Genomic DNA, 144,179 nt, shown 5'->3' with positions numbered 1-144,179 from the left:
TGTCTTAAAAAAAGAAAACACTTAATCTCCTGAAGGACAAAGAGAATCAGTCCGGATACCCAAACTATTTTTCCGGATGGATCCTAAAATGTAGAAAGTTATACTTAAGTTTATACAAAAGTTTAATAAATCTGTACATGACATAAGCATCAGATGTAGTATACATGTACCTACTTAAACATATGCACATATTCAGACTTATGTGGCCTTACTGACTAGAGGAGCAGCACATATACTTGTAAATCCATGTCCTGAATAAGCAGAGAGTGCGTATACAAAGTAAATACACAATGTACATAGTTCATGAAAATGTTTATGATTAATGCTCAGTGTTTGCATACAAATAAATCACTCATACAATGGCATAAAAGAGATACCAATAGATCTCATCTCTAAAGGATCACCACTGTTGTACTAAAATACAGATAAATCCTGCAGGACTGCATTTGGAATTAAACATGCAGAGTACAATGCATGAAAGGTATATACCTAGAGAGGCACATACTATAGAATTGTGTACGCTAATAACATAGGACATAGGTCTTGCAGATCTACAGAGACAGAAGTTCTGCCTATGTAAAAAATATTATGTGTGCTGCTAAACATGCAATGAACATAAACAGCGTTTAGTGATTTGTGTATCAAAATAGCATAAAGAACCTGCATGAGGGGGCGGAGTCTAGCCACGCAGGACGATGGCAGCCAAATTCTAGTGCTCCTAGGCCCCATGGCAGGCTAAATACTATAATTAAAGGCTGGAGCGCACTTGACACCTCAAAATATATCACTATAAGAGGGGTGACATCACAGAACACAGGCAAGGTGTGCGACCTTGCGCAGAACCAGTAAAACTAACAGCAAAGACAAAAAAAAAAAAAAGGTCCGCAGCAGAGCACCGAGGGGACGACCGGCAACAGATGAGAACATAAAATCAGCGGGACCACATCTTTCACGCCGCCCGACTAAACAAGTGGAAAACAGCGGTGACTAGAAATCATAACAGCGAAGGTGGTTGAAAATACAAGCAGCGGTCAGAGTGACAGTGTCGAAATACTCCAGCACAGAAGAACGGCCCACCGCAATACCGGCAAAGAGCAAGGATACCGGGTAAGACAACACACACACCCGACCTAGCAACTTACCGGACCAGAGGACAGTGAATTGGCTTTGGATCAGGGGAGCAGCAGGGACAGAAGGGCAGCGGGGTCCACACAGACCACGCTGCTCTTGTGGAGCGCAGCAGCGGCCATCTTGGCCCAGGCCCAGACCTGGACACACACCATAGTCACACGCCGAACAAAACAGCCAGGGGATATCAACCTCCCTACTACAACCCTTGATACACATTTCATAAGCCCTATAGGGCTACTTAAGAGTATAGCATTGCAATATTAAAACCGCAAACTGGGGCATAACAACAAAAAGAAAAATAGAATAAAAAAAAATATAATAAAAAAATAGAACAAAACAAACTGGGTGTAAGAAGACACAGAATACACACTGGTAAAAATAAACAAAACTACAAATCACTAACGCAGCAGGAAAGGAGACACTGCTCTGTACAACAAAGCAATGACAAGTAAAACATCCACTAAAGGGGACAAACATACTAGATCCAGAACACTTGGGCAATACTTAAAGCCTATGGAACAACAGGATTATATGCCACCTAATTCTCCCTGCCCAGGAGGGATACAAACTGACAGTGTAGAGACTGCACAAAATGATCTCCCTCTCAACTATGTCACAAAAAACGATCTTGTCTCCCTTACAACTAAGGACGATATGAAAATTTTTATGCATGAAGTCAGATCACTATACAAAGACCTCCACAAGGACATATCGGCGGTTTCTGACAGGGTAACTATTATAGAGGAGGAAAGGGCCACCATAAACACAGATGTCAACCACCTTACAAATAAAATAACAAGAAGACATAATACAATCCTTAAGTGATAAAATTGAGGATTTGGACAATCGCGGCCGCCGCAATAATTTGCGCGTCAAGGGAGTACCAGAGACTGTATAACCATCAGCCCTGAACGGCTACATACAAGACCTATTCCGTACAATTAAAGGTAAACCTAATGCACCTGAGATTCTAATTGAAAGAGCCCACAGGGCCCTAAGGGCCAAGCCACCACCAAAAGCCCCGCCACGTGACATCATAATCAAACTACTGAATTTCCAAGACAAGGAGGAAATCATAAACTGTGCAAGAGTGAAACAACCTCTTCAACACGCAGGAATACCGTTACAGATCTTCAGTAACATAAGCCCCACTACGCTACAAAAGAGAAGATCCTTGTCACATATCACGTCTACACTACAACGCAATAAAATACCATACAGATGGGGCTTCCCTGTGGCCATAATAGCTACCAAAGATAACAAAACAGCAGTATACCGTAATGAAAACGACATAGATCAGTTTTGTCAGACACTATCTATAGACATTCCAAACAACCCAACACCTCCGGAGAACGTTACATCTGCAGACCATTACAACAACAGCCCTGAAGAAAGCAGGCCAAAATAGTATCTAACATCGGGCCTGAGGATTCAATTCGCTTACAAAGGCACCAAGATCAAATAAGAAAGAAAACAGACCGCTCAAATGGGATTAGGTAAGATGCCCTCGGGCCCAAATCATTGCCATTACAGGTCTAGAACACTGAATAATTGACACTTTTGGCCTGAGATATGACCTAGACTACCATACACTCCCATAAGGGAACTATGAACATGTAATGCAACCAAAAGACACTCTACCCCAAGTTAAGACTATGTTATGCTTCGTGTTAGCTCTCAGTTAAATGATACATCGCTAATAGCCCTGAGCGTTTATACTAGTTATTGTGTTAATACTGTTCTGATGTCATAAGTTATTTTGACAATTCTGTAGATAGGGAGAATGTCTGACAATAGATAAGTTAAAAAAGACATACATGCTCAGACGCATAATGTAATCTACAGGAATTAAGGAATGTGCTGTAGTTCATCAGAAATTACTAAATTGCATACTGTTCTGAGTTAAGTTATTAATAATATGTTGCAGTGTTGTATTCTTACTGCCAATGTTATAAAAATGTGTTTTGAATTTATGGATGTTGCACACCCACTTGTTCACACTTCAGTTACCCTCCACCCCTCACTCACAGAGGGTAAAGTGCCCTCTCTTACGACACACACTAAAGACTACAACTAGCCCAAGCCATGGGGACACATCCCCTGACCTTTTACTCTCACTTTCAGGCACGCAATACCTGAACTTTTTCTATTAACTATACTACTTTCCCCTTCTCTCCACTTCTCTCACCCTTTTTCTCTTACTACTACCTTCTAGCTATCCTCCCCTCTCGGCTTGACCTAACTCTCCCCCATACCTAACCCACTTAGCACACCTACTGCCTATCCCAAAAATCTTGGCGTTGAACTTCCAACACTAGATACAATACACAATAGTGGTACACCCACTGAAAAATGCCTCACCCCATACATAAGATAAATCAAAAAATCTAGCATTCGATTACCTTAATGACACTAAGTCAGGGGACTGAATAGTCCAGGAAAACGCTCTATTGCTACAAAAGAACTCTCTAGACATAATCACTCTATTATATATGTGCAGGAAACACATTTCCAAAGAGGGAAGGAACCTAAATGGTCAAACCCTAAGTTCCCAAACATGTACTTTGCATCCGGGACTAAAAAAAAGAATGGTGTAGGAATTTTATTCCATAGATCAACACCCCTACAAACAACATCAATAATAAGAGACCCAGAGGGTAGGTACATTCTGATTGTAGGACTGCTATATAGAAGGCCCATAACATTTATAAATGCATATTTCTCCAACACGGAACAACACTGTTTCATCAAAAAAATTCACAACTCATATTGGACAACAGAAAGGGCACACTCATTCTCGGGGGGGGGGGATTTTAATATCCCTCTCGATCCGCAGTGGGACACATCAAATAACCTCTCAAGCGTTCCTAAATCTACATTAAAATCGATCAAAACAACACTAACTGACCTCAATCTGCATGACATTTGGCGCACTCTAAACGTTACTACTAAAGACTATACCTACTTCTCTTCAGTCTATAAAAAATACTCTCGCATAGACTATCTCTTCACAGATTCATTAGGCTTGACTACGATTACCGAATGCGACATAGGCACAATATCTTGGACCGATCATGCTCCAGTTACTTGCACAATCATTTGGCCAGAAACACCTATTACTGACTTTATTTGGCGGCTAGACGATCACCTACTGACAGACCCACCGACTGTGGAAACAATGGGGAAGATGATACTGGAATATTTCACACTCAACCCAGACTCAGACACATCGAGCTCCATAACATGGGAAGCACATAAATGTGTTATTAGAGGGGAATTTATTAAGATCAGAGCAAGAAAGCTAATAGAGAGACGTGCCAAACACGATCACATACACTCCTCTATACAGAAACTTGAGCAGGCACACAAAAAAGAACCAAATAATCAAGCGATATTGACAGAGCTCACACAGAATAGAAAAGACTTAAAAGAGTTCCTAATACAGGAATCACAGAGACAGGCCTTCTACATCAGGCAACTATACTACGACCAAGGAAGCAAACCGGGAAAATTATTGGCGAGGGCGACAAAGCAAAAAATACAAATCATACATACACTCTATAAAACGAGAGAACTCCTCACTGGTTAAAGACAGTAAGGGAATAGCGGCTGAGTTTAGACGATTTTATCATGCCCTATACAATTTAAAAAATGCATCCCCTACCTCAATTCCAACACAGTCAGACGAAATACATGCAAAAATAGCACACTACATGGCAAACCTTCCCATAGTTGGGTTGGGGGACGAGGAGAGGACAGACTTGGACTCCCCAATAACAGAACAAGAAATTGGAAAAGCAATAAAAGAACTCCCCTCCGGAAAAAGCCCTGGCCCTGACGGATTCTCCATTAAATACTACAAAATATACAAAGCTATCCATATACCGCATCTCGCTTCCCTATTTAACAATTTAATACATACTAAATCCCTATCTCCCAGAATGCTGGAGGCCCATATCACAGTCCTACCTAAGCCAGGAAGATCACATGACAGACCCAGTAACTACAGACCAATCTCACTACTGAATGTAGATGTAAAGATACTAGCCAAAGTCCTGGCCAACAGGCTTAATAAATACTTACCCAAACATATCAACAGACCAAGTTGGCTTCGTCCCAGGCAGGGAAGCCAAAGATAATACCATCAGAGCTCAGCGCATTATAGATTATGCGATTCACCATGGCTGCCCACTAACCCTATTCGCATCGGACACTGAAAAAGCTTTCGATAGGGTGGATTGGACATTCCTGAAATTGGCCATGACTAAAATGAACTTTGGAGAGAATTTTCTCCATATGGTTTTCTCCCTCTACTCAGATCCCAACGCAAAAGTGAAGGTAAATGGGGCACTATCAGACCCATTTCCCATATCTAATGGAACCCGTCAGGGCTGCCCTCTCTCCCCTTTGTTATTCTTATTATCATTTGAAATTCTAGCCCAGAAAATTAGACACAACACAAGTATTAAAGGTATCCAAATAGGGAAAGAGAACACAAATTAATGATGTACGCAGACGACATCCTCTTCTCCCTGACCAATATTGAACACTCCATACCAGCCCTCATTTCAGAATTACGAGACTATGGTCAAGTTTCTAATTTTCACCTGAATGTGTCCAAGTCTGAACTCCTCAACGTCACATCTCCCCCACACCTGGTTCACCAACTAGCCTCAGAACTGGGCCTAACTATAGCTTCAGAGAAGATAAAATACTTAGGAGTATTCTTGACGGCCAACCTAAACTCTTATTTTAAACACAATTATTTGCAACTTAAAAAAGAAATATCTGACGATCTACGTTCATGGAATTGCAAACCCTTGTCTTTGCTAGGCAGAATAGGTATCATTACAATGAACATACTGCCAAGGCTACTGTATTTATTTCAAACACTCCCGATAGCTATACCTAGGGGGTTCATACGACAAGTACAAAACATTATAGACAACTTAATATGGGCCGGGAGACGGAGTAGGGTACAGAGACAAACCATGTTCCTACCCAGAGAAAGGGGTGGATTGGGTGTGCCAAACTTGGCATTGTATAGGAGAGCTACCCTGTTGCAACAGATACTGGAATGGAGCCACAACACCGGCCAAAAAGCATGGGTTCAGGTTGATAATCACGTATTGGGGAGAGGAAATTCGGCATCACTAGCATGGACGGAACCAGGGAAGCGCCCAGACATATTACATCACTATCCTAGCATATCAGAAACCCTTGTGGAATGGGACAAGACCATAGCTACCAACCCCCATATTTCAACTAGAATAGGCCCACTCCTCCCCATCATAGAAAAACATAATTTATGTAAGAACTTACCTGATAAATTCATTTCTTTCATATTAGCAAGAGTCCATGAGCTAGTGACGTATGGGATATACATTCCTACCAGGAGGGGCAAAGTTTCCCAAACCTCAAAATGCCTATAAATACACCCCTCACCACACCCACAATTCAGTTTAACGAATAGCCAAGAAGTGGGGTGATAAAAAAGTGCAAAAGCATATAAAATAAGGAATTGGAATAATTGTGCTTTATACAAAATCATAACCACCACAAAAAAAGGGCGGGCCTCATGGACTCTTGCTAATATGAAAGAAATGAATTTATCAGGTAAGTTCTTACATAAATTATGTTTTCTTTCATGTAATTAGCAAGAGTCCATGAGCTAGTGACGTATGGGATAATGACTACCCAAGAAGTGGATCTTTCCACACAAGAGTCACTAGAGAGGGAGGGATAAAATAAAGACAGTCAATTCCTGCTGAAAATAATCCACACCCAAAATAAAGTTTAACGAAAAACATAAGCAGAAGATTCAAACTGAAACCGCTGCCTGAAGTACTTTTCTACCAAAAACTGCTTCAGAAGAAGAAAATACATCAAAATGGTAGAATTTAGTAAAAGTATGCAAAGAGGACCAAGTTGCTGCTTTGCAGATCTGGTCAACCGAAGCTTCATTCCTAAACGCCCAGGAAGTAGAAACTGACCTAGTAGAATGAGCTGTAATCCTTTGAGGCGGAGTTCTACCCGACTCAACATAGGCAAGATGAATTAAAGATTTCAACCAAGATGCCAAAGAAATGGCAGAAGCTTTCTGGCCTTTTCTAGAACCGGAAAAGATAACAAATAGACTAGAAGTCTTACGAAAAGATTTCGTAGCTTCAACATAATATTTCAAAGCTCTAACAACATCCAAAGAATGCAACGATTTCTCCTTAGAATTCTTAGGATTAGGACATAATGAAGGAACCACAATGTCTCTACTAATGTTGTTGGAATTCACAACTTTAGGTAAAAATTCAAAAGAAGTTCGCAACACCGCCTTATCCTGATGAAAAATCAGAAAAGGAGACTCACAAGAAAGAGCAGATAATTCAGAAACTCTTCTGGCAGAAGAGATGGCCAAAAGGAACAAAACTTTCCAAGAAAGTAATTTAATGTCCAATGAATGCATAGGTTCAAACGGATGAGCTTGAAGAGCTCCCAGAACCAAATTCAAACTCCAAGGAGGAGAAATTGACTTAATGACAGGTTTTATACGAACCAAAGCTTGTACAAAACAATGAATATCAGGAAGAATAGCAATCTTTCTGTGAAAAAGAACAGAAAGAGCAGAGATTTGTCCTTTCAAAGAACTTGCGGACAAACCCTTATCTAAACCATCCTGAAGGAACTGTAAAATTCTCGGTATTCTAAAAGAATGCCAGGAAAAATGATGAGAAAGACACCAAGAAATATAAGTCTTCCAGACTCTATAATATATCTCTCGTGATACAGATTTACGAGCCTGTAACATAGTATTAATCACAGAGTCAGAGAAACCTCTTTGACCAAGAATCAAGCGTTCAATCTCCATACCTTTAAATTTAAGGATTTCAGATCCTGATGGAAAAAAGGACCTTGTGACAGAAGGTCTGGTCTTAACGGAAGAGTCCACGGTTGGCAAGAGGCCATCCGGACAAGATCCGCATACCAAAACCTGTGAGGCCATGCCGGAGCTACCAGCAGAACAAACGAGCATTCCTTCAGAATCTTGGAGATTACTCTTGGAAGAAGAACTAGAGGCGGAAAGATATAGGCAGGATGATACTTCCAAGGAAGTGATAATGCATCCACTGCCTCCGCCTGAGGATCCCGGGATCTGGACAGATACCTGGGAAGTTTCTTGTTTAGATGGGACGCCATCAGATCTATTTCTGGAAGTATCCACATTTGAACAATCTGAAGAAATACATCTGGGTGAAGAGACCATTCGCCCGGATGCAACGTTTGGCGACTGAGATAATCCGCTTCCCAATTGTCTACACCTGGGATATGAACCGCAGAGATTAGACAGGAGCTGGATTCCGCCCAAACCAAAATTCGAGATACTTCTTTCATAGCCAGAGGACTGTGAGTCCCTCCTTGATGATTGATGTATGCCACAGTTGTGACATTGTCTGTCTGAAAACAAATGAACGATTCTCTCTTCAGAAGAGGCCAAAACTGAAGAGCTCTGAAAATTGCACGGAGTTCCAAAATATTGATCGGTAATCTCACCTCCTGAGATTCCCAAACTCCTTGTGCCGTCAGAGATCCCCACACAGCTCCCCAACCTGTGAGACTTGCATCTGTTGAAATTACAGTCCAGGTCGGAAGCACAAAAGAAGCCCCCTGAATTAAACGATGGTGATCTGTCCACCATGTTAGAGAGTGTCGAACAATCGGTTTTAAAGATATTAATTGAGATATCTTCGTGTAATCCTTGCACCATTGCTTCAGCATACAGAGCTGAAGAGGTCGCATGTGAAAACGAGCAAAGGGGATCGCGTCCGATGCAGCAGTCATAAGACCTAGAATTTCCATGCATAAGGCTACCGAAGGGAATGATTGTGACTGAAGGTTTCGACAAGCTGTAATCAACTTTAGACGTCTCTTGTCTGTTAAAGACAGAGTCATGGACACTGAATCCATCTGGAAACCCAGAAAGGTTACCCTTGTCTGAGGAATCAAAGAACTTTTTGGTAAATTGATCCTCCAACCATGATCTTGAAGAAACAACACAAGTCGATTCGTATGAGATTCTGCTAAATGTAAAGACTGAGCAAGTACCAAGATATCGTCCAAATAAGGAAATACCACAATACCCTGTTCTCTGATTACAGACAGCAGGGCACCGAGAACCTTTGTAAAAATTCTTGGAGCTGTAGCTAGGCCAAACGGCAGAGCCACAAACTGGTAATGCTTGTCCAGAAACGAGAATCTCAGGAACTGATAATGATCTGGATGAATCGGAATATGCAGATATGCATCCTGTAAATCTATTGTGGACATATAATTCCCTTGCTGAACAAAAGGTAAGATAGTCCTTACAGTTACCATCTTGAACGTTGGTATCCTTACATAACGATTCAATATTTTTAGATCCAGAACTGGTCTGAAAGAATTCTCCTTCTTTGGTACAATGAAGAGATTTGAATAAAACCCCATCCCCTGTTCCGGAACTGGAACTGGCATAATTACTCCAGTCAACTCTAGATCTGAAACACATTTCAGAAATGCTTGAGCTTTTACTGGATTTACTGGGACACGGGAAAGAAAAAATCTCTTTGCAGGAGGTCTCAACTTGAAACAAATTCTGTACCCTTCTGAAACAATGCTCTGAATCCAAAGATTGTGAACAGAATTGATCCAAATTTCCTTGAAAAAACGTAACCTGCCCCCTACCAGCTGAGCTGGAATGAGGGCCGCACCTTCATGTGGACTTAGAAGCAGGCTTTGCCTTTCTAGCTGGCTTGGATTTATTCCAGACTGGAGATGGTCTCCAAACTGAAACTGCTCCTGAGGATGAAGGATCAGGCTTTTGTTCTTTGTTGAAACGAAAGGAACGAAAACGATTATTAGCCCTGTTTTTACCTTTAGATTTTTTATCCTGTGGTAAAAAAGTTCCTTTCCCACCAGTAACAGTTGAAATAATGGAATCCAACTGAGAACCAAATAATTTGTTACCCTGGAAAGAAATGGAAAGTAAAGTTGATTTAGAAGCCATATCAGCATTCCAAGTTTTAAGCCATAAAGCTCTTCTAGCTAAAATAGCTAGAGACATAAACCTGACATCAACTCTGATAATATCAAAAACGGCATCACAGATAAAATTATTAGCATGTTGAAGAAGAATAATAATATCATGAGAATCACGATGTGTTACTTGTTGCGCTAAAGTTTCCAACCAAAAAGTTGAAGCTGCAGCAACATCAGCCAAAGATATAGCAGGTCTAAGAAGATTACCTGAACACAGATAAGCTTTTCTTAGAAAGGACTCAATTTTCCTATCTAGAGGATCCTTAAACGAAGTACCATCTGACGTAGGAATAGTAGTACGTTTAGCAATGGTAGAAATAGCCCCATCAACTTTAGGGATCTTGTCCCAAAATTCTAATCTGTCAGACGGCACAGGATATAATTGCTTAAAACGTTTAGAAGGAGTAAATGAATTACCCAAATTATCCCATTCTTTGGAAATTACTGCAGAAATAGCATCAGGGACAGGAAAAACTTCTGGAATAACTACAGGAGTTTTAAAAACCTTATTTAAACGTTTAGATTTAGTATCAAGAGGACCAGAATCCTCTATTTCTAAAGCAATTAGGACTTCTTTAAGTAAAGAACGAATAAATTCCATTTTAAATAAATATGAAGATTTATCCGCATCAACCTCTGAGACAGAATCCTCTGAACCAGAGGAATCATCAGAATCAGAATGATGATGTTCAGTTAAAAATTCATCTGTAAGGAGAGAAGTTTTAAAAGATTTTTTACGTTTACTAGAAGGAGAAATAACAGACATAGCCTTCTTTATGGATTCAGAAACAAAATCTCTTATATTATCAGGAACATTCTGCACCTTAGATGTTGAAGGAACTGCAACAGGCAATGGTACTTACTAAAGGAAATATTATCTGCTTTAACAAGTTTGTCATGACAATCAATACAAACAACAGCTGGAGGAATAGCTACCAAAAGTTTACAGCAGATACACTTAGCTTTGGTAGATTCAGCACTTGACAGCGATTTTCCTGTAGTATCTTCTGACTCAGATGCAACGTGAGACATCTTGCAATATGTAAGAGAAAAAACAACATATATATAAAGCAAAATTGATCAAATTCCTTAAATGACAGTTTCAGGAATGGGAAAAAATGCCAAAGAACAAGCTTCTAGCAACCAGAAGCAATAAAAAATGAGACTTAAATAATGTGGAGACAAAAGTGACGCCCATATTTTTTCGCGCCAAATAAGACGCCCACATTATTTGGCGCCTAAATGCTTTTTGGCGCCAAAAATGACGCCACATCCGGAACGCCGACATTTTTGGCGCAAAATAACGTCAAAAAATGACGCAACTTCCGGCGACACGTATGACGCCGGAAACGGAAATAGAATTTTTGCGCCAAAAAAGTCCGCGCCAAGAATGACGCAATAAAATGAAGCATTTTCAGCCCCCGCGAGCCTAACAGCCCACAGGGAAAAAGTCAAATTTTAAGGTAAGAAAAAAAATGTTAAATTAAAATGCATTATCCCAAATATGAAACTGACTGTCTGAAAATAAGGAAAGTTGAACATTCTGAGTCAAGGCAAATAAATGTTTGAATACATATATTTAGAACTTTATAAACAAAGTGCCCAACCATAGCTAGGAGTGTCACAGAAAATAAGACTTACTTACCCCAGGACACTCATCTACATATAGTAGATAGCCAAACCAGTACTGAAACGAGAATCAGTAGAGGTAATGGTATATATAAGAGTATATCGTCGATCTGAAAAGGGAGGTAAGAGATGAATCTCTACGACCGATAACAGAGAACCTATGAAATAGACCCCTTAGAAGGAGATCACTGCATTCAAATAGGCAATACTCTCCTCACATCCCTCTGACATTCACTGCACGCTGAGAGGAAAACCGGGCTCCAACTTGCTGCGGAGCGCATATCAACGTAGAATCTAGCACAAACTTACTTCACCACCTCCATCGGAGGCAAAGTTTGTAAAACTGAATTGTGGGTGTGGTGAGGGGTGTATTTATAGGCATTTTGAGGTTTGGGAAACTTTGCCCCTCCTGGTAGGAATGTATATCCCATACGTCACTAGCTCATGGACTCTTGCTAATTACATGAAAGAAATGTGGATCTCCCACTAGGAAACACCACTATCACACACAAGCCCTCTTACAGACTTGGATACGGAACACTACATTTCGTCACAGAACACGGGACTATAGCCCCGTTGGAAAACCTACAGCAATGGGACAAAAAAATGTTCCCTACATGGCTGGCACGTACACGATTAATACATTACATAAGCAAACACAGTCACAAATCTAGTATGCAGAGAGAGCTCACAACCTTTGAAAAACTGTGCACACAAGACACCCCACCTAGACACACAATCTCTTTAATTTACAAACTCTTGCTCCTACCAAATGATAAAACAATGCCGACTTATGTAAGATCATGAAATACAGAAATGGGCATAGAGATTGAGGACACAATGTGGGTTAAGTCATTTAGCATAGCTACATCTGCATCAACATCAGCCTCAATTCAGGAGATGCACATAAAATTTATCAGTAGGTGGTACTTAACACCACACAGACTACATAAGATCAACCCTCAGATTAGTGACCAATGTTGGAGGACCTGCGGACAGGTCGGTACGATACAACACATATGGTGGGACTGCCCTTACATAGTGGAGTTTTGGAAATCAGTCTTTAGATCTATATCCTCAGTGCTGGAACTAAATATTACGCCCAACTTCCACCACTTAATGTTTCTGCAACTCCCGAAGGTACAAAATAAACTACATAAAATTATCCTCCTCATAATGTTAAACAGTGCCAAGAAACTCATACCAAAAAGATGGAAGTCCAACACACCACCGACAATTGGGGAATGGCATGCCCAAACCACAGACATTCTACATTTGGAGCGATTACATTACCTAACAACAAATAATATACAATTCCACCAAGGACTTTTAGACCTCTGGAAAGGAGTTCAACTATTATAAACAAACAGGACCATTAACTTAACTAGGCAACAACGCCGAGATGTAAAACATGATTACCCCTATACCCCTTCCTCCCCCACCTCATACCCTCCTATCTATCTTTCTTCAACTTTTTTTTTTTCTCTCTCTATCACCTACCTTCTCATTGACCACACTTAATAACAGAAACAGGAGTCAACCTACACACTAACATTCAGACCATATACCAAACTGCAAAGAAGATCTGCTGTTGACGGAGATATTCGATATATGGAAACAGTAAAGATATGACAAATCACTTCATTTACTGTATTGTCGGACAAATTTTGCATTGATATGTAATTCTGTGTGGTTGACAATGTTATTTATATTGTAATATACCTATTCTTCAATAAAAATATTTTTTTTTTTTTTTTTTTTTTTTTTTAAAAAAAGAACCTGCATGAGGTACAATACTGCAAATAATATTCCAAAGAGCGTAAAATATACAACAGTATATAAATTGCAGACTGACAAAAAAAAATCTGTATACATCCCCTGGCAATGATTGGAGCATAATACTTTATTGACTTATAAATAAGTATTAATAGCGCTGATAGTTATAAGAAATGGTAATGGCACCACATGTCATTATGTGCAGTACAATATATACTTGCATATATCATAAATAGGGTACACTGTAGATCACATAAGAATGTGCTGTGGTGTACAGCTGCCTAAAGGTCCTTGGAAAACACACCTGCCTAGAGGATGTTATCAAATATTAACCCTTAGGTTATCAGCACAAAAATTATTTTGCCCATTTACCTCAGGAGACTGAGTTAAATCCACAGATTTACACTTCCTCTAAATAATAAAGCTTTGAAATTTATGCAGACTTCACTGGACTTGTTTCTACATATGCAGTACCTGTGTCAGAGTACCTACAAAATAGCCTCTGGGCTGTATGTGTGCTGTGTAAAGTCACTTACCTACACAGCACCCCTCCACTGGCTTAACAGGCATGTCAATCTATGTCAATGCAGATGCAGCAGTATCCTGTAGAGAGCCCATCCAGTGCAGGTATCGAGTACCACAGAGGATTATAGGAAATACCAGAAGGAAATACCCGAGTCCCTCAGGGGGGGGCTAGGGATGAGTCCCTACAACAACTGAGGGTAGTTATGGCTGAAGTCCTGTTAGGGAAATGCTGTGCACATAACAGGGTATTCCTGTGTCCCTGTATCATTCAGCTGCAGTGAAGAGTCTTTCCTGTCTTCTTTGTAAATGATACTCCCCAGGGACTCTGTGTCTCACATATGTATGAGCTCTCAATTTGTAATCCATCAGCAAGTAGCTGGAGTAACCTATACTCTCAACTATCTCCTACTGAGCCACAAACAAAACTGGAGAGAGATGGGAGGGATTTTAAGCTCTGATATGGGTTATTGACCTCCTCCTAGTGGCAGGAAATATATCCCATACATTATGGAAAGCTGTGGACAATCATTATTATTGTGACAGCAATAAAAAATATTAAAGGTGGTGTTTAGGTCTATGACTAGACAAATGTCCCCTTGTTATGGTATACATATGTGTATGTACCTACTAATAGTATGTGGGCTATGTGAGTGCCTGAGGTACTTACCTGATGTTCACCTACGCTATTATGCTTACCAAGCTGCAAAAAAAACGTGTCCAGTAGAGAGCCCATCCAGTGCTGTGCAAGCAACAGCAGAGGAACTCTCAAAGGAGTATAATGATGACCCAAAATGAAGAGGCTATGGGACAGGTTCCTACAACACCTGTGGAAAGCTTGCTACTAAGTCCCAAAGGGAGAGATTCTGTCACTACCCAAATACTCCATACTCCCCTATGTCCTAATTACTACTCTGTGAGGGGAAAAATGGCTCTCAAGTCGGTATGAGAATATCTTCACCTTCTGCTGTGGAGGCAAAGATAAGACTGAGATACCAGAGAGGTGGGAGGGATTAAAAGTTTTTGGTATGTTGGGTAACTTTGCCTCCTCCTAGTGTCCAGGAGATGAATCCCAGGTATAGTGGTTCCCTATGAAAGAAATCTGAACAAAGATAACCAATTATTGATCAGAGAAGAGCCCAGAAGTATAACATAATCTGCTTCAGTTAGCATGAAGCTAGGAAAGAAAAAGAACAGAGTGGTCTGCATCAGTATCCAAATGTAGGAAAAAGAAAATGGCATACTGAAGGGGTGCAGAGAGGATGAACAGTGCTTACCTTTTGTCACTAGTTTTTGCTTTTCCAAAAATGCATATGCAATTATTACCTCATCTGTTTGTAAATAAGTCAAGCTTTATATGACGCCATGAGAAGATAATTGAAAATATGGAAGCCATACTCATACTAAATAAGTAAGGCTGGTCCGTGACTAGTAGGGTTAGATTTCTCCTATATTAAACATTGGTTGGACCAGTAACGCTTACTATATTGATGTATTTCCAGACTAGCAAGTATGTACAGGTAAACAGTTAAACACACAATGTACATGCATGTCATCTGTTGCTAAGCCATAAACAAGTTCACCATCTTACCACTTGTAAATTTGGCGAGTGTGGTTTCAGCATGAAAAATAAAAGCACACCCACTAATCCGGAACATTAAAGGGACCCTAAACCTAAACATTGTCTTTCATGATTTAGAAAGAGAATACACATTTAAACAACAATCCAATTTACTTCTATTATTTATTTTGATTATTTTTTTAGATACCCTTAGTTGAAGAAAAAGCAATACACATGGGTGAGCCAATCACATGAGGCTTCTAAGTGCTGCAACCAATCAGCAGCTTCTGAGCCTATCTAGATATGCTTTTCAGCAAAGAATATCAAGAGAATAAAACAAATTAGATAATAGAAGTAAATTAGAAAGTTGTTTAAAATTGCATGCTCTTTCTATATCATGAAATTAAAAAAATGGGTTTCATGTCCCTTTAAAATGCTATAAAAGGACGGGCGGAGCCTGGAGCTCAAGGTGAATGGCGGTGTAATCTGTGAGCTCCGCTAAACACTGCTGTATTATACCTTATATATGGGCTAATCGTTAATCGTTACCCAGTACAGGCTGTGAGATGACAGGGGAAGTGCTGTAGCCTGAACCGCAGCAACAGAGAGACTGATTTGAGCGACACAGGACCGGACAAGCCACAGATACAAGACGGAGCAAGTGGAACCGCCCGCCATCTTAGCCATGTGGCCTTACAGACAGAAGCTAACAACAGAGGCTATGATCTGACTATCGAAGCAAACACAATGGCGGTAAGACAATGAGAGCCGGACCCTGACCGCACATATATTTAGGCAGAGTGGAGCCGAACTGACAGTTACCCAGTCGAACCAAGTAGCGACCGAGGAGGTGATAGGCCTCTGCTTCCAGCCTAACTAACAAGACGACTGGTGATCCCGCTACCGGGATATTGCACATAGAAAGTGTAGCACCGCTCAAAAGCTAAAAGCTACGATTATTACTATAAAGGGACAAGCAATCTCTTGAAGGTGACATACAACACATGGTCTGAAAAGTTTAGCTACTATGGCCTACTCTGTCCTATCACAAACCTTCTCTTTTAAAATAAAAGGAAATAACAGATACTGACAAGTGCTGCAGGAACATAATCATTTGGAAACCTGTGACACACAGTATATCTACATGGGACTCAAACTCTCTTAACTGATAATGCTAGTGAATTAAATATGCACTAAAGAGATATGCAAACTACAATACTATTAAAGCAACATATTTAAGAAATCGAAGCGTATCTCTATATATACCACTATTTTAATATATGCACAGCAGAACCGCGCCTTATCACAATTGGCGCCCATTAACCTACTACTATCCTATTATGAAATCATACCTAGATCTGCGCATGCAATTCACAACAAAAGCAGCTGAAATAAAAACAGAAAGATAGTGGAATGCAGAGATAGTTCTGTCACAGACGACATCAGACTACTGTAATATTCAATAAACGGAACTAAGCCAACAAGCAGGTGAAAGATAAAAATACAGTACCACCCTACCTAACATGGAGTGAGATCATAGCACACAGCAGAGAGGGTAGTACAGTACAGATCAACAGCCCCAAACTAAAACTGCTATTATTTTTCTTCATCAGAGACGGATTCTGATCAGCAACCATGGCGGCGAGAAAACATAACAAATCTTCTCAAGGCCCTAAAACACCAGCTGCTAATTTATTTTTTAAACCTGCAAAAGAAAAGGAGACAACAAACAACGCTACAACAGAAGATATGGACTCTGACTCAGATTCACAGTTCGCTGAGGAGGACTCCATTCCTGTCACTAAAGCTGACCTTAGGTCGTTGGTATCTAAAAAAGATATTGATAAAAACTTCAATAAGCTATGGGAAAAATTTGACGCATTCCAGAACACTGTGACTGACAGTCTAACAGAAATAAAACAGGACGTAACAGATCTAGGCTCCAGAGTAGCGGCACTAGAAGAAGCAGAAGCCTCGGTAGCAGAAGAACTCACGAATGTTACCATGCAACTCACAACACAACAACAAGAGGTCTCTGAGATACAGGACAAACTAGAAGATCTTGAAAACAGAACTCGGAGGTGCAATCTAAGATTAAAAGGAATACCGGAATCTGTTACAACAGATGAATTGAGCACCTACCTGCATCAACTCTTCCAAGCTATCTCAGGTGAGGTGAATGGTGACAAATACCAGCTGGAAAGGGCCCATAGAGCACTAAGACCCAAACCAAAAGAAGAGGCACCCCCTAGGGATGTGGTGGTCAAATTCTACAGATTCCCAGAAAAGGAGGAAATCCTTACAGCAGCAAGAAAGAACCCTACATTCAAATTTCAAGGATCAGTGATTCAATTCTACCAGGATCTCTGCATCAAAACGCTACAAAGAAGAAGCGAGCTGAGACCACTCACCACGCTACTGAGGAAACACCAAATTAGATACAGATGGGGGTTCCCTTTCAACCTAAACATTTTACACAACGGCCGATCAATGAGTCTAAAAGAACCAGATGAGATACCAATAATCTGCAAGCAACTATCACTGGAACCGCCGGAACTACCGCAACTGGAACAAGCAGAAGATTCGGCACAGCAATCATCTAGGACTAAACAACTGAATAAACAAAGATGGTCCAAAGTGACAAAGAAGAAATCCAAGACATGAGACTTTGATTCTACATATAACAACGTGCTCATTTGCCTGTGAAGAAACAGGAGATACAGATCAAGGAGTCCAGGAACTACAAAAGTTAAATGACATTCATTGTTGAAAATTGTTTGAGAATTAAACTGTTGGTAACAGAAACAAGGTAAACTTGAACATTTTCTAGGCCCGATGTCAGCATCCCAGCAGTGGGAGCAAACAACCACTCATATAGTGGATGATGTAAAGAGGGGGGGGAGGGTGGGATTGAATGTTTTCTACATTTCTTATGTTTCACTCCTACATGCAGTTTTTAAATGTGGGAGATACCAGTTCTCTATTGTTTTTTTTGTTCTCACTCAGTGTACCACAATTATTTTGTTGAAAACATTATGTAATTTGACTGTTCTTGCTTTTGTTTTCGCTCAGCTATTTTGTCTCTCCTGCTCAAGTAAATTTCCTAGAAACAAAGGGCCTCATCTAGAATCACTAAGGAGAACGGCAGAAGTATTGGTAGAGGCGGATCCGGGGGTGAGAGTCCCAGACTTCAAACTGTAAGTGATGACTGTTGACATACGTTTGATATCACATAATGTTAGGGGCCTTAACACAGACCTTAAAAGACGGACGGCACTGGCCCAATATCTTAAAATTAAAGCTAATATAATCTTCCTACAAGAGACTCACTTCACCAAAGACGTGGTTCCAAAATATTGGGCCAGAATAGACAACGAGATAAGCAAATTGTTTTATGCAACATCTACGCTCCCAATGAGACGCAAATCTCTTTTTTCACACACATCTCCTATCTGCTTACCCAATGGACACAAGATAGGATCCTGCTGGGGGGTGATTTTAATATAGAACTATATAAATTCCAAGGTGCAGACCAGCACAAACTGACCCAAAAACAACTTAGGCATAACTCTATGGTAAAAAAAATAAAGGAGATTTTTCTGTCCCACAACATTCTAGACTCCTGGGACACTCTTTATGGGAGAACACTAGACTACACTTATTATTCCCATGCTCACAAAACGTATTCAAAATTGGACTATGTTTACTTAAGCCAGATCTGGCTTCCTGACTTAGCATCCTCTACTATCCATGCTTGCGCTTGGTCAGACCATTCTATAGTCCAAATTCATATTAAAGAAACATTCCAAATCAGCACAGCACGCTCTTGGAACTATGACCCTTCTGTGCTACAACAACCAGGTATACTTAACTCCATCTCACAAGCAATGACAGAATACTGGGCACTAAACACGGGTTCCACCTCTAATCCGATTAGCACCTGGGCAGCACATAAACCTTTCATTAGGGGATTACTCATAAAAGAAAAGGCAGCTCTTACCAAGGCTAACAGATCTCAAATAGACTCTCTACAGGCTCAAATAGACACACTCACAAAACTACATCAACGAGACCAATCAGAAACACTGTTCCAAGAACTACAAGCAAAGAGAGTAGAATTATCAACAATTATGAATAGGGCATCTCTAAGGGCAGCTCACAGACTGAAAGCAAATTACTTTCTCTACTCTAACAAGCCAGATAAGTATCTAGCACATAAACTTAGAGAACAGACGAAATCCTTTTCTATTCCAATCCTGCAAAAAGATAACGGCACATGCACCTCAAATCCCCAAGAAATAGCTGACAGTTTTGCTCAATATTACGCACAACTTTATGACGGAAACAAAACGACGCAAAACGATAAAACAAGGCAGACACTACACAGATTCCTAGATGAGGCTAAATTAACACCTATTGACAAAACGATTAGGGACGAACTGAATGCTGAGGTGTCAGCCAGGGAGGTCCTTATAGCCATCAAGGAGCTCAAGCCAGGAAAGGCACCTGGTCCAGATGGATTCCCAGGTGAATACTATCAACTTTTTAAATCAACTCTAGCCCCACATGTTGTAACATTTTGTAACAATATCCTACAAGGTAAAGCAATCCCAACAGAAATTTTACAGGCTAAGATAGTGGTAATTCCTAAACCAGGACGAAACCCACAGCTATGCCAAAGTTATAGGCCCATATCCTTAATCAACCAAGATATAAAGATTTTTAGCAAAATTTTGGCAAATAGACTCAAATCACATCTGCCGACCCTAATTCACCCAGACCAAGTGGGATTTATACCCGGAAGAGAAGCTCCTGACAATATAAGACGTACAATCTCCCTGGTTGACTACCTCCATAAGACAAAAACGCCTTCTCTGGTCCTGTCCTTGGACGCGGAGAAGGCGTTTGACAGAATAGACTGGGTTTTTATGTTTGAGGTCTTGAGTAAATTGGGATTTAATGGACCATTTGTTCAGGCTATAAAAAGTATATATTCTAATCCTACTGCCCACATTAGAGCGGCAGGCTACCAATCCAAGCGGATTGACATTCAAAATGGGACGAGACAGGGATGCCCCTTATCGCCACTTTTATTTGCCCTATGCATAGAGCCCCTAGCAGCAGTGATTCGCTTGACCTCAGAAATACACGGAGTCTCGTTAGGTAACGAGGAATTTAAAATTTCTCTATTTGCAGATGACATCCTCCTTACCCTGACCAAGCCACTGGAATCCCTACCCCATTTATACCGTATTTTACAAGATTATGCTGATATATCAGGATACAAGATAAATCAGGAAAAATGCGAGGCACTATCTATCGCTCTCCCTGACCACACTAAAAAGATTATTGCCACCAATTTTCTGTTTGAGTGGGCTACAGGGGCAATTAAATACTTGGGAGTTAAGTTGTCGGTCGATATATCAAACCTATACAAACTAAATTATGCACCTTTATATAAAATAATTAGAAAGGAGATTAAAAAATGGAAAACTGGAGGTTTTTCCTGGTACGGCCGATTGTCGGCGATCAGGATGAACGTCCTCCCTAGGCTATTGTATTATTTCAGGGCCCTGCCGATTAAGATCCCACTACCAGAATTAAATAAACTTCAGATGGATCTGATTAGATTCATAAGAGGAAATAAAAAAGCTAGGATACCTTCACAAGTATTACTGCAACATAAACATCTAGGGGGAGTAGGGGTACCAAATCTGCTTAATTATTATCAAGCAGCGAGACTAGCACAGACCACCTTAATGAGCAAAAAGCAAAAAGAATTGATTTGGGTAAGGGTAGAGACTCTAATAGCAGGTTATAAACAATCAGAAGATATACTTTGGGAACACCCGAAGGATATCCTTAAACTAACTACAGCCTCAAAAATAACTGGGGAAATGATGTCAATGTGGCACCTGTTAACTAGCAAACTAAAACTTTTACCATCTGACTCATTAATAAAGCCATTAAGGACACTGATGAACCCTGAACATCAGGTACTAATCGATAAATGGGCAAATAAGGGGCTCTATAGACTGGCAGACTTTCTTCACAGAGGGAAGTTAGCTACTTACCAACAAATACAAGACAAAATACTACCAGACAAACTGCACTGGTTCCTATACCTACAGATTGCATCTGCTATAAATAAGGCCCTACCTAAACAACCTAGACAACACACAACGACATTAGAGAAGCTGTGTAGTACTGATTCCCGACATAAAGGCTTGATCTCTACCCTATACATATCATTACAATCAACCAAACATTCTTCCAAATCTCCTTTAATGGAGAAATGGGAAAGAGATACCAAAATAACACACTCCAAAGAGGAATGGGAAGACATCTTTAAGAACTCAGGTAGAGGTATGATCAGTGCAGATCTGAAAGAAAATTGCATCAAAACTGTTTATAGGTGGTATCTCACTCCAATGGTCACCTCACACTACACTCAAGCTGGCAGTAGAAATTGCTATAGAGGATGCGAGGAGGCAGGAACATATATACATATGTGGTGGGAATGCCCTCGGGTACAACTGCTATGGGCTAAGTTATCTAAATTGTTGAGTGAGGTGCTCTCAGAAAACATCACTCTGACCGCGACCCAAGCTTTATTAAATGAACATATAAAACCCTTCAATTCAGCCACAAACACATTTATACACATTCTCTGTACAGCTACTAGGATATGTGTGGCACGTTACTGGAAGGTAGGGACACCCACATGGGGAGAGATTATGGAAAAAATTAATTTAATTCACAAGCTATCTGAAACAGCCTCATTCATACAAGCTAACCACGAGCAATTTTTGAAGATCTGGAATTACTGGATCTTAAATGGACACTAACCCGACATAGACTGAGAGGATAGACGCACAACTGACTAAACACCAAAATAAGACCCATAACACCCCGGGGGTAGGAGGAAGACAAGCGACTGTAGATAGCTAGAACTAGACAAGAAAGGTGGGACTCTCCCCCCGGAATGATGGCAGGTGCAATGGAGGAACAGGCAAGCTGAAATTTTAAGAATACATTGAGTGAGGGGGGAAGGGGAAAGTTTAAAGTTTATTGTTGATTGTTGTTATAATTTAATGAAGGGGAGGGATAGAAAGAAAAGCTTTTTAAGAAAATACAGCAGAAGTGACATGGTGAGAAAGGGGATATTAAGGAAAATTTCAAATCTTCTGATAACGATCTGTTATGCCCCCTAATCCATGGTGCTAATGTGGAGCGCAGGTATAATCACACTAACTATTAGAACCTACAGATCTGACTACCCAACCATCAACTACTCCACTGAGGAACTTTGCTTTCTTCAAACTCTGATAGTGGACCCATAAAAAGCATCAGAGACTTCTATCTGAGAGACATTTTTCAGAGACATTTTTCAGAAAATGGAGATGTAGATATGTATATGAAAAATGTGAAAGATGTGATATACCGTGTATATGTTTTTGCAATAAAAATCATTTCAATTAAAATGCTATAAAAGCTTTATACTCTAATACCAGCTTACATGAGCCTGCATGCAGCATTTCTCTCAAACCAACAACATCTTCAATAACCAAAAATACATCAGGACACAACCCATTTATAGAGTTAGACAAACATGTTCCATTCAGATTGAATTTTATTAGCCAAATGGTCCAGTAAAGACGAAAGTATAAGTGAGAAGGACAAAGGAAGAAACAAGAGTTTCAGGACACACTATGACCATTGTACAAGGCCTTTCTGACCCATTACAACTGTCCGAGGCCTGCAATTCTACCATGAGGTAAACGCCATAAACTCTTCCAGGGCCTTATTTCTTGCTCAATATATACACAGACTATAAAAAAGAACCCATTTTTTGGATTAGTTTGTGGCTTCTATAGTTCCAAGGCTTGCTTGGCACACGAACATGCAAAGCGGGAGCTCAAAGCACAGTTTGGCAACAAATATTACAACTAAAATTGGTAAGCAAGATTTAAAAGCCACTGAAGTGAATATATATATGTATAATTTCCATGTAGATTTGAAAGAAATTACAGCTAACAGCCTGAAAACTTTGTGAGAGTCTCTGAATCCTCCCCAATGCTGTCCAAGTTCATAGCAGCAAACACAAAAGTTCACGTTCCAAGTGATTGAGAGAGAGCTCACGCAAGTCAGTCAGTCCGCAAGATCATGGGTGGGTTCTCGCTATCTTCATCAAGACGGAGGGCATTTGTCTCCTCATCCAGACAGGTTCCTCCTGCTGCTCCCAGGTCATCAGAATACGCTGAACAAACAAGGAAAAAAGACAAGAAACGCATCAACCAACAGGCAATGCCATTTTTGTTATAGCTATTTTTATTATATTCATGAGTAGTTACACCGCACTGACACAGTGGGACTATTCAGCTGGTCAGTAAACACCCATATCCTCAAAAGTGCATGGATGCTGTATAATGTGACACTGTAATCCTGCACCTTACTGTATAATGTGACACTGTAATCCTGCACCATACTGTATAATGTGATACTGTAATCCTGCACCATATAGTATAATGTGACACTGTAATCCTGCACCATACTGTATAATGTGACACTGTAATCCTGCATCTTACTGTATAATGTGACACTGTAATCCTGCACCTTACTGTATAATGTGACACTGTAATCCTGCACCATACAGTATAATGTGAGACTGTAATCCTGCACCTTACTGTATAATGTGACCCTGTAATCCTGCACTTTACTGTATAATGTGACACTGTAATCCTGCACCTTACTGTATAATGTGACACTGTAATCCTGCACCTTACTGTATAATGTGATACTGTAATCCTGCACCATACAGTATAATGTGACACTGTAATCCTGCACCATACTGTATAATGTGACACTGTAATCCTGCACCATACAGTATAATGTGATACTGTAATCCTGCACCATACTGTATAATGTGACACTGTAATCCTGCACCATACTGTATAATGTGACACTGTAATCCTGCACCATACAGTATAATGTGACACTGTAATCCTGCACCATACTGTATAATGTGACACTGTAATCCTGCACCATACTGTATAATGTGATACTGTAATCCTGCACCTTACTGTATAATGTGACACTGTAATCCTGCACCATACAGTATAATGTGAGACTGTAATCCTGCACCTTACTGTATAATGTGACACTGTAATCCTGCACCATACAGTATAATGTGACACTGTAATCCTGCACCTTACTGTATAATGTGACACTGTAATCCTGCACCTTACTGTATAATGTGACACTGTAATCCTGCACCATACTGTATAATGTGACACTGTAATCCTGCACCATAATGTATAATGTGATACTGTAATCCTGCACCTTACTGTATAATGTGACACTGTAATCCTGCACCATACAGTATAATGTGAGACTGTAATCCTGCACCTTACTGTATAATGTGACCCTGTAATCCTGCACTTTACTGTATAATGTGACACTGTAATCCTGCACCTTACTGTATAATGTGACACTGTAATCCTGCACCTTACTGTATAATGTGATACTGTAATCCTGCACCTTACTGTATAATGTGACACTGTAATCCTGCACCATACAGTATAATGTGACACTGTAATCCTGCACCATACAGTATAATGTGACACTGTAATCCTGCACCTTACTGTATAATGTGACACTGTAATCCTGCACCATACAGTATAATGTGACACTGTAATCCTGCACCATACTGTATAATGTGACACTGTAATCCTGCACCATACAGTATAATGTGACACTGTAATCCTGCACCATAATGTATAATGTGACACTGTAATCCTGCATCTTACTGTATAATGTGACACTGTAATCCTGCACCATACAGTATAATGTGACCCTGTAATCCTGCACCATATAGTATAATGTGACACTGTAATCCTGCACCTTACTGTATAATGTGACACTGTAATCCTGCACCATACTGTATAATGTGACACTGTAATCCTGCACCTTACTGTATAATGTGACACTGTAATCCTGCACCTTACTGTATAATGTGACACTGTAATCCTGCACCTTACTGTATAATGTGACCCTGTAATCCTGCACCTTACTGTATAATGTGACCCTGTAATCCTGCACCTTACAGTATAATGTGACCCTGTAATCCTGCACCATATAGTATAATGTGACACTGTAATCCTGCACCATACAGTATAATGTGACACTGTAATCCTGCACCATACTGTATAATGTGACACTGTAATCCTGCACCATACTGTATAATGTGATACTGTAATCCTGCACCATACTGTATAATGTGACACTGTAATCCTGCACCATACAGTATAATGTGACACTGTAATCCTGCACCATACAGTATAATGTGACCCTGTAATCCTGCACCATACAGTATAATGTGACCCTGTAATCCTGCACCATATAGTATAATGTGACCCTGTAATCCTGCACCATACTGTATAATGTGACACTGTAATCCTGCACCTTACTGTATAATGTGACCCTGTAATCCTGCACCATACAGTATAATGTGACACTGTAATCCTGCACCATACTGTATAATGTGATACTGTAATCCTGCACCATACTGTATAATGTGACACTGTAATCCTGCACCATACTGTATAATGTGATACTGTAATCCTGCACCATACTGTATAATGTGACACTGTAATCCTGCACCTTACTGTATAATGTGACACTGTAATCCTGCACCATACTGTATAATGTGATACTGTAATCCTGCACCATATAGTATAATGTGATACTGTAATCCTGCACCATATAGTATAATGTGACACTGTAATCCTGCACCATATAGTATAATGTGACACTGTAATCCTGCACCATATAGTATAATGTGACACTGTAATCCTGCACCATACAGTATAATGTGACACTGTAATCCTGCACCATACAGTATAATGTGACACTGTAATCCTACACCATACTGTATAATGTGACACTGTAATCCTGCACCATACTGTATAATGTGACACTGTAATCCTGCACCATACAGTATAATGTGACACTGTAATCCTGCACCTTACTGTATAATGTGACACTGTAATCCTGCACCATACAGTATAATGTGACACTGTAATCCTGCACCATACAGTATAATGTGACACTGTAATCCTACACCTTACTGTATAATGTGACACTGTAATCCTGCACCATATAGTATAATGTGACACTGTAATCCTACACCTTACTGTATAATGTGACCCTGTAATCCTGCACCATATAGTATAATGTGACACTGTAATCCTGCACCATATAGTATAATGTGACACTGTAATCCTACACCTTACTGTATAATGTGACACTGTAATCCTGCACCATACAGTATAATGTGACACTGTAATCCTGCACCATACAGTATAATGTGACACTGTAATCCTGCACCTTACTGTATAATGTGACACTGTAATCCTGCACCATACAGTATAATGTGACACTGTAATCCTGCACCATACTGTATAATGTGACACTGTAATCCTGCACCATATAGTATAATGTGACACTGTAATCCTGCACCATACTGTATAATGTGACACTGTAATCCTGCACCATACAGTATAATGTGACACTGTAATCCTGCACCATACTGTATAATGTGATACTGTAATCCTGCACCATACTGTATAATGTGACACTGTAATCCTGCACCATATAGTATAATGTGACCCTGTAATCCTGCACCATACAGTATAATGTGACACTGTAATCCTGCACCATACAGTATAATGTGACCCTGTAATCCTGCACCATATAGTATAATGTGACCCTGTAATCCTGCACCATACAGTATAATGTGACACTGTAATCCTGCACCTTACTGTATAATGTGACACTGTAATCCTACACCATACAGTATAATGTGACACTGTAATCCTGCACCATAATGTATAATGTGACACTGTAATCCTGCACCATACTGTATAATGTGACACTGTAATCCTGCACCATACAGTATAATGTGACCCTGTAATCCTGCACCATACAGTATAATGTGATACTGTAATCCTGCACCTTACTGTATAATGTGACACTGTAATCCTACACCATACAGTATAATGTGACACTGTAATCCTGCACCATAATGTATAATGTGACACTGTAATCCTGCACCATACTGTATAATGTGACACTGTAATCCTGCACCATACTGTATAATGTGACACTGTAATCCTGCACCATACTGTATAATGTGACACTGTAATCCTGCACCATACTGTATAATGTGATACTGTAATCCTGCACCATATAGTATAATGTGACACTGTAATCCTGCACCATACAGTATAATGTGACACTGTAATCCTGCACCATACTGTATAATGTGACACTGTAATCCTGCACCATACTGTATAATGTGACACTGTAATCCTGCACCATACTGTATAATGTGACACTGTAATCCTGCACCATACTGTATAATGTGACACTGTAATCCTGCACCATACTGTATAATGTGACACTGTAATCCTGCACCATACAGTATAATGTGACACTGTAATCCTGCACCATACTGTATAATGTGACACTGTAATCCTGCACCATACTGTATAATGTGACACTGTAATCCTGCACCATACTGTATAATGTGACACTGTAATCCTGCACCATATAGTATAATGTGACACTGTAATCCTGCACCTTACTGTATAATGTGACACTGTAATCCTGCACCATACTGTATAATGTGACACTGTAATCCTGCACCTTACTGTATAATGTGACACTGTAATCCTGCACCTTACTGTATAATGTGACACTGTAATCCTGCACCTTACTGTATAATGTGACACTGTAATCCTGCACCTTACAGTATAATGTGACCCTGTAATCCTGCACCATATAGTATAATGTGACACTGTAATCCTGCACCTTACTGTATAATGTGACACTGTAATCCTGCACCATACAGTATAATGTGACACTGTAATCCTGCACCATACTGTATAATGTGACACTGTAATCCTGCACCATACTGTATAATGTGACACTGTAATCCTGCACCATAATGTATAATGTGACACTGTAATTCTGCACCATAATGTATAATGTGACACTGTAATCCTGCACCATACTGTATAATGTGACACTGTAATCCTGCACCATACTGTATAATGTGACACTAATCCTGCACCATAATGTATAATGTGACACTGTAATTCTGCACCATAATGTATAATGTGACACTGTAATTCTGCACCATATAGTATAATGTGACACTGTAATCCTGCACCTTACTGTATAATGTGACACTGTAATCCTGCACCATAATGTATAATGTGACACTGTAATCCTGCACCATACTGTATAATGTGACACTGTAATCCTGCACCTTACTGTATAATGTGACACTGTAATCCTGCACCTTACTGTATAATGTGACACTGTAATCCTGCACCATACAGTATAATGTGACCCTGTAATCCTGCACCATACTGTATAATGTGACACTGTAATCCTGCACCATACAGTATAATGTGACACTGTAATCCTGCACCATACAGTATAATGTGACCCTGTAATCCTGCACCATACTGTATAATGTGACACTGTAATCCTGCACCATGCTGTATAATGTGACCCTGTAATCCTGCACCATGCTGTATGTGACCCTGTAATCCTGCACCATACAGTATAATGTGACACTGTAATCCTGCACCATAATGTATAATGTGACACTGTAATCCTGCACCATACAGTATAATGTGACACTGTAATCCTGCACCTTACTGTATAATGTGACACTGTAATCCTGCACCTTACAGTATAATGTGACACTGTAATCCTGCACCATACAGTATAATGTGACACTGTAATCCTGCACCATACTGTATAATGTGACCCTGTAATCCTGCACCATACTGTATAATGTGACACTGTAATCCTGCACTTTACTGTATAATGTGACACTGTAATCCTGCACCTTACTGTATAATGTGACACTGTAATCCTGCACCATACAGTATGTGACCCTGTAATCCTGCACCATACTGTATAATGTGACACTGTAATCCTGCACCATACAGTATGTGACCCTGTAATCCTGCACCATACAGTATAATGTGACACTGTAATCCTGCACCATACTGTATAATGTGACACTGTAATCCTGCACCATGCTGTATAATGTGACACTGTAATCCTGCACCATACAGTATAATGTGACACTGTAATCCTGCACCATACTGTATAATGTGACCCTGTAATCCTGCACCTTACTGTATAATGTGACACTGTAATCCTGCACCATACTGTATAATGTGACCCTGTAATCCTGCACCATACAGTATAATGTGACACTGTAATCCTGCACCATACTGTATAATGTGACACTGTAATCCTGCACCATGCTGTATAATGTGACCCTGTAATCCTGCACCATGCTGTATGTGACCCTGTAATCCTGCACCATACAGTATAATGTGACACTGTAATCCTGCACCATAATGTATAATGTGACACTGTAATCCTGCACCATACAGTATAATGTGACACTGTAATCCTGCACCATACTGTATAATGTGACACTGTAATCCTGCACCATACTGTATAATGTGACACTGTAATCCTGCACCATACAGTATAATGTGACACTGTAATCCTGCACCATATAGTATAATGTGACACTGTAATCCTGCACCATACAGTATAATGTGACACTGTAATCCTGCACCATACTGTATAATGTGACCCTGTAATCCTGCACCTTACTGTATAATGTGACACTGTAATCCTGCACCATACAGTATAATGTGACACTGTAATCCTGCACCATACAGTATAATGTGACACTGTAATCCTGCACCATATAGTATAATGTGACCCTGTAATCCTGCACCATACAGTATAATGTGACACTGTAATCCTGCACCATACAGTATAATGTGACCCTGTAATCCTGCACCATACTGTATAATGTGACACTGTAATCCTGCACCATACAGTATAATGTGACCCTGTAATCCTGCACCATACAGTATAATGTGACACTGTAATCCTGCACCATACTGTATAATGTGACACTGTAATCCTGCACCATAATGTATAATGTGACACTGTAATCCTACACCATAATGTATAATGTGACACTGTAATCCTGCATCTTACTGTATAATGTGACACTGTAATCCTGCACCATACAGTATAATGTGACACTGTAATCCTGCACCTTACTGTATAATGTGACCCTGTAATCCTGCACCATACAGTATAATGTGACCCTGTAATCCTGCACCATACTGTATAATGTGACACTGTAATCCTGCACCATACTGTATAATGTGACACTGTAATCCTGCACCATACAGTATAATGTGACCCTGTAATCCTGCACCATACTGTATAATGTGACCCTGTAATCCTGCACCATACAGTATAATGTGACCCTGTAATCCTGCACCATACTGTATAATGTGACCCTGTAATCCTGCACCATACAGTATAATGTGACCCTGTAATCCTGCACCATAATGTATAATGTGACACTGTAATCCTGCATCTTACTGTATAATGTGACACTGTAATCCTGCACCATACAGTATAATGTGACCCTGTAATCCTGCACCATAATGTATAATGTGACACTGTAATCCTACACCATACAGTATAATGTGACACTGTAATCCTACACCATACTGTATAATGTGACACTGTAATCCTGCACCATACTGTATAATGTGATACTGTAATCCTGCACCATATAGTATAATGTGACACTGTAATCCTGCACCATACTGTATAATGTGACACTGTAATCCTGCACCATACAGTATAATGTGACACTGTAATCCTGCACCATAATGTATAATGTGACACTGTAATCCTGCACCATACTGTATAATGTGACACTGTAATCCTGCACCATACTGTATAATGTGACACTGTAATCCTGCACCATACTGTATAATGTGACACTGTAATCCTGCACCATACTGTATAATGTGATACTGTAATCCTGCACCATATAGTATAATGTGACACTGTAATCCTGCACCATACTGTATAATGTGACACTGTAATCCTGCACCATACTGTATAATGTGACACTGTAATCCTGCACCATACTGTATAATGTGACACTGTAATCCTGCACCATACTGTATAATGTGACACTGTAATCCTGCACCATACTGTATAATGTGATACTGTAATCCTGCACCATATAGTATAATGTGACACTGTAATCCTGCACCATACTGTATAATGTGACACTGTAATCCTACACCATACAGTATAATGTGACACTGTAATCCTGCACCATAATGTATAATGTGACACTGTAATCCTGCACCATACTGTATAATGTGACACTGTAATCCTGCACCATACTGTATAATGTGACACTGTAATCCTGCACCATACTGTATAATGTGATACTGTAATCCTGCACCATATAGTATAATGTGACACTGTAATCCTGCACCATACAGTATAATGTGACACTGTAATCCTGCACCATACTGTATAATGTGACACTGTAATCCTGCACCATACTGTATAATGTGACACTGTAATCCTGCACCATACTGTATAATGTGACACTGTAATCCTGCACCATAATGTATAATGTGACACTGTAATCCTGCACCATACAGTATAATGTGACACTGTAATCCTGCACCATACAGTATAATGTGACACTGTAATCCTGCACCTTACTGTATTATGTGACACTGTAATCCTGCACCTTACTATATAATGTGACACTGTGACCCTGCACCTTACTGTATACACACCCACCCAGACACACACACCCACCCAGACACAATCCTCTCCAGTGATTCACACTTACCATGTCTTGTTGGGGATGAGGATGGGTAAGAACCTTTCGGCACTGCAGCACTGTATGTCTGAGTTACTAATGGTCGGTCATGTGATGCAGACTCTAGTATTTCATTGGCAGGTTCCAAACTGCCGTCTAACCTAGAGATAGGAGGCAGAAAAAGAACACCGAACAGATGGTTACTGGAAATAAAAATATAAGGAAAAGGGCGAGACAGCAGCAGCTACAATAAAAAACAAAACCATTATTGTCACTGCATGATGAGCACAATTTAAATGTTGTTTATATCACTTTTGAGATAGGGAAATATAGCAGCACATGGCTGTTTTCTGAGGAGTTTCTATTAATGGCGGTAGATATTGGTATCACTTACTAAGACTATGTTTGCAGGTGACACTGTATATTGTATTTAAGTTGACATTTGTTTTTCTGTTTTTGTAACATTTTATTGCTCACATTTTGCAAGGGCTTGCATTTTGCTCAGTTTCTTTTATAAATACTGAATTAGTAAACTATTTTGTTTTACTGTGCTAACACAATATAAAAAAACAACTTGTAAGTACACTGTACTTGCAGACAGGATTACGAAGAAGCAGCCCACTTCATTATCTTCTGAAAAGCCTTGAAAAAACATAATTTATGTAAGAACTTCCCTGATAAATTAATTTCTTTCATATAGGCAAGAGTCCATGAGCTAGTGACGTATGGGATATACAATCCTACCAGGAGGGGCAAAGTTTCCCAAACCTCAAAATGCCTATAAATACACCCCTCACCACACCCACAATTCACTTTAACGAATAGCCAAGCAGTGGGGTGATAAAGAAAGGAGTAAAAAAGCATCAACAAAGAAATTTGGAATAATTGTGCTTTACAAAAAAAATCATAACCACCATAAAAAGGATGGGCCTCATAGACTCTTGCCAATATGAAAGAAATGAATTTATCAGGTAAGTTCTTACATAAATTATGTTTTCTTTCATGTAATTGGCAAGAGTCCATGAGCTAGTGACGTATGGGATATCAAATACCCAAGATGTGGAACTCCACGCAAGAGTCACTAGAGAGGGAGGGATAAAAATAAACAACAGCCAAATGCTGACAAAATAATCCACAACCCAAAATATAAGTTTATTCTCATGAAGAAAAGAAAAACTTATCAGCAGAAGAATCAGACTGAAACAGCTGCCTGAAGAACTTTTCTACCAAAAACTGCTTCAGAAGAAGCAAATACATCAAAACGGTAGAATTTAGTAAATGTATGCAAAGAGGACCAAGTCGCTGCTTTGCAAATCTGATCAACTGAAGCTTCATTCTTAAAAGTCCACAAAGTGGAGACTGATCTAGTAGAATGAGCTGTAATCCTCTGAGGCGGGGATTTACCCGACTCCAAATAAGCTTGAAGAATCAAAAGCTTTAACCAAGAGGCCAAGGAAATAGCAGAGGCTTGCTGACCTTTCCTAGGACCAGAAAATATAACAAATAGACTAGAAGTCTTTCTGAAATCTTTAGTAGCTTCAACATAATATTTCAAAGCTCTTACCACATCCAAAGAATGTAAGGATCTTTCAAAATGATTCTTAGGATTAGGACACAATGAAGGAACAACAATTTCTCTACTAGCTAAAATAGCTAAAGACATGGATCTAACATCAAATTTGATCATATCAAAAATGGCATCACAAATAAAATGATTAGCATGTTGCAGTAAGTGAACAATGCTAGATATGTCAGAATCCAATTCTTGTTGCGCTAAATTCTCCAACCAAAAAGTTGAAGCAGCTGCAACATCAGCCAAAGTAATTGCCGGCCTAAGAAGATGACCTGAATATAAATAGGCTTTCCTTAGATAAGATTCAATCTTCCTATCTAAAGGATCTTTAAAGGAAGTACTATCTTCCATAGGAATAGTGGTTCGTTTAGCAAGAGTAGAAATAGCCCCATCAACTTTGGGGATCTTTTCCCAAAACTCTATTGCAATCGCTGGTAAAGGATACAATTTTTTAAACCTTGCAGAAGGATTAAAAGGAGTACCTGGCTTATTCCATTCCTTAGAAATCATGTCAGAAATGGCATCAGGAATAGGAAAAAAAACCTCTGGAGTAACCACAGTAGGTTTAAAAACGGCATTTAAACGTTTACTGGTTTTAATATCAAGAGGACTAGCTTCCTCAATATCCAAAATAATGAACACTTTTTTAACAAAGAACGCATATACTCTATTTTAAATAAATAAGTAGATTTGTCAGTGTCAATGTCTGAGGAAGGATCTTCTGAATCAGATAGATCCTCATCAGAGGTGGATAATTCATTATGCTGTCGGTCATTTGAAATTTCATCAACTTTATCAGAAGTTTTAAAGGACCTCTTACGCTTATTAGAAGGTGGAAATGCAGACAAAGCCGTCTGAATAGAATCAGAAACAAATTCTTTAAAATTCATAGGTATATCATGTACATTATAAGTTGAGGGAACTGCAACCGGCAAGGTACTATTACAGATGGAAACTATCTGCATGTAAAAGTTTATCACAACAACTATTACAAATGACATTTGGAGATATAATCTCCACAATTTTACAACAAATGCACTTAGCTTTGGTAGAACCGATGTCAGGCAGCAAAGTTCCAGCAGATACTTCTGAGGCAGGATCAGATTGAGACATCTTGCAAAATGTAAAAAAACAAACATATAAAGCAAAATTATCAATTTCCTTATATGACAGTTTCAGGAATGGGAAAAAAAGCAAATAGCATAGCCCTCTGACATAGCAAAAGGCAAGAGGCAAAAGCAATGGGGCAATAAATAATGAAAAAAATTGGGCGCCAAGTATGACGCACAACGTGACTGAAATTTTTTTTGGCGCCAACTATGTCCGGAAATGACACACTCGCGTCACTAGCGACGCAACCCTGTGTGAACCCCTGCGTCAAGTATGACGCCGGAAATGACAAACTTGCGTCAACGGACGTGCTTTTCGCGCCAAGAATGATGCAATAAAGTGTAGCATTAAGCGCACCCGCGAGCCTAAGACAGCCCGTAATTTGAACAAGTAGTCAATTGAAAAAAAGACTAAACCCCAGGTAAGAAAAATATTTCTCAATATTAACTTTCCCAAATATGAAACTGACAATCTGCAAAAGGAAATACATGAACCTGACTCATGGCAAATATAAGTACAATACATATATTTAGAACTTTATATAAATGCATTAAGTGCCAAACCATAGCTGAGGTATCTTAAGAAATAAAAAACAGAATTTATGCTTACCTGATAAATTACTTTCTCCAACGGTGTGTCCGGTCCACGGCGTCATCCTTACTTGTGGGAATATCTCTTCCCCAACAGGAAATGGCAAAGAGTCCCAGCAAAGCTGGCCATATAGTCCCTCCTAGGCTCCGCCCACCCCAGTCATTCGACCGACGGACAGGAGGAAAAAATAGGAGAAACCATATGGTACCGTGGTGACTGTAGTTAGAGAAAATAATTCATCAGACCTGATTAAAAAACCAGGGCGGGCCGTGGACCGGACACACCGTTGGAGAAAGTAATTTATCAGGTAAGCATAAATTCTGTTTTCTCCAACATTGGTTTGTCCGGTCCATGGCGTCATCCTTACTTGTGGGAACCAATACCAAAGCTTTAGGACACGGATGAAGGGAGGGAGCAAATCAGGTTACCTAAACGGAAGGCACCACGGCTTGCAAAACCTTTCTCCCAAAAATAGCCTCCGAAGAAGCAAAAGTATCAAATTTGTAAAATTTGGCAAAAGTGTGCAGTGAAGACCAAGTCGCTGCCTTACATATCTGATCAACAGAAGCCTCGTTCTTGAAGGCCCATGTGGAAGCCACAGCCCTAGTGGAGTGAGCTGTGATTCTTTCAGGAGGCTGCCGTCCGGCAGTCTCGTAAGCCAATCGTATGATGCTTTTAAGCCAAAAGGAAAGAGAGGTAGAAGTCGCTTTTTGACCTCTCCTTTTACCAGAATAGACGACAAACAGAGAAGATGTTTGTCTGAAATCTTTTGTAGCTTCTAAATAGAATTTTAGAGCACGGACTACGTCCAAATTGTGTAACAAACGTTCCTTCTTTGAAACTGGATTCGGACACAAAGAAGGTACAACTATCTCCTGGTTAATATTTTTGTTAGAAACAACCTTTGGAAGAAAACCAGGCTTAGTACGCAAAACCACCTTATCTGCATGGAACACCAGATAGGGCGGAGAACACTGCAGAGCAGATAACTCTGAAACTCTTCTAGCAGAAGAAATAGCAACCAAAAACAAAACTTTCCAAGATAACAACTTAATATCTATGGAATGTAGAGGTTCAAACGGAACCCCTTGAAGAACTGAGAGAACTAGATTTAAACTCCAGGGAGGAGTCAAAGGTCTGTAAACAGGCTTGATCCTAACCAGAGCCTGAACAAAAGATTGAACATCTGGCACAGCTGCCAGTCATTTGTGTAGTAAGACAGATAAAGCAGAAATCTGTCCCTTTAGAGAACTTGCAGATAATCCCTTATCCAAACCTTCTTGCAGAAAGGAAAGAATCTTAGGAATTGTTATCTTATTCCATGGAAATCCCTTGGTTTCACACCAGCAGATATATATTTTCCATATTTTATGATAAATCTTTCTAGTTACCGGTTTTCTGGCCTGAACCAGAGTATCTATCACAGAATCTGAAAACCCACGCTTTGATAGAATCAAGCGTTCAATCTCCAAGCCGTCAGCTGGAGGGAGACCAGATTTGGATGTTCGAATGGACCCTGAACAAGGTGGTCCTGTCTCAAAGGTAGCTTCTATGGTGGAACCGATGACATATTCACCAGGTCTGCATACCAAGTCCTGCGTGGCCACGCAGGAGCTATCAAGATCACCGAGGCCCTCTCCTGTTTGATCCTGGCTACCAGCCTGGGAATGAGAGGAAACGGTGGAAACACAAAAGCTAGGTTGAAGGTCCAAGGTGCTACTAGTGCATCCACTAGAGTCGCCTTGGGATCCCTGGATCTGGACCCGTAGCAAGGAACCTTGAAGTTCTGACGAGATGCCATCAGATCCATGTCTGGAATGCCCCATAATTGAGTCAACTGGGCAAAGATCTCCGGGTGGAGTTCCCACTCCCCCGGATGGAATGTCTGACGACTCAGATAATCCGCTTCCCAGTTTTCCACACCTGGGATGTGGATCGCAGATAGATGGCAGGAGTGATCCTCCGCCCATTGTATTATTTTGGTCACTTCTTTCATCCCCAGGGAACTCCTTGTTCCCCCCTGATGATTGATATACGCAACAGTCGTCATGTTGTCTGATTGGAATCTTATGAATCTGTCCTTTGCAAGCTGAGGCCAAGCCCTGAGAGCATTGAATATCGCTCTTAGTTCCAGAATGTTTATCGGGAGAATAGACTCTTCCCGAGACCATAGTCCCTGAGCTTTCAGGGATTCCCAGACCGCTCCCCAGCCCACTAGACTGGCGTTGGTCGTGACAATGACCCACTCTGGTCTGCGGAAGCTCATTCCCTGGGATAGGTGGTCCAGGGTTAGCCACCAACGGAGTGAATCTCTGGTCTTCTGATCTACTTGAATCACTGGAGACAAGTCTGTATAGTCCCCATTCCACTGTTTCAGCATGCACAGTTGTAATGGTCTTAGATGAATTCGCGCAAAAGGAACTATGTCCATTGCTGCAACCATCAACCCTACTACTTCCATGCACTGAGCTATGGAAGGACGTGGAACAGAATGAAGAACTTGACAAGCGCTTAGAAGTTTTGACTTTCTGACATCTGTCAGAAAAATCCTCATTTCTAAGGAATCTATTATTTTTCCGAAGAAGGGAACTCTTGTTGACGGAGACAGAGAACTTTTTTCTATGTTCACCTTCCATCCGTGAGATCTGAGAAAGGCCAGAACAATGTCTGTATGAGCCTTTGCTTTTGAAAGGGACAACGCTTGTATTAGAATGTCGTCCAAGTATGGTACTACTGCAATGCCCCTTGGTCTTAGAACCGCTAGAAGGGACCCGAGTACCTTTGTGAAAATCCTTGGAGCAGTGGCTAATCCGAATGGGAGGGCCACAAACTGGTAATGTTTGTCCAGAAAGGCGAACCTTAGGAACTGATGATGTTCTTTGTGGATAGGAATATGTAGGTACGCATCCTTTAGATCCACGGTAGTCATAAATTGACCTTCCTGGATAGTGGGTAGAATCGTTCGAATGGTTTCCATTTTGAACGATGGTACCCTGAGAAATTTGTTTAGGATCTTTAAATCCAGAATTGGTCTGAAGGTTCCCTCTTTTTTTTGGAACTACGAACAGATTTGAGTAAAATCCCATTCCTTGTTCCGTCATTGGAACTGGGTGTATCACTCCCATCTTTAACAGGTCTTCTACACAATGTAAGAACGCCTGTCTCTTTATTTGGTTTGAGGATAAGTGAGACATGTGGAACCTTCCCCTTGGGGGTAGTTCCTTGAATTCCAGAAGATAACCCTGAGAAACTATTTCTAGCGTCCAGGGATCCTGAACATCTCTTGCCCAAGCCTGAGCAAAGAGAGAGAGTCTGCCCCCCACTAGATCCGGTCCCGGATCGGGGGCTACTCCTTCATGCTGTTTTGTTAGCGGTAGCAGGCTTCTTGGTTTGCTTACCCTTGTTCCAGCCTTGCATCGGTTTCCAGGCTGGTTTGGACTGTGAGGCATTACCCTCTTGTTTAGAGGATGCAGAATTAGAGGCCGGTCCGTTCCTGAAATTACGAAAGGAATGAAATTTAGACCTATTCTTGGCCTTGAAAGGCCTATCTTGTGGGAGGGCGTGGCCCTTTCCCCCAGTGATGCCTGAGATAATCTCTTTTAATTCTGGTCCAAAGAGAGTTTTACCCTTGAAGGGGATGTTAAGCAATTTTGTCTTGGATGATACATCCGCTGACCAAGACTTTAGCCAAAGCGCTCTGCGCGCCACAATTGCAAACCCTGAATTTTTCGCCGCTAATCTAGCTAATTGCAAGGCGGCATCAAAAATAAAAGAGTTAGCCAACTTAAGTGCGTGAACTCTGTCCATAACCTCCTCATATGGAGTCTCTCTACTGAGCGACTTTTCTAGTTCCTCGAACCAGAACCACGCTGCTGTAGTGACAGGAACAATGCACGAATTGGGTTGTAGAAGGTAACCTTGCTGTACAAAAATCTTTTTAAGCAAACCCTCCAATTTTTTATCCATCGGATCTTTGAAAGCACAATTATCCTCGATAGGAATAGTAGTGCGCTTGTTTAGAGTAGAAACTGCCCCCTCGACCTTAGGGACTGTCTGCCATAAGTCCTTTCTGGGGTCGACCATAGGAAATAATTTCTTAAATATAGGAGGGGGAACAAAAGGTATGCCGGGCTTCTCCCACTCCTTATTCACTATGTCCGCCACCCGCTTGGGTATAGGAAAAGCGTCAGGGTGCACCGGAACCTCTAGGAACTTGTCCATCTTGCATAATTTTTCTGGAATTACCAAGTTGTCACAATCATCCAGAGTAGATAACACCTGCTTAAGCAGTGCGCGGAGGTGCTCTAATTTAAATTTAAATGTCACAACATCAGGTTCAGCCTGTTGAGAAATTTTTCCTGAATCTGAAATTTCCCCATCTGACAAAACCTCCCTCATGGCCCCTTAAGATTGGTGTGAGGGTATGACAGAACAATTATCATCAGCGCCCTCCTGCTCTTCAGTGTTTAAAACAGAGCAATCGCGCTTTCTCTGATATGCAGGCATTTTGGATAAAATATTTGCTATGGAGTTATCCATTACAGCCGTTAATTGTTGCATGGTAATAAGCATTGGCGCGCTAGAAGTACTAGGGGTCTCCTGCGTGGGCAAAACTGGTATAGACACAGAGGGAGATGATGTAGAACCATGTCTACTCCCTTCATCTGATGAATCATCTTGGGCAACTTCATTATCTGTGACAGTACTGTCCTTACATTGTTTGGACGCTATGGCACAATTATCACACAATTTTGAAGGGGGAGACACATTGACTTTCATACATATAGAACATAGCTTATCTGAGGGCACAGACATGTTAAACAGGCTTAAACTTGTCAATAAAGCACAAAAACCGTTTTAGAACAAAACCGTTACTGTCTCTTTAAATTTTAAACAGAGCACACTTTATTACTGAATATGTGAAAAAATATGAAGGAATTGTTCAAAATTTACCAAACTTTCACCACAGTGTCTTAAAGCATTAAAAGTATTGCACACCAATTTTCAGAGCTTTAACCCTTAAAATAACGAAACTGGTTACAGATTTAACCCCTATAGAGTCCCAGCTACAGCCTTTGCTGTGACTTTACCAAGCCCAGAGGGGAATACGATACCAAATGACGCCTTCTAGGAACTTTTCCAACTACTTTCAGGTCCTCACACATGCATCTGCATGTCTTGCTCTCAAAAACAACTGCGCAGTAATGGCGCGAAAATGAGGCTCAGCCTACAACTGGGAAGGCCCTTCCTGACTGGAAAAGGTGTCTAACATAGTGCCTGACGTTAAAAAACGTTCCCCAAGTTTATAAGTGTGAATTATCAGCATAAACATGTATAAAATGTCCAAATAAAGCAATCGATTTAGCCCATAAAAGTGTCTACCAGTTTTATAGCCCATATTAAGCCCTTTATTCTGTTTGAGACTAAGAAAATGGCTTACCGGTCCCCATGAGGGGAAATGACAGCCTTCCAGCATTACACAGTCTTGTTAGAAATATGGCTAGTCATACCTTAAGCAGAAAAGTCTGCTAACTGTTTCCCCCAACTGAAGTTACTTCATCTCAACAGTCCTATGTGGAAACCGCAATCGATTTTAGTTACTGTCTGCTAAAATCATCTTCCTCTCACAAACAGAAATCTTCATCTTTTTCTGTTTCAGAGTAAATAGTACATACCAGCACTATTTTAAAATAACAAACTCTTGATAGTAGAATAAAAAAACTACAACTAAACACCACATACTCTTAACCATTTCCGTGGAGATGTTGCCTGTGCAACGGCAAAGAGAATGACTGGGGTGTGCGGAGCCTAGGAGGGACTATATGGCCAGCTTTGCTGGGACTCTTTGCCATTTCCTGTTGGGGAAGAGATATTCCCACAAGTAAGGATGACGCCGTGGACCGGACACACCAATGTTGGAGAAACATACTTACCCAAAGACACCCATCCACATATAGCAGATAACTGTTTCAGTACTGGTTTGGCTATCAGTAGAGGTAATAGTATATGAGAGTATATAGTCGATCTGAAATGGGAGGTATGAGATGAACCTCTACGACCGATAACAGAGAACCCATGAAAAAGACCCCCGTTTGGAAAATCATTGCATTCAATATGTGATACTCTCCACGTCCCTCTGACATTCGCTGTACTCTGAGAGGAATCAGGCTTCAAAATACTGAGAAGCGCATATCAACGTAGAAATCTTAGCACAAACTTACTTCACCACCTCCATAGGAGGCAAATTGTAAAACTGAATTGTGGGTGTGCTGAGGGGTGTATTTATAGGCATTTTGGGGTTTGGGAAACTTTGCCCCTCCTGGTAGGATTGTATATCCCATACGTCACTAGCTCATGGACTCTTGCCAATTACATGAAAGAAACACTGGGTACCTGGTCACCATGGAAAATGCAACCTGTGCTAATAGCCTGTAGTCTGCGGTCAGTTGTACCCAAGTATATAAAGTGGTCACATTTTGCCTATATTGTGGTTTACAGTCACTGCTGAGCTCTAGCAGCCGCTCTGTTGCAGGGCTATTACATTATTTTTTACCCGGTGCTGGTTCACTACAGGCAGCCAGAGGTTCAGATGTTAGTTCTGGTCTGTAACCAACTATTTATACAAATTAGGGGTATAAGGATTTTATTCAACGATGTAGAATTTCATACTAGTTATATACTTAAAACATTTGTGGAATCTTAAGTGAACCCTACAAAACATCTGTATTGTTAACCATCTGTAAATTAAAGAAATTAATATAAAGCTTTGGTTTCTATAAAGTAGTGAAAGCTGCAGTGAGGTAACTAAATTACACTAATATTTGCTGCTGGAGCCAGTCATGGACAGTTATAAATGAGGTCATTAGTAACAATACCAGAGGGTTCAGTGTCTCTTTATTATGCGAGTTTGAACCGTGGGTGTATTTTTCAGCCCTGTCACTGGGACTGGATGACAAGGACTCATCTGTGCCTTCTCTTCAAGGGTACAGTATATAGCACATATGTAGGTTTATGCCAAGAAGAGGGAAAGTCCTATTCCGCTAACCCTCTGTGCATTTACAGTTTGTGACAAACAGAACAATATATGTTTGTATTGATTAAATACATTTCTACAATTTGGCCAATATACCCCACAAGCAAGACAAACAAAAACATTTTTTAGACAACTCTGCTCTAGCTGAATACTGGATATAGTGGTATATAGTCATCAATGCCTTCATGAGATATGAGAGGATATGCTGTAATTTGCAAGCACAGGAGCGTAGCACACACAGATACAAAGACATTGGGTATATAGATGATATCACATACTTGTGCTGCTTCATTAATGTGCACTCCCCGCCTTCCTGAGGGTCCAAATTATAGATATAGAGATAACCATCAGCTGCTGCAACCAACAAACGTGGGATCTTCTGAATCCTGTAAAATAAAACGTAAGAAACGGTGTGAACGATTCAAGCAGTGTTCATAGATTACCGATCCTGTGCACTCCCAAATGTCCTGCGGTTAACACCAAAAAAGGCCAGACATAAACTGTGCCAGATAACCGCCTCTCATCTCACTTACGTGGCCAACGCACAGATGTTTTTGTGTCCGCAGAATGGCAGACGGACGGTTGCAAATGCCCTGCCTTGGTTGAACATTTCAGTGACCTGGGAAGGCAGATAACTGGTGGAGGCCATGATTACCTTTCCGAAATACCCTGACCACGTGGTGGGCTCTTCAGGAGGCCTGAAAAGAAAATAAGTCAGAACTGAGACAAAAGGCAGAAATAAACGTGTAGTTTCATAATGAAGCTATATACATATTATATTATTGTCACTCCATAAGGTCCTTGCCATGGTCAACAGGTGATGATGTCTCTATTTATACAATAGTCCTTTCAATGCTAGGATATTGTTCTATAGTTTGTAAGGGGGCTCTCACATGAGTCTTTATAAAAAAAAAAAAAAGTTGATTTAGGGAGTTTTAAAACATGGTGGAAATAAGAGTTGGATACAAAGTTCCAAAAAGTATGGACAGCAAAGAGCACACTTGTATATATGAGAGAAGGATATCAGAGGATAGGTGCAACATACATGGGATCTGCAACATGCAAGGCCAGTGAGTGATTTATATTAGAACCATGATTTTCAGTGCTGCTTGGAAAGACTAAGGGGCCTAATTATGAAAGTGCGAGCGGACATGATCCGATATTGCCGCACATCGATAAATGCTGACAGCATAAGCTGTTGGCATTAATCATTGCACCAGCAGTTCTGGTGAACTGCTTGTGCAATGCCGCCCCCTGCAGATTTGCGGCCGCTAGGAAGGGGGTGTCAATCAACTCGATCGTATTGGATAGAGTTGATTTTTTGCAAGTTCTGTCAGCCTCCTCAGAGCAGGCGGACAGGTAATGAAGCAGCGGTCTTAAGACCGCTGCTTCATAAGTTGTGTTTCTGGCGAGCCTGACGGCTCGCCAGAAACACAGGACATCAAGCTCCATACGAAGCTTAATAAATATGCCCCAATACGTTTCTGTAAACAACTAACAGTAGCTTCACTGAAATGTGAAATAATGTTATACAGTGAGGTTTTGTGAGGACAGGGAGAATAACCTGAAAATCCTAGTGATCCCACTGCCCAGCTACATTTAAAACACCACAAATCTGCCCAACAAACAAGCTTCTACTGATGGAACCATACTGCCATTGTGAACTGCACCTACGCACAAGAGACGCACAAGAGCCGCACACACGAGAGCCGCATGCACGCAAAAGAGCCGCAGGTACACAAGAGTACCTGTGAAACATAGACCTGACACTGCAGGAGAAGACATCTATGCTGATATAAAAAGAAAGTACTATGGGCACACAGACAGCACCACCATATGACAAGCTTTTTATGGCAAATCCAGACGAAGATTTGGCATCTACCTGTCAGATAAAACCCCTGATTTATCTTCGCTACATTTCCTTATCATCTTGGCCAGTGCTAAAAAGAGGCTTCTGAAAATTATCTGTAAACCCTTTAAGCAGCATAAAGCCTATACTTAATGAGGCTATTTGGTCCCATATAATCATAGAATTATGAAATCATATTAACATAAAATTATAAGTTGGCTTTGTATTGGAAATTATCTGACGTCACTTTTATTTAAGATTGCAACCTTCTCCACCGTCCTTGAATTAATCTTGCAACACTCACAGTGCTGCTTTTGTTTGTGGATAAGAGTTGAAGCTACAGAGAAGGCCTTGAATTTGGATTACATTTATGGTGTGATAAGATAATGTTTTTAAATAAAATACTAAGAAACCTTAAAAAAAAAAGTTATTCCAGGGCCAATTAGTACTATTTTTAAAAAGGGTTTTACATCCCTCAAATGGTAATGTCACTTTCCTTTTGTTATGTGTATTTCTAAAGCAATTATAAAGAAGAAGATTCTCACAGAATATTTAGGCTGACACCAGTGAGAACATATGGGCTGGATAACTCTGTGCATGTCATTTTAAGACTATTGACCCTAGACCAGTAAAAATACAGTTCAAGACTCGCAGAGAGATGATAGTCCCAATCAGAAAACGCAAGCTGAGCCAATCAGCAGTGCTAGTCATGTGACTCAGATGTGGAACTGCTGGTTCCGAGCAGTATTTTTTTAAATGTATTTATTAATTTTTATTGAGTTTTTCAATTGTGATACACATGGATACATTATAATCTCAATAGAAGAGGGAAAAAAATATAGAATAAACTTTAACAATAAAACAAAACAGTGCAGTAAAACATCTTGTGTACTGGATGCATCAGGTGTAGCTTGGTCCATTTATAAATAAGACCGCGATCATTGAGTCAAGGTATTATATAGAGAGCAAATAGTAAGTCTAGTATTCTAATAGGACAACATATAGTTAGCATTGAAAATGTGTTGGGTAATGTGAGGTCTCAGTGTATACATGGTCTCCCTTTCGATCAGATATTATCTGTTGGATGGATCCCCTGTGGAACACTTAGGTGCTCAGACATGTGGTTATGGTTGAGGTATTAGTGCGTTTAGTTTTGCGTCCCAAAAGAATTCCATCTGAAAAACAATTTATGCTTACCTGATAAATTTATTTATTTCCGGATATGGTGAGTCCACGGAATCATCAATTACTAGTGGGAATATCACTCCTGGCCAGCAGGAGGCGGCAAAGAGCACTACAGCAAAGCTGCTATATATGTCACTTCCCTTACCCATAATCCCCAGTCATTCGGTCGAAGGAAAAATGGAAAAAGATAACACAAAAGTGTAGAGGTGCCTGAGGTTTTAGAAAAAATAACTGTCTTAAATAAAGGGTGGGCTGTGGACTCACCATATCCGGAAATAAATACATTTATCAGGTAAGCATAAATTATGTTTTCTTTCCTAAGATATAGTGAGTGCATGGAATCATCAATTACTAGTGGCAATCAATACCCAAGCTGGAGGACACAGATGATAGGGGAGGGACAAGACCGGTAGACCTAAATAGAAGGCACCACCGCTTGAAGAACCTTTCTACCAACAGAAGCCTCAAATTTATAAACTTTGAAAAAGTATGCAGAGGACCAAGTTGCAGCCTTGCAAATCTGTTCCACAGAAGCTTCATTTTTAAAGGCACAGGAAGAAGAAACAGCCCTCTTGAAATGAGCAGTGATTCTCTCAGGAGGTTGCTGTCCAGCAGTCTCATAGACCAAACGAATAAGACTCCTTAGCGAAAGAGAAGTAGCCATAGCTTTCTGACCCTTGCGCTTCCCAGAAAAACAAACAAACAAAGCAGAAGACTGACGAAAGTCCTTAGTCGCCTGAAGATAGAACTTTATTGCAGGCACAACATCTAGGTTGTGCAACAAACGCTCCTTAGGAGAAGGATTAGGACACAAAGAAGGAACCACAATCTCCTGATTAATATTCTTGTTTGAAACAACCTTAGGTAGGAAACCAAATTTAGTACGTAAAACCACCTTATCAGAATGAAAAATAAGATAAGAAGAATCAAACTGCAGAGCTGAGAGTTCAGAAACTCTCCAAGCTGAAAAAATAGCAACAAGAAACAAAACCTTCCAAGATAACATCTTGATATCTAAGGAATGCATAGGTTCAAACGGAGCCCGCTGTAAAACTCTAAGAACAAAGTTAAGGCTCCAGGGAGGAGTAACGGGCTTAAACACAGGTCTAATCCTAACCAAGGCCTGACAAAAAGATTGCACGTACTGGGGGTTCCACCTGCGCATCAAAACATAAGCTAGAGGTAACATCCTGCACAGCCTCCTGATCCATAATACAACCCCCCCAAAAAAAAACCTTCCCCCCCCCCATCTTTTAACAAAGAATATAATACAGAACCAAAAAACTTTCTTAAATAAATGTTCCCAAATCAAGAAAACATACCCCAGACAACACTCTACACCTCAGCAGAATTACTGAGGTGCCCTACCTGTCCTGCAACCTGCAGCAAACTGAGGAAAAAAATGATCCCAATTACAATCCGGATTTCCAGAGAAGCAGAAACAGCAAGAAGCCTTCTAAACAGTAGAGCCATCTGAAATATGGGCACCTCACTCTAACAGGTAGTGAATAAAAGCGCCAAAAAAAGCTCTGTCATCAAAGAATCAGAACCTCCCTAAAAGGGACGGTCCTACAGCTGACAAAAAAAGCCATTTATTTTTTTTATAAAACAACTTTCTTGAAAACAGGCTTAAAAACAAACAATAAACCCCCCCAAAAAAGTACATAATCTGTTACTAAAAATGGATGCTCACTGAGCCATCAATAAAATAAATAACTTCTCACACTAACAGTGCCTGGAAAAGAAAATGTATGCTTGTCTGATAAATTTGTTTCTTTTTAGACACGATGAGTCCACGGATCATCATCCTTACTTGTGGGATTACACCTCCTGGTCAACAGGAGGAGGCAAAGAGCACCACAGCAGAGCTGTTATATATAGCTCCTCCCCTTCCCTCCCACTCCAGTCATTCGAATGAAGTTAGGAAGAGAAAGGAAAAGCTCATTGTGTCTAAAAAGAAACAAATTTATCAGGTAAGGATAAATTTTCTTTTCTTTTTAAAGACACGATGAGTCCACGGATCATCATCCTTACTTGTGGGATACAATACCAAAGCTAGAGTACACGGATGATAAGGGAGGGACAAGACAGGGAACCTAAACGGAAGGCACCACTGCATGAAGAACCTTTCTCCCAAAAGCAGCCTCAACAAAAGTATCAAATTTAGAAAATTTAGAAAAAGTGTGAAGAGAAGACCAAGTTGCAGCCTTGCAAATCTGTTCCATAGAAGCTTCATTTTTGAATGCCCATGAGGAAGCAACAGCCCTAGTGGAATGAGCCGTAATTCTTTCAGGAGGCTGCTGTCCAGCAGTCTCATATGCAAAGCGGATGATACTCCTCAACCAGAAAGAAAGAGAGGTAGCCGTAGCTTTCTGACCCTTACGTTTTCCAAAAAATATTACAAACAGAGCAGAAGACTGACGAAAGTCCTTAGTTGCTTGTAAGTAAAACTTCAAAGCACGGACTACGTCCAAATTATGCAGAAGCCTTTCCTTCTGAGAGGAAGGATTAGGACACAAGGAAGGAACAACAATCTCCTGATTAATGTTCCTGTCTGAAACAACCTTAGGAAGGAATCCTAGTTTAGTACGTAAAACTACCTTATCTGAATGGAAAATAAGGTAAGGCGAATTATATTGCAACGCTGAAAGCTCAGACACTCTTCAAGTTGAAGAAATAGCAACAAGAAATAAAACCTTCCAAGAAAACAACTTAATATCTAAGGAATGCATAGGCTCAAACGGAGCCCCTTGAAGAACCTTAAGAAACTGGTTTGAACACAAGCCTGATCCTAACCAAGGCCTGACAAAAAGATTGAACATCTGGAACATCAGCCAGACGTTTGTGTAACAAAATAGATAAGGCAGAGATCTGACCCTTTAGCGAACTTGCCGATAAACCCTTCTCCAATCCTTCTTGGAGAAAAGACAAAATTCTGGGAATCCTAACTCTACTCCATGAGTAGCCCTTGGATTCACACCAATAAAGATATTCACACCATATCTTATAATAGATCTTTCTAGTTACAGGCTTACGTGCCTGAATTAAGGTCTCTATGACCGAGTCAGAAAAACCTTGCTTGGATAGAATTAAGCGTTCAATCTCCAAGCAGTCAGCTTCAGAGAAATTAGATTTGGATGAAGGAAGGGCCCTTGAATGAGAAGATCCTTCCTCAACGGTAGTCTCCAAGGTGGCAGAGATGACATTTCCACCAGATCGGCATACCAAATCCTGCAAGGCCACGCAGGAGCAATGAGGATCACTGACTGATGCCTTCTCCTGTTTGATTTGAGCAATGACCCGAGGAAGAAGAGCAAACGGGGGAAAAAACATAATTTATGCTTACCTGATAAATTCCTTTCTCCTGTAGTGTAGTCAGTCCACGGGTCATCCATTACTTGTGGAATATATCTCTTCCTAACAGGAAACTGCAAGAGAATTACCCAGCAGAGCTGCTATATAGCTCCTCCCCTCACCTATCATACTCAGTCATTCGACCAAAGCAGACGAGAAAGGAGGAACCATAGGGTACAGTGGTGACTGGAGTTTAATTAAAATTTAGACCTGCCGTAAAAACAGGGCGGGCCGTGGACTGACTACACTACAGGAGAAAGGAATTTATCAGGTAAGCATAAATTATGTTTTCTCCTGTTAAGTGTAGTCAGTCCACGGGTCATCCATTACTTATGGAATACCAATACCAAAGCTAAAGTACACGGATGAAGGGAGGGACAAGGCAGGAACATTAAACAGAAGGAACCACTGCCTGAAGTACCTTTCTCCCAAAAATAGCCTCCGACGAAGCAAAAGTGTCAAATTTGTAAAATTTTGAAAAAGTGTGAAGCGAAGACCAAGTCGCAGCCTTGCAAATCTGTTCAACAGAGGCCTCATTTTTAAAGGCCCAGGTGGAAGCCACAGCTCTAGTAGAATGAGCTGTAATCCTTTCAGGAGGCTGCTGTCCAGCAGTCTCATAGGCTAAGCGTATTATGCTACGAAGCCAAAAAGAGAGAGAGGTAACCGAAGCCTTTTGACCTCTCCTCTGTCCAGAGTAAACGACAAACAGGGAAGAAGTTTGACGAAAATCCTTAGTTGCCTGCAAATAGAATTTCAGGGCACGGACTACGTCCAGATTATGCAAAAGTCGTTCCTTCCTTGAAGAAGGGTTAGGACACAGAGATGGAACAACAATCTCATCTCTTGATTGATATTCCTGTTAGTAACTACCTTAGGTAAGAACCCAGGTTTAGTACGCAGGACTACCTTGTCTGAAGGAAAAATCAGATAAGGAGAATCACAATGTAAGGCAGATAACTCAGAGACTCTTCGAGCCGAGGAAATAGCCATCAAAAACAGAACTTTCCAAGATAACAGCTTGATATCAATGGAATGAAGGGGTTCAAATGGAACGCCTTAGAGAACATTAAGAACTAAGTTTAAGCTCCACGACGGAGCAACAGACTTAAACACAGGCTTAATCCTAGTTAAAGCCTGACAGAAAGCCTGAACGTCTGGAACTTCAGCCAGACGTTTGTGTAGAAGAATAGACAGAGCAGAAATCTGTCCCTTTAACAAACTAGTAGATAAGCCCTTTTCTAAACCCTCTTGTGGAAAGGACAATATCCTAGGAATCCTAACCTTACTCCATGAGTAACTCTTGGATTCGCACCAATGTAAATATTTACGCCATATCTTATGGTAAATTTTTCTGGTAACAGGCTTCCTAGCCTGTATTAAGGTATCAATAACCGACTCCGAGAAGCCACGCTTTGATAGAATCAAGCGTTCAATCTCCATGCAGTCAGCCTCAGAGAAATTAGATTTGGATGTTTGAAAGGACCCTGAATTAGAAGGTCCTGTCTCAGAGGCAGAGACCACGGTGGACAGGACGACATGTCCACTAGGTCTGCATACCAGGTCCTGCGTGGCCACGCAGGCGCTATCAGAATCACCGAAGCTCTCTCCTGTTTGATCTTGGCAATCAAACGAGGAAGCATCGGGAATGGTGGAAACACATAAGCCATGTTGAAGACCCAAGGGGCTGTCAGAGCATCTATCAGCACCGCTCCCGGGTCCCTGGACCTGGACCCGTAACAAGGAAGCTTGGCGTTCTGACGAGACGCCATGAGATCCAGATCTGGTTTGCCCCAATGACGAATCAGTTGAGCAAAGACCTCCGGATGAAGCTCCCACTCCCCCAGATGAAAAGTCTGGCGACTTAGAAAATCCGCCTCCCAGTTCTCCACGCCTGGGATGTAGATCGCTGACAGGTGGCAAGAATGAGACTCTGCCCAGCGAATTATCTTTGAGACTTCCAACATCGCTAGGGAACTTCTGATTCCCCCTTGATGGTTGATGTAAGCCACAGTCGTGATGTTGTCCGACTGAAATCTGATGAACCTCAGAGTTGCTAACTGAGGCCAAGCTAGGAGCGCATTGAATATTGCTCTTAACTCCAGAATATTTATTGGGAGGAGTTTCTCCTCCTGAGTCCATAATCCCTGAGCTTTCAGGGAATTCCAGACTGCTCCCCAGCCTAGAAGGCTGGCGTCTGTTGTTACAATCGTCCAATCTGGCCTTCGAAAGGTCATCCCCTTGGACAGATGTGGCCGAGAAAGCCACCATAGAAGAGAATCTCTGGTCTCTTGATCCAGATTTAGTAGGGGGGACAAATCTGAGTAATCCCCGTTCCACTGACTTAGCATGCACAATTGCAGCGGTCTGAGATGCAGGCGCGCAAATGGTACTATGTCCATTGCCGCTACCATTAAGCCGATTACTTCCATGCACTGAGCTACTGACGGGTGTGGAATGGAGTGAAGGACACGGCAAGCATTTAGAAGTTTTAATAACCTGGCCTCTGTCAGGTAAATTTTCATCTCTACAGAATCTATAAGAGTCCCTAGAAAGGGAACTCTTGTAAGTGGTAATAGAGAACTCTTTTCCACGTTCACCTTCCACCCATGCGACCTCAGAAATGCCAGAACTATCTCTGTATGAGACTTGGCAGTTTGAAAACTTGACGCTTGTATCAGAATGTCGTCTAGGTACGGAGTCACTGCTATGCCTCGCGGTCTTAGTACCGCCAGAAGTGATCCTAGAATTTTTGTAAAGATTCTTGGAGCCGTAGCTAATCCGAAGGGAAGAGCTACAAACTGGTAATGCCTGTCTAGGAAGGCAAATCTCAGATACCGGTAATGGTCCTTGTGAATAGGTATGTGAAGGTAGCCATCCGTTAGATCCACTGTGGTCATGTACTGACCCTCTTGGATCATGGGAAGGATGGTTCGAATAGTTTCCATTTTGAATGATGGAACTCTTAGAAATTTGTTTAGGATCTTTAAGTCCAAGATTGGCCTGAAGGTTCCCTCTTTCTTGGGAACCACAAATAGGTTTGAATAGAATCCCTGCCCGTGTTCCGTCCGCGGAACTGGGTGGATTACCCCCATTAGTAAGAGGTCTTGTACACAGCGTAGAAACGCCTCTTTCTTTATTTGGTTTGCTGATAACCTTGAAAGATGAAATCTCCCCCGTGGAGGAGAAGTTTTGAAGTCCAGGAGATATCCCTGAGATATGATCTCCAACGCCCAGGGATCCTGGACATCTCTTGCCCAAGCCTGGGCGAAGAGAGAAAGTCTGCCCCCCACTAGATCCGTTTCCGGATAGGGGGCCCTCTCTTCATGCTGTTTTGGGGGCAGCAGCAGGTTTCTTGGCCTGCTTGCCCCTGTTCCAGGACTGGTTAACTTTCCAGCCCTGTCTGAAACGAGCAACAGCTCCTTCCTGTTTTGGAGCGGAGGAAGTTGATGCTGCTCCTGCCTTGAAGTTACGAAAGGCACGAAAATTAGACTTTGATTTGGCCCTGTCCTGAGGTAGAGCATGGCCCTTACCTCCCGTAATGTCAGCAATAATTTCTTTCAAGCCGGGCCCGAATAAGGTCTGCCCTTTGAAAGGAATATTAAGCAATTTAGATTTAGAAGTCACGTCAGCTGACCAGGATTTAAGCCATAGCGCTCTGCGCGCTTGGATGGCGAATCCGGAGTTCTTAGCCGTAAGTTTGGTTAAATGCACAACGGCATCAGAAACAAATGCGTTAGCTAGCTTAAGTGTCTTAAGCTTGTTGATTATTTCATCCAATGGAGCTGAGCGAATGGCCTCTTCCAGAGACTCAAACCAGAATGCTGCCGCAGCAGTGACAGGCGCAATGCATGCGAGGGGCTGTAAAATAAAACCTTGTTGAACAAACATTTTCTTAAGGTAACCCTCTAATTTTTTATCCATTGGATCTGAAAAGGCACAACTATCCTCCACCGGGATAGTGGTACGCTTAGCTAAAGTAGAAACTGCTCCCTCCACCTTAGGGACCGTCTGCCATAAGTCTCGTGTGGTGGCGTCAATAGGAAACATTTTCCTAAATATGGGAGGAGGGGTAAAAGGCACACCCGGTCTATCCCACTCCTTGCTAATAATCTCTGTAAGCCTTTTTGGTATAGGAAATACGTCAGTACACACCGGTACCGCATAGTATCTATCCAACCTACATAATTTCTCTGGAATTGCAACCGTGTTACAATCATTCAGAGCCGCTAATACCTCCCCTAGCAATGTGCGGAGGTTCTCTAGCTTAAATTTAAAATGGGAAATCTCTGAATCCAGTCTCCCTGGATCAGATCCGTCACCCACAGAATGAAGCTCTCCGTCCTCACGTTCTGCAAACTGTGACGCAGTATCTGACATGGCTCTCATCCGCGCGCTCTATCCTTAACCCAGAGCTATCGCGCTTGCCTCTTAATTCTGGCAACTTAGATAATACTTCTGTCATAACAGTAGCCATGTCTTGCAAAGTGATTTGTAAGGGCCTCCCTGATGTACTTGGCGCCACAAAATCACGCACCTCCTGAGCGGGAGGCGAAGGTACTGACACGTGAGGAGAGTTAGTCGGCATAACTTCCCCCTCGTCGTCTGGTGATAATTTCTTTACATGTAAAGATTGACTTTTATTTAAAGTAGCATCAATGCAATTAGTACACAAATTTCTATTGGGCTCCACATTGGCCTTTAAACATAGTGAACAAAGAGATTCATCTAAGTCAGACATGTTTAAACAAACTAGCAATGAGACTAGCAAACTTGGAAATACTTTTCAAAATTAATTTACAAGTAATACAAAATGGATTTTGAAGACCCCTGAGCTCTCTAGAGACGATCTGGATCATGGAGGATGAAGTAGACAGATTGTGACTGAATTTTTACTGCGCAAAAAAGCGCTAAAATAGGCCCCTCCCACTCATATTACAACAGTGGGGAAGCTCAGAAACTGTTTCTATGCAGAAAACAAAAATGGCCATGTGGTAAAAATCATGCCCTAATAAGTTTTATCACCAAGTACCTCACAAAAACGATTAACAAGCCAGTAAACGTTTTAAACATACATTTGAGAGTTATGTATTATTATTAATAAGCCTGCTACCAGTCGTTTTTACTGCAGTTAAGGCTCATACATTATTTCAGTATTAACAGTATTTTCAGAGTCAATTCCATTCCTTAGAAAAATACATTCAGTGTACACACACACACACATCAGCCTGATACCAGTCGCTATCGCTGCATTTAAGGCTGAACTTACTTTACAATGGTATCAGCAGTATTTTCTCAGTCAATTCCATTCCTCAGAAAATAAATTACTGCACATACCTCATTTGTTGCAGGGATGAGAAACAGCCAGTGGATCTTAGTTACGTCTGCTAAGACCATAGAAAAAAACCCCAGGCAGATTCTTCTTCTAATGCTGCCTGAGAATAAACAGCACACTCCGGTGCCATTTAAAAATAACAAACTTTTGATTGTAGAAATAAACTAAGTTAAAAAACACCACAGATCTCTCACAGCTTCCTTTTTAGTTAGGCTGCAAGAGAATGACTGAGTATGATAGGTGAGGGGAGGAGCTATATAGCAGCTCTGCTGGGTAATTCTCTTGCAGTTTCCTGTTAGGAAGAGATATATTCCATAAGTAATGGATGACCCGTGGACTGACTACACTTAACAGGAGAAAGATATGCTAGGCTGAAGGACCAAGGAACCTCCAGAGCATCTATCAGTTCCGCCTGAGGATCCCTGGATCTTGACCCGTATCTCGGAAGCTTGGCATTCTGATGACATGCCATGAGATCTAACTCCGGCCGACCCCATCTGCGAATCAGGCTGGAGAATACTTCCGGATGGATTTCCCACTCTCCCGGATGAAAGGTCTGCCTGCTCTGAAAGTCCGCCTCCCAGTTGTCCACTCCTGGGATGTGGATCGCAGACAGATGGCAAGAATGGGCCTCCGCCCACCGTATTATCTTGGCTACCTCCGTCATCGCTAAGGAACTCATCGTTCCTCCCTGATGATTGATGTAAGCCACTGTTATGTTGTCCGTCTGGAATCTGATGAAGTGGGCCGAAGCCAACTGAGGCCAAGCCAGAAGAGCATTGAAGGTCGCTCTCAGTTCCAGGATGTTTATAGGAAGAACAGACTCTACCGGAATCCACACTCCCTAAGCCTTTAGAGGACCCCAGACAGCTCCCCACCCTAGAAGGCTGGAATCTGTTGTCACAATCACCCAAGACGGTCTGCGAAAGCATGTTCCCTGGGATAGATAATCCAGAGACAACCACCATTGAAGAGAATCCCTTGTCTCCTGCTCCAGGGTTATTCGAGAAGACAAGTCTGCATAATCTCCATTCCACAGCCTGAGCATGTTTAACTGCAGAGGTCTGAGGTGAAACCGAGCAAACGGAATGATGTCCATTGCCGCCACCATCAGTCCGATTACTTCCATACACTGGGCCACTGACGGCTGAGGATTGGACTGAAGGGCACGACAGGCATCTAGAATCTTTGATTTCCTGACCTCTGTCAGAAAAATCCTCATAGATATAGAGTCGATTATATTTCCTAAGAAAGTCACCCTTGCTTTCGGGATTAAGGAACTTTTCTCCAGATTCACCTTCCACCCGTGAGTTCTCAGGAAGGATAGTACAATGTCGGTATGGGACCTTGCTTGTTGACAAGATGGCACCTGGATTAGAATATCGTCCAGGTATGGTGCCACCGCAATGCCCTGCGGTCTTAAAACCGCCAGTAGAGACCCCAGAACCTTTGTGAAAATTCTGGGTGCCGTGGCCAGTCCGAAGGGAAGAGCCACGAACTGAAAATGTCTGTCCAGAAAGGCAAACCTTAGGAACTTGTGATGATCTCTGTGGATAGGGACATGCAGATATGCATCCTTTAAGTCCACTGTTGTCATGAATTGACCCTCCTGAATCAGTGGAAGAATGGTACGAATTGTTTCTATCTTGAAAGAAGGAACTCTGAGAAACTTGTTCAGACTATTGAGATCTAAAATAGGTCTGAAAGTTCCCTCCTTCTTGGGAACTACAAACAGATTTGAATAAAAACCCTGCCCGTGTTCCTTTACAGGAACGGGAGCAATCACTCCCAGGGAAGAAAGGTCTCTTACACAATGTAAGAACGCCTCTCTTTTTATCTGGTTTGCAGACAATCTTGAAAGAAAAAAATCTTCCTCGAGAAGGAAAATTTTTGAACTCCAGTTTGTATCCCTGGGACACTATTTCTATAGCCCAGGGATCCTGAACATCTCGCACCCAAGCCTGAATGAAGAAAGAAAGTCTGCCCCCCACCAGATCTGGTCCCGGATCGGGGGCATGCCCTTCATGCTGCTTTGGAGTCAGCAGCAGGCTTCTTGGACTGTTTACCCTTGTTCCAAGGCTGGTTGGGTCTCCAAGTGGGTTTAGACTGTGAATAGTTTCCTTCCTGTTTAGAGGAGAAAGAAAAAGAATTTCCCTTGAAATTGAGAAGGGAACGAAAATTATTTTGACATCCTTTTTGTTTATTTCTCTTATCCTGAGGAAGGAGATGACCCTTACCTCCCGTGATGTTAGAGATAATTTCCTTCAAGCTCGACCCAAACAAGGTCTTACCCTTGTAAGGAATAGCTAGAAGCTTAGATTTAGACGAAAAGCCCGCAGACCAAGGCTTTAGCCATAAAGCTCTGCGGGCTAATCCTATCTTGGATCTCCTCCAATGAAGTCTCAGACTTAAGAGACTCAGACAGAGCATCAAACCAATAAGCTGCTGCACTACTAACAGTAGCAATGCAAGCAGCCGGCTGCAACAGCAGACCTTGGTGGACATAAATCCTTTTAAGCAGACCCTCCAACTTCTTGTCCATGGGGTCTTTAAAGGCACAACTATCCTCAATAGGAATAGTAGTTTGCTTGGCTAAGGTGGAGATAGCCCCTTCTACTTTAGGAACTGTTTGCCAAGCTTCCTTGATAGTGTCAGCTATAGGAAACATCTTTCTGAAAATAGGAGACGGAGAGAAAGGAATACCTGGTCTCTCCAATTCCTTAGAAACAATCTCAGAAGCTCGCTTAGGAACTGGAAAAACATCTGAGAAGATAGGAACTTATAAATATTTGTCCAGTTTACTCGCCTTCACAGGAGTGACTACTACTGAGGAATCACAGTGTTCTAAAGTAACCAACACCTCCCTGAGTAACAGATGGAGGTGTTCTAGTTTAAACTGGAAAGAGACCACCTCTGAATCAGTCAAAGGTTCTGAATCTGAAATCTCGCCATCTGATAAAACCTCTATACCCTCCATCTCCGTTCCCTGGGAGGGTACCTCTGAGACTGCTACCATGGCATCAGAAACCTCACTGATAACATGCTTGTCTTTCCTCCTGCGCTTGCCTGAAAGCATAGGAAAAGCAGACAACGTGTCAAATTGTGGAAGACATAACTCCGCTATGTCTTTTAAAGTAACTGCAGAACTAGCGCAGAAGTGCAGGGCACTGCTGTTGGGGGCGTTAATTTTTGGGACGCTTGGGGAGAAAGTTGCGGCATAAATTGACCCTCATCCGAAGATTCCTGGACAACCTCTGCCTGAGAAGAAATTGGCTCAGTAAAAATGTTATCCCTAAAACTTACAGTCCTTTCAATACATGTAGGACAGAAAGGGATTGGTGGTTCCACATTTACATCCAGACAAAAGGCACATGTAACAGATTGCACACTCTCTTGATCCATTATTTAATACAATATAACAAATAATCAACAGAAAAAACAATAAAGATCAGAAAAAAAATAACTGCACAAAAACCGTTATTGTCCCTTTAAATACAAACGGTTTCTATATTTTTCTGCAAAACTGTGAGATTCCTCTTAAGCACATCGATTAAAAAACTTACTTCACAAAATAAGCCTCTGCACCACAGCAATCTGCTGAGGTGCTCCTACCGTGCAAAATGACACCGTATCCCCTTTTTCTATGCAGGTCCGTTCAGTCACACTGTGCAGCTCACAAACCCATACCGGACTTAACGTATCTGTACCAGAAGCGCATGAAATTACACTACATGCCGCTCTAGTACAGACAAACAAGCAGCCCAGCTTATGTCGCACTAATCCTGTCAGGGAAAAAGCGCTCTACTTAGTGGCGTGCAAATATAGGAAGCCCCGCCCATCGTGGGCGTACATAAAGCTCAATGACTCCCCTCCGGGAAAAAACAGCAAGTGAAACCACCGGAGCCAAAAAAAATTAAATAATACAACACATCTCCAGCCCCAGTGCCTGCTATATAATACTGCCCAGAAAAACTTTTCACATAAAAGTTGTATAAGTCCCAACCTAATAAAGGCTTTGTTGTTAACCCTTTATGTTCCATAGTGCTTTTTTTTTTTTTTTTTTTAAATAAAAAACTGAGTCTCCTTATGTCCCACTTACCTCCACCACTGCCTGGCAGGAAGGCAGTTCCCAAGCTTGAGAGGTACTCTCCCTCACATTGGCCTGAGAAGAAACAAATGCTGAGTTAGTGGGTACCTCAGACTGAAGGATATAAGGCAGCACACATATGGGAGGCGCAGTGAGAATTATGTCCCACAAGTTCCCATTGCTTTAAAGCTACCAAAGCTCTACTGTAGAGAGTGAAATGGAACCAGGCTACACCCCAGGACAAAGTAGCAATCTCTGGCACTACTTTAAAATAAACTCTTGATTGAAGAATCTAAAACTAACACCTCACTTTTCCTCTTCCTATCACTAACGTAGGCAAAGAGAATGACTGGGGTGGGAGGGAAGGGAGGAGCTATATATAACAGCTCTGCTGTGGTGCTCTTTGCCTCCTCCTGCTGACCAGGAGGTGTAATCCCACAAGTAAGGATGATGACCCGTGGACTCATAGTGTCTTTAAAAAGAAAAACCTGCACCCTGACAGGAATAATAAAAAAACGTCCCCCCTGCAGCGTTACCTCAGACTGAAGGATATAAGGCAGCACACATATGGGAGGCGCAGTGAGAATTATGTCCCACAAGTTCCCATTGCTTTAAAGCTACCAAAGCTCTACTGTAGAGAGTGAAATGGAACCAGGCTACACCCCAGGACAAAGTAGCAATCTCTGGCACTACTTTAAAATAAACTCTTGATTGAAGAATCTAAAACTAACACCTCACTTTTCCTCTTCCTATCACTAACGTAGGCAAAGAGAATGACTGGGGTGGGAGGGAAGGGAGGAGCTATATATAACAGCTCTGCTGTGGTGCTCTTTGCCTCCTCCTGCTGACCAGGAGGTGTAATCCCACAAGTAAGGATGATGACCCGTGGACTCATAGTGTCTTTAAAAAGAAAAACCTGCACCCCGACAGGAATAATAAAAAACGTCCCCCCTGCAGCGTTTCAGCTAAATAAGTGACAATTTTTTCCCCGCTACATAGAAAAATAAAACTGACACCTTAATATTTATCTGTACGGCAGTAGGATAGCTCATCTGGTTTGAGAGGATGCCATCCCTCACATGAACCTGTGGAAATACAGAAATACTTGAGTAAACTTACTTAGGCTATCTAAATAGGGCAGCAAAATGTTTTGGGAAAACGCAGTGAGGATTGTACCCCACAAGTTCCCAATTGCTTAAAAGCCACCACTGCCCTACTGAAGAGATTGTCATGGGCTCAGGCTAGATCCTTTAGAAACATCAGAGCAAACCTACTCTGCTTTAAAATAAAAAAATCTTGATTGTAGATCAGACACCAAAACTTCACCTCCTCCTTGCACCACAGGCAAAGAGAATGACTGGAGGTTATGGGTAAGGGAAGTGACATATATAGCAGCTTTGCTGTAGTGCTCTTTGCCTCCTCCTGCTGGCCAGGAGTGATATTCCCACTAGTAATTGATGATTCCGTGGACTCACCATATCTTAGGAAAGAAAAAATCTTTTCTGCCCTGATATGACTTGACTACTGTAACAACTTACTAACTGGCCTCCCTCTCTCCCGCCTCTCACCCCTCCAATCCGTCCTAAATGCATCTGCCAGGCTAATCCACCTCTCTCGACGCTCTGTTTCTGCTGCGCCTCTCTGTGAGTCCCTTCACTGGCTCCCCATTCACAACAGAGTTAAATTCAAAATTCTCACCCTGACCTACAAAGCCCTCACCAATGCTGCCCCACCCTACCTGTCCTCACTCATCAACAAATATACTCCTGCCCGTCCCCCTAAGATCCAACAACAACCTGCTTCTTGCGTCCTCTACCATCACCTCCTCTTATTCTAGACTACAGGACTTCTCTCGTGCGGCACCAACCCTCTGGAACGCACTTCCTCGAGATGTCAGACTTGCCCCTAACCTCTCCTCCTTTAAACGTTCCCTAAAGGGAAGCTTATCACCCGATTTATTAACAAACTAACTTCAATTAACTAACAGTTGCCCTCTATCTCCTCACTAATATCATTCTCACCTCTGCAGTCCCCACCTCCTGTTTCCAATCCTCCTACCCATCTAGATTGTAAGTTCCCATGGGAATAGGGCCCTCAATTCCCCCGGTATTTGTCTGTAAAATGTTGTGTCTTATCGTATTGTTTCTCCACTGTACTGTTATCCTTGTACCCATGGGCAGCGCTGCGGAATCTGTCGGTGCTTTATAAATAAAGAATAATAATATTATGTGTAAGCAATTCTCTCTAGATTCAGAGTAAAGTTTACAAAGTTGTACCATTCTGTAAGTGTCCCGAGCGGTATTTTTACTGTGTTCCTTTTTTCCTATCCAGATTTTTACTGTGTGTTTAACTCCTTTGCGGGGTAAACACGCAGTAATCTAGAGTTGATAATCTTAAATTTACATGCTCTAAAATGACCCTTTTCTGAAACCATATTTTGCCAACTAATCAGGACAAATAAATTCTTAGTTTATTCCCTTGGATCATGCCCAAACCTTATAGAAAATACAATTTACAAATGACGGCACAAATATTAATACTTTACATACTTCTCTTTGACTGTCTCAAGCTTGAAGATGTGCACGGTCTCTGTGTTACTGGAGGCTGAAAGGAATATACCGTCCATACTGAATGCCAGCGAGCAGATGCTCACACACCTAAACAGCAAGATGGTGAATAAAAAAGTCAGTCTGTATGTTTTAAAAAAGGGGTTTGTACAATTTCTGCTTATAAAACTAATGGGATCCCCTTTCTACCTTAAAACCTCAAAGCTAAACTGGATTCCGTACATCAGATGTGAGCTGTCCTGCCTCTATACACCCAGGTGACCAATAAGAGAAACAGCTCCCTACCACCGTTTTATGCATGTACAAAACTTTACTTATTCACCTTTTCACCCCTCTCCGGAACTCAAAAAGTTTCTGTCCCTCTGGAATGGAAAACACGCGGATTACGGTACCCTACACAAAGCAAAACAACGCTAATAAATTTATGGGTAACAAAACAATCTATTCCAACAAATTAAGAATAATTAGGAGTATATTGTGCAAACCTATAGATAACCCAGGTTCATGTTTGTGTAATACAGACAAATAAAGGCTAATAGTGAGAATAATTATGAAGCGCTCTTCACCCATCTCTAAATGGAGGGGACATATTTATCATTAGTTCTACAACTATTGGGTAGATTCAGGTCTACATGACAATAAAAAAACACTACAGTGAAGTAGCCGGGAGGGGGCAGTTAAATACTTTGCAATATTAAAACATTTCATGTTATATATAAATATTGCTTAGACTAGCCAAAGCACAAATTAATGGCATTAAAGGGACACTAGAGTAAACAAACAACTTTAATGATTTAAGTAGGGCATGTAATTTTAAACAACGTTCTAAATTTACTTTTATCAATAATTTCTCTTGGTATTCTTAGTTAAAAGCTAAACCTAGGAGGTTCATATGCTAATTTCTTAGACCTTGAAGGCCGCCTCTAATCTGAATGCATTTTGACAGTTTTTCGCCACTAGATGGCGTTAGTTCATGTGTGTCATAGATAACACTCTGCTCACTCCCGTGGAGTTACCTAGGAGTCAGCACTGATTGGCTAAAATGCAAGTCTGTCAAAAGAACAGAAATAAGGGGGCAGTTTGCAGAGGCTTAGATACAAGGTAATCACAGAGGTAAAAAGTATATTAATATAACTGTGTTGGTTATGCAAAACTGGGGAATTGGTCATAAAGGGATTATCTATCTTTTTAAACAATAACAATTGTGATGTAGACTGTCCCTTTAACATAACTTTGCTTAATGAGAATTTGTGCAACAAACATTTATAAAAGATGATGCTAGCTAATTTTAGCTTAAAGGGACACTGAACCCAATTTTTTTCTATCGTGATTCAGATAGAACATGCAATTTTAAGCAACTTTCGAATTTACTCCTATTATCAAATTATTTTCATTCTCTTGGTATCTTTTTGAAATGCAAGAATGTAAGTTTAGATGCCGGCCCATTTTTGGTGAACACACTGTGTTGTTCTTGCTGATTGATGGGTAAATTCACCCACCAATAAACAAGTGCTTTCCATGGGTCTGAACCAAAAAAAAAAAAAGCTTTGGTGCCTTCTTTTTCAAACAAAGAAAGCAAGAGAACAAAGAAATATTGATAATAGGAGTAAATTAGAAAGTTGCTTAAAATTGCATGCTCTATCTGAATCACTAAATAAATTTGGGTTCAGTGTCCCTTTAATATTGGTTTAAATATTAGCCGGGTGGTCTGTAAAATTAGCCGGGCAGTTTCGGGGGAACACTGCTAACCCCACTGCATTTAGTAGAGAGAGAGCAATAAAACTCCTGTGTATAGTGTATTCCAGACTTTACTAATCAGAGGATCATCTATTCCTAGAGAATTTCTTACCAGAAGGATTGGCTCCTCACCTTTTCTGATGCTGTGGCCAGTTTGGTACCACTTGCGTCAAAAGCTAAAGCTGCAAGCGGGCTGTCGTGGGCAGGAATCATGTTAGCAGCTCTCTGAAACAAAGTAATCACACACTGTACTGCGCATTCACTAGTCATTTGCAATACAATTTATTGATTTATCCTCTGCTTACTCTAAACAGCACATTGTATTATTATTTTACTGCGCCTGAAACTGAAATGGTTTCTTTTTAATCTGCTAAGTGCACTGTTTGCATTTTAAGTAAAGACTATAAACGTGTAGGGTAATGCAACGATAAATGATTACATCTATAGACACAACTGAACTATTACTTTCATTTTCTTCATGTATAATCATAGTTTGCTTCTCATTGTAGAGGAAAATATTCCCAATAGCACCTCACAAGGTCACTTCCCTGTTTTGTCTAATTCATACTCCCCCCATAACAAATAAAAAACAGCACCCTGTTTAACCCCTTCACGCTGTTATGATGTTCCATGCCGTACTAACAGCGCTGGACTTTAATACCAAAGGACGGCATGGAACGTCCTATCTTATACGGCACCCTGCAGCCTTCCCCTTTTGACAAAATCAAGATCGGACTGGGGGCATGCCTAGCAACATACGCAGTCCCCCATGATCCGATCCTGGCCTTATACTTAGTTCTGATGTTAACACTTTAGAGCTGGCTCAGAGGGGTTTTAAAATGCTATGTTCTATCTGAATCATGAAAGAATACATTTGGGTTGGGTTTTATATCCCTTTAAAGAAACAGTCAACTACAAAATTGTCATTGTTTAAAAAAATAGATACTTGCACATATGACACTGCTGAATGCCCATATCTACTAAACAGACAAAGAGTTTGTGCTGCTATGGGTCTGGAGCATTGTATCCAGCGGTCATGATAGTCTACTTGCACATATGACACTGCTGAATGCCCATATCTACTAAACAGACAAAGAGTTTGTGCTGCTATGGGTCTGGAGCATTGTATCCAGCGGTCATGATAGTCTACTTGCACATATGACACTGCTGAATGCCCATATCTACTAAACAGACAAAGAGTTTGTGCTGCTATAAGTGTGTAGCATTGTATCCAGCGGTCATGATAGTCTACTTGCACATATGACACTGCTGAATGCCCATATCTACTAAACAGACAAAGAGTTTGTGCTGCTATAAGTGTGTAGCATTGTATCCAGCGTCTACTTGAAACCGTGTAATGTTTAAAGAAATAGATAATCTCTTTATTTCCCATTCCCCAGTTTTGCAGAGTGAACACCGTTATATTAATATACGTTTTACCTCTGATTACCTTGTATCTAAGCCTCTTGACAGCCCCCTGATCACATGACTCTTTATTTATTATATATTGACTTGCATTTTAGCCAATTAGTGCAGTGTTGTGCACAATTCCACAGGAGAGAGCACAATGTTATCTATATGGCCCACATGAACTAGCAGTCTCCTGTTGTGAAAAGCAGCTGTCTGTAGTGAGTTAGAAACAGGCAGAAATTTAGAGGTTTAAATGTTATAAAGTATATTAATATAACAATGTAGTTTGTGCAAAGCTGGTGGATGGGCAGTAAAGGCGTTATCTATCTTTTTAAACAATAACAATTTTTTTTGTTGACAATCCCTTTAAGCGAGCTTGTAAAGCTTGTGCGGGAGGAACTCAGATATTGATTAATATGTATTTAATAACCCCCAATCATTCACATAACTCACCAGATTTACAGTGTCAAAGACTTGCACCTCCCCGATAGACGCACTGCCCGGATACGCCAGGTAGCAGTTATCACCATTAATAGATAAAGCACAGAGACCTGAAAAGGGCGGCTCACAAGTTATCAGAAGCTTTAAATATAAATCACAACAACTTGATTTCCAGACTTTGTTTTTAGTCACTTCATTTAACTTAACTTTGAAAACACTAACAATAAGAGCACAGAGTAAAACAGCGGCGTTCCATTTGTGACACTTATCTGAAGACAGAGGTTTATTTAGGTTGAAATAATTTTTATTAGTTTTCAAGTAATTAACCTCATAAAATGTACAACAACATTGACATGTAAAGTATAGCTTACAAAATATCTGGCTGAATTGGCTCCTATACACTCTTGTCCTGCCATATAACTGATGGAGCACTAGGGCATGTTCGATAATTAAGTCCAGCAATTCCTGGGGCTCTGGAAGCCCAATCACAATAAGTTGTTGTCTTCTGTGGTCAAGTTACTCTTTGCTATCTAGTATATATGACCACCAAAGTAGATATTTAAACTTAAGAACCCAAAAGTAAAACTCAACATAACAGAAACCTGTAACCAATGCATATGTCTTAGCCTATACATTTTGCCTATCTTTGACATAATACTTATAGCTTGTAAACAAGAAGGAAAAAAGGTAAGGTCAGTAACAATATCTTAAAAAAAAAAATATTTTTTTACATTATTAGAGTTTAGCAGAGCCGGGGAAGGCTAGATCCCTTCTCCCTGTCAGTCCCCTCCACACCCCTCCTGTCTTAATTTCTAAGTAGATTCGGCTTCCTCTATACCTCCTCTCACTCCTCTGTCTCCCATAATCCAATAAAACCAAATTTTCTGAAAACTCTCTGTCGAACCTTGAATCAAGGAAGCTTGCTCCGACATGGAGTATGTAACTTTAAACTTTTCCATTATCTCAGTCCAAGTTGGTACCCCCACCTTCCAATACTTTGCTACACTTATCCTTGTGGCTGTGCATAGTGTTCTTATAAAAGTGTTTATGGCAGAGTTAAATCTTGGGATGTGTTCGTTCAGTAAGGTCTGCGCCATCGAGAGATTGATATTTTCTGATAGCAAAGTACTCAGTAGAGACGATAGCTCAGACCATATCAGCCGCACTTTAGGGCATTCCCACCACATATGAATGTATGTACCTACTTCTCGACACCCTCTATAACAGTGGTTGGTGGAACCACGCGAATAGTGAGAGGTTTTAGTCGGGGTCAAGTACCACCTGAAAGTGGTTTTAATACAGTTCTCTTTGAAGTCAGCACTAATCATACCTCTACCAACGTCACGTGTGATGGCTATCCAGTCCTCTATTTTTAAATCTGCACCTATATCTTTTATCCATCTATCAACTATTGGAGTGTTTGAGGTGTATCGTGCCTTTTGTATAGCTATGTATAGATAGGAAATCATCTTTTTATCCCTTTTCTTGTTAATTATAAATTGTTCCAATGTTGTTAATTTTCTTGTAAGAGGAAAATGTAGGTATTTGTGTACCGCAGATGAGATCTGCAGGTATAGAAACCAGTGAAGTTTGTAGGGAGCTAATTTATCTTGGGTTTGTGCGAATGTAATGAATTTACCATCTACTAGAAAGTCGGCCACTCTGTAAAGTCCCTTATTCTCCCATTTTTCCAGTTGTAAATGTAGATCATTCGGGAGCAGAGTTTTAATCTGTCTGGCTATTGAGTCTATTGGTAATAGGTGAAGAGCACTGGTCAACGCTGTCCAGGTCTTTACCGAGTCCCCAGAGGTTGATAAGGTGGTGTTGGTATTTGTGTATCCCTTAGTGGGTCTCCATAGTATATCAGAAGACTTATCAGTTTTTTCTACTTCAGCCTCCAGTGTAGTCCATATAATGTCGTTTGTGTTTTTGTTCAGTAGTAGATCTTGAGCTAATCTAGCTGCTTGATAGTACTCCATCAAGTTCGGCATACCCACCCCCCCCCCACCTGTCTGTGTAGTTGTAAAGTTCTGGAAGCAATTCTAGCTATCTTACTGCCTCTTAGAAATCCCGTCAGGTCTTGTTGTAATTTGATTATATCTGGGGCTGGGACTTTGATAGGTAAAGCCCTAAAGAGGTATAATATGCGTGGAAGAATAGTCATTTTAATTGCCGAAAGGCGTCCAAACCATGAGAATTGTTTACTCTTCCATCTGTGTAGGTCTGACCTAATTTTTTTAAAAAGAGGGATATAGTTAATCTTATACAGATCCTTATAGTCTTTAGGTATTTTGACTCCTAAATACTGTATCGCTTTTCTAGCCCAGGTAAATGTGAAATTCGTTTCTATTAATTTAGAAGTATGGGTCGGGAGAGCTATGGGCAGTCCTTCGCACTTATCTAAATTGACTTTATATCCCGACACATCTGAGAAGTCTTGCAGAATTTTATACAAATTTGGTAGTGAAATCAGGGGTTTCGTTAGTGTCAAAAGAATATCATCCGCAAAAAGCGAGAGTTTATAATCTTTTTGGTTTATCTTAACTCCATGTATATCTGGGGAAAGTCTGATTGTTGCCGCTAGGGGCTCTATGCATAGTGCAAAGATCAGCGGAGAAAGGGGGCAACCTTGCCTAGTACCTCCACGGATATCAATAGGGTTCGATTGATACCCCGCCGCTCTAATCACCGCTGTAGGGGAGGAGTAGATATTTTTGATGGCCTTCACGAAGGGGCCCCTGAGTCCAAAACCAGCTAATACCTCAAACATGTATTCCCAGTCCACTCTGTCAAACGCCTTCTCTGCATCCAGTGAAAGGAGCAGAGAAGGCGTTTTGGTCTTATCTAGGTGATCAACCAGGTCCACTGTCCTTCTAATGTTATCAGGTGCTTCTCTGTCTATAATAAATCCCACCTGGTCTGGATGCACCAGAGAGGGGAGATGTATTGTCAGTCTGTTGGCCAGTATCTTAGTAAAGATCTTTATGTCCTGATTTATTAATGAAATAGGGCGGTAGCTATTACATAAATTCGGGTTCTTACCAGGTTTGGGGATAACTATTATCTTAGCACGCAGTATATCCATAGGGATGTTTTTACCTAACATAATATCATTACAAAATTTGTGGAGATGTGGTACCAATGCCATCTTAAATAATCTATAATATTCCCCTGGAAACCCATCCGGGCCTGCTGCTTTTCCTGGCTTTAGACTTTTAATTGCCTCTAAGATCTCTTTTGTCGTTATATTTGCATTTAATTCCTTTAAGGCCTCCGTATCGATTACTGGGAGGTGGGCTGCTGCTAAGAATTGTTCTCTAAGTACTTTAGTATGTGCCGATGGATTAGTTTTTTTACCATCATATAGTGATTGGTAGTACTTTGCAAAAGTATCTGTAATTTCCTGTGGATTTGATGTGTATGAACCAATGTGGGTCTGGATAGAGGGGATCGAGAAAGATCTAATTTTTTCCTGTAGTTTATGTGCTAGGTATCTGTCTGGTTTGTTTGAGTAAATATAGTAATGTGCCTTTAGTCTCTGTGCTGCTCTAAGAGAGGTGGCTGACATGATCCCAGACAGTTCCCTTCTCTTCTCCTGGAGGAGTTTGAATGTTTTTGTAGAAGAAGTACGTTGATGTTGTGTAGTCAGGTCGTTTATCTCTGTTTGTAATTTATCTGTTTTTGATCTCGTCATTTTATTATAAGTGGCTTTTGCTTGTATGAGCAAACCCCTAATAAATGGTTTATGTGCTGCCCAAGTATAAAGTGGATTATTAGTTGTGTCTGTGTTTATAGACCAATACTCAGTTAGGGCTTTTAATATTGAGTCCTGTGTAGTCTGATTTCTAAGTATATTTGGGTCAAATGTCCATGAACGATTACTGCAATGTCTAAGAATTCCTGTCAATTTAATACTAACAATAGAATGGTCAGACCATGCGCATGCATGTATGGAGGAGGACTGTAAGTTAGGTATAAGTATTTGGCTAAGGTATACATAATCTAGCTTGGAGTATGTTTTGTGAGCAAAGGAGTAGAATGTATAGTCATTAGTCTTGCCATATAATGACTCCCAAGAGTCAATAACATTTTGGGCCGACAAGGCTCTTTTAATTGATCTAACCATGGCATTGTGATGTCTTTGTTTGTGTGTTAGTACAGACGACCCCTCTGTCTCAATAATTTGAATAGGCAAGTTAAAGTCCCCCCCCCAATATAATTCTTGATTGGGACCATTGTGTGAGTAGGTGTGCTATGTGAGTCAGGAAGATGTCCTGCTTTTCGTTTGGGGCGTAAATGTTACAAAGCGTTATCTCTGTCCCTTGAATTGACCCCCTGACTATTAAGTATCTACCTTCCGCGTCTTTCAGTACCTCTTCTGTGTTGAAGTTTAGTGAGTGGTGTATTAGTATGGAGACCCCTCTTTTCTTGCTATCTGTTACCGAGTGAAAGTGTTGGGGGAACTGTCTAGACCAGTATTTAGGAATAATGGAGCTGGTGAAGTGCGTTTCCTGGAGGAAAATCAGATTTGCTTTTAGCCTATCATATTGGGTCATGGCTGATCTGCGTTTAACATCTGTGTTGAGACCCCTTACATTATGTGATATTAGGTGTATATGATTAGTCATTGTTATCTTACCCTGGTGTCGTCGCTATACATGCTCCTTCCTCCAAGAGTATCCTGAGATCCTAGACGTAGTTCTGTACCACCCCCCCGGCTCTGCTGACCCTGACCCTCCTTCTGGATAATAAGGCAATTGCAAACATAATTAGATATGGCGACATAATAACAAAAAAAAACAAAATTTAACTAGTGAGAAATTTGTAACTTTTAACCGGTAAATGCTATTCGCCATTTATCCGATTGTGAAACAAAACTTTGGTAATAAGAAAAAAAACAAAGAACAATTATCAATAAGCAATGCGAGACATCGCCTCATATCAACTGTACTATAATATACTGTATGATGAATTTCTACAACTGTAAAGAAAAGCAGGTTAAAGCATTATTTTGACTTGAACATATCATCAATAATGAACCTCAAAGCTTTGTGGAGACGTTAACTTATGTCTTACATGTTTAAGTAACCAACCTATGTGAGTCACTGTGACCCTTACTCCAAGGTTTTCATAATGTATTTGAAAGAAATATTGTGTCCAACAGTTCTTGGAGAAAAGGGAGTGATATCTATGTCCAGCTACCCTTTGTTGAAAGTTCCCTCATTGATGATGTAAGAGATGGGAGCTCGATATGGTTGTAACCATCTAATTTCCCCTTTGATATAAACAAAACTGAGCTTTGACATTCTTCTAAATTAGGGAAGAATTTTCCTCGTGTCAGCACCTCCTAGAGTGCTGTGAAAGCAGAGAGATGTATGATGAAAATCGATATTTCTCAGGTCTTGGTACCCCTCTGATACTCTGGACCATTTCTGATTCTGAATATGAGGAGTTTTGTGCTTCTTTTGTAGATCCTCTTCGGGGAATGTATTGGAGGGCATGTCAGGTACCTCCAGTCTGAGCCTCTTGCAGACATCTGGTATTTCTGATGGATCTTTGAGAGTGATATATCTGCCTTCAAACTGGATATGCAGGCCAAATGGGAAAGTCCACCTATAAATTATCTGATGTTTTCTCAGTAAAGAAGTCAGTGGTCTCAGTGTACCTCTCCTCTGTAGTGTGCGCAGGCACAAATCTTGGTAAAATTGAATAACATATCCCTGGAATTTGAAGGTTGGGTGTTTCCTTGCTGCAGATAATATTGCCTCTTTCTCAGGGAATCGAAACATCTTGATTATCACGTCCCTTGGTGGGGCGTCCTCTTTAGGTTTTGCTCTAAGTGATCTGTGGGCTCTCTCCATTTGGTGCTTCTCATCACCCGTTTCTCCCGTGATAGCTTGGAATAGTTGATGTAAATAGTTCTGTAATTCTGAAGAAGATACTGATTCTGGGATCCCTTTGATCCTCAAGTTGTTCCTCCGATTCCTGTTTTCAATATCTTCCAATTTATCTTCTATTTCAGTTATTACTTGTTGTTGGGAGTTAATTTGTTGGTTCAATGCAGAAATTTCTTCTGTGGTAGTATCTTCATGTTCCTCTAGCGAGGCTACAACAGAGGTTTATTTAAAGGGACATGATACCCAATATGTTGAAGCACTTGAAACTGATGCAGCATAGCTGTTAAATGCGGGCTAGAAATTATCACCTGAACATCTCTATGTAAAAAAGGAAGATATTTTACATCAGATTTCCTAAGTATTCACACCCCACTGTAAAGAGACTTTAAACAGCCAATCAGAATGCTAATCCCAGGACTTGATAGGGAGTGTGCATCTGTCACTTGCAGGCACAGTCATGTTATTTCCTATTTAGTTTAAAGGGACAGTCCACACCAGAATTGTTGTTGTTTTAAAAGATAGATAATCCCTTAATTACCCCTTCCCTAGTTTTGCATAACCAACACTGTTATAATAATATACTTTTAACCTCTGTGATTACCCTGTATCTAAGCCTCTGCAGACTGCTCCTTATCTCAGTTATATTAATATACTTTTTACCCTTGTGATTACCTTGTATATAAGCCTCTGCAAACTGCCTCTTATCTCAGTTATATTAATATACTTTTTACCTCTGTGATTACCCTGTATCTAAGCCTCTGCAGACTGCTCCTTATCTCAGTTATATTAATATACTCTTTACCTCTGTGATTACCTTGTATCTAAGGCTCTGCAGACTGTCCCTTATCTCAGTTATATTAATATACTTTTTACCCTTGTGATTACCTTGTATCTAAGCCTCTGCAGACTGCCCCTTATCTCAGTTATATTAATATACTTTTTACCCTTGTGATTACCTTGTATCTAAGCCTCTGCAGACTGCCCCTTATCTCAGTTATATTAATATACTTTTTACCCTTGTGATTACCTTGTATCTAAGCCTCTACAGACTGCTCCTTATTTCAGTTATATTAATATACTTTTAACCTCTGTGATTACCCTGTATCTAAGCCTCTGCAGACTGCTCCTTATCTCAGTTATATTAATATACTTTTTACCTCTGTGATTACCTTGTATCTAAGGCTCTGCAGACTGCCCCTTATCTCAGTTATATTAATATACTTTTTACCCTTGTGATTACCTTGTATATAAGCCTCTGCAGACTGCCCCTTATCTCAGTTATATTAATATACTTTTTACCTCTGTGATTACCCTGTATCTAAGCCTCTGCAGACTGCTCCTTATCTCAGTTATATTAATATACTTTTTACCTCTGTGATTACCTTGTATCTAAGGCTCTGCAGACTGCCCCTTATCTCAGTTATATTAATATACTTTTTACCCTTGTGATTACCTTGTATCTAAGCCTCTGCAGACTGCCCCTTATCTCAGTTATATTAATATACTTTTTACCCTTGTGATTACCCTGTATCTAAGCCTCTGCAGACGGCTCCTTATCTCAGTTATGTTAATATACTTTTTACCTATGTGATTACCTTGTATCTAAGCCTCTGCAGACTGCCCCTTATCTCAGTTATAATAATACACTTTTTACCTCTGTGATTACCCTGTATCTAAGTCTCTGCAGACTGCCCTCTTATTTCAGTTCTTTTGTCAGACAAGCATTCTAGCCAATCAGTGCTGACTCCTAGGTAACTTAACGTGCATGAGCTCAATGTTACCTATATGACACACATGAACTAATGCCCTCTAGTGGTAAAAATGCATTCAGATTAGAGGTGGCCAAGGTCTAAGAAATTAGCATATGAACCTCCTAGGTTTAGCTTTCAATTAAGAATACCAAATGAACAAAGCAAAATTGGTGATAAAAGTAAAATGGAAAGTTGTTTAAAATGACATGCCCTATTTGAATCATGAAAGTTTATTTTTTGACTTGACTGTCCCTTTAAGTAAGTTCTATGAAATCTCACGAGATAACAGCAAAGCAGACCATGACCTAAGCACTGCTGATTGGTTGTTTTTTTCTCCCTTCACATTTGTAGCTGGACAGCAGATGAAGTTTAACTGTTACCAGAGCACTTAATCTGGTGAGCTGAATAAATTGTTACATTTTCATGCCAGGTTTTTACAGTTATGCTGCAGCACTTTCAAGTGATTTTGCATATGAGTATTATGTCCCTTTAAAGCATTAGGGGAGATTTCAATGTGTTATTTTTTATGTCATCCAATAATGAGGGAACACAATCCCTGGATGCTTTTGCCACTTACAGATACACAAATGGTGGTCTTGGTGCCTCCTCTAGTTATTCTTGAGTTTTAGCGATCTAGTAATCGCCCTTATAACACCAGCAATAATCCTATATAGTAGATATATATGTAATGTGCAGGGTGACGGAAGAGGACACAGCAATATGCAGGTGGCAATGCAGTACACCCGGTTTATCACACACAGGGCACTTACCTGAAGGATTGGGAGGCGTTTCTCGTATTGTGTGAAGGACCTTCATATCCCTTATGTTGTGGATGTACAGAGATTCCTCTAGACATACTATCAGCCTCTGGTGGAAAATACTTCATTAGTTATCAGACATCGTACAAAAAAACTGATCTACTGCAAAAACCAGATCACACAGCACCTGGGTCCCCAGTTATTGCTACACCCTAAACATAGGAATGATTTGCCCTACGACCAATAACAACTCATACATCACTGCGCTAAATACTATGTTTGTGCATTCAGCAGTTTTGTTCACTGTCAAATGCGGAAGTAGTTAGTTATTTTCGGTATTGGGCTATTTTCGGAACTGAATATCCTCTTGTGCAAGTGAAACCCTACGAAATTTATGCTTACCTGATAAATGTATTTCTTTCTTGACACAGTGAGTCCACGGATCATCTCATTACTATTGGGGAATATCACTCCTGCCCAGCAGGAGGCGGCAAAGAGCACCACAGCAAAGCTGTTAAATACATAAAGTGGATGTGGTGTCCACTAATAACACAGCTATTTATAAGGAGATAGCTATTCAAGATATTTTTGATTTTGGCAATAGGCAAGATTTCTTTGATAAAGTATTTTCAAGAGAAGACAACATTGGAGAGGAGAGTGAAATTAAACACTATTTCAAAAGTTTACAACAATTATTAGTGACTGACTTAAGACTAATGTGGGACATTCTTGCCTTCAAAAAATACATCAAGTCACAAAGGATCCCTAGAGGATTGCGGATTAAGAAATACCCAACCTTTGAGTTTGAGGATTTGGCTGACATGGATGATTGGAACTCTGCTCTCACTGAGTGTTCTTTGAAACTGTTGAACATCTTGATAAGGGTTAAAGAAAAGAGTAAAAATACAACCAGATATTAAAAGGAGTTAAAACCCCTTAAAAATAACCCAAAATTTACCACACATAAGAAAAAAATGGATGAATTCATTGATAAAATAGATGATGAACAAGCATCAGTCAAGGGCAAGAAATTCAAGAGAGATAAAGAAGATTACGAACAAAACAGGGTAATACAACTGGGCAGCAGTGCGTCGCCAACAACGTGAAAATAAAAATAAATATTCAAAGAACTTTAATAAATCTCAACCACAACAAGGACATTTTAAATGGAATAAAATGGAAAATGTCCCAAAATCCATACTGAAAAAGAATCAAAAGAGAAAAGTTGTATTCAGCACATCTGAGGGAGAGTCCACAGAAGCTGAAAACTTTAATTCTAGTCTTCCTGCAAACTCTACCTCTTCCATTTCATCTTCTTCTCCTCCTCCTTCCTCTCTTTCCTATTCTTTTTTACAGGAAAGTTTGGGGGAAGAATCAGGGGACATACCGCCAGTGGCAAGACCACCCAACGCGAAAAAGAAGACGACGCAGATGGAGAAAGAAAAGACAAAGAAAAACAAAAGAACAAGGGACAACCTGTATTGTATAAATGTTTGGGATTTGCTCCCACAAACAAATTTTCTAGTTTCAACACTTTACTGGATGTGAATAAGTACGTCAGAAAATTAGCATTGAAAAGATTTTTTGCTCTAACCAAAGAAATTGATGATGAACTGGAACAATCAGAAAGTGTTGAAACTTAAAATGATCTCACCATGTCACATGTACAGTTTGCTGATGCCTGTACTTTAAATACACTTAAGTAATTGTATAGTGGTTACATTCCTAATGACACTCCTATTCCCTTAAAGAAACCACAAAAAACCAAGTCAGATTTTTATCCTATACAACTGTTCAGGATGACATACTGGCCTTAGAAACAGATAATGCTGACAATGTTGCACCTTTTAATCTGAAATATAAAGAACGCTTAGAGATCAAATCTTTACAAGACAATTGTGACATTGTGATAAAAAATTCGGATAAAGGTGGTAGCATTGTCATCATGGACAAAGATTATTATTTCCAGGAGGCATATAGGCAACTCTCTGATGCGAATACCTATCGCAAATTGTCTGTTAATCCAACACATCTATTCAAAAGAGAACACAATTAGTTCAAGAAGGCATAGCGCTGGGTATTTTTAACCACAAGGATCTGAATATATTGGTTCCTGAAAATCCAGTCATTCCCATTTTTTACCATGTACCGAAGGTACATAAAGATTGTGAGCATCCCCCAGGTAGACCCATAGTCTCTGGCATTGGTTACCTATTCAAGCCTATGGGAGCATGGCTTGATACCATCTTACAACCTATTGCCAGAAGACAGCTGCGCTACCTGGAGGACAGCTCACACCATCTTAAGAGTCTAGAACACATTGAATGGCATAATAAATTTTCATGGATTGTGGTTAACATTTTCTCTGTATACTTGCATTCCGCAATTACATTTCCTCTCTGTATACTTGCATTCCGCAATTACATTTCCTCTCTGTATACTTGCATTCCGCAATTTTTAGGGGTGGAGATCATTGAACATTTTTTAGAGAGAGATTTGAGTCTAGATAATATCCATAAGCATTACATAGGGGACATTTTGAGATATCTTCTCTCACATAACTTCTGTTTGACCAAGAATTTTACCAACAAATTTGTGGCACGGTGATGGGGGCAAAGTTTGCCCCATCGTTTGCCAATTTGTTTGTAGCTTGGTGGGAGCGCACATACCTATATAATTCTACGAATTTCTGGTGCAAGGACAATATTCTGTTTGTCCGCTATATAGATGACCTTCTCTTTATAGTTAATAAATGGATCAATGATTCTTCATTTCAAGATTTTATGTACTATTTGAATGATAACCCCTTAGTTTTAAAATTTACAGGAGAATATAGTAAGACCGAGGTAATTTTTTTTTATTTAACTTTGCAAATCCAAGAGAACCACATATGCACTAAGAAATACAGAAAACCCACGGCCGGAAACACTATTTTGCACGCCACTATTAAAAACATCCCAAGCACCTTGTACAAGCAATACCTAGGGGGCAATTCATCAGACTTAGGAGAGACCTCAGTCATGAGGTCTCTCATCAACAGTCCATACAATTGGAAAATAGACTAATAGAAAGGGGATAAAAGCAAAATATTTTGGAAAAGTGCCGTAAAGAAGTAAAAACGTCTTATATAAGTACAGAAAAATGACTTCACAGAATGTGTGGTCTTTACTACGGCTTACTCTTCCCAATATGAAAAAATATATTAAAACAACACATACATTTTCTATCAGGTGATAACATCTTAAAACCATTTGTAAAAAATTGCCGTTTTGTGTCAAAGAAACCCAAGACTCTGGCACAAACTTTGTCACCTAGTATGGTCAAAAGAAACCATAAAATTGTAATGGAATCCAGGTGGCTAACACACATAGGTAATTTTAAATGTGGCAGCAGAAATTGTCACACATTTGCCTCTATTTTTCAAGGTCACTCTTTTACATCTACTGTTACCCACCAAGTTTTTGATATTGGCTTCTATGCAAGCTGCAGTACCCAATGGGTAGTTTACCTGCTAACCTGCGGCCTGTGTAAGAGTCAATATGTAGGTCAAACTTCTAGAGAGCTTAGAAAAAGAGTAGTATTTACGACACAATGGCAACGTGATCTAAACATCCAATTAGAAGAGAAAGAGTGGCAGATAATTTATACCAACACTCGCAGGTCATCCACCTCCACAAGAATCATTGAAATGAATTTCAAGGTTCTCATGCGTTGGTACTTAACACCACACAGATTACACAAGATATATCCTTCCTCAACGGCGCGATGCTGGAGAGGATGTGGAAAAACAGGAACCATAGCCCACATATGATGGCAATGCCCCAACATATCCATATTTTGGAGTTCGGTAGAGAGAATATTACGATACATAACGGGAGAAAATTTCACACTTACCCTGAAATAGTGCTATTAAACCAAACTCCAGTAATCCAATGCAAACTGCGCACCATACTGACAAGAATATGCATAAACAGAGCAAAATCACTGATTGCACAACACTGGAATTCTGTAGTAATTCCAACAACTCAACAATGGCTCTCAAGGGTGTCAGAAACCATTCCTATGGAACAATATGGGTATTACAAACGAAACCAACTGAATGTATTCTTAGACGTTAAGTTTTACTGGGAAACACTCTTGCACACACTAGAAAACCCACCATGAGACAAAAAGAAAAATTGTCGCTTAGTAAGGGTCTTACCTCCACTTTAACACATGCACACTTCTTAGAACCAGAACGCGGAATGGACTCCGCAAATACAGCACATAAAAGATAGGCTCAGACTCATCACAACTCAATATAAGTATTTCCAGCGGTTGTTATTTAAGTTAATAAGTTTATTTAAGTTAATAAGTTTGTTAGATTATTCACTCCAGGCGTGAGTACGATGTTTAACCTAACTCCTTCAAGCCACAAGAACTCTTTACATCCCCCTAGAGGGGAGACATTAACTGGACTTGTTTGTACCAGGAGTTAACCTTCAGAATTTTGGATTATGGACATTACTTCAATTAGGGCAGTTACTTCAATAAGGGCAGTTTTGCTCCCAAGGGAATAACAAATGTTTTCAAACTGTACCCACTGTACTATGTCATACTCTTGAACTATGCCTTTATACTTGTTTACTTATGACTGGAAAATTAATAAAAATTATTAAAAAAAAATAAAAAAATATTTGTTAAGTTTACTAGACTTCTTAGGATTGACTACGACAGTAGTGTCGGAGTCGTCCAATGTAGCAAAAACCTCCTTAAAGGGACACTGTACCCAAAATTTTTCTTTCGTGATTCAGATTGATCATGAAATTTTAAGCAACTTTCTAATTTACTCCTATTATCAAATTTTCTTCATTCTCTTGGTATCTTTATTTGAAATGCAAGAATGTAAGTTTAGATGCCGGCCCATTTTTGGTGAACAACCTGGGTTGTCCTTGCTGATTGGTGGATAAATTCATCCACCAATAAAAAAGTGCAGTCCAGAGTACTGAAACCAAAAAAAAGCTTAGATGCCATCTTTTTCAAATAATGATAGCAAGAGAACGAAGAAAAAATTATAATAGGAGTAAATTAGAAAGTTGCTTAAAATTGCATGCTCTTTCTAAATTACAAAAGAAAAAAATTGGGTACAGTGTCCCTTTAAGTAACAAACTGAGGTGTTCCAGCTTAAACCTGAAGGATACAACTTCAGCATCAGAAGAAGGAATTACACTGAGTCTGAGATTTCACCCTCAGATGCTACCGAAGTATCTTCCTCCTCAGATTTCTGGGAGGGAACATTTGGAATATCCACGACTGTGTCAGAACCTTACTCACTGATTCTTTACATTTCCTCTTGCACTTTCCCTGCAGCATGGGAAAATCAGACAACGCATCAGATACCGCTGAGGACATGAGGGAAGCGATGTCTTGCAAAGTCACTCCAAGTGGAGCTTGAGAGGAAGCGCAGGGCACTGCATGTGTGGACGATAGCATTTGGGACACATGAGGAGAAAGCTGCGGCATATCTTAAACATTGTCAGAAGACAGCATCCGCCTTAGACAATGTTGGCTCAGAAAAAAGTCTATCCCTGTAATTTAAAGTTCTCTTAGTACATGAGGAACAGAAAGGGATAGGTGGTTCCACGTTAGCATCAAAACATAAAGAACAAGAAACATTTTGTATGGCCTCTTAGTCCATCTTTACTCACAACTGATCAAATTAGAATAAATAAAACTGATAATTTAGGTTGACAATAACACACCAGAAAAAAAATAGACAGTCACAAATACTCCGGACAACCTCTACACCTCAGCCTAGCTTTGCTGAGGTGCCTACCTTCCTTGCTGCCACCAGAGTGAATACTCTTAGCAATGTAGCCTGTTAGCAGAAGTTCGGACTCAACCTATGCAATGATTTTGTCAGATCTGAGGCTGCTCTTCCGCTTCACCTTAGCACAGCGTACAAGACTGTAATACTGCTGTTCCGTAACACCGGAAGTGAAGGGGAAAAGGCGCGCAACAGAAACTGTTGCCTCAGCTAGCTCCACCCATCGTGGGCGTATCAAAAAATTAACCTCACGGTCGGCAAAATGTCTGAGTAAGTGAAACACACACCACACATTAAGCCACAATCTCCTCTTCCCCAGTGCCTGCCATTACTGCCATCTATAACATAATCCCCTAATTCCATAGGAGAATGTCAAAACTTCCTTGCTCTTAACGTAGGCAAAGAGAATGACTGGGGTTGGAGGGAAGGGAGGTGATATTTAACAGCTTTGCTGTGGTGCTCTTTGCCGCCTCCTGCTGGACAGGAGTGATATTCCCCAATAGTAATTAGATGATATGTGGACTCACCATGTCATTAGAAAGAAATCTGGTTATGCACAGAACTTATGTTTCACTTGCACACGAGGATATTCAGCTCTAAAAAGAGCTGAATACCGAAAATAGCCGCCTACTTGCACATATGACAGTGAACAAAACTGCTGAATGCACATATCTACTAAATAGACAAAGAGTTTGTGCTGCTATGGGTCTGGAGCATTGTATCCAGTCGGTCATGATAGTCTACTTGAAACTGTGTAATGTTTAAAAAGATGGATAATCCCTTTATTATCCATTCCCCAGTTTTGCATGACCAACATGGCAATATTAATACACGTATTACCTCTGTGATTACTTTGTATCTAAGCCTCTGCAGACTGCCCCCTTATCTCAGTGCTTTTTACAAACATGCATTTTAGCCAATCAGTGCTGGTTCATGCATAACCTCACAGAGTTAGCACAGTGTTATCTATATGGCACACTTGAATGAGCAGTGTCTAGCTGTGAAAAGTTAATAAAATGTACTGAGATAAGAGGCGGCCTGCAGAGGCTTAGAGGTTTACAGGTTATAAAGAATATTAATATAACAATGATGGTTATGCAAAGCTAGGGAATTGGTAGTAAAGGCATTATCTATCTTTTTAAACAATAAAAAAACAAGTAGATTGTCCATTTAATTATGAACAAGTGCAGAGAGATATAATGCAACAAATGAAAAATGGCATACAATAGCTGCTTGTAAAACAGAGGACTATGAACATTCAGAAAATAATTGTAGTAAGTAATTGTGTGTGGACAGATAGATAACAGCAAGCGATAGTTACAGAACAGACCTAGAGACAGGCGCAGGGCCGAGACAGGCGCAGGGCCGAGACAGGCGCAGGGCCGAGACAGGCGCAGGGCCGAGACAGGCGCAGGGCCGAGACAGGCGCAGGGCCGAGACAGGCGCAGGGCCGAGACAGGCGCAGGGCCGAGACAGGCGCAGGGCCGAGACAGGCGCAGGGCCGAGACAGGCGCAGGGCCGAGACAGGCGCAGGGCCGAGACAGGCGCAGGGCCGAGACAGGCGCAGGGCCGAGACAGGCGCAGGGCCGAGACAGGCGCAGGGCCGAGACAGGCGCAGGGCCGAGACAGGCGCAGGGCCGAGACAGGCGCAGGGCCGAGACAGGCGCAGGGCCGAGACAGGCGCAGGGCCGAGACAGGCGCAGGGCCGAGACAGGCGCAGGGCCGAGACAGGCGCAGGGCCGAGACAGGCGCAGGGCCGAGACAGGCGCAGGGCCGAGACAGGCGCAGGGCCGAGACAGGCGCAGGGCCGAGACAGGCGCAGGGCCGAGACAGGCGCAGGGCCGAGACAGGCGCAGGGCCGAGACAGGCGCAGGGCCGAGACAGGCGCAGGGCCGAGACAGGCGCAGGGCCGAGACAGGCGCAGGGCCGAGACAGGCGCAGGGCCGAGACAGGCGCAGGGCCGAGACAGGCGCAGGGCCGAGACAGGCGCAGGGCCGAGACAGGCGCAGGGCCGAGACAGGCGCAGGGCCGAGACAGGCGCAGGGCCGAGACAGGCGCAGGGCCGAGACAGGCGCAGGGCCGAGACAGGCGCAGGGCCGAGACAGGCGCAGGGCCGAGACAGGCGCAGGGCCGAGACAGGCGCAGGGCCGAGACAGGCGCAGGGCCGAGACAGGCGCAGGGCCGAGACAGGCGCAGGGCCGAGACAGGCGCAGGGCCGAGACAGGCGCAGGGCCGAGACAGGCGCAGGGCCGAGACAGGCGCAGGGCCGAGACAGGCGCAGGGCCGAGACAGGCGCAGGGCCGAGACAGGCGCAGGGCCGAGACAGGCGCAGGGCCGAGACAGGCGCAGGGCCGAGACAGGCGCAGGGCCGAGACAGGCGCAGGGCCGAGACAGGCGCAGGGCCGAGACAGGCGCAGGGCCGAGACAGGCGCAGGGCCGAGACAGGCGCAGGGCCGAGACAGGCGCAGGGCCGAGACAGGCGCAGGGCCGAGACAGGCGCAGGGCCGAGACAGGCGCAGGGCCGAGACAGGCGCAGGGCCGAGACAGGCGCAGGGCCGAGACAGGCGCAGGGCCGAGACAGGCGCAGGGCCGAGACAGGCGCAGGGCCGAGACAGGCGCAGGGCCGAGACAGGCGCAGGGCCGAGACAGGCGCAGGGCCGAGACAGGCGCAGGGCCGAGACAGGCGCAGGGCCGAGACAGGCGCAGGGCCGAGACAGGCGCAGGGCCGAGACAGGCGCAGGGCCGAGACAGGCGCAGGGCCGAGACAGGCGCAGGGCCGAGACAGGCGCAGGGCCGAGACAGGCGCAGGGCCGAGACAGGCGCAGGGCCGAGACAGGCGCAGGGCCGAGACAGGCGCAGGGCCGAGACAGGCGCAGGGCCGAGACAGGCGCAGGGCCGAGACAGGCGCAGGGCCGAGACAGGCGCAGGGCCGAGACAGGCGCAGGGCCGAGACAGACGCAGGGCCGAGACAGACGCAGGGCCGAGACAGACGCAGGGCCGAGACAGACGCAGGGCCGAGACAGACGCAGGGCCGAGACAGACGCAGGGCCGAGACAGACGCAGGGCCGAGACAGACGCAGGGCCGAGACAGACGCAGGGCCGAGACAGACGCAGGGCCGAGACAGACGCAGGGCCGAGACAGACGCAGGGCCGAGACAGACGCAGGGCCGAGACAGACGCAGGGCCGAGACAGACGCAGGGCCGAGACAGACGCAGGGCCGAGACAGACGCAGGGCCGAGACAGACGCAGGGCCGAGACAGACGCAGGGCCGAGACAGACGCAGGGCCGAGACAGACGCAGGGCCGAGACAGACGCAGGGCCGAGACAGACGCAGGGCCGAGACAGACGCAGGGCCGAGACAGACGCAGAGCCGAGACAGACGCAGAGCCAAGACCGATACAGGATACAAAGGAATAGAAAGACACACACACACATTAACTACTGAGGGCCCCACAGGGACCCGGCCTCACTTGTCTGTTCAGTTTCACAGCCAGTATAGTGTTGGAGTAGCTGTAGTTACAGATCTCGGTCCCCTTTTTGAAGTGACAAACTTTAAGCTTGCGCGGGGCTTTAAGGCTGACGATAGCAACCAGACTGCTGGAGAAGAGCCGTTCCACAATGCAAACATCTTCTGTGTCAGCTGGGGAGAGACAAACCATAGACACACGTCACATGCTGAAGTAGTAACCTTTATAAACTGTTTAAATCCCACTCTACCTATATTCACTCTATCAAACCCTTTACTGCCCGACACTAGAGCTGCGTGTGTGCCCGACACTAGAGCTGCGTGTGTGCCCGACACTAGAGCTGCGTGTGTGCCCGACACTAGAGCTGCGTGTGTGCCCGACACTAGAGCTGCGTGTGTGCCCGACACTAGAGCTGCGTGTGTGCCCGACACTAGAGCTGCGTGTGTGCCCGACACTAGAGCTGCGTGTGTGCCCGACACTAGAGCTGCGTGTGTGCCCGACACTAGAGCTGCGTGTGTGCCCGACACTAGAGCTGCGTGTGTGCCCGACACTAGAGCTGCGTGTGTGCCCGACACTAGAGCTGCGTGTGTGCCCGACACTAGAGCTGCGTGTGTGCCCGACACTAGAGCTGCGTGTGTGCCCGACACTAGAGCTGCGTGTGTGCCCGACACTAGAGCTGCGTGTGTGCCCGACACTAGAGCTGCGTGTGTGCCCGACACTAGAGCTGCGTGTGTGCCCGACACTAGAGCTGCGTGTGTGCCCGACACTAGAGCTGCGTGTGTGCCCGACACTAGAGCTGCGTGTGTGCCCGACACTAGAGCTGCGTGTGTGCCCGACACTAGAGCTGCGTGTGTGCCTGACACTAGAGCTGCGTGTGTGCCTGACACTAGAGCTGCGTGTGTGCCTGACACTAGAGCTGCGTGTGTGCCTGACACTAGAGCTGCGTGTGTGCCTGACACTAGAGCTGCGTGTGTGCCTGACACTAGAGCTGCGTGTGTGCCTGACACTAGAGCTGCGTGTGTGCCTGACACTAGAGCTGCGTGTGTGCCTGACACTAGAGCTGCGTGTGTGCCTGACACGTAATACCAGCTCTCTCTAGAGTCGCTGTGCTTTTTACACGTAATATCAGCTCTCTCTAGAGTCGCTGTGCTTTTTACACGTAATATCAGCTCTCTCTATAATCGCTGTGCTTTTTACACGTAATATCAGCTCTCTCTAGAGTCGCTGTGCTTTTTACACGTAATATCAGCTTGGTCTATAATCGCTGTGCTTTTTACACGTAATATCAGCTCTCTCTAGAATCGCTGTGATTTATACACGTAATATCAACTCTCTCTACAATCGCTGTGTTTTCTACACGTAATATCAACTCTCTCTACAATCGCTGTGTTTTCTACACGTAATATCAACTCTCTCTAGAATCGCTGTGTTTTCTACACGTAATATCAACTCTCTCTAGAATCGCTGTGCTTTTTACACGCAATATCGACTCTCTCTACAATAGCTGTGATTTATACACGCAATATCGACTCTCTCTACAATCGCTGTGATTTATACACGTAATATCAACTCTCTCTACAATCGCTGTGATTTATACACGTAATATCAACTCTCTCTACAATCGCTGTGTTTTCTACACGTAATATCAACTCTCTCTAGAATCGCTGTGCTTTTTACACGTAATATCAACTCTCTCTACAATCGCTGTGATTTATACAAGTAAAATCAACTCTCTACAATCGCTGTGATTTATACACGTAAAATCAACTCTCTACAATCGCTGTGCTTTTTACACGTAAAATCAACTCTCTCTACAATCGCTGTGTTTTCTACACGTAATATCAACTCTCTCTACAATCGCTGTGCTTTTTACACGTAATATCAGCTTGGTCTATAATCGCTGTGCTTATTACACGTAATATCAGTTCTCTCTAGAGTCGCTGTGCTTTTTACACGTAATATCAACTCTCTCTACAATCGCTGTGTTTTCTACACGTAATATCAACTCTCTCTAGAATCGCTGTGCTTTTTACACGCAATATCGACTCTCTCTACAATCGCTGTGATTTATACACGCAATATCGACTCTCTCTACAATCGCTGTGCTTTTTACACGTAATATCAACTCTCTCTACAATCGCTGTGATTTATACACGTAAAATCAACTCTCTACAATCGCTGTGATTTATACACGTAAAATCAACTCTCTACAATCGCTGTGCTTTTTACACGTAAAATCAACTCTCTCTACAATCGCTGTGTTTTCTACACGTAATATCAACTCTCTCTACAATCGCTGTGCTTTTTACACGTAATATCAGCTTGCTCTAGAGTCACTGTGCTTTTTACACGTAATATCAGCTCTCTCTAGAGTCACTGTGCTTTTTACACGTAATATCAGCTCTCTCTAGAGTCGCTGTGCTTTTTACACGTAATATCAGCTCTCTCTAGAGTCACTGTGCTTTTTACACGTAATATCAGCTTGCTCTAGAGTCGTTGTGCTTTTTACACGTAATATCAACTCTCTCTAGAATCGCTGTGCTTTTTACACGTAATATCAACTCTCTCTACAATCGCTGTGTTTTCTACACGTAATATCAACTCTCTCTAGAATCGCTGTGCTTTTTACACGTAATATCAACTCTCTCTACAATCGCTGTGTTTTCTACACGTAATATCAACTCTCTCTACAATCGCTGTGCTTTTTACACGTAATATCAACTCTCTCTAGAATCGCTGTGCTTTTTACACGTAATATCAACTCTCTCTACAATCGCTGTTTTTTACACGTAATATCAACTCTCTCTACAATCGCTGTTTTTTACACGTAATATCAACTCTCTCTACAATCGCTGTTTTTTACACGTAATATCAACTCTCTCTACAATCGCTGTGATTTATACACGTAATATCAACTCTCTCTACAATCGCTGTGTTTTCTACACGTAAAATCAACTCTCTCTATAATCGCTGTGCTTTTTTACACGTAATATCAACTCTCTCTACAATCGCTGTTTTTTACACGTAATATCAACTCTCTACAATCGCTGTGTTTTCTACACGTAAAATCAACTCTCTCTAGAATCCCTGTGCTTTTTACACGTAATATCCGCTCTCTCTACAATCGCTGTTTTTTACATGTAAAATCAACTCTCTCTACAATCGCTGTGCTTTTTTACACGTAAAATCAACTCTCTCTAGAATCGCTGTGCTTTTTACACGTAATATCAACTCTCTCTACAATCGCTGTTTTTTACACGTAATATCAGCTCTCTCTACAATCGCTGTTTTTTACACGTAATATCAACTCTCTCTACAATCGCTGTTTTTTACACGTAATATCAACTCTCTCTACAATCGCTGTTTTTTACACGTAATATCAACTCTCTCTACAATCGCTGTGATTTATACACGTAAAATCAACTCTCTCTACAATCGCTGTGATTTATACACGTAAAATTAACTCTCTAGAATCGCTGTGCTTTTTACACATAAAATCAACTCTCTCTACAATCGCTGTGCTTTTTACACGTAATATCAGCTTGGTCTATAATCACTGTGCTTTTTACACGTAATATCAGTTCTCTCTAGAGTCGCTATGCTTTTTACACGTAATATCAGCTCTCTCTAGAGTCGCTGTGCTTTTTACACGTAATATCCGCTCTCTCTAGAGTCGCTGTGCTTTTTACACGTAATATCAGCTTGCTCTAGAATCACTGTGCTTTTAACACGTAATATCAGCTTGCTCTAGAGTCGCTGTGCTTTTTACACGTAATAACTCTCTCTAGAATCCCTGTGCTTTTTACACGTAATATCCGCTCTCTCTAGAATCACTGTGCTTTTTACACGTAATATCAACTCTCTCTAGAATCACTGTGCTTTTTACACGTAATATCAACTCTCTCTAGAATCACTGTGCTTTTTACACATAATATCAACTCTCTCTAGAATCGCTGTGCTTTTTAAACGTAAGATCAGCTTGCTCTAGAATCGATGTGCTTTTCACACGTAATATAAACTCTCTAGAATCGCTGTGCTTTTTACACGTAATATCAACTCTCTACAATCGCTGTGATTTTTACACGTAATATCAGCTTGGTCTAGAATCGCTGTGCTTTTTACACGTAATATCAGCTCTCTCTAGAATTGCTGTGCTTTTTACACGTAATATCAGCTTGGTCTAGAATCGCTGTGCTTTTTACACGTAATATCAGCTCTTTCTACAATTGCTGTGCTTTTTACACGTAATATCAGCTTGGTCTAGAATCGCTGTGCTTTTTACACGCAATATCGACTCTCTCTACAATAGCTGTGATTTATACACGTAAAATCAACTCTCTCTACAATCGCTGTGTTTTCTACACGTAATATCAACTCTCTCTACAATCGCTGTGTTTTCTACACGTAATATCAACTCTCTCTAGAATCGCTGTGCTTTTTACACGCAATATCGACTCTCTCTACAATAGCTGTGATTTATACACGCAATATCGACTCTCTCTACAATCGCTGTGATTTATACACGTAATATCAACTCTCTCTATAATCGCTGTGTTTTCTACACGTAATATCAACTCTCTCTAGAATCGCTGTGCTTTTTACACGTAATATCAACTCTCTCTACAATCGCTGTGATTTATACACGTAAAATCAACTCTCTACAATCGCTGTGATTTATACACGTAAAATCAACTCTCTACAATCGCTGTGCTTTTTACACGTAAAATCAACTCTCTCTACAATCGCTGTGTTTTCTACACGTAATATCAACTCTCTCTAGAATCCCTGTGCTTTTTACACGTAATATCAGCTTGGTCTATAATCGCTGTGCTTTTTACACGTAATATCAGTTCTCTCTAGAGTCGCTGTGCTTTTTACACGTAATATCATCTCTCTCTAGAGTCGCTGTGCTTTTTACACGTAATATCCGCTCTCTCTAGAGTCGCTGTGCTTTTTACACGTAATATCAGCTTGGTCTATAATCGCTGTGCTTTTTACATGTAATATCAGCTCTCTCTAGAGTCACTGCGCTTTTTACACGTAATATCAGCTTGCTCTAGAGTCGCTGTGCTTTTTACACGTAATATCAACTCTCTCTAGAATCGCTGTGCTTTTTACACGTAATATCAACTCTCTCTACAATCGCTGTGTTTTCTACACGTAATATCAACTCTCTCTAGAATCGCTGTGCTTTTTACACGTAATATCAACTCTCTCTAGAATCGCTGTGCTTTTTACACGTAATATCCGCTCTCTCTAGAGTCGCTGTGCTTTTTACACGTAATATCAGCTTGGTCTATAATCGCTGTGCTTTTTACATGTAATATCAGCTCTCTCTAGAGTCACTGTGCTTTTTACACGTAATATCAACTCTCTCTAGAATCGCTGTGCTTTTTACACGTAATATCAACTCTCTCTACAATCGCTGTTTTTTACACGTAATATCAACTCTCTCTACAATCGCTGTTTTTTACACGTAATATCAACTCTCTCTACAATCGCTGTTTTTTACACGTAATATCAACTCTCTCTACAATCGCTGTGATTTATACACGTAATATCAACTCTCTCTACAATCGCTGTGTTTTCTACACGTAATATCAACTCTCTCTACAATCGCTGTGTTTTCTACACGTAAAATCAACTCTCTCTATAATCGCTGTGTTTTCTACACGTAAAATCAACTCTCTCTACAATCGCTGTTTTTTACACGTAATATCAACTCTCTCTACAATCGCTGTGTTTTCTACACGTAAAATCAACTCTCTCTAGAATCCCTGTGCTTTTTACACGTAATATCCGCTCTCTCTACAATCGCTGTTTTTTACATGTAAAATCAACTCTCTCTACAATCGCTGTGCTTTTTTACACGTAAAATCAACTCTCTCTAGAATCGCTGTGCTTTTTACACGTAATATCAACTCTCTCTACAATCGCTGTTTTTTACACGTAATATCAACTCTCTCTACAATCGCTGTGATTTATACACGTAAAATCAACTCTCTCTACAATCGCTGTGATTTATACACGTAAAATTAACTCTAAAATCGCTGTGCTTTTTACACGTAATATCAGCTCTTTCTACAATTGCTGTGCTTTTTACACGTAATATCAGCTTGGTCTAGAATCGCTGTGCTTTTTACACGTAATATCAGCTTGGTCTAGAATCGCTGTGCTTTTTACACGTAATATCAGCTTGGTCTAGAATCGCTGTGCTTTTTACACGTAATATCAGCTTGGTCTAGAATCGCTGTGCTTTTTACACGTAATATCAGCTCTCTCTAGAATCGCTGTGCTTTTTACACGTAATATCAGCTTGGTCTAGAATTGCTGTGCTTTTTACACGTAATATCAGCTTGGTCTAGAATTGCTGTGCTTTTTACACGTAATATCAGCTTGGTCTAGAATCGCTGTGCTTTTTACACGTAATATCAGCTCTCTCTAGAATCTCTGTGCTTTTTACACGTAATATCAGCTTGGTCTAGAATCGCTCTGCTTTTTACACGTAATATCAGCTCTCTCTAGAATCTCTGTGCTTTTTATACGTAATATCAGCTCTCTCTAGAGTCACTGTGCTTTTTACACGTAATATCAGCTTACTCTAGAGTCGCTGTGCTTTTTACACGTAATATCAGCTCTCTCTAGAGTCGCTGTGCTTTTTACAGTAATATCAGCTTGCTCTAGAGTCGCTGTGCTTTTTACACGTAATATCAGCTCTCTCTAGAATCTCTGTGCTTTTTATACGTAATATCAGCTCTCTCTAGAGTCACTGTGCTTTTTACACGTAATATCAGCTTACTCTAGAGTCGCTGTGCTTTTTACACGTAATATCAGCTCTCTCTAGAGTCGCTGTGCTTTTTACAGTAATATCAGCTTGCTCTAGAGTCGCTGTGCTTTTTACACGTAATATCAGCTCTCTCTAGAGTCTCTGTGCTTTTTATACGTAATATCAGCTCTCTCTAGAATCCCTGTGCTTTTTACACGTAATATCAGCTTGCTCTAGAGTCGCTGTGCTTTTTACACGTAATATCTGCTCTCTCTAGAGTCGCTGTGGTTTTTACATGTAATATCAGCATGCTCTAGAATCGCTGTGCTTTTTACACGTAATATCAGCTTGCTCTAGAATCGCTGTGCTTTTTACACGTAATATCCGCTCTCTCTAGAATCGCTGTGCTTTTTACATGTAATATCAGCTTGCTCTAGAATCGCTGTGCTTTTTACACGTAATATCCGCTCTCTCTAGAGTCGCTGTGCTTTTTACACGTAATATCAGCTTGCTCTAGAATCGCTGTGCTTTTACGCACTAATGACGACTACTAAACACGGGAGCAGTGACATTGGTGAAGGAACAACCACTACCAGATGTTCAGGTCACTTACTGCATTCATATATTTGCTCGAGTTTGTCCACAGTTGAAAGAGAGAAAAACTTGTATCCAGACTTGCTGCCGACAGCCAGTGATCTGCAAGACAAAGAGGTGATTAACCCTTAGCTGCTGCTGCTTCAGTGTTGGAATAAGCGGAACACATGAAATAACAGATCTAGTTCTTCAGAATGTAAGTTTCAGAACATTAATGTAGATATGGGGAGAGAACTTAGCAAACACTACTCGGGAATGAGCCAAGAATGGGATATGATATAAAGGGACATGCTAGTCTACACTCAGCAGGTTTTGCTATTCTGACGCCATTGATTTGTCATGGCAGTCATTAACCAAACAAAACACAGGTAGGAAAAACATATAAAAACAGAATTTATGTTTACCTGATAAATTACTTTCTCCAACGGTGTGTCCGGTCCACGGCGTCATCCTTACTTGTGGGATATTCTCTTCCCCAACAGGAAATGGCAAAGAGTCCCAGCAAAGCTGGTCACATGATCCCTCCTAGGCTCCGCCCACCCCAGTCATTCGACCGACGGACAGGAGGAAATATATATAGGAGAAACCATATGATACCGTGGTGACTGTAGTTAGAGAAAATAATTCATCAGACCTGATTAAAAAACCAGGGCGGGCCGTGGACCGGACACACCGTTGGAGAAAGTAATTTATCAGGTAAGCATAAATTCTGTTTTCTCCAACATTGGTGTGTCCGGTCCACGGCGTCATCCTTACTTGTGGGAACCAATACCAAAGCTTTAGGACACGGATGAAGGGAGGGAGCAAATCAGGTCACCTAAATGGAAGGCACCACGGCTTGCAAAACCTTTCTCCCAAAAATAGCCTCTGAAGAAGCAAAAGTATCAAATTTGTAAAATTTGGCAAAAGTGTGCAGTGAAGACCAAGTCGCTGCCTTACATATCTGGTCAAGAGAAGCCTCGTTCTTGAAGGCCCATGTGGAAGCCACAGCCCTAGTGGAGTGAGCTGTGATTCTTTCAGGAGGCTGCCGTCCGGCAGTCTCATAAGCCAATCGGATAATGCTTTTAAGCCAAAAGGAAAGAGAGGTAGAAGTCGCTTTTTGACCTCTCCTTTTACCAGAATAAACAACAAACAAGGAAGATGTTTGTCTGAAATCTTTAGTAGCCTCTAAATAGAATTTTAGAGCACGGACTACGTCCAAATTGTGTAACAAACGTTCCTTCTTTGAAACTGGATTCGGACACAAAGACGGTACAACTATCTCCTGGTTAATATTTTTGTTGGAAACAACTTTCGGAAGAAAACCAGGCTTAGTACGCAAAACCACCTTATCTGCATGGAACACCAGATAGGGCGGAGAACACTGCAGAGCAGATAACTCTGAAACTCTTCTAGCAGAAGAAATTATAACCAAAAACAAAACTTTCCAAGATAGTAACTTAATATCTACGGAATGTAAGGGTTCAAACGGAACCCCTTGAAGAACTGAAAGAACTAGATTTAGACTCCAGGGAGGAGTCAAAGGTCTGTAAACAGGCTTGATCCTAACCAGAGCCTGAACAAATGCTTGAACATCTGGCACAGCTGCCAGTCTTTTGTGAAGTAAAACAGATAAAGCAGAGATCTGTCCCTTCAGAGAACTTGCAGATAATCCTTTCTCCAAACCTTCTTGTAGAAAGGATAGAATCTTAGGAATTTTTATCTTGTTCCATGGGAATCCTTTAGATTCACACCAACAGATATATTTTTTCCATATTTTATGGTAAATTTTTCTAGTTACAGGCTTTCTAGCCTGAATCAGAGTATCTATTACAGAATCTGAAAACCCACGCTTTGATAAAATCAAGCGTTCAATCTCCAAGCCGTCAGTTGGAGGGAAACCAGATTCGGATGTTCGAATGGACCCTGAACAAGAAGGTCCTGTCTCAAAGGTAGCTTCCATGGTGGAGCCGATGACATATTCACCAGGTCTGCATACCAAGTCCTGCGTGGCCACGCAGGAGCTATCAAGATCACCGAGGCCCTCTCCTGATGGATCCTGGCTACCAGCCTGGGGATGAGAGGAAACGGTGGGAATACATAAGCTAGGTTGAAGGTCCAAGGTGCTACTAGTGCATCTACTAGGGTCGCCTTGGGATCCCTGGATCTGGACCCGTAGCAAGGAACCTTGAAGTTCTGACGAGACGCCATCAGATCCATGTCTGGAATGCCCCATAATTGAGTTATTTGGGCAAAGATTTCCGGATGGAGTTCCCACTCCCCCGGATGGAATTTCTGACGACTCAGAAAATCCGCTTCCCAATTTTTCACTCCTGGGATGTGGATCGCAGACAAGTGGCAGGAGTCATCCTCCGCCCATTGAATTATCTTGGTCACTTCTTTCATCGCCAGGGAAGTCCTTGTTCCCCCCTGATGATTGATATATGCAACGGTCGTCATGTTGTCTGACTGAAACCTTATGAATTTGGCCTTTGCTAGTTGAGGCCAAGCTCTGAGAGCATTGAATATCGCTCTCAGTTCCAGAATGTTTATCGGGAGAAGAGACTCTTCCCGAGACCATAGACCCTGAGCTTTCAGGGATTCCCAGACCGCGCCCCAGCCCACTAGGCTGGCGTTGGTCGTGACAATGACCCACTCTGGTCTGCGGAAGCTCATTCCCTGTGACAGATTGTCCAGGGTCAGCCACCAACGGAGTGAATCTCTGGTCTTTTGATCTACTTGAATCGTCAGAGACAAGTCTGTATAATCCCCATTCCACTGTCTGAGCATGCACAGTTGTAATGGTCTTAGATGAATTTGTGCAAAAGGAACTATGTCCATTGTTGCAACCATCAATCCTATTACTTCCATGCACTGTGCTATGGAAGGACGAGGAACAGAATGAAGTACTTGACAAGAGCTTAGAAGTTTTGATTTTCTGACCTCTGTCAGAAAAATCCTCATTTCTAAGGAATCTATTATTGTTCCCAAGAAGGGAACTCTTGTTGACGGGGACAGAGAACTTTTTTCTTTGTTCACCTTCCATCCGTGAGATCTGAGAAAGGCTAGGACGATGTCCGTATGAGCCTTTGCTTTTGACAGGGACGACGCTTGAATCAGGATGTCGTCCAAGTAAGGTACTACTGCAATGCCCCTTGGTCTTAGAACCGCTAGAAGGGACCCTAGTACCTTTGTGAAAATCCTTGGAGCAGTGGCTAATCCAAATGGAAGTGCCATAAACTGGTAATGCTTGTCCAGAAAAGCGAACCTTAGGAACTGATGATGTTCCTTGTGGATAGGAATATGTAGGTACGCATCCTTTAAATCCACGGTAGTCATAAATTTATTTTCCTGGATAGTAGGTAGGATCGTTCGAATAGTTTCCATTTTGAACGATGGTACCCTGAGAAATTTGTTTAGGATCTTTAGATCCAAAATTGGTCTGAATGTTCCCTCTTTTTTGGGAACTATGAACAGATTGGAATAAAATCCCATTCCTTGTTCTCTTATTGGAACTGGATGTATCACTCCCATCTTTAACAGGTCTTCTACACAATGTAAGAATGCCTGTCTCTTTATTTGGTTTGAAGATAATTGAGACCTGTGGAACCTTCCCCTTGGGGGTAGTTCCTTGAATTCCAGGAGATAACCTTGAGAAACTATTTCTAGCGCCCAAGGATCCTGAACATCTCTTGCCCAAGCCTGAGCAAAGAGAGAAAAACTGCCCCCCACTAGATCCGGTCCAGGATCGGGGGCTATCCCTTCATGCTGTTTTGGTAGCAGTGGTAGGCTTCTTGGCCTGCTTACCCTTGTTCCAGCCTTGCATTGGTTTCCAGGCTGGTTTGGGTTGTGAAGTATTACCCTCTTGCTTAGAGGATACAGAATTAGAGATTGGTCCGTTTCTGCGAAAGGGACGAAAATTAGGCTTATTATTAGCCTTAAAAGACCTATCCTGTGGGAGGGCGTGGCCCTTTCCCCCAGTGATGTCTGAAATAATCTCTTTCAAATCAGATCCAAATAATGTTTTACCTTTGAAAGGAATGTTAAGCAATTTTGTCTTGGAAGACACATCCGCTGACCAAGACTTTAGCCAAAGCACTCTGCGCGCCACGACAGCAAACCCTGAATTTTTCGCCGCTAATCTAGCTAATTGCAAAGCGGCATCTAAAACAAAAGAGTTAGCCAATTTAAGTGCTTGAACTCTGTCCATAACCTCCTCATACGAAGATTCTTTACTGAGCGATTTTTCTAGTTCCTCGAACCAGAAACACGCTGCCGTAGTGACAGGAACAATGCATGAAATTGGTTGTAGAAGGTAACCTTGCTGTACAAAAATCTTTAAGCAAACCCTCTAATTTCTTATCCATAGGATCTTTGAAAGCACAACTATCTTCGATAGGAATAGTAGTGCGTTTGTTTAGAGTAGAAGCCGCCCCCTCGACCTTGGGGACTGTCTGCCATAAGTCCTTTCTGGGGTCGACTATAGGAAATAATTTCTTAAATATAGGGGGGGGGGGGAAAAAAAGGTATGCCGGGCCTTTCCCACTCTTTATTTACTATGTTCGCCACCCGCTTGGGTATAGGAAAAGCGTCGGGGGGCACCGGAACCTCTAGGAACTTGTCCATCTTAAATAATTTCTCTGGAATTACCAAATTGTCACAATCATCCAGAGTAGATAACACCTCCTTAAGCAGTGCGCAGAGATGTTCTAATTTAAATTTAAATGTCACAACATCAGGTTCAGCTTGATGAGAAATTTTTCCTGAATCTGAAATTTCTCCATCAGACAAAACCTCCCTCATGGCCCCTTGAGATTGGTGTGAGGGTATGTCAGAACAGTTATCATCAGCGTCCTCTTGCTCTTAACCATCTCCGTGGAGATGTTGCCTGTGCAACGGCAAAGAGAATGACTGGGGTGGGCGGAGCCTAGGAGGGATCATGTGACCAGCTTTGCTGGGACTCTTTGCCATTTCCTGTTGGGGAAGAGAATATCCCACAAGTAAGGATGACGCCGTGGACCGGACACACCAATGTTGGAGAAACTAAACTTTGCTGAAGAACATGGTTTTAACTCGTAAGATTTTAGGTTGATTTTGAACGTACTGGTGTTATTTACATTTTACAAGCCAGTGAAGCACAAATAAAAACACAATGGTATTGAGATAGAACCAGAATAAAAGCTTCCAACCCCTGGCTATTAATTCATTTGTGATCTGGACATAAAGAATGAAGGCCGACTGCCAATTCCATATAGATCTACTCACTACCATAATACAACTTCATCCTTGTGGAAGATCAAATGTGACACTTTAGATGACAATACGCAAGCATTAGGCAAGTTAAATGTAAAAGATACTTATCTTCCCCAAAACAGGTGACATCTAATTATCCAAGACTAATAATATATTTACACCTTGGTCTTACTCTCCTCATTACTCAGACATAAAACGCATAGGTTTGTTTGTACACCTTATTCCAGTAATATTTGTATAGCACAGTAAACCTATAAACACTGAAACACACAATGGTTTCTTTAGAATTAAACAGAGCTTAGGATCATCTTGCATGAAGACAAATCATTGTTTTCTATAAGTAAACAACAAGCCAGACTACCAAACAACAAGCCAGACTACCAAACTACAAGCCAGACTACCAAACAACAAGCCAGACTACCAAACAACCACCATGGATTGTAAGTCAGGCTTACAGCTTGTGCAACATAAGGAATGATAAAAACAGATGCAGCACAACAACAAATGTCAGGCTTACAGCTTGTGCAACATAAGGAATGATACAAATAGATGCAGCACAACAACAAATGTCAGGCTTACAGCTTGTGCAACATAAGGAATGATAAAAACAGATGCAGCACAACAACAAATGTCAGGCTTACAGCTTGTGCAACATACGGAATGATACAAACAGATGCAGCACAAGAACAAATGTCAGGCTTACAGCTTGCGCAACATAAGGAATGATAAAAACAGATGCAGCACAACAACAAATGTCAGGCTTACAGCTTGTGCAACATACGGAATGATACAAACAGATGCAGCACAAGAACAAATGTCAGGCTTACAGCTTGCGCAACATAAGGAATGATAAAAACAGATGCAGCACAAGAACAAATGTCAGGCTTACAGCTTGCGCAACATAAGGAATGATAAAAACAGATGCAGCACAACAACAAATGTCAGGCTTACAGCTTGTGCAACATAAGGAATGATAAAAACAGATGCAGCACAATAACAAATGTCAGGCTTACAGCTTGTGCAACATAAGGAATGATAAAAACAGATGCAGCACAAGAACAAATGTCAGGCTTACAGCTTGTGCAACATAAGGAATGATAAAAACAGATGCAGCACAACAACAAATGTCAGGCTTACAGCTTGTGCAACATAAGGAATGATAAAAACAGATGCAGCACAACAACAAATGTCAGTTTTCTAACATAATTAAGAATGAGTTTTTTATGCTTTAATATAAACCACTGCTTTTGGAGAATTCTCAGTCTTAAAGGGACATGAAACTCAATTTTTTTCTTTTGTGATTTAGATAGAGCATGTCATTTTAAACAACTTTCTAATTCACTTCTATTATCTAATTTGCTTAATTCTCTTGATATAATTTTATATCTAGATATGCTCAGTAGCTGCTGATTGGCTGTTGCACATAGATGCCTTATGTGATTGGCTAACCCATGTGCATTGCTATTTCTTCAACAAAGGATATCTAAAGAATTAAGCCAATTAGATAATAGAAGTAAATTGTAATGTTGTTTCAAATTGTATTCTCTACCTGGATCATGAAAGAAAAATGTTGGGTTTAGTGTCCCTTTAAGTCAGACTCTCCAGGAGGAACGTTCACTCTTAAAGGGACATGGAACACAAACATTTTCTGTCATGATTCTTATAGAGAATACAATTTTAAACAACTTTCCAATTTACTTCTATAATTTAATTTGATTTCTTCTTTTGTTATCATTTGCTGAAAGGTTTATCTATGAAAGATCAGGAGCAAAGAACCTAGGTTCTAGTTGCCGATTGGTGGATGCAAATATCTATACCGATGGTCATTGGCTCACACGTGTTCAGTCAGCAACCAGAAGTGCATTGCTGCTCATTCAACAAAGCATAGCAAGAGAACGGAGACAAATTGTTAATAGGAGTAAATTAGAAAGTTGCTTAAAATTTCCTACTCTATCTGAATCATGAAAGAAAAAAATGGGGTTTCATATCCCTTTAAAGGGACACTCAAGCCAAAATAAACCTTTATGATTCAGATAGAGCAGCAGTTTTAAGACTTTCTAATTTACTTCCATTATCAAATTTTGCAGTGTTGTTTTATATTCACACTTTCTGGGGAACAAGATCCTACTGAGCATGTGCACAAGCTCACAGGGTTTACGTATATTAGTCTGTGATTGGCTGATGTCTGTCACATGATACAGGGGGCCGGCAAATTGGAGGGGAAAAAAATTTGTCTGAAAAAATAAATAAATCTACTGCTATTTGAAATTCAGATTGGTGTTAAATCATTGTCTTTTTATTTTGTAATTGTTCATTATGCAATTCTACTGCATTGAGTGGTCCTTTAACTAGAAGAATGGAATCCAATATCACATGCTCTTGCCGTCTGTATAAACTACTAACAAACGGTCTGATAAGATTTCACATCTGAATGGGATACAAGCAGTAGCCATATGCTGCCTGTTCACAGCCCCAGAATATGTGCTAGGATCTACATCTACTACATACAAACCCAAATTGTACTGATGGATACATCTACTACATACAAATCCAAACTGTACTGATGGATACATCTACTATATACAAACCCAAACTGTACTGATGGATACATCTGCTATATACAAACCCAAATTGTACTGATGGATACATCTACTACATACAAACCCAAATTGTACTGATGGATACATCTACTACATACAAACCCAAATTGTACTGATGGATACATCTACTACATACAAACCCAAATTGTACTGATGGATACATCTACTATATACAAACCCAAACTGTACTGATGGATACATCTACTATATACAAACCCAAACTGTACTGATGGATACATCTACTACATACAAACCCAAACTGTACTGATGGATACATCTACTACATACAAACCCAAACTGTACTGATGGATACATCTACTACATACAAACCCAAACTGAACTGATGGATACATCTACTACATACAAACCCAAACTGTACTGATGGATACATCTACTGTATACAAACCCAAACTGTACTGATGGATACATCTACTGTATACAAACCCAAACTGTACTGATGGATACATCTACTGTATACAAACCCAAACTGTACTGATGGATACATCTACTACATACAAACCCAAACTGTACTGATGGATACATCTACTACATACAAACCCAAACTGTACTGATGGATACATCTACTACATACAAACCCAAACTGTACTGATGGATACATCTACTACATATAAACCCAAACTGTACTGATGGATACATCTACTACATAAAAACCCAAACTGTACTGATGGATACATCTACTACATAAAAACCCAACTGTACTGATGGATACATCTACTACATAAAAACCCAAACTGTACTGATGGATACATCTACTACATAAAAACCCAAACTGTACTGATGGATACATCTACTACATAAAAACCCAAACTGTACTGATGGATACATCTACTACATAAAAACCCAAACTGTACTGATGGATACATCTACTACATAAAAACCCAAACTGTACTGATGGATACATCTACTACATAAAACCCCAAACTGTACTGATGGATACATCTACTACATAAAACCCCAAACTGTACTGATGGATACATCTACTACATAAAAACCCAAACTGTACTGATGGATACATCTACTACATAAAAACCCAAACTGTACTGATGGATACATCTACTACATACAAACCCAAACTGCACTGATGGATACATCTACTGTATACAAACCCAAACTGTACTGATGGATACATCTACTACATACAAACCCAAACTGCACTGATGGATACATCTACTGTATACAAACCCAAACTGTACTGATGGATACATCTACTACATACAAACCCAAACTGTACTGATGGATACATCTACTGTATACAAACCCAAATTGTACTGATGGATACATCTACCACATACAAACCCAAATTGTACTGATGGATACATCTACTACATACAAACTCAAATTGTACTGATGGATACATCTACTACATACAAACCCAAATTGTACTGATGGATACATCTACTACATACAAACCCAAATTGTACTGATGGATACATCTACTACATACAAACCCAAATTGTACTGATGGATACATCTACTACATACAAACCCAAATTGTACTGATGGATACATCTACTACATACAAACCCAAATTGTACTGATGGATACATCTACTACATACAAACCCAAATTGTACTGATGGATACATCTACTACATACAAACCCAAATTGTACTGATGGATACATCTACTACATACAAACCCAAACTGTACTGATGGATACATCTACTACATACAAACCCAAATTGTACTGATGGATACATCTACTACATACAAACCCAAACTGTACTGATGGATACATCTACTGTATACTTTCAAAGGAAACTGAACACTAAATACTATTTATGTGCAAGTTAGAACGTTATATTCTCCTACTCTGTTCCCATTCACGTTGGAGAAGATGTAAGCCAAAAAAAAGGGTTCAATTAGATTATTTTAGTCGCATTTCCTATAGTACTCCTCAATAACAACTAGTTACAAATGTACCATTTCTTTTCTCCTATAGCGGACTGACAGTTCTCCAAAGTTTTCCATAACTGCAGTGAAGAACAGCTTTAAAAATCTATTCTATTATAGATTAAAGGAGCAATGTTACCAAAAAAAGGGCTCAACAAGGAGCAAAAATAATATATAACGAAGCACAATAATGTATATTGGAGTGCAAAAAATATATATAAAAGGGCACAAAAATAATATCTAATGGGGCGCAAAAATAATATATAACGAAGCGCAATAATGTATATTGGAGTGCAAAAAATATATATAAAAGGGCACAAAAATAATATCTAATGGGGCGCAAAAATAATATATAAAAAGAGCAAAAATAGCAAAAAAATCTATTTGTTTTCATGACAGTTTGATGAAGAGGGGTGGTAACAAAGCTACTTAGTGGGGCTATTGGTTCATATGCCCCTTACATGGAGAATAGTTGCTTATTTTCATTGATAAATAAGGCACAGATACTAATCCGACTTGGGAAATCTATCTACATCTCCTCCGCTCTCCTTTTTGATAAAATTGAGCACACAGATGAGCTTCTCTAAAGGCAAGCTGAAGAGATCCTATAGGATAATTACCTGGATAATTCTCCTTGCACTTGATAGATCTTGCTTATAGTGTCAATCAACCTCTGAGTTCTCTCGGCTAAAAAGGTGAGGTTTACTAATATAAATGATTAATGCTGGTCTTTTTGACTAGCTACATTGTTGGTGAGATTTTGTTGTGTAATAGTCCTGTTAGATTAAAACGTGCAAACACATCTAGACTCACTTGGCAGGTTCAGAATTGTGCAATTAACTAGAGAACACCAGGCTGCGGGACCCACACATGTTATTGTGTAAATGTACAAATTTGGCAGCTTAATGCCAGCACCATGTAATATTAGGAATTGTGCAGACACGTATTTGATAAAGACATGTGTAACTAATGATCTCCTTTTCCTAAAGCACAAGAGAGATCGCAGCTAGCTTGCAGTTTTCTCATAAGAAAATGTTGCCAGCTGGCTGGAAGTAGCCAGGTGAGGGTAGTGTAAAACTTTCCAAAATAACATTTTCTTTTCTTTATAAATATTACGCTATCCAAAGCAGTAATTATTTGGAATTTAATAAATATTAAATTGAAGCCTAAAGCGATACGAAACCCAATTTTTTTTCTTTTACGATTCAAATAGAGCAGCAATTTTAAGCAACTTTCCAATTTACTCCTACTATCAAGTTTTCATTCTCTTGGTATCTTTATTTAAAAAGCAGGAATCTAAGCTTAGTTGCTGGCCCATTTTTGATTCAGCACCCTGGGTAGTGCTTGCTGATTGGCACTTGAAGATTGGTGGGTAAATGTAGCCACCAATCAGCAAGCGCTACACAGGGTTCTGAACAAAAAATAGGCTGGTTCCTAAGCTTACATTGCTGCTTTTTCAAATAAAGATAGCAAAAGAACAAAGAAAAATTGATAATAGGAGTAAATTAGAAAGTTGCTTAAAACTGTTGCTCTATCTGAATCATGAAAGAATTTTGTTTAGTTTAGTATCCCTTTAATATTGGCTTAAAATTTAGCCTGGTTGTGTGCCCATTAAATAAGTCCAGGGAAAACAGTGTTATGTGAAGAAGATGGAGAATGACCCGACAACCTTCTGTATTAAAATGCTTTAAATAGGTTCTCTCAGTCACCTACACCACCCCTTACTTAAAGATCAATTAAAATGTATGCGGCTGTAGGGAATCACACACATTCTAGTAGGGTTCATGTGCTATCTGTATTAGGAATGCTTGTGTATAAGGGGAGCTACGTCTCTCTGTTCAATCTATGACCTCCAATAACCACCTCCTTCCATCCTCTCTGAGTCAGCAACTGACTTTCTGGGACAGACAAAGGTAAACAATATCACACTAGTCTGCGAAGTCAGTCTATAGTGTAAAATGAAGGACCTGCTGTACAGCAACGGGTTAATTATGGAACACATGGAGACACCCCACTAGACCACCAGAGTAAATATATAGACTACACTAAAAAAATGCAAAATAAATATGGGCACACTTCCCTAGGGACCGAAATAGAATCTCCAGGATATTATAATAAGACCATTCCTTCCCTAGTAGACACTCAAAAACAGAGAAAAGAGGCACAATGTAGGAATATTGTCCTCCATAAACTCAAAAGATCCAAATACACCTCCAGAGAATCTAAGGAAGAAGGCGGACACCTCTAGAGATCCAGAAACTTCCAGTTTATCTAAGGAAGACGATGGGCACCTTTAGAGACCCAAACAGAACAAAGGCAGAGAACTTTGATCAAAGGTGGTTAACTTAGCAGAATAATAGCGTTAGTAACAGACAGCAAAATGGCTTGAGAGAAACTGCAGGACTTGCAGCAGTTCACTTGCAAAAGACACATCCAAGTAAAAATTACCAAGCAATTTGATATGGAATCTGTTGCTCCTTATAAAGGAAGAGGTGAGACTTAGGTCATCCCCATCCCCCAGAGACTTCCAGTGTATCTAAGGAAGACGATGGGCACCTCTAGATAATCTAAGGAAGAAGGCTGGCAGCTCTAGAGATCCAGAGACTTCCAGTGTATCTAAGGAAGACGATGGGCACCTCTAGATAATCTAAGGAAGAAGGCTGGCACCTCTAGAGATCCAGAGACTTCCAGTGTATCTAAGGAAGACGATGGGCACCTCCAGAGACCCAAACAGACCTCCAATTAATCTAAAGAAGGAGGACACCTCTACAGACCATGCCCATCTCACAAGAGGTTTCTTACACAGAGGTTGTGTAAAAGATTGTTAGGAATTTTCATTGATTGTAAAATTTGCACAATTTATTTAAGCATGTAATTTTAGAGGCCTTTGTTATATCCAACTACAGTATACGTCACTATGTAGCCTTGTGTAAGATCCTAAAGCTGGAATACATGAGAACGTGACTAACCATTTCTATTAAAACTATCAAAAAATATATAACTTTAGAGCAAATCATTGGATTTGTATTGACGTCTATCGGATCTCTGCGGTGTAGTTTCATTGGGTTACCCAGATCTCGCTCTATAAAATAGTTCAGCCTGTTTAGCACAGAGGGGGGAATTAAACTCAGAACATAAAAAGGACAATTTATACCAAGGTCAGTTTTTCACCGGTGTTGGTCATAAATGAAGCTTTTTGTATTTGGTATCTGAATGCTCAGGCACGTTCTCACCTTTATTTTACAGTGGCTTCAGTGCTAATTTAAGTGCCTCCGGCCGGCCAAGGCACAGCTCAGTTCTGCAATGAGGTGATGTTTCCTTCTCTTAGCCAATAGCTGTGCTAGCCTACGGCATAATGCCAAAGGGCAAGCACCGCTATTTACTAACAGGTGGAAATGTCACCTCTTTGAAAAAACTAAGCAGTGCTTGTAGGTTAGGGCTGAAGCCGCGGCAAAATAAAAAAGGTACCTATTCTTCCAGATTGCAAGTTATCACGGGAATAAGGACCCTCAATTCCTCCTGTATTTGTTTGAAAAATGTTGTTCTGTCTCTTAAAAAAATATTGTATCTTTGCACTTTTATCCATTGTACCCATGGACAGCACTGCAGAGTTTGTTGGTGCTTCGTAACTAAAGCATTATAATAATATTCATCAGGGTTTTTTTTTTTTTTTAAACTGATGAAAGTTAGGGAAACATAAAACAGGCAAAAAAAGAGACTCTATAAACTAGGCTGTGTGATAAAGTCATTATCTAACAGGGTTTCCATGCAGTCTTGTTCATAACGCTACCTTATTGCCTAAATTATACCTGTGCCTAACTGTCCTCTGCAGAAGAGAGAGAGGTACATTGAAAATCTAAAGGAATATTAAACTGTATGAGACTGCAAAATACATTTTTAATTATGTGTAGTTAAAAAAACTTTGCAATATACTTTCATTATTTATTTTGTCCCTTATTCCTGTAATTTAGCTCTGAAAATTGATTGTTGTTTTCTTTCATGTAATTGGCAAGAGTCCATGAGCTAGTGACGTATGGGATATACAATCCTACCAGGAGGGGCAAAGTTTCCCAAACCTCAAAATGCCTATAAATACACCCCTCACCACACCCACAATTCAGTTTTACAAGTTTGCCTCCTATGGAGGTGGTGAAGTAAGTTTGTGCTAAGATTTCTATGTTGATATGCGCTTCTCAGCATTGTTGAAGCCCAATTCCTCTCAGAGTACAGCGAATATCAGAGGGACGTGAAGGGAGTATCACCTTTTGAATGCAATGGTTTTCCTCACGGGGATCTATTTCATATGTTCTTTGTTATCGGTCATAGAGATTCATCTCCTACCTCCCTTTTCAGATCGACGATATACTCTCATATATACCATTACTTCTACTGATAACTGTTTCCGTACTGGTTTGGCTATCTGCTATATGTGGATGGGTGTCTTTTGGTAAGTATGTTTTTATTACTTAAGACACCTCAGCTATGGTCTGGCACTTTATGCATTTATATAAAGTTCAAAATATATGTATTGTACTTATATTTGCCATGAGTCAGGTTCATGTATTTCCTTCTGCAGACTGTCAGTTTCATATTTGGGAAATAAACATATTAAGAAATATTTTTCTTACCTGGGGTTTAGTCTTTTTTTCAATTGACTACTTACAAATTGCGGGCGGTATTAGGCCTGCGGGTGCGTCAAATGCTAGACTTTTTGTTTGGCGCAAAAAAAATACGTCTATGATGCAACTTCGTCATTTCCGGCGTCATAGTTGACGCCGAAGCCTTTCACACGGTTGCGTCATTAGTGACGTGAGTGTGTCATTTCCGGTTATTATTGGCGCCAAAAAAAGTTTTCAGTTACGTTGTGCGTCATACTTGGCGCCAAACATTTTTTCATTATTTTAATACCCCATTGATGTTTGCATCTTGCCTTTTTCTCTATCAGAGGGCTATGCTATTTGCATTTTTTCCCATTCCTGAAACTGTCATATAAAGAAATTGATAATTTTGCTTTATATGTTGTTTTTTTCTTTTACATTATGCAAGATGTCTCAATCTGATCCTGCCTCAGAAATTTCTGCTGGAACATTGCTGCCTGACATCGGTTCTACCAAAGCTAAGTGCATTTGTTGTAAGATTGTGGAAATTATTTTGCCGAATGTCATTTGTAATAGTTGTCATGATAAACTTTTACATGCAGATAGTGTGTCCATCAGTAATAGTACATTGCCAGTTGCAGTTCCTTCAACTTCTAATGTGCATGATATACCTATGAATTTTAAAGAATTTATTTCTGATTCTATCCTGAAGGGTTTGTCTGCATTTCCACCTTCTAATAAACGTAAAATGTCTTTTAAAACTTCTCATTCAGTTGATGAAATTTCAAATGACCAACAACATAATAATTTATCCTCCTCTGATGAGGATCTATCTGATACAGAAGATCCTTCCTCAGACATTGACACTGACAAATCTACTTATTTATTTAAAATAGAGTATATGCGTTCTTTATTAAAAGAAGTGTTAATTACTTTGGATATTGAGGTAACCAGTCCTCTTGACGTTCAGTCTAATAAACGTTTAAATGCCGTTTTTAAACCTCCTGTGGTTTCTCCAGGGGTTTTTCCTATTCCTGAGGCTATTTCTGATATGATTTCTAAGGAATGGAATAAGCCAGGTACTTCTTTTATTCCTTCTTCAAGGTATAAAAAATTGTATCCTTTACCAGCAAATTCTATAGAGTTTTGGGGAAAAAAACCCAAAGTGGATGGGGCTATTTCTACTCTTGCTAAACGTACCACTATTCCTATGGAAGATAGTACTTCCTTTAAGGATCCTTTAGATAGGAAGCTTGAATCTTATCTAAGGAAGGCCTATTTATATTCAGGTCATCTTCTCAGACCTGCAATTTCTTTGGCTGATGTTGCGGCTGCATCAACTTTCTGGTCAGAGAATTTAGCGCAACAAGAATTGGATTCTGACATATCCAGCATTATTCGCTTACTGCAATATGCTTATTTTATTTGTGATGCCATTTTTGATATTATAAAAATTGATGTTAGATCCATGTCTTTAGCTATATTAGCTAGAAGAGCTTTGTGGCTTAAATCTTGGAATGCTGATATGACATCTAAAATCTAGATTACTCTCTCTTTCTTTCCAAGGTAATAATCGATTTGGTTCTCAGTTGGATTCTATTATTTCAATTGTCACTGGGGGAAAGGTAATTTTTCTGCCTCAGGATAAAAAACCTAAGGGTAAATCTAAGGCTTCTAACCGTTTTCGTTCCTTTCGTCAAAATAAGGAACAAAAACTCAATCTCTCAAGGAATCTGTTTCCAATTGGAAGCCTTCCTCAAATTGGAATAAATCCAAGCCATTTAAGAAACCAAAGTCAGCCCCTAAGTCCGCATGAAGGTGCGGCCCTCATTCCAGCTCAGCTGGTAGGGGGCAGATTGAGATTTTTCAAGGATATTTGGATACATTCTGTCCAAAATCAATGGATTCAGAGCATTGTCTCTCAAGGGTATCGAATGGGATTCAAAGTAAGACCTCCTGTGAGAAGATTTTTTCTCTCACGTATCTCAGCAAATCCAGTAAAAGCTCAGGCTTTCCTGAAGTGTGTTTCAGACCTGGAGTCTTCAGGGGTAATTATGCCAGTTCCTTTTCAGGAACAAGGTTTGGGGTTTTATTAAAATCTATTCATTGTCCCAAAGAAGGAAAATTTATTCAGACCAGTTCTGGATATGAAAATTTTGAATCGTTATGTTAGAGTACCAACTTTCAAGATGGCGACTATAAGGACTATTCTGCCTTTTGTTCAGCGAGGACATTATATGTCCACAATAGACTTGCAGGATGCATACCTTCATATTCAGATTCATCCAGAACATTATCAGTTCCTGAGATTCTCTTTTCTAGACAAGCATTACCAATTTGTTGCTCTTCCATTTGGCCTAGCAACAGCTCCAAGAATCTTTTCAAAGGTTCTAAGTGCCCTACTCTCTGTAATCAGAGAACAGGGTATTGCGGTGTTTCCTTATTTGGACGATATCTTGGTACTAGCTCAGTCTTTACGTTCTTCAGAATCTCACACAAATCAACTAGTGTTGTTTCTTCGGAAACATGGATGGAGGATCAATTTACCAAAAAGTTTCTTGATTCCTCAGACAAGGGTCACCTTTTTAGGCTTCCAGATAGAGACAGAGTCATGGACACTGAATCTAACAGACAAGAGACGTTTAAAATTGGTTGCAGCCTGCCGGCACCTTCAGTCTCAGTCATTCCCTTCAGTGGCTATGTGCATGGAAGTTGTTGGTCTCATGACTGCAGCATCGGACGCAATCCCCTTTGCTCGTTTTCACATGAGACCTCTACAGCTTTGTATGCTGAACCAATGGTGCAGGGATTATACAAAGATATCACAATTAATATCCTTAAATTCCAATGTACGACACTCTCTGATGTGGTGGTTTGTTCGACCAACCTGGACAGTGATCACAACAGATGCGAATCTTTTCAGGTTGGGGAGCTGTTTGGGGGTCTCTGATAGCACAAGGGGTTTGGAAATCTCAAGAGGCGAGATTACCAATAAATACTTTAGAACTCAGAGCTCTTCAGTTTTGGCCTCTGTTAAAGAGAGAACCATTCATTTGTTTTCAGACAGACAATATCACAACAGTGGCATATGTCAATCATCAGGGTGGGACTCACAGTCCCCAAGCTATGAAAGAAGTATCTCGGATACTTGCTTGGGCGGAATCCAGCTCCTGTCTAATCTCTCCGGTGCATATCCCAGGTGTAGACAATTGGGAGGTGAATTATCTCAGCCGTCAGACTTTACATCCAGGGGAGTGGTCCCTCCATCCAGATGTGTTTTCTCAGATTGTTCAGATGTGGGGTCTTCCAGAGATAGATCTCATCTAAACAAGAAACTTCCCAGATACCTGTCCAGGTCCAGGGATGTTCAGGCGGAAGCAGTGGATGCGCTGACACTTCCTTGGTGCCATCATCCTGCTTACATTTTTCCGCCTCTAGATCTCCTTCCAAGAGTGATCTCCAAAATCATCATGGAACAATCGTTTGTGTTGCTGGTGGCTCCAGCATGGCCACACAGGTTTTGGTATGCGGATCTGGTTCGGATGTCCAGTTGCCAGCCTTGGCCACTTCCGTTAAGGCCGGACCTACTGTCTCAAGGTCAGTTTTTCCATCAGGATCTCAAATCATTAAATTTGAAGGTATGGAAATTGAACGCTTAGTACTAAGTCATAGAGGTTTCTCTGACTAAGTGCTTAATACTATGTTACAAGCTTGTAAATCTGTCTCTAGAAAGATTTATTATAGAGTTTGGAAGACTTACATTTCATGGTGTTCTTCTCATAAATTCTCTTGGCATTCTTTTAGAATTCCTAGAATTTTACAGTTTCTTCAGGATGGTTTGAATAAGGGTTTGTCTGCAAGTTCCTTGAAGGGACAAATCTCTGCTCTGTTTTATTTCACAGAAAGATTGCTATACTTCCTGATATTCACTGTTTTGTACAGGCTTTAGTTCGTATTAAGCCTGTCATTAAATCAATTTCTCCTCATTGGAGTCTTAATTTGGTTTTGAAGGCTTTACAGGCTCCTCCATTTGAGCCTATGCATTCTTTGGACATTAAACTAGTTTCTTGGAAAGTGTTGCTCCTTTTGGCTATATCTTCTGCTAGAAGAGTTTCTGAGCTATCTGCTCTTTCTTGAGTCTCCTTTTCTGATCTTTCATCAGGATAAGGCAGTTTGCAGACTTCTTTTCAATTTTTACCTAAGGTTGTGAATTCTAACAACATTAGTAGAGAAATTGTTGTCCCTTCCATGTGTCCTAATCCTAAGAATTCTTTGGAAAGATCCTCATATTCTTTGGATGTGGTAAGAGCTTTGAAATATTATGTGGAAGCTACTAAAGATTTCAGGAAGACTTCCAGTCTATTTGTTTTATTTTCTGGTCCTAGGAAAGGTCAGAAGGCTTCTACTATTTCCTTGGCTTCTTGGTTGAAACTTTTGATTCATCAAGCTTATTTGGAGTCGGGTCAGGCCCCGCCTCAGAGAATTTCAGCTCATGCTACTAGATCAGTCTCCACTTCGTGGGCCTTTAAGAATGAAGCTTCAGTTGATCAGATTTGCAAAGCGGCAACTTGGTCCTCTTTGCATACATTTACTAAATTCTACCATTTTGATGTATTTGCTTCTTCAGAAGCAGTTTTTGGTAGAAAAGTTCTTCAGGCAGCTGTTTGTTTGATTCAAGTTTTTTTCTTTCATTTATGAGAATAAACTTCCTGGTAGGATTGTATATCCCATACGTCACTAGCTCATGGACTCTTGCCAATATAAAATAAATGAATTTATCAGGTAATTTCTTACATAAATTATGTTTTTTTTAAAATGCCACTGAGTTTCTATAAAGTAAAGTAATGGACGCCACCATGTCTAAACTTAAGTTTTAACCTTATTCCACTGTCCTGCTGAAAACAATAAGGAACAGATATAAAACAGGCAATAAAATAGATTAATACAAATAAGCTTTTTAACACAAACTATACTTTATTGTCTGGCCCATACATCTTTCCCTAATTGTTCTCCACAGAAGACAGAGATAAATAGAAAACTATTTCAAACATTACTTTATAGAATCTAGAATAATTTATAGAAACTAAACTGTTACTCTTATATCATCAAATTTAAACAACTAATCTAATGGTAAAAATACAGCTACATATTATTCTAGGGCTAATATTTGCATAGAACACATAATTTTGTCTAGTGTGTATCTACTGTTCAATAGCCCTTTAAACATGGCTGCCCCCATTACTTTATAGAATATATTTAACCCCTTAACCCAACATGATGTAGATTTACATATGACTTAGATCTACGTCGCAGGAAGCTACTGTTCCTGAGCTGCACCTGTGTTTTTATGGAAACAGAGCACAATCGGTGCTTCTTTACCCTATGAAGGCAGATAGTTGCAGACAGTGACACTGTGTGTCACCATCTGTAACAAACGTCTTGTGCCAGCGGAAGGTGTAGTAGGGAATGCGGGTGAGCGGCACAAAGGCGGAGGGACAATATGCTACAGAAAAAAATGTAAAGGGAGGGATGGGAAGCTATCAATCATGGGGAGGGGGGAGGTAGGGTGCACCACTACTCTACAGAAAAAAAAAACCAAATATATAAATAAATGTAAATCATATAAACTGGGTACTGGCAGACAGCCGCCAATACCTAGGATGTCCAATACTAGTAGGAAGGGTTAAAGAGCTGTTTGGGTGGGGGGGAAATTCCTACACTGCAGAAAAAAAAACCTAAAAAACAAACAAAAACTAACCTGCATACTGGCAGATGGTGGTGACTAGTGGGGAGTGAGGGAGGGAAGAGAGCTTTTTTGGAGGGATCAGGGAGTGGAAGATGTCAGGTGGGAGGGTAATCTCTACTCTGCATTGAAAATGAATTTCAAAGTAAGATGTGCAGCTGCAATTAGCGGCCTTCTAATAGCCAAAAAGCAATGGCAAAGCCATGAATGTCTGAACAATATTGCTTTTGCCTTTACAACTAGCTGACATATGACTGCAATAGTTGTGTGTAAAGAATTTCAGTGAGAAACCCAAATTCTGCAAAAAAATTAACGATTGTTTATTTTTTTAATATGATTGTAACTGAAAGCCAAATAGTAAAATGAAATATACCAAAATGGGCCTAGATCAATACCTTGGGTTGTCTACTTTAAAATATATATCATTTTTATAGGTAAATCAAAAGAGTGATAGCAAAAACGCCAACAATTATCTAGTACTTTGAGAAAGTTTTTCTATGATATTCCTGATAGCAAAGGGGTTAAACAATTAAAAATATACTTCTACATATTACTCTAAGGTTAAAGTGAATGTAAATTTTTATGCTAAAGTGCCCGGTTTTTAAAAATTCGATTAAAAACAGGGGCACTTTAATTCATCAAAATTTACATTTCCCTCGTTGTGAAAAAAATACTTACCTTTTAAACTTGACAGCTGCTCCAGCTTCCCCCGGACGTCGCAAACCATTTGACGTCAGAAATGATGGATCGGTCATCCTCCAATCATGGCTTCCCCCCTCTGGGGAATCAGTGTCTGATTCAACGCCGTGATTGGAGGAAGCCGGATTCCTCATTTTAGACCCAGGAAGAGGCTTTGCGACAGGCGGAGGAAGCTGGAGCGGCTGTCAAGATTAAAAAGTAAGTATTTTTTTCACAACACAAGTGAAATGTAAATTTTGATGAATTAAAGTGCCCCTGTTTACATTCACTTTAATCTTTGCTTTGAATACATCACTATGTCTAGTGTGTATTTTACCACTTAATATGCCTTTAATTGTAGCTTTTATGAAGATTAAAAAAAGGAGAGACAAAATGCAAGGACAAAAATTATTTTTATATTTTTTAGTTTTATTATATTATGTTCTGTAAATGACAAACAAAAGCACACACACACAGAAGTGAGCCCTGAAAAAAATCCAATATCTCGTTTTCCATAAATACATTTTAAAATAAAAAAAGTTGATATAATAAAAAAAAATACATAAATAATACTCAGATTATTCTTGGCATCATTATATACGTACAATAAATACAATCACATACATATACATAAATCACATACATACAATACACAAAAATACACACACAATCACACACATATACTTCCAATAAACACAATCACATACATATACATTCAGACAAATACACACATATACATACACAATAACACAAATACACACACAATCACACACATACTTACAATACACACACAATCACACACATATACTTCCAATAAACACATATACATACACAATAACACAAATACACACACAATCACACACATGCAATAAACACAAATACATGCACACACACACACATATACTTCCAATAAACACAATCACATACATATACATTCACACAAAGACACACACATACACAATAACACAAATACATACACATTCACACACATATACTTCCAATACACACAAATACGCACACATTCACACACATATACTTCCAATAAACACAATCACATACATATACATTCAGACAAATACACACATATACATACACAATAACACAAATACACAATCACACACATACTTACAATAAACACAAATACATGCATAAACACATATACTTGCAATACACACAATCACACACATACAATATATACAAATACACAATCACACACAAATACACACACACATATATACTTAAAATATATACAAATGTTTATGCAATATATGTGTGATTATAGGTATATGTGTAGTTGCGTGTGCACATTTGTACGTATTACATGTATGTGCGCGCACATATGTATTTTATGTATGCACGAGTGTGCGCGCCCTTATTTGTATTGTGTGTGTGTGTGTGCGCGCCCTTATTTGTATTGTGTGTGTGTGTGTGTGTGCCCGTATTTGTATTGTGTGTGTGTGTGTGTGCCCGTATTTGTATTGTGTGTGTGTGTGTGCCCGTATTTGTATTGTGTGTGTGTGTGTGCCCGTATTTGTATTGTATGTGTGTGTGTGCCCGTATTTGTATTGTATGTATGTGTGTGTGTGCCCTTATTTGTATTGTATGTATGTGTGTGTGTGCCCTTATTTGTATTGTATGTATGTGTGTGTGTGCCCTTATTTGTATTGTATGTATGTGTGTGTGTGCCCTTATTTGTATTGTATGTATGTGTGTGTGTGCCCTTATTTGTATTGTATGTATGTGTGTGTGTGCCCTTATTTGTATTGTATGTATGTGTGTGTGTGCCCTTATTTGTATTGTATGTATGTGTGTGTGTGCCCTTATTTGTATTGTATGTATGTGTGTGTGTGCCCTTATTTGTATTGTATGTATGTGTGTGTGTGTCCTTATTTGTATTGTATGTATGTGTGTGTGTGCCCTTATTTGTATTGTATGTATGTGTGTGTGTGCCCTTATTTGTATTGTATGTATGTGTGTGTGTGCCCTTATTTGTATTGTATGTATGTGTGTGTGTGCCCTTATTTGTATTGTATGTATGTGTGTGTGTGCCCTTATTTGTATTGTATGTATGTGTGTGTGTGCCCTTATTTGTATTGTATGTATGTGTGTGTGTGCCCTTATTTGTATTGTATGTATGTGTGTGTGTGCCCTTATTTGTATTGTATGTATGTGTGTGTGTGCCCTTATTTGTATTGTATGTATGTGTGTGTGTGCCCTTATTTGTATTGTATGTATGTGTGTGTGTGCCCTTATTTGTATTGTATGTATGTGTGTGTGTGTGCCCTTATTTGTATTGTATGTATGTGTGTGTGTGCCCTTATTTGTATTGTATGTATGTGTGTGTGTGCCCTTATTTGTATTGTATGTATGTGTGTGTGTGCCCTTATTTGTATTGTATGTATGTGTGTGTGTGCCCTTATTTGTATTGTATGTATGTGTGTGTGTGCCCTTATTTGTATTGTATGTATGTGTGTGTGTGCCCTTATTTGTATTGTATGTATGTGTGTGTGTGCCCTTATTTGTATTGTATGTATGTGTGTGTGTGCCCTTATTTGTATTGTATGTATGTGTGTGTGTGCCCTTATTTGTATTGTATGTATGTGTGTGTGTGCCCTTATTTGTATTGTATGTATGTGTGTGTGTGCCCTTATTTGTATTGTATGTATGTGTGTGTGTGCCCTTATTTGTATTGTATGTATGTGTGTGTGTGTCCTTATTTGTATTGTATGTATGTGTGTGTGTGCCCTTATTTGTATTGTATGTATGTGTGTGTGTGCCCTTATTTGTATTGTATGTATGTGTGTGTGTGCCCTTATTTGTATTGTATGTATGTGTGTGTGTGCCCTTATTTGTATTGTATGTATGTGTGTGTGTGCCCTTATTTGTATTGTATGTATGTGTGTGTGTGCCCTTATTTGTATTGTATGTATGTGTGTGTGTGCCCTTATTTGTATTGTATGTATGTGTGTGTGTGCCCGTATTTGTATTGTATGTATGTGTGTGTGTGCCCTTATTTGTATTGTATGTATGTGTGTGTGTGCCCTTATTTGTATTGTATGTATGTGTGTGTGTGCCCTTATTTGTATTGTATGTATGTGTGTGTGTGCCCTTATTTGTATTGTATGTATGTGTGTGTGTGCCCTTATTTGTATTGTATGTATGTGTGTGTGTGTCCTTATTTGTATTGTATGTATGTGTGTGTGTGCCCTTATTTGTATTGTATGTATGTGTGTGTGTGTCCTTATTTGTATTGTATGTATGTGTGTGTGTGTCCTTATTTGTATTGTATGTATGTGTGTGTGTGTCCTTATTTGTATTGTATGTATGTGTGTGCCCTTATTTGTATTGTATGTATGTGTGTGTGTGCCCTTATTTGTATTGTATGTATGTGTGTGTGTGCCCTTATTTGTATTGTATGTATGTGTGTGTGCCCTTATTTGTATTGTATGTATGTATGTGTGTGCGCCCTTATTTGTATTGTATGTATGTATGTGTGTGCGCCCTTATTTGTATTGTATGTATGTGTGTGTGTGCCCTTATTTGTATTGTATGTATGTGTGTATGTGCCCTTATTTGTATTGTATGTATGTGTGTGTGTGCCCTTATTTGTATTGTATGTATGTATGTGTGTGCGCCCATATAGGTATTGCTTGTATGTGTATGTGGTTAAGTGATGAGGGTATGCGTCATACAATCTAGTTCATTCCATATCAGTTGAATTTACTTTATTCTAGCAAGAGTGGTAGAAAGTTTAAATAACACTGGAGGAGACGTAATGTGACACAGATCCTAGCAGAACTGCACCATATCTGCCGCCAGTAATGAGAACAGTGTACAAGGTGAATGCCATGTCTTTATTTCCCAGGAATACACACAGGCAGGATGTGACACCATATCAGTTGCTCCACTGTCCCTGGTGTGTGTAGGGCACATGAAGTTTATTTCAAATGCAAAAAGGGATTTAGAAGGTCCCTGTATTTGTGCAACTATTTATATTGATGTTAAGATACTTTGCCTTCACTAAAAAAATACAAATCTAATTAACAAGTCTAAGTAAAAAATTAAATCACTCTATGTGTAAACTTAAAAGCCACACCCCTTAACTGTGATGTCATCAACTCCATCTCTGATTACATCATATGATCACATCACCATAAAACAAAACAGCAAAATGTACACAGATGCTTTTACCACTATAACATATACTGATACCTACAAATATCTGTATAATTAGTGTAAAACGTTATTGTTTATGAACACTGTAACACAGTGCCCCCTGTCCCTCTCACATATGCGGTGACCCCCAGTATAGGTCACTTTGCCACACACGCAGTGTCCCCTGGCATATGAGCCCTTGTGTCACACACACACAGTGTCTCCAGGGATCGGGGCCCCTCTGTGTCCCACACACACACAGTGTCTCCAGGGATCTGGGCCCCTCTGTGTCACACACACAGTATCTCCAGGGATCGGGGCCCCTCTGTGTCACACACACAGTGTCTCCAGGGATCGGGGCCCCTCTGTGTCACACACACACACAGTGTCTCCAGGGATCTGGGCCCCTCTGTGTCACACACACACACACAGTGTCTCCAGGGATCGGGCCCCTCTGTGTCACACACACACACACACTGTCTCCAGGGATCTGGGCCCCTCTGTGTCACACACACACAGTGTCTCCAGGGATCGGGCCCCTCTGTGTCACACACACACACACACACAGTGTCTCCAGGGATCGGACCCCTCTGTGTCACACACACACACACACAGTGTCTCCAGGGATCGGGGCCCATCTGTGTCACACACACACACAGTGTCTCCAGGGATCGGGGCCCCTCTGTGTCACACACACACACAGTGTCTCCAGGGATCTGGGCCCCTCTGTGTCACACACACACACACACAGTGTCTCCAGGGATCGGGCCCCTCTGTGTCACACACACACACTGTCTCCAGGGATCTGGGCCCCTCTGTGTCACACACACACACACAGTGTCTCCAGGGATCGGGGCCCCTCTGTGTCACACACACACACACACACAGTGTCTCCAGGGATCGGGGCCCCTCTGTGTCACACACACACACACAGTGTCTCCAGGGATCGGACCCCTCTGTGTCACACACACACACACACAGTGTCTCCAGGGATCGGGGCCCCTCTGTGTCACACACACACACACAGTGTCTCCAGGGATCGGGGCCCCTCTGTGTCACACACACACACACAGTGTCTCCAGGGATCTGGGCCCCTCTGTGTCACACACACACACACAGTGTCTCCAGGGATCGGGGCCCTCTGTGTCACACACACACAGTGTCTCCAGGGATCTGGGCCCCTCTGTGTCACACACACACACACACAGTGTCTCCAGGGATCTGGGCCCCTCTGTGTCACACACACACACACACACAGTGTCTCCAGGGATCGGGGCCCTCTGTGTCACTCACACACACAGTGTCTCCAGGGATCGGGCCCTCTGTGTCACACACACACACAGTGTCTCCAGGGATCGGGCCCTCTGTGTCACACACACACACACAGTGTCTCCAGGGATCGGGGCCCCTCTGTGTCACACACACACACACAGTGTCTCCAGGGATCGGGGCCCCTCTGTGTCACACACACACACAGTGTCTCCAGGGATCGGGGCCCCTCTGTGTCACTCACACACACAGTGTCTCCAGGGATCGGGGCCCCTCTGTGTCACTCACACACACAGTGTCTCCAGGGATCGGGGCCCTCTGTGCCACACACACACACACACACAGTGTCTCCAGGGATCGGGGCCCCTCTGTGTCACACACACACAGTGTCTCCAGGGATCGGGCCCCTCTGTGTCACACACACACACAGTGTCTCCAGGGATCTGGGCCCCTCTGTGTCACACACACAGTGTCTCCAGGGATCGGGGCCCCTCTGTGTCACACACACACAGTGTCTCCAGGGATCGGGCCCCTCTGTGTCACACACACACACAGTGTCTCCAGGGATCGGGGCCCCTCTGTGTCACACACACACACACACAGTGTCTCCAGGGATCGGGGCCCCTCTGTGTCACTCACACACACACAGTGTCTTCAGGGATCTGGGCCCCTCTGTGTCACACACACACACAGTGTCTCCAGGGATCGGGCCCCTCTGTGTCACACACACACACACACAGTGTCTCCAGGGATCGGGGCCCCTCTGTGTCACACACACACACACAGTGTCTCCAGGGATCGGGGCCCCTCTGTGTCACACACACACACACACACAGTGTCTCCAGGGATCGGGGCCCCTCTGTGTCACACACACACACACAGTGTCTCCAGGGATCGGGGCCCCTCTGTGTCACACACACACACACAGTGTCTGCAGGGATTGGGGCCCCTCTGTGTCACACACACACACACACACACAGTGTCTCCAGGGATCGGGGCCCCTCTGTGTCACACACACACAGTGTCACAGGTATCAAGGCCCCTCTATCACACACACAGTGTCACAGGTATCAAGGCCCCTCTGTCACACACACAGTGTCACAGGTATCAGGGCACCTCTATCACACACACAGTGTCACAGGTATCGGGGCACCTCTGTCACACACACACAGTGTCACAGGTATCAAGGCCCCTCTGTCACAGGTATCAAAGCCCCTCTGTCACACACACAGTGTCACAGGTATCAAGGCTCATCTGTCACACACACACACAGTGTCACAGGTATCAGGGCCCCTCTGTCACACACACACACAGTGTCACAGGTATCAGGGCCCCTCTGTCACACACACAGTGTCACAGGTATCAGGGCCCCTCTGTCACACACACAGTGTCACAGGTATCAGGGCACCTCTGTCACACACACACAGTGTCACAGGTATCAAGGACCCTCTATCACACACACAGTGTCACAGGTATCAGGGCCCCTCTGTCACACACACAGTGTCACAGGTATCAGGGCACCTCTGTCACACACACAGTCACAGGTATCAAGGCCCCTCTATCACACACACAGTCACAGGTATCAAGGCCCCTCTATCACACACACAGTGTCACAGGTATCAAGGCCCCTCTGTCACACACACACAGTACCAGGGCACCTCTGTCACACACACAGTGTCACAGGTATCAAGGCCCCTCTGTCACACACACACAGTACCAGGGCACCTCTGTCACACACACACAGTACCAGGGCACCTCTGTCACACACACACAGTACCAGGGCACCTCTGTCACACACACACAGTACCAGGGCACCTCTGTCACACACACACAGTACCAGGGCACCTCTGTCACACACACACAGTACCAGGGCACCTCTGTCACACACACACAGTACCAGGGCCCCTCTGTCACACACACAGTGTCACAGGTATCAGGGCCCCTCTGTCACACACACACAGTACCAGGGCACCTCTGTCACACACACACAGTACCAGGGCACCTCTGTCACACACACACAGTACCAGGGCACCTCTGTCACACACACAGTGTCACAGGTATCAAGGCCCCTCTGTCACACACACACAGTACCAGGGCACCTCTGTCACACACACACAGTACCAGGGCACCTCTGTCACACACACACAGTACCAGGGCACCTCTGTCACACACACACAGTACCAGGGCACCTCTGTCACACACACACAGTACCAGGGCCCCTCTGTCACACACACAGTGTCACAGGTATCAGGGCCCCTCTGTCACACACACACAGTACCAGGGCACCTCTGTCACACACACAGTGTCACAGGTATCAAGGACCCTCTGTCACACACACACAGTACCAGGGCACCTCTGTCACACACACAGTGTCACAGGTATCAAGGCCCCTCTGTCACACACACACACAGTACCAGGGCACCTCTGTCACACACACACAGTACCAGGGCACCTCTGTCACACACACACAGTACCAGGGCACCTCTGTCACACACACACAGTACCAGGGCCCCTCTGTCACACACACACAGTACCAGGGCACCTCTGTCACACACACACAGTACCAGGGCACCTCTGTCACACACACACAGTACCAGGGCACCTCTGTCACACACACACAGTACCAGGGCACCTCTGTCACACACACACAGTACCAGGGCCCCTCTGTCACACACACAGTGTCACAGGTATCAAGGCCCCTCTGTCACACACACACAGTACCAGGGCACCTCTGTCACACACACACAGTACCAGGGCACCTCTGTCACACACACACAGTGTCACCAGTATCAGGACCTCTTTGTGTCTTATACACAGCTTCACTATATCGAATTATTTCACTCACGTATTGTCCTGATTGAAGTTAGCAAACAGCAGCTGGGCAGCCCCGGCCTCCCCGCTCTGACTGGCCAGGTTCATATCTCCGTTGGAGTCCGGTTCCGTCAGCGGTTCCGGGCCCAGTGTAGCCGCCGCATCCCGTCTTGTTTACAGACCTGACCTGTGCTAACAAATACGCATGCGTTACCAAACAAACCAAGTCCAATGCGCACGCCCAGCGGCACTAGGTCAGCTCTTGCACATGCGCGTTCCTCTACTCAATGTGCACTTCTTCCTGTCACAATATGACGCATGCGCATAGCCGAAGTCAACGTTAGAAGCAAGCTACTTACTACGCACGCGCATTCTCCTCATTCGCAGTCTCACTGTGCGTGACGCTACGCGTCCCTGTCAAGGACGCATGCGCATTGTGCAGCATAGAGACCCAAATGTCTCTTATGCATGTGCTCTGTATAATAACTACATACCTCCCCAACATTTCAAAATTCAAAAGAGGGACCCCTGCGGCAACAAAATTGAAATGTGGTGGGCGGGGCTTAAAAAATCATAAGACCAAAGTAATATAAATAAAATTCTAAATAAAGTCATATATTTTAATACCCTTAGGCAGCAAATCAAACACAAGCTCAAACCACTGGTATGGCTATGTGAGCTCTGTATTTAATTATCCTTTGCAAAGACATTGCTAAATATTTTTATCTTAATTGGATATTTAATATTAAATTCTTTAAAACTGCTCTCTGCATTCCCCAATAATATTCTAGATTCTGGCCTTTAAAGTCAGCAAACATGCACAGTAGCACACTACATAGTATACACTTACACATTCAGATACACACACACTACATAGCATACACTTATACATGCAGATACACACACACTACACAGCATACACTTACACATGCAGATACACACACACTACATAGCATACACTTACACATGCAGATACACACACACTACATAGCATACACTTACACATGCAGATACACACACACTACATAGCATACACTTACACATTCAGATACACACACACTACATAGCATACACTTACACATTCAGATACACACACACTACATAGCATACACTTACACATGCAGATACACACACACTACATAGTATACACTTACACATGCAGATACACACACACTACATAGCATACACTTACACATGCAGATACACACACACTACATAGTATACACTTACACATGCAGATACACACACACTACATAGTATACACTTACACATGCAGATACGCACACATTACATAGCATACACTTACACATGCAGATACACACACACTACATAGCATACACTTATACATGCAGATACACACACACTACATAGCATACACTTATACATGCAGATACACACACACTACATAGTATACACTTATACATGCAGATACACACACACTACATAGCATACACTTATACATGCAGATACACACACACAACATAGCATACACTTACACATGCAGATACACACACACTACATAGCATACACTTATACATGCAGATACACACACACTACATAGCATACACTCATACATGCAGATACACACACACTACATAGCATACACTTATACATGCAGATACACACACACTACATAGCATACACTTACACATGAAGATACACACACTACATAGCATACACTTACACATGCAGATACACACTACATAGCATACACTTATACATGCAGATACACACACTACATAGCATACACTTACACATGCAGATACACAGACACTACATAGCATACACTTATACATGCAGATACACACACATTACATAGCATTCACTTATACATGCAGATACACACACACTACATAGCATACACTTATACATGCAGATACACACACACACTACATAGCATACACTTACACATGCAGATACACACACTACATAGCATACACTTACACATGCAGATACACACACATTACATAGCATACACTTATACATGCAGATACACACACACTACATAGCATACACTTATACATGCAGATACACACACACACTACATAGCATACACTTACACATGCAGATACACACACTACATAGCATACACTTACACATGCAGATACACACACATTACATAGCATACACTTATACATGCAGATACACACACACTACATAGCATACACTTACACATGCAGATACACACACACTACATAGCATACACTTATACATGCAGATACACACACACTACATAGCATACACTTATACATGCAGATACACACACACTACATAGCATACACTTACACATGAAGATACACACACTACATAGCATACACTTACACATGCAGATACACACTACATAGCATACACTTATACATGCAGATACTCACACACTACATAGTATACACTTACACATTCAGATACACACACACTACATAGCATACACTTACACATGCAGATACACACACATTACATAGCATACACTTATACATGCAGATACACACACATTACATAGCATACACTTATACATGCAGATACACACACACTACATAGCATACACTTACACATGCAGATACACACACACTACATAGCATACACTTACACATGCAGATACACACACACTACATAGCATACACTTATACATGCAGATACACACACACTACATAGCATACACTTACACATGCAGATACACACACACTACATAGCATACACTTACACATGCAGATACACACACACGCTACATAGCATACACTTATACATGCAGATACACACACACTACATAGCATACACTTATACATGCAGATACACACACACTACATAGCATACACTTATACATGCAGATACACACACACTACATAGCATACACTTACACATGCACATACACACACACTACATAGCATACACTTATACATGCAGATACACACACACTACATAGTATACACTTACACATGCAGCTACACACACACTACATAGCATACACTTACACATGCAGATACACACACACTACATAGCATACACTTATACATGCAGATACACACACACTACATAGCATACACTTACACATGCACATACACACACTACATAGCATACACTTACACATGCAGATACACACACACTACATAGAATACACTTACACATGCAGATACACACACACTACATAGCATACACTTATACATGCAGATACACACACACTACATAGCATACACTTACACATGCAGATACACACACTACATAGCATACACTTACACATGCAGATACACACACGCTACATAGCATACACTTATACATGCAGATACACACACACTACATAGTATACACTTACACATGCAGATACACACACACTACATAGCATACACTTATACATGCAAACACACACACACTACACAGCATACATTTATACATGCAGATATACACACACTACATAGCATACACTTACACATGAAGATACACACACTACATAGCATACACTTACACATGAAGATACACACACTACATAGCATACACTTATACATGCAGATACACACACACTACATAGCATACACTTATACATGCAGATACACACACACTACATAGCATACACTTATACATGCAGATACACACACACTACATAGTATACACTTATACATGCAGATACACACACACTACATAGCATACACTTATACATGCAGATACACACACACTACATAGCATACACTTATACATGCAGATACACACACACTACATAGCATACACTTACACATGCAGATACACACTACATAGCATACACTTATACATGCAGATACACACACACTACATAGTATACACTTACACATGCAGATACACACACACTACATAGAATACACTTACACATGCAGATACACACACACTACATAGCATACACTAATACATGCAGATACACACACACTACATAGCATACAGTTATACATGCAGATACACACACACTACATAGCATACACTTATACATACAGAAACACACACACTACATAGCATGCACTTATACAGTCAGATACACAGACACTACATAGTATACACGTATACATGCAGATACACACACACTACATAGCATACACTTATACATGCAGATACACACACACTACATAGCATACACTTACACATGCAGATACACACACACTACATAGTATACACTTATACATGCAGATACACACACACACTACATAGCATACACTTATACATGCAGATACACACACACTACATAGTATACACTTATACATGCAGATACACACACTACATAGCATACACTTATACATGCAGATACACACACACACTACATAGCATACACTTACACATGCAGATACACACACTACATAGCATACACTTACACATGCAGATACACACACTACATAGCATACACTTACACATGCAGATACACACACTACATAGCATACACTTACACATGCAGATACACACACTACATGGCATACACTTACACATGCAGATACACACACACTACATAGCATACACTTATACATGCAGATACACACACACTACATAGCATACACTTATACATGCAGATACACACACACTACATAGCATACACTTATACATGCAGATACACACACACTACATAGCATACACTTATACATGCAGATACACACACACTACATAGCATACACTTATACATGCAGATACACACACACTACATAGCATACACTTATACATGCAGATACACACACACTACATAGCATACACTTACACATGCAGATACACACACACTACATAGCATACACTTATACATGCAGATACACACACACTACATAGTATACACTTATACATGCAGATACACACACACTACATAGCATACACTTATACATACAGATACACACACACTACATAGCATACACTTATACATGCAGATACACACACACACACTACATAGCATACACTTATACATGCAGATACACAGACACTACATAGCATACACTTATACATGCAGATACACACACTACATAGCATACACTTACACATGCAGATACACACACTACATAGCACACACTTATACATACAGATACACACTACATAGCATACACTTACACATGCAGATACACACACACTACATAGCATACACTTACACATGCAGATACACACACACTACATAGCATACACTTACACATGAAGATACACACACTACATAGCATACACTTACACATGCAGATACACACTACATAGCATACACTTATACATGCAGATACACACACTACATAGCATACACTTACACATGCAGATACACAGACACTACATAGCATACACTTATACATGCAGATACACACACATTACATAGCATTCACTTATACATGCAGATACACACACACTACATAGCATACACTTATACATGCAGATACACACACACACTACATAGCATACACTTACACATGCAGATACACACACTACATAGCATACACTTACACATGCAGATACACACACATTACATAGCATACACTTATACATGCAGATACACACACACTACATAGCATACACTTATACATGCAGATACACACACACACTACATAGCATACACTTACACATGCAGATACACACACTACATAGCATACACTTACACATGCAGATACACACACATTACATAGCATACACTTATACATGCAGATACACACACACTACATAGCATACACTTACACATGCAGATACACACACACTACATAGCATACACTTATACATGCAGATACACACACACTACATAGCATACACTTATACATGCAGATACACACACACTACATAGCATACAGTTATACATGCAGATACACACACACTACATAGCATACACTTATACATACAGAAACACACACACTACATAGCATGCACTTATACAGTCAGATACACAGACACTACATAGTATACACGTATACATGCAGATACACACACACTACATAGCATACACTTATACATGCAGATACACACACACTACATAGCATACACTTACACATGCAGATACACACACACTACATAGTATACACTTATACATGCAGATACACACACACACTACATAGCATACACTTATACATGCAGATACACACACACTACATAGTATACACTTATACATGCAGATACACACACTACATAGCATACACTTATACATGCAGATACACACACACACTACATAGCATACACTTACACATGCAGATACACACACTACATAGCATACACTTACACATGCAGATACACACACTACATAGCATACACTTACACATGCAGATACACACACTACATAGCATACACTTACACATGCAGATACACACACTACATGGCATACACTTACACATGCAGATACACACACACTACATAGCATACACTTATACATGCAGATACACACACACTACATAGCATACACTTATACATGCAGATACACACACACTACATAGCATACACTTATACATGCAGATACACACACACTACATAGCATACACTTATACATGCAGATACACACACACTACATAGCATACACTTATACATGCAGATACACACACACTACATAGCATACACTTACACATGCAGATACACACACACTACATAGCATACACTTATACATGCAGATACACACACACTACATAGTATACACTTATACATGCAGATACACACACACTACATAGCATACACTTATACATACAGATACACACACACTACATAGCATACACTTATACATGCAGATACACACACACACACTACATAGCATACACTTATACATGCAGATACACAGACACTACATAGCATACACTTATACATGCAGATACACACACTACATAGCATACACTTACACATGCAGATACACACACTACATAGCACACACTTATACATACAGATACACACTACATAGCATACACTTACACATGCAGATACACACACACTACATAGCATACACTTACACATGCAGATACACACACACTACATAGCATACACTTACACATGAAGATACACACACTACATAGCATACACTTACACATGCAGATACACACTACATAGCATACACTTATACATGCAGATACACACACTACATAGCATACACTTACACATGCAGATACACAGACACTACATAGCATACACTTATACATGCAGATACACACACATTACATAGCATTCACTTATACATGCAGATACACACACACTACATAGCATACACTTATACATGCAGATACACACACACACTACATAGCATACACTTACACATGCAGATACACACACTACATAGCATACACTTACACATGCAGATACACACACATTACATAGCATACACTTATACATGCAGATACACACACACTACATAGCATACACTTATACATGCAGATACACACACACACTACATAGCATACACTTACACATGCAGATACACACACTACATAGCATACACTTACACATGCAGATACACACACATTACATAGCATACACTTATACATGCAGATACACACACACTACATAGCATACACTTACACATGCAGATACACACACACTACATAGCATACACTTATACATGCAGATACACACACACTACATAGCATACACTTATACATGCAGATACACACACACTACATAGCATACACTTACACATGAAGATACACACACTACATAGCATACACTTACACATGCAGATACACACTACATAGCATACACTTATACATGCAGATACACACACACTACATAGTATACACTTACACATTCAGATACACACACACTACATAGCATACACTTACACATGCAGATACACACACATTACATAGCATACACTTATACATGCAGATACACACACATTACATAGCATACACTTATACATGCAGATACACACACACTACATAGCATACACTTACACATGCAGATACACACACACTACATAGCATACACTTACACATGCAGATACACACACACTACATAGCATACACTTATACATGCAGATACACACACACTACATAGCATACACTTACACATGCAGATACACACACACTACATAGCATACACTTACACATGCAGATACACACACACGCTACATAGCATACACTTATACATGCAGATACACACACACTACATAGCATACACTTATACATGCAGATACACACACACTACATAGCATACACTTATACATGCAGATACACACACACTACATAGCATACACTTACACATGCACATACACACACACTACATAGCATACACTTATACATGCAGATACACACACACTACATAGTATACACTTACACATGCAGCTACACACACACTACATAGCATACACTTACACATGCAGATACACACACACTACATAGCATACACTTATACATGCAGATACACACACACTACATAGCATACACTTACACATGCACATACACACACTACATAGCATACACTTACACATGCAGATACACACACACTACATAGAATACACTTACACATGCAGATACACACACACTACATAGCATACACTTATACATGCAGATACACACACACTACATAGCATACACTTACACATGCAGATACACACACTACATAGCATATACTTACACATGCAGATACACACACGCTACATAGCATACACTTATACATGCAGATACACACACACTACATAGTATACACTTACACATGCAGATACACACACACTACATAGCATACACTTATACATGCAAACACACACACACTACACAGCATACATTTATACATGCAGATATACACACACTACATAGCATACACTTACACATGAAGATACACACACTACATAGCATACACTTACACATGAAGATACACACACTACATAGCATACACTTATACATGCAGATACACACACACTACATAGCATACACTTATACATGCAGATACACACACACTACATAGCATACACTAATACATGCAGATACACACACACTACATAGTATACACTTATACATGCAGATACACACACACTACATAGCATACACTTATACATGCAGATACACACACACTACATAGCATACACTTATACATGCAGATACACACACACTACATAGCATACACTTACACATGAAGATACACACACTACATAGCAAACACTTACACATGCAGATACACACTACATAGCATACACTTATACATGCAGATACACACACACTACATAGTATACACTTACACATGCAGATACACACACACTACATAGAATACACTTACACATGCAGATACACACACACTACATAGCATACACTTATACATGCAGATACACACACACTACATAGCATACAGTTATACATGCAGATACACACACACTACATAGCATACACTTATACATACAGAAACACACACACTACATAGCATGCACTTATACAGTCAGATACACAGACACTACATAGTATACACGTATACATGCAGATACACACACACTACATAGTATACACTTATACATGCAGATACACACACACTACATAGCATACACTTACACATGCAGATACACACACACTACATAGTATACACTTATACATGCAGATACACACACACACTACATAGCATACACTTATACATGCAGATACACACACACTACATAGTATACACTTATACATGCAGATACACACACTACATAGCATACACTTATACATGCAGATACACACACACACTACATAGCATACACTTACACATGCAGATACACACACTACATAGCATACACTTACACATGCAGATACACACACTACATAGCATACACTTACACATGCAGATACACACACACTACATAGCATACACTTACACATGCAGATACACACACTACATGGCATACACTTACACATGCAGATACACACACACTACATAGCATACACTTATACATGCAGATACACACACACTACATAGCATACACTTATACATGCAGATACACACACACTACATAGCATACACTTATACATGCAGATACACACACACTACATAGCATACACTTACACATGCAGATACACACACACTACATAGCATACACTTATACATGCAGATACACACACACTACATAGTATACACTTATACATGCAGATACACACACACTACATAGCATACACTTATACATACAGATACACACACACTACATAGCATACACTTATACATGCAGATACACACACACACTACATAGCATACACTTATACATGCAGATACACAGACACTACATAGCATACACTTATACATGCAGATACACACACTACATAGCATACACTTACACATGCAGATACACACACTACATAGCACACACTTATACATACAGATACACACTACATAGCATACGCTTACACATGCAGATACACACACACTACATAGCATACACTTACACATGCAGATACACACACACTACATAGCATACACTTATACATGCAGATACACACACACTACATAGCATACACTTACACATGCAGATACACACACACTACATAGCATACACTTATACATGCAGATACACACACACTACATAGCATACACATACATGCAGATACACACACTACATAGCATATACTTACACATGCAGATACACACACACTACATAGCACACACTTATACATACAGATACACACTACATAGCATACACTTACACATGCAGATACACACACTACATAGCATACACTTATACATACAGATACACACACACTACATAGCACACACTTATACATACAGATACACACACACTACATAGCATACACTTACACATGCAGATACACACACACTACATAGCATACACTTATACATACAGATACACACACACTACATAGCATACACTTACACATGCAGATACACACACACTACATAGCATACACTTACACATGCAGATACACACACACTACATAGCACACACTTATACATACAGATACACACACACTACATAGCATACACTTACACATGCAGATACACACACACTACATAGCATACACTTATACATGCAGATACACACACACTACATAGCATACACACTACATAGCATACACTTATACATGCAGATACACACACACTACATAGCATACACTTATACATGCAGATACACACACACTACATAGTATACACTTACACATGCAGATACACACACACTACATAGAATACACTTACACATGCAGATACACACACACTACATAGCATACACTTATACATGCAGATACACACACACTACATAGCATACAGTTATACATGCAGATACACACACACTACATAGCATACACTTATACATGCAGATACACACACACTACATACCATACACTTATACATGCAGATACACACACACTACATAGCATACACTTATACATGCAGATACACACACACTACACAGCATACACTTATACATGCAGATACACACACACTACATAGCATACACTTATACATGCAGATACACACACACCACATAGCATACACTTATACATGCAGATACACACACACTACATACCATACACTTATACAGGCAGATACAAACACACTATATAGTATACACTTACACATGCAGATACACACACACTACATAGCATACACTTATACATGCAGATACACACACACTACATAGTATACACTTACACATGCAGATACACACACACTACATAGCATACACTTATACAGGCAGATACACACACACTACATAGTATACACTTACACATGCAGATACACACACACTATATAGCATACACTTATACATGCAGATACACACACACTACATAGCATACACTTATACATGCAGATACACACACACTACATAGCATACACTTACACATGCAGATACACACACACTACATAGCATACACTTATACATGCAGATACACACACACTACATACCATACACTTATACATGCAGATACACACACACTACATAGCATACACTTATACTTGCAGATACACACACACTACACAGCATACACTTATACATGCAGATACACACACACTACATACCATACACTTATACATGAAGATACACACACACTACACAGCATACACTTATACATGCAGATACACACACACTACATAGCATACACTTATACATGCAGATACACACACACTACATAGCATACACTTATACATGCAGATACACACACACTACATAGCATACACTTATACATGCAGATACACACACACTACATAGCATACACTTATACATGCAGATACACACACACTACACAGCATACACTTATACATGCAGATACACACACACTACATAGCCATACACTTATACATGCAGATACACACACACTACATAGCATACACTTATACATGCAGATACACACACACTACATAGCATACACTTATACATGCAGATACACACACACTACATAGCATACACTTATACATGCAGATACACACACACCACATAGCATACACTTATACATGCAGATACACACACACTACATACCATACACTTATACAGGCAGATACAAACACACTACATAGTATACACTTACACATGCAGATACACACACACTACATAGCATACACTTATACAGGCAGATACACACACACTACATAGTATACACTTACACATGCAGATACACACACACTACATAGCATACACTTATACAGGCAGATACACACACACTACATAGTATACACTTACACATGCAGATACACACACACTACATAGCATACACTTATACATGCAGATACACACACACACTACATAGCATACACTTATACATGCAGATACACACACACTACATAGCATACACTTACACATGCAGATACACACACACTACATAGCATACACTTATACATGCAGATACACACACACTACATAGCATACACTTATACATGCAGATACACACACACTACATAGCATACACTTATACATGCAGATACACACACACTACACAGCATACACTTATATATGCAGATACACACACACTACATAGCATACACTTATACATGCAGATACACACACACTACACAGCATACACTTATACATGCAGATACACACACACTACATAGCATACACTTATACATGCAGATACACACACACTACATAGCATACACTTATACATGCAGATACACACACACTACATAGCATACACTTACACATGCAGATACACACACACTACATAGCATACACTTATACATGCAGATACACACACACTACATAGCATACACTTATACATGCAGATACACACACACTACATAGCATACACTTATACATGCAGATACACACACACTACATAGCATACACTTATACATGCAGATACACACACACTACATAGCATACACTTATACATGCAGATACACACACACTACATAGCATACACTTATACATGCAGATACACACACACTACATAGCATACACTTACACATGCAGATACACACACACTACATAGCATACACTTATACATGCAGATACACACACTACATAGCATACACTTATACATGCAGATACACACACACTACATAGCATACACTTACACATGCAGATACACACACACTACATAGCATACACTTATACATGCAGATACACACACACTACATAGCATACACTTATACATGCAGATACACACACACTACATAGCATACACTTATACATGCAGATACACACACACTACATAGCATACACTTATACATGCAGATACACACACACTACATAGCATACACTTATACATGCAGATACACACACACTACATAGCATACACTTACACATGCAGATACACACACACTACATAGCATACACTTACACATGCAGATACACACACACTACATAGCATACACTTATACATGCAGATACACACACACTACATAGCATACACTTATACATGCAGATACACACACACTACATAGCATACACTTATACATGCAGATACACACACACTACATAGCATACACTTACACATGCAGATACACACACACTACATAGCATACACTTACACATGCAGATACACACACACGCTACATAGCATACACTTATACATGCAGATACACACACACTACATAGCATACACTTATACATGCAGATACACACACACTACATAGCATACACTTATACATGCAGATACACACACACTACATAGCATACACTTATACATGCAGATACACACACACTACATAGCATACACTTATACATGCAGATACACACACACTACATAGCATACACTTACACATGCAGATACACACACACTACATAGCATACACTTATACATGCAGATACACACACACTACATAGCATACACTTACACATGCAGATACACAGACACTACATAGCATACACTTACACATGCAGATACACACACACTACATAGAATACACTTATACATGCAGCTACACACACACTACATAGCATACACTTACACATGCAGATACACAGACAATACATAGCATACACTTACACATGCAGATACACAGACACTACATAGCATACACTTATACATGCAGATACACACACTACATAGCATACACTTATACATGCAGATACACACACATTACAAAGCATACACTTATACATGCAGATACACACACACACACACTACATAGCATACGCTTATACATGCAGATACACACACACTACATAGCATACACGTATACATGCAGATACACACACACTACATAGTATATACTTACACATGCAGATACACACACACTACATAGCATACACTTACACATGCAGATACACAGACACTACATAGCATACACTTATACATGCAGATACACACACTACATAGCATACACTTATACATGCAGATACACACACATTACATAGCATACACTTACACATGCAGATACACACACACACTACATAGCATACACTTATACATGCAGATACACACACACACTACATAGCATACACTTATACATGCAGATACACACACACACACTACATAGCATACACTTATACATGCAGATACACACACACTACATAGCATACACTTATACATGCAGATACACACACACTACATAGCATACACTTATACATGCAGATACACACACACTACATAGCATACACTTATACATGCAGATACACACACACTACATAGCATACACTTACACATGCAGATACACACACACTACATAGCATACACTTATACATGCAGATACACACACACTACATAGCATACACTTACACATGCAGATACACAGACACTACATAGCATACACTTACACATGCAGATACACACACACTACATAGAATACACTTATACATGCAGCTACACACACACTACATAGCATACACTTACACATGCAGATACACAGACAATACATAGCATACACTTACACATGCAGATACACAGACACTACATAGCATACACTTATACATGCAGATACACACACTACATAGCATACACTTATACATGCAGATACACACACATTACAAAGCATACACTTATACATGCAGATACACACACACACACACTACATAGCAAACGCTTATACATGCAGATACACACACACTACATAGCATACACGTATACATGCAGATACACACACACTACATAGTATATACTTACACATGCAGATACACACACACTACATAGCATACACTTACACATGCAGATACACAGACACTACATAGCATACACTTATACATGCAGATACACACACTACATAGCATACACTTATACATGCAGATACACACACATTACATAGCATACACTTACACATGCAGATACACACACACACTACATAGCATACACTTATACATGCAGATACACACACACACTACATAGCATACACTTATACATGCAGATACACACACACACACTACATAGCATAAACTTATACATGCAGATACACACACACACTACATAGCATACACTTATACATGCAGATACACACACACACACTACATAGCATACACTTATACATGCAGATACACACACATTACATAGCATACACTTATACATGCAGATACACACACACACACACTACATAGCATACGCTTATACATGCAGATACACACACACTACATAGCATACACGTATACATGCAGATACACACACACTACATAGTATACACTTACACATACAGATACACACACACTACATAGCATACACTTACACATGCAGATACACAGACACTACATAGCATACACTTATACATGCAGATACACACACTACATAGCATACACTTATACATGCAGATACACACACATTACATAGCATACACTTACACATGCAGATACACACACACACTACATAGCATACACTTATACATGCAGATACACACACACACACTACATAGCATACACTTATACATGCAGATACACACACACACACTACATAGCATAAACTTATACATGCAGATACACACACACACTACATAGCATACACTTATACTTGCAGATACACACACACACACTACATAGCATACACTTATAAATGCAGATATACACACACTACATAGCATACACTTATACATGCAGATACACACACACTACATAGCATACACTTACACATGCAGATACACACACACTACATAGCATACACTTACACATGCAGATACACACACACTACATAGCATACACTTATACATGCAGATACACACACACACTACATAGCATACACTTATACATGCAGATACACACACACACTACATAGCATAAACTTATACATGCAGATACACACACACACTACATAGCATACACTTATACATGCAGATACACACACACTAAATAGCATACACTTATACATGCAGATACTCACACACACTACATAGCATACACTTATACATGCAGATACACACACACACTACATAGCATACACTTATACATGCAGATACACACACACTAAATAGCATACACTTATACATGCAGATACACACACTACATAGCATAAACTTATACATGCAGATACACATACACTACATAGCATACACTTACACATGCAGATACACACACACACTACATAACATAAACTTACACACACCTTACATAGCATACACTTATACATGCAGCATAGACTTATACATGCAGATACACACACACTACATAGCATACACTTCTACATGCAGAAACACATTTATACATTCAGACACACACACACACTACATAGCATAAACTTATACATACAGATACACACACATAGTTATGAATACAGATATACACACACACTACACCATATATGGTATCTGTAATTCATTGTATGGGGTCCTGTGGTTGGCAAGCACATTAGCTGGCAGTCTGCGGCTGCCACTGTTTGTTACCCTGGTATTAGCACTGCTCATTGTATAAAACTGAAGGCATGCTACTATTATCACCAGGGGTTAGACATCATCACTACCAGAGGTAGGTTAGAGAGGTCACCATTACCCGTGGTCAGAGTGTATACAGCCTTCTTACTCCTGCTAACCCACACACCATTCCTTTTCCACAGGGAATCTAACAGGTATCTAACCCTGTGAGAGCAAATCCAGCTGCTTCTGAGTATGGGCCCAATAGAATTAAAAAAAAAAAAAAAAATGTTTTTTTTTAAAATTCCTAGGGCAAATCGGGACAGATGGCTAGCAACCCAGGACAGGGGGACAGATCCCTAAAATCAGGACTGTCCCGCAAAAATCGGGACAGTTGGGGGCTATGTAACTATTGAAGGAACCAGGTGAAACTTCTAAAATATTACACATATAGATAACTAATTTTAGCATTACTCTCCCAGCCCCCCATAATCACCGCTCACTATCCCCCAACTCCCCCCATTATCACCCCACTATCCCCCCAACTCCCCCCATTATCACCCCTCACTAATCTATCCCTCTCCTAACTCCCCCATAATCACCTCTCACTGTCCCTCTCCTAACTCCCCCATAATCATCCCTCACTATCCCTCTCCTAACTCCCTCCATAATCACCCCTCACTGTCCCTCTCCTAACTCCCCCATAATCACCTCTCACTGTCCCTCTCCTAACTCACCCATAATCACCCCTCAATGTCCCTCTCCTAACTCCCCCCATAATCACCTCTCACTGTCCCTCCTAACTCCCCCATAATCACCCCTCACTGTCCCTCTCCTAACTCCCCCCATAATCACCCCTCACTAACCCTCTCCTAACTCCCCCATAATCACCTCTCACTGTCCCTCTCCTAACTCCCCCATAATCACCCCTCACTGTCCCTCTCCTAACTCCCCCATAATCACTCCTCACTATCTCTCTCCTAACTGCCCCCTTAATCACCCCTCACTGTCCCTCTCCTAATTCCCCCATAATCACCCCTCACTGTCCCTCTCCTAACTCCCCCATAATCACCCCTCACTATCCCTCTCCTAACTCCCCCCATAATCACCCCTCACTATCCCTCTCCTAACTCCCCATAATCACCCCTCACTGTTCCTCTCCTAACTCCCCCAATAATCACCCCTCACTATCCCTCTCCTAACTGCCCCATAATCACCCCTCAATATCCCTCTCCTAACTCCCCCCATAATCACCTCTCACTGTCCCTCCTAACTCCCCCATAATCACCCCTCACTGTCCCTCTCCTAACTCCCCCCATAATCACCCCTCACTAACCCTATCCTAACTCCCCCATAATCACCTCTCACTGTCCCTCTCCTAACTCCCCCATAATCACCCCTCACTGTCCCTCTCCTAACTCCCCCATAATCACTCCTCACTATCCCTCTCCTAACTGCCCACTTAATCACCCCTCACTGTCCCTCTCCTAATTCCCCCATAATCACCCCTCACTGTCCCTCTCCTAACTCCCCCATAATCACCCTTCACTATCCCTCTCCTAACTCCCCCCATAATCACCCCTCACTATCCCTCTCCTAACTCCCCATAATCACCCCTCACTGTCCCTCTCCTAACTCCCCCAATAATCACCCCTCACTATCCCTCTCCTAACTGCCCCATAATCACCCCTCAATATCCCTCTCCTAACTCCCCCCATAATCACCCCTCACTGTCCCTCTCCTAACTCCCCCATAATCACCCCTCACTGTCCCTCTCCTAACTCCCCCCATAATCACCCCTCACTATCCCTCTCCTAACTACCCCCATAATCATCCCTCACTATCCCTCTCCTAAATCCCCCCATAATCACCCCTCACTGTCCCTCTCTTATCTCCCCCCATAATCACCCCTCACTGTCCCTCTCCTAACTCCCCCCAAAATCACCCCTCACTATAACTCTCCTAACTCCCCCCATAATCACCCCTCACTGTCCTTCTCCCAACTCCCCCATAATCACCACTCACTATCACTCTCCTAACTCCCCCATAATCACCTCTCACTATCCCTCTCCTAACTCCCCCCATAATAACCCCTCACTGTCCCTCTCCTAACTCCCCCAATAATCACCCCTCACTGTCCCTCTCCTAACTCCCCAATAATCATCCCTCACTATCCCTCTCCTAACTCCCTCCATAATCACCCCTCACTGTCCCTCTCCTAACTCCCCCATAATCACCTCTCACTGTCCCTCTCCTAACTCACCCATAATCACCCCTCAATGTCCCTCTCCTAACTCCCCCCATAATCACCTCTTACTGTCCCTCCTAACTCCCCCATAATCACCCCTCACTGTCCCTCTCCTAACTCCCCCCATAATCACCCCTCACTAACCCTCTCCTAACTCCCCCATAATCACCTCTCACTGTCCCTCTCCTAACTCCCCCATAATCACCCCTCACTGTCCCTCTCCTAACTCCCCCATAATCACTCCTCACTATCCCTCTCCTAACTGCCCCCTTAATCACCCCTCACTGTCCCTCTCCTAATTCCCCCATAATCACCCCTCACTGTCACCCCTCACTATCCCTCTCCTAACTCCCCATAATCACCCCTCACTGTCCCTCTCCTAACTCCCCCCATAATCACCCCTCACTATCCCTCTCCTAACTGCCCCATAATCACCCCTCAATATCCCTCTCCTAACTCCCCCCATAATCACTCCTCACTGTCCCTCTCCTAACTCCCCCCATAATCACCCCTCACTGTCCCTCTCCTAACTCCCCCCAAAATCACCCCTCACTATACTTCTCCTAACTCCCCCCATAATCACCCCTCACTGTCCTTCTCCCAACTCCCCCATAATCACCCCTCACTATCCCTCTCCTAACTCCCCCAATAATCACCCCTCACTATCCCTCTCCTAACTGCCCCATAATCACCCCTCAATATCCCTCTCCTAACTCCCCCCATAATCACCCCTCACTGTCCCTCTCCTAACTCCCCCATAATCACCCCTCACTGTCCCTCTCCTAACTCCCCCCATAATCACCCCTCACTATCCCTCTCCTAACTACCCCCATAATCATCCCTCACTATCCCTCTCCTAAATCCCCCCATAATCACCCCTCACTGTCCCTCTCTTATCTCCCCCCATAATCACCCCTCACTGTCCCTCTCCTAACTCCCCCCAAAATCACCCCTCACTATAACTCTCCTAACTCCCCCCATAATCACCCCTCACTGTCCTTCTCCCAACTCCCCCATAATCACCACTCACTATCACTCTCCTAACTCCCCCATAATCACCTCTCACTATCCCTCTCCTAACTCCCCCCCATAATAACCCCTCACTGTCCCTCTCCTAACTCCCCCAATAATCACCCCTCACTGTCCCTCTCCTAACTCCCCAATAATCATCCCTCACTATCCCTCTCCTAACTCCCTCCATAATCACCCCTCACTGTCCCTCTCCTAACTCCCCCATAATCACCTCTCACTGTCCCTCTCCTAACTCACCCATAATCACCCCTCAATGTCCCTCTCCTAACTCCCCCCATAATCACCTCTTACTGTCCCTCCTAACTCCCCCATAATCACCCCTCACTGTCCCTCTCCTAACTCCCCCCATAATCACCCCTCACTAACCCTCTCCTAACTCCCCCATAATCACCTCTCACTGTCCCTCTCCTAACTCCCCCATAATCACCCCTCACTGTCCCTCTCCTAACTCCCCCATAATCACTCCTCACTATCCCTCTCCTAACTGCCCCCTTAATCACCCCTCACTGTCCCTCTCCTAATTCCCCCATAATCACCCCTCACTGTCACCCCTCACTATCCCTCTCCTAACTCCCCATAATCACCCCTCACTGTCCCTCTCCTAACTCCCCCCATAATCACCCCTCACTATCCCTCTCCTAACTGCCCCATAATCACCCCTCAATATCCCTCTCCTAACTCCCCCCATAATCACTCCTCACTGTCCCTCTCCTAACTCCCCCCATAATCACCCCTCACTGTCCCTCTCCTAACTCCCCCCAAAATCACCCCTCACTATACTTCTCCTAACTCCCCCCATAATCACCCCTCACTGTCCTTCTCCCAACTCCCCCATAATCACCCCTCACTATCCCTCTCCTAACTCCCCCATAATCACCTCTCACTATCCCTCTCCTAACTCCCCCCCATAATAACCCCTCACTGTCCCTCTCCTAACTCCCCCCATAATCACCCCTCACTGTCCCTCTCCTAACTCCCCAATAATCATCCCTCACTATCCCTCTCCTAACTCCCTCCATAATCACCCCTCACTGTCCCTCTCCTAACTCCCCCATAATCACCCCTCAATGTCCCTCTCCTAACTCCCCCCATAATCACCCCTCACTGTCCCTCTCCTAACTCCCCCCATAATCACCCCTCACTGTCCCTCTCCTAACTCCCCGCATAATCACCCCTCACTATCCCTCTCCTAACTACCCGCATAATCACCCCTCACTATCCCTCTCCTAACTACCCCCATAATCATCCCTCACTATCCCTCTCCTAACTCCCCCCATAATCACCCCTCACTGTCCCTCTCCTAATTCCCCCATAATCACCCCTCACTGTCCCTCTCCTAACTCCCCCATAATCACCCCTCACTATCCCTCTCCTAACTCCCCCATAATCACCCCTCACTATCCCTCTCCTAACTCCCCATAATCACCCCTCACTGTCCCTCTCCTAACTCCACCCATAATCACCCCTCACTATCCCTCTCCTAACTGCCCCATAATCACCCCTCAATATCCCTCTCCTAACTCCCCCCATAATCACCCCTCACTGTCCCTCTCCTAACTCCCCCCATAATCACCCCTCACTGTCCCTCTCCTAACTCCCCGCATAATCACCCCTCACTATCCCTCTCCTAACTACCCCCATAATCATCCCTCACTATCCCTCTCCTAACTCCCCCCATAATCACCCCTCACTGTCCCTCTCTTATCTCCCCCCATAATCACCCCTCACTGTCCCTCTCCTAACTCCCCCCAAAATCACCCCTCACTATACCTCTCCTAACTCCCCCCATAATCACCCCTCACTGTCCTTCTCCCAACTCCCCCATAATCACCCCTCACTATCCCTCTCCTAACTCCCCCATAATCACCTCTCACTATCCCTCTCCTAACTCCCCCCATAATAACCCCTCACTGTCCCTCTCCTAACTCCCCCCATAATCACCCCTCACTGTCCCTCTCCTAACTCCCCCCATAATCACTCCTCACTACCCCTCTCCTATCTCCCCATAATCACCCCTCACTGTCCCTCTCCTAACTCCCCCCATAATAATCCTCTAACTGTCCCTCTCCTAACTCTTCATAATCACCCCTCACTGTCCCTCTCCTAACTGCCCAATGCGCACGCCCTCTCCTAACTCCACCGATAATCACCTCTCACTGTCCCTCTCCTAACTCCCCCCATAATCACCCCTCACTGTCCCTCTCCTAACTCCCCCATAATCACCCCTCACTGTTCCTCTCCTAACTCCCCCATAATCACCCCTCAATGTCCCTCTCCTAACTCCCCCCATAATCACCCCTCACTATCCCTCTCCTAACTCCCCCATAATCACCCCTCACTATCCCTCTCCTTACTCCCCCATAATCACCCCTCACTATCCCTCTCCTAACTCCCCCCATAATCACCTCTCACTATCCCTCTCCTAATGCCCCCATATTCACCCCTCACTATCCCTCTCCTAACTCCCTCCATAATCACCCCTCACTGTCCCTCTCCTAACTCCCCCATAATCACCCCTCACTATCCCTCTTCTAACTCCCCCCATAATTACCCCTCACTGTCCCTCTCCTAACTCCCCCCATAATCACCCCTCACTGTCCCTCTCCTAACTCCCCCATAATCACCCCTCACTATCCCTCTCCTAACTCCCCCATAATCACCCCTCAATGTCCCTCTCCTAACTCCCCCCATAATCACCCCTCACTATCCCTCTCCTAACTCCCCCCATAATCACCCCTAACTATCCCTCTCCTAACTCCCCCCATAATCACCCATCACTTTCCCTCTCCTAACTCCCCCATAATCACCCCTCACTTTCCCTCTCCTAACTTCTCCCATAATCACCCCTAACTATCCCTCTCCTAACTCTCCCCATAATCACCCCTCACTATCCCTCTCCTAACTCCCCCATAATCACCCTCACTGTCCCTCTCCTAACTCCCCCATAATCACGCTCACTTTCCCTCTCCTAACTCCCCCATAATCACCCTCACTATTCCTCTCCTAACTCCCCCATAATCACCCCTCACTGTCCCTCTCTTATAATCACCCCTCACCATCCCTCTCTTATAATCACCCCTCACTGTCCCTCTCCTAACTGCCCCATAATCACCCCTCACTATCCCTCTCCTAACTCCCCCATAATCACCGCTCACTATCCCTCTCCTAACTCCCCCATAATCACCCCTCACTGTCCCTCTCCTAACTCCCCTCATAATCACCCCTCACTATCCCTCTCCTAACTCCCCCATAATCACCCCTCACTATCCCTCTCCTAACTCCCCCATACTCAGCCCTCACTGTCCCTCTCCTAACTCCGCCCATAATCACCCCTCACTATCCCTCTCCTAACTCCCCCCATAATCACCCTCACTATCCCTCTCCTAACTCCCCCCATAATCACCCCTCACTATCCCTTTCCTAACTACCCCATAATCACCCCTCACTATCCCTCTCCTAACTCCCCTATAATCACCCCTCACTATCCCTCTCCTAACTCCCCCATAATCAACCCTCACTATCCCTCTCCTAACTCCCCCCATAATCACCCTCACTATCCCTCTCCTATAATCCCCCTCACTATCCCTCTCCTATAATCACCTCTCACTATCCCTCTCCTATAATCACCCCTCACTATCCCTCTCCTATAATCACCCCTCACTGTCCCTCTCCTATAATCACCCTCACTGTCCCTCTCCTAACTCCCCCCCATAATAACCCCTCACTGTCCCTCTCCTAACTCCCCCCATAATCACCCCTCACTGTCCCTCTCCTAACTCCCCCCATAATCACTCCTCACTACCCCTCTCCTATCTCCTCATAATCACCCCTCACTGTCCCTCTCCTAACTCCCCCCATAATAATCCTCTAACTGTCCCTCTCCTAACTTTTCATAATCACCCCTCACTGTCCCTCTCCTAACTGCCCAATGCGCACGCCCTCCTAACTCCACCGATAATCACCTCTCACTGTCCCTCTCCTAACTCCCCCCATAATCACCCCTCACTGTCCCTCTCCTAACTCCCCCATAATCACCCCTCACTGTTCCTCTCCTAACTCCCCCATAATCACCCCTCAATGTCCCTCTCCTAACTCCCCCCATAATCACCCCTCACTATCCCTCTCCTAACTCCCCCATAATCACCCCTCACTATCCCTCTCCTTACTCCCCATAATCACCCCTCACTATCCCTCTCCTAACTCCCCCCATAATCACCTCTCACTATCCCTCTCCTAACGCCCCCATATTCACCCCTCACTATCCCTCTCCTAACTCCCCCCATAATCACCCCTCACTATCCCTCTTCTAACTCCCCCCATAATCACCCATTACTTTCCCTCTCCTAACTCCCTCATAATCACCCCTCACTGTTCTTCTCCTAACTCCCCCATAATCACCCCTCAATGTCCCTCTCCTAACTCCCCCCATAATCACCCCTCACTATCCCTCTCCTAACTCCCCCATAATCACCCCTCACTATCCCTCTCCTTACTCCCCCATAATCACCCCTCACTATCCCTCTCCTAACTCCCCCCATAATCACCTCTCACTATCCCTCTCCTAACGCCCCCATATTCACCCCTCACTATCCCTCTCCTAACTCCCCCCATAATCACCCCTCACTATCCCTCTCCTAACTCCCCCCATAATCACCCATCACTTTCCCTCTCCTAACTCCCCCATAATCACCCCTCACTTTCCCTCTCCTAACTTCCCCCATAATCACCCCTAACTATCCCTCTCCTAACTCTCCCCATAATCACCCCTCACTATCCCTCTCCTAACTCCCCCATAATCACCCATCACTTTCCCTCTCCTAACTCCCCCATAATCACCCCTCACTTTCCCTCTCCTAACTTCCCCCATAATCACCCCTAACTATCCCTCTCCTAACTCTCCCCATAATCACCCCTCACTATCCCTCTCCTAACTCCCCCATAATCACCCCTCACTGTCCCTCTCCTAACTGCCCCATAATCACCCCTCACTATCCCTCTCCTAACTCCCCCATAATCACCCCTCACTATCCCTCTCCTAACTCCCCCATAATCACCCCTCACTGTCCCTCTCCTAACTCCCCTCATAATCACCCCTCACTATCCCTCT

The 144,179-nt window shown here is 41.4% G+C and overlaps 1 protein-coding gene across 1 annotated transcript; it reads right to left on the bottom strand.

The window, feature by feature from the left end:
* Nucleotides 1–23,300: 23,300 nt before the first annotated feature.
* On the bottom strand, nt 23,301–118,977 carry WIPI2 (WD repeat domain, phosphoinositide interacting 2). The gene is made up of 12 exons (XM_053694525.1): nt 118,790–118,977; nt 89,776–89,858; nt 82,400–82,569; nt 73,135–73,231; nt 64,729–64,826; nt 62,998–63,090; nt 61,451–61,521; nt 61,111–61,218; nt 43,288–43,452; nt 43,033–43,140; nt 32,478–32,608; nt 23,301–23,945 (listed from the first exon to the last, which is right to left on the bottom strand). The coding sequence occupies exons 1-12, from the start codon at nt 118,861–118,863 to the stop codon at nt 23,833–23,835; spliced, it is 1,311 nt and encodes a 436-aa protein (XP_053550500.1). The 5' UTR covers nt 118,864–118,977; the 3' UTR covers nt 23,301–23,832.
* Nucleotides 118,978–144,179: the final 25,202 nt, after the last annotated feature.

The sequence above is a fragment of the Bombina bombina genome, chromosome 11, assembly GCF_027579735.1.
Source record: "Bombina bombina isolate aBomBom1 chromosome 11, aBomBom1.pri, whole genome shotgun sequence".
In the NCBI taxonomy this organism is placed as follows: domain Eukaryota; kingdom Metazoa; phylum Chordata; class Amphibia; order Anura; family Bombinatoridae; genus Bombina; species Bombina bombina.
This window is presented reverse-complemented; position numbering and strand designations above follow the sequence as displayed.

Excerpts from the sequence above, each read along its gene's own strand:
- WIPI2 (XM_053694525.1), bottom strand. The coding sequence starts at position 118,863 with ATGAACCTGGCCAGTCAGAGCGGGGAGGCCGGGGCTGCCCAGCTGCTG. Across the intron at positions 73,232-82,399 it reads CTGTGAAACTGAACAGACAA|AGGCTGATAGTATGTCTAGA; the intron begins GTGAGGCCGGGT and ends ATTTTCCACCAG. Across the intron at positions 43,453-61,110 it reads CTTGAGACAGTCAAAGAGAA|GCCTCCTGAAGAGCCCACCA; the intron begins GTATGTAAAGTA and ends TTTTCTTTTCAG.